This window comes from Rhea pennata, chromosome 27, assembly GCF_028389875.1.
Source record: "Rhea pennata isolate bPtePen1 chromosome 27, bPtePen1.pri, whole genome shotgun sequence".
NCBI classification, from domain to species: domain Eukaryota; kingdom Metazoa; phylum Chordata; class Aves; order Rheiformes; family Rheidae; genus Rhea; species Rhea pennata.
The window spans coordinates 4,784,550-4,893,017 of NC_084689.1; the positions used below are offsets into that span (position 1 = coordinate 4,784,550).

The window sequence follows — 108,468 nt, forward strand, 5'->3', positions numbered from 1 at the left end:
CATCCCTCTCCCTCCCCATTGCTCTCCTCCCTCTAAAATCCATACCAGCGCCGTCTTCCCGGAGTGGCGTTAGGACAGGGGCCAGAACGCATCCTTCCCCCTATATTAAGTGAGCAGAGACATTTCCTTCCTGCCTAGATTCAGTCACTTCCCTTCCTCTAAATCAAAGATGGCATAAGAGAGGCAGAGCTGCCCAGCTCTTCCATGCTGCCTGGCCATGCTCGCTGGAAATAACTAACCCCCATCTACACCTCCCCATCCCACCAGCGCGGACCCCCGGGCCAGGCTCACCCACCCCAGAACCCACCTGTGCATCCAGAGCCTGACGGAGAAGAAAGAAATGTGGAAAAGCCAGAGGAGCAGGGGGAACATGGGGGCAAGCCAGGCAATGCTGGCTCTCTCCAAGCAGTCAGCCCCTCCTGATGTTGCACTGAGAGCGTCCCTGGCAAGCAATGCTTCCCTGGCCCTCCTGGAGCAGCACACATCGCCACACGCAGGCAGGGCAGCCCTGGGCAGTGGCCCGTGATGCCACTCAAATCCGATCATCCGACGTCCAGCATGATCCCAGAGGAAGGATGTAGAGAGGCAGAGTTGGGCTGGTCACAGGAGGAGCTGAGCTCCCAGGGACAACGGGTGGAAGGTGTTCACACTCCCTTCCTGTCACACCTCTGTGGTCCCAGAGAAAATCCCCAACTGTTTTTTGGCAGGAGAGAGCCAGTGGGAAAGACAGAGCGATCGGTGGCTTTCAGGAGCTTTGGGGGACTTTTGTGCTTCTGATCTGCAGGAGATAGGAAAGACAAGGGAAGGGCAGGACTCCTGGTTTCTCCTGCTGCTCTACTCCAGGGTGCAAGATGGTGACTGTCACCTCCTGCTGCTTCACCATCAGGGTGGAGGTTGAGGGGATTCATGCTGGGCTACAGTAAGGTTTGGAGAGGAAGGGTGAAAAGGGACATTTCCATGTTCAAGGTATGGCTAGTCAGAGCAAGGCTGACTATCTGACCATAAAACCTGGAGCTCGTAAAAGCTGTGTCACAAATATTACTTTGGAGCAAAATTATGTTTAGATTACAAATTTCTATTAAAAATTCAGTAGGGTTAGACTGCCATATTTTTTTCTAGGTAACTAGAATCTGAAAGCTTGAGATGTGTGACAGCAACAAAGGTCAAACTTGGAGGTTTGGAACAACATTAATTTCTTTTTGGTTTCTGCTGCTTTTCTTACTTAAAGCACATCTTGCAACTCAACATTTGGGGCAAACATTCGTATTTGGTCAAAAAATGAAGCCTTTTCATGGGGAATGTGGAAATAATGTCTCTGTAATTCCAACAAAGTGTAATTGACTTTTCTCTTAGCTTCATTAAATGTGCTATTTTTACATTTCAAGATGTAATCCCTATCCACGTGTCAGTAACGAGGGGGTCAAGAGATGTTTAAAGCAGCGGCTCTTCAAATGAAACTCTGCTTAATTTTGGTTTTATCTTCCCAGTCACTTCATCTGCCATTCTCCTTCTGCCTTTCCTTTCCTTTCCCTCTTGGCCTGTCACTTGTCAGAGATCTCAAGGATGCTACACATAAAAACCCTCTTCTATCAAAAATTCAGAATAGTTGATGTTCAGGCAGCCATAACCCAGCCTTTCATAGAATCAGTGAGGTTGGAAGGGACCTCTGGAGAGCATCTAGTCCAACCTCCCTGCTCAGCAGGGTCACCTTTCCTTCTGGCCAGCCCATTCTGAGCTGTGAATGCATCTCACAGGTTTCTGCCACCAGATGCAGCCCAGGGCTGCTCACCTAGCGTGAATTCACAGCCATGGCAGGGCTGCCCTGGCTGGTCTCCTCAAAGACATCCACATTGCCCATGCCAAGATTGCTTCCCATAGGAAATCGCTTCATAATCAGCCTAGTGCTGGAGCGAAGTTCCCCGAGACCACTGGACCTGCCCCTCCAGGGCAGCCACTTCCCAAGAATCTCCAAAACTTATGAGTTGCCCTGGCTAGAGCAATACAGTTCCCAATTACATGGTATGAATCCAGCGTGTGAGGAATGGAGGAAAATCTCCATGATGATGGCAACTCTTCCCTCTCCTTCCACCCCAAAGCGCCACCAGTGACTTGAGTTTACAGGATCTTTGCTTTCTCCACCTCTGTCCATAGCCTGGTGGGAGGCCAGGATGTGTGTTGGGAAGAGACAGCAGGCTTCGTGTTTGGGGTGGTGGTGCTGGTGGATGGGCAGGAGCTCAGGGCTCCAGCGTGAGGTTAGCACTGAATCCGCAAAAATCACCGTACCTTGAAAAGTGCTCAATACGCCTATTGATCAGTCCTTTCGCCTTGATCAGTTTGCTGGGCTGTGCTGCCGCAGTGCTGCTTTCGGGAAGGGAGGGAGAGGCAGAGGAAGGAAGGGAGAAGAGGGGGCAGGGAGAATTGAGTACGCTTGCGCCAGAGATGTGCAAACTTCCCAGGAATAACTTTGTATTCTCCACCCATTCCTTGGGAATGTCTCTTGCCACCAGGCCTGTGGACCTCTAGGCCTTTCTACCTCCCTTCTGCAGGAGACAGGCTGAGCTCCAGGATAGCACATTGGCTCAGAGAGTGTTTTTGAGACCGAAGGGTGGAAGAGCAATCCAAAAAACCTCCTCTGTCCCATCCACCAGCTTTCTTGCAAAAGCCTCCTTAGATACCTACAATTAGGCATCCATCCAAAACCAAGAGCAGAGGTCAAGGACCAAAAAAAGGAGAAACAGATGTGGGCTGTGTCTTGGTGTGGACCCTACCAAAGGAACCCAGTAAAGCATGAGGAGCTCAGGATGTCTATTCCTGTTCCCTGGAGGGCCTGTGTCTCTTCTGTAGGGCAGTCACTGCATATGAACAGGTAGTGGCTGGGCTATGTGGTGGACCCACGGGCAGTCAGATACCTAGAGAAACCCACAAATGGCTGGGGCACCTGCATCCTCCTCCCTGTCCAGCCAAACATCCTCAGCAGCCTCAGCAGCCCTATGATTTCTGCTGCGAGTTTGTTCGCAGGAGCAGCCTGTTTTCTGCCCGTGGATGTTCTCAGGAGGAGCAGAAGAAAGGGCTGTTAAAGAGCACTGGACTCAAGAGCAGAGGGAGGAAGGGAGTTAAAAACCCACCTCCAAAGGTCACAGAGTTAATTTCCAGCTCATGTCCCCCTCTCACACCTCGCTGATTAATAATTGAAGAAAATGTATTTCTTTTTTGTCTTGGCATAAATCAAAAATAAACACAGCATCCATATTCTGCCCCAGGGGGCGAGTAGGTGTGGGGGCTGAATGATGCTGAGCCTGCTCTGTGACAGCCACCCTCCAGCCCCTCTGAGCTAGTCTTAAAACCACAGCAGAAGAAGTGTTGGTAGCAGGGGGCTTCCTGGAAGAGGCCAGCATCAGCTTTGCGCTTCTCCCACTGAAACTGGCACTAAAAGGCTTGCTGAAAGTCCTTAAAGGGGGCAGCAGAGCAGATCTAAGCACTGAGCACCAGCAGGCCCTGAGCGCTTGTCCTGTCCCTACTGCAACTTTGCTTCATGTCCTTGCCAACCTGCAACAGAGGGGAGGTACTGGTCTTCCTGGTTGCTGCTCTTTCTCCCCAAATGCTGTTTAGGTTCAGCTTGCCCAACTGCTCTGAATACTGGGCAAAACTACTGCCAATCTGATTTAGGAGAGCTGGTCCCACCTGGGTCGGGGCTGTTCTTTTGTGAGGGTCTGTTTGCCATAAGTCCAAGGCTCAAGGTCCAGCAGGAAAGAAACCTGGAAGGTCTGGGCATTGAGCAAGACAGCCAAAATCCTCACAAGAACTAGGGATCAAATACTGTATCTCCTCCAGATTCTCTTTTCAGCCCATCTCCTCCCCAGGACGCAGCTCAGCGCAGCTGAGACTGCTCGGCTCAGAGCAGTGTGGCCAAGGCCACGTTGGGTAACTCAGGCTGGATTCATGTTGTATCCCCAGCTCTACTGCCAATCTACAGTTTGGGCCTGGGCATTTCCCTTCCTGACCCTAGGTCCTCCATCCCCTCCTGACCCATGGCTGTGGTCTGTCTGAGCTCCTGGCAGTCCCTGGAAGACTTTTGGGGGTTGCTGGAGTAACAGTGGGGAAAGTCATCAGCCACAGCCAGTGTGTCAGTGCTCTGCCACATGCATGGCATGGGGAAACCTGAAAAGGAAAGAGAAGAAATGATTAAGATGCTGCTCTGCCTTTACCAAGCGCAATTGTTTGAGCAGGTCCCGAGCTCCAGGCATCCTTCCGGGTCGCTGTTGTTTCTTTGCCCCATCGTCTTAACCCTTCTCTCCAGAAGGATTTTGCATGGAACACAGCCATGCTGAAGCACATCCTCTCCATCCACACTACCTTGGGCATACCTGTCCACAGCTGCTTCTCTCTGTATTTTCCCTCCTTCACTTCCCTTGACTCTCTGTTGCCTGCGCCGTATGCAGAAGCCAGCTCCCAAGATTTTGGATCGCTATAATATTGATTTACTATGAAATGATTCAATAATACTGCCACCATGCACACGCATCCCAAGGGCCTCAGCGGCATGTGCGGGGGCAGCACTTTAAACATAAAAGGATGATTGTGTCTTCTTTCATCTGAGCAACAGGATCACGGTCTAGGGTGTCTTAAAAATGAGATTGGGAGGGAGGGGTGTGGAGCATAAATCAGAATCACTTCTGTCCCAGCCAAACCGAGCCCTGCTGGGCTCTCTGGGCCTGGCTACTGCAGTGATGGATGCTCAAGGAACGCCCAGGCAAGACATAGGCATCTTCAGCTAGATACAGCTCTTACATATTCATCTTCCCGTTGTCGCATGTGTGCACGTGTTGTCTGTAACCGCACATCTGGAGGTGTCTCTGTACAATGATGTGAGGGGCTGTGCGGTGCTTACACACACACACACATAGAGAGAGAGAGAGTTATTGGAGCCAAGCCACGGATCCTCGTTAAGGTGGAGCTTAATTTTTTGCCTCCAGCAGTAGTTTAGAAAGATGGAGTCATGCAAATACGGTGGCGATGATGAAAGGGCATGGGGTGGTGAGAGATCTCAAGATGAAAGAGCTGCTCAAGTGTCAGAAACTGCCACCGAAGCTCGGTACTCTACTGTTGGGACTCAGCTCTGCAGGGCTGAGTGCGTGTGTGCACTGGCGCATGTGCCGTGTCTGCACCCACTGGCATCACACAAAAACACGCCTGGGAGGCCATCAAGTGTCCCACGGAGTGGAGAGAAACCCCCATGTGGCTGTCCCCAGGCAGATCCCAGGGGTGGTGCTGCTCTGATTTCTGGCAGCCGCCTCCTGACTCCCTCCCCTTTTGGTTAAATAAAGCTTTGGGCTGTGATGAAGCCCATTAAAGTCAGAGGCGAAGGTGTGGGATTGAAATGTAGGACAGCAGCCGCTGCAGAATGTGGTTGCGTCGGATCGATGGGAAATCAATAGCCAGCTCTGTTTCATGGGTTCCCGCCAGGCCCTCCTGGCCGGCGGCCCTGCTGACCTCCAGATGGGTTGCTCCCCACACACAACCCTCAGCCAGGCCCCCACCATGGCATGCTGGCAGCAAGGACAGCCCCCAGCACAGCCCTCTCTTCCCGTCCAGCATCCCAGGGATGGTGCCAAAGGACCAGGAACATGGATGGAGTGAAGGATCCTGAGCAAAGGTAGGTCCCTTTTGACCTCAGATGGTCAGAAGCATACCCTTGAGTCTGAACCCAGGGGTGAAAGAAGGGGAAATTTGGGAGTCTGGGGCAAAACCACTCCCAGGCCTCTAGCACAAGGGTAAAGGCAACAAATTCAGGGCTGTGCCCTGGTTCTGGGGCTAATTCCCAGCTCTAATGTAATCACAGCAGGATTCAGAGCTTCACCTGGCTGTTATCTACTACCCCATGTGCCTGGGCAACCCCCAGCTGGGCAGTGATGAGGGGTCCTTGGGCTGTCTGACCTGGCTGCTTGGGGCTTTGTGCTTTCCAGGGGGGCTTGTGTGATGCTGAGCCATGTGCCAGATCCTGGCTGGAGAGGAGGGACAGGGCTCAAAGCCAAGCAAAGCCCCAACCGCTGTGTTTTCCCAACTGATTCTGGAGAGTGCTGAAAAGCATCCCCAGCCTGCAAACAGATGCAGTATTCGGAGCCAGTATCAGATCTAGCCTGGGGTCCCTCCTCCGGGATCAGGCTGAAACCAATGGCCTTTATCACAGCTCAGAGGCCCGGGCTGCTCCCATTACTGAACCACTGACAGAGACGTACTTAGCATGAAACCCGAGTGAGACAAGAGAAAGGCACCAGCAATGCAACTTTTCTACTTCCCCACTGTTCCTTTCGTACCGCTTGGGATGAGACTACAACCGGCCCCCAGGGATCACCTTCTCCTCAGCTCCTGAGCAGAGAAAAACGGCCATATGATGCTGGTGGTTTCTGAAAGAAACTTCTGCATCCCTCCAACACAAGATGCCCGCAGTTGAGGTTGCAGTGGTAGTACCTGCAGGCAGATGGTCCCAGCCCTCCAAGCTGTCTACCCTTGCCTGGAGCAGCCCAGCAGAGAGACAGAGACACAAAGGGATCTATCAGAAATGATAGTTTAATTGGAGGGAGGTGAGCACAGCACTATTTAACCACCTCTGCGCATTGATGGATTGATCCAAGTCTAGTTACACTATGTTTGTGACATTCAGAGGGCTCCCAGCCAGCATCTAACAGCGCTGGTGATTTCAGCAGGACAAGGACCTGCACGGCGTGGTCCTGCCCGACGAGTGGCTCCACGCGTTGCACGAGCTCCTCGAGCTTCCCTTCTCACCAACCCCCCCTTACGAGCCGCCTGCTCTGATTTTCAGTAGGAGCCCCCTCTCTCCCCGCTGCAGGACAGGCGAAAGCCCTGGGGAGGTGCTTGAGACTGGAAGGAATCTGCAAAAGCTCCCTTAAAGAGTCAGCGTTGTCATCCCAGCTCACATGAACATGACAAAACCATGACATGATCAATCAGGGCTGAACATTGATTATGATTACACCCTAGATCTTGGCTGTGATTGATTAATTGATTCCTGTGCCCCCTCCATGAGAATTTCGCAGTGACTGGTCGGACCATAGGTAAGATTTGGGGATGCTGAGAGAAGAGAAGAGTGAGGCCATTGCTTTTGAGAGGAGGAGAGAGGGAAGAGCCAGCTGCCAGCTGTGGCCACCACACCTGCAAGTCTGCTCTGTGTCGCGCTGCATTTTTCCGCAATGCCTCTGCTCCCACGACGCCCAAGTGCTAACGCCAAGGAGTCTGGCGAATAACATCACCTCCTGCACGCAGCCCCAGCAGAGACAGCCATGGCCACTGCAGGATGGCCCTGGGGAAGGTGATGAGATCCCGAGCGTGGATTGCCAGATCGGATCGCACAGGTCATGCAGCCGGGACCGACAAAGCCCCTTTGTTGCAGGATTGCACACACGCGCTGCACCTCCCCGCTGCTGATTTCCATTGACCTGCCATCGAAATCAATGCAAGACCGCCAGGCTGTACCAAGCCCTGCTCTGACGGGGAGGAGGGACCAGATTGCATGACCTAATAGGTATTTTCTGTCGCTCAACTTCTGAAGTACATGCCTCGGGGCTGAAGGCGATGGTACGTCCAGCAGCACTTCCCGGTCCAGCTTGATCGGTGAGCACTAGAGAACAAAGAGTTCCCCGGCACCCCGGCAGGCACGGAGAGCCCCATGGGCTCCCGGGGGATGTTGGGAAGTGGGTCCCTGCTCCAAGCTTCAAGGGCATTTCCCTGTAGGGCAGCTGTGTGAGCAGCTGGACCTGGCACACGGCGAGGTCCAGCATCCTCTTCCTCACCACGACTTTCGGGGCTGTTCTTGTAGCTTGGCATCCCATCAAACAACCCCAAAGGGGTGTCTGGCTCACCAGCTCAAAGTTGGGCTGCCGCTTAGCAAGGTGCAGAGCTGCTCCCAAAGCAGGTATCGTCACCAGGCAAAACAGACAGATGTAGAGCAAAGCCAAAGGCAAAGGCTTGCTAAACTCGCACGTGTGCTCCTCGATCCAGCTATTCCCAGGACTTGCTGTGGTCTCGGGCGCTGTTGTGGTTCAGACACAAGCTCATGGGTCCCTTCCAGCAGGCAGATGCCAAAGGATGCCAGAAGAACTGCCAGGCTTGGGCACCCCCCACACCTTTGCTGAGCCAAGCTGTCTGTGATCACTTCTGGGGCCAGTCAAGCTGCCAGAATGGTTGGGAAACAGATGATTTCAAATAAGCTGGTATTAATAGGGTATTGATAACCCGACAAGGGCAGTACTGAGGGGAAACAACTGGGGAAAAAGCTTCCTAGTGAATCTCCAGGGGAAATTTTTCCAAAGGTTAAAAAAAAAAATGAGAGGGGGGAAAAAAAAAGAAGCAGAGAATTAATTTATTTTGATGGTAATTTTTCTGGTTGCCATTTAAGGGCGACACTCGGGAAGTGCTGGGGTAATTGACGGATAGACCCGAGGAGATGGCAGGACCCCCACCCCCTCTGCCCCTCTGCAGCAGGCTGGTAAGTGGAGGGCCTGTGATTTATTTAGTATCCATGAATACTGAGTGAAATCAGAATAATGGGGCACTTAGCGGTGTTACTGAGAAATCACTATTGTGATGCAATTTACTTCAATTAATTAAGCCTTTTTTGTTACCATTATTCCTTGTTTTACATTTTGTTTTAAATTTCAAACGATTGGGTGCTTTGTGGTGGGAAGCTGATAGCTCTAGTTAGAGCGATGCCGCAAGAGACCATAAATACCGGCCGCGCTATTCACGCTCTGCACCAGCCCCTTCCCAAGTCTGCCCTCCTGCAACCCCCCAGGTACCGATTTGGTCCCTGTACAGCCCCTGCCCCATGTGCCACAGTGCCCTGTGGTCCCCATGGCCCTTTCCATGTGCGGCATCCCAAAAACTCAGCAAATGCAACTTAGTTCCGACCTGCAGCTATCCCGCTTGCACTAGGTTTGGTGCCTTGGTGCATTTAATGTGTATTCCTCACCACCTTTGCTTGTGGTGAGGGGTCTGATCTCCCAGGTGAGGTTGTACAACCCAGCCTGTTGGACCTGCTCCCTACCCCTTCCTGTGCAAACCATGCTGGCCAGAAAAGTTGTCTCCTTTGCCCCCACATCACCCCATGCTGCCAGAAACACAGGCGCAATAATCTTCAGCAGTGAGCAAGACAAGAGTAGAGACCCATTTCCTCTTCCACTACCAGTGCCATGTGTGTAGTCCATGTTCACCCATGCCAGGCAGGGAGACCAAGGCCCCACTGCACGCTAGGATTCACACTCCTGTCTGTGGGTGCTGAAATGAAGATGTAACTGGTTTTTTTTTACTATGTGGTTGAACAGCTGCATTTTTTTTCCATCCTGCTATGTTTGGGGCTGGTCAAAAGCCCAAGGGCATGGCTTTAGTGGGTAGGACATGAGCACTGTGAAGTTTTGGAGACTCCCCTTCTTGGCCTCCGTGAGCCTCCAGTGCATCCTGCTACATTCAGCCTTGATCTCTAGTTGAGATGATCCCTTCTGCAGGTATCTGTCCCCCACAGAGAAAGCTAAAACTTAGCTACCGACACCCAGCTTAGAGGTGGTGGATCCCAGCACTACCAAGACTGTGGGTATTTTGGTTGTCCAGCAAATAAAGGTGGTGGCTGCTTCTTTTCCAGCCAAGCAGTCCTGAGACCTTCTCACTGGCCCTGGGGACCTGCCCAGGGTCCAAGTACTTCTTCACAGAGCTTCTGTGCTTCCCAGTACCCTGTCATCACCTTGCCCAGCCATCATCACCCTGCCCAGCTACCATCACCACGTAAAGCCAGTGGATGCAAGAAGACAATATGCAAATAAAAGAAGTCACTTGCTAGTCCAGACTAGTCGGGAGTTTTCCTTCCAGCCTTCTGGATTATCATCCAGATGTTTAACCTGTTTAACCTCCTGTGATTTTTATTCCCAATGTAATTATACCCACTGCTGCAGCATAACTCTTGAGTGAGAGGCTCCGCACGCTTTGCTCTATGTTCACAGCTTGGGAAGACAGGAGGGAAAAGAGGAGGGGAAGGAGGGGAGGGAGGCTATTCTGCAGACCTGCAGGACAACCCCTCCTCCAGACAAGAAAAATTAAATCATATACTAACAGGGTCACCATTGCTTCAAAGCGCCGTGCCCCACTTGCTGGCACGCACCCCACTGACATGGGGAGTGGACACACCTGTGGGGGACACCTGAGGGGCCTTTGAATCAAACCGGTGCTCTCTCTTTAACAGAGGGGAGAAAAAATATTGGTGCCCTGGACCCCCCTGGGAATAAATTCATACTGCTGTATTGATTAGATTTTTTTCTCCTTTTGCCTGATTCTTACAGCCTCCTGGGTAATGAAGATTAAGCTTCAAGCCCTTCTGATATTACTTTGAAATGCAGAAACCTTCAGAAAAAGAGACTACATCTTCTTTCTTCTTGGAAAACGGCAAATATCTTTGGGGATGGGCCAATGTTTGTCTATTTTTTCTTCTCCCATCTCTCAAGCAGTAGACACATGTGTCTGCACAAGCACGCACACACACATGTATGTACGTCCGTGTATAGATACTCTTCCTCTCACCATGTATCATGCTAAAGATTCAAGGACTCATTTGATTTAACTGGTGTTAAACTGCAGCAGGGAGCTCGGGTGAACACAGGAGCCAGCCACCTTAATATCAGATCAATTAATTATCAGCACTGTTATGACGAAGGCTGGTGAAATGTGGGTTGATAGATTTCAGAGTGCAAGCAAAGAGCTCTCATTTCCCCGGTCTCCTAATCACTGGAGGCAGGCCTGGCCTGTGATCTCGGTTACAGAGACATAAATCTGGAGCAGCTCCAGTTATTTAATTGGTGTCGCTTGGGAATTTACAGCGATGCAATGGTGAGCAGAATCCAGACCTTTGGAAGGGAGCCTTTTCCTTCCTGACGGTGATTTAAGTCCACAGACTGAAGCTGTCCACAGCTAGACAACCGCGGTTCCTGGAGGCTTTGCTGTGCTAGGAGCTGTACGTAGGCTTTTAGGAAGCACAGAGATGTCCAAGGGAACCCATAAAGCTGAGACAGCAAGGAACAGGCAGCGGAGGCAAAACCTGCCCCTCCAGCAACCCAAACCTGCTGGTGTCCTGCCAGAGAGTTGCCTGCTGGGAGGCACTGTGTGCTCCTCAAGGTTACCAGTCTCCTAGGACCTGCCCTGGGTTTGCTGGATTAAGCCCCGAAGTAAAAGGTGGACAGTCCTGAGCCTGTGAAGTTCCTTGCTCCAGGGAGGATGAAGTTTGGGAGAAGGAGAGGAGGACGAGGGGCTGGAGTTACTGCAGGAGATGGCATAGGGGTGGACGAGTGAGTGAAGCAGCCCCACGCAGAGGGGCATAAGTGAGCAGTGACAGTATAGCGGTTTTTGACACGAGCCCAGTGTGTTTGTTTTTCAAGGTCTTGGTCAGAAAAGGGCTGGTTACGGCTGCTCCCTCACACAGGGAAGCTGGAAAATCCCTGGTAATGGATACTGTTGTACCAGCCTGGCTGCTGGCCCTGACCTGGGATCCACCAAGTTGTCTCTTACGACCTGGGCAGCTTTGGGCTCTTCTTTGCCCTCAACAACAAACTTCCCATGGAAGCAAATCTTTCAGGCTTGCTTACCCCGTGTCTCCACAAACACTGTCCTGTAGCTCTTTCTTTGACATCCTTAAGCTCAGATCAGACTCCTCTACCAGTTCAGACTCCTCCTTGACTGATTCTTCTCTCAAAGTTGGCATCTCCCATCTCCCTGCAGTAAATAAGGACCTCTCACAACCAAACCCAAGTCTGCTCCTTTTCTCTTGTCCTGATTTTGGGGACAGTTCCACAGCCTCAGCAGCACGTGGCTGAGAAGGGCCAGTTGATGAGGATTCACTTTTGGACACTATTTGGATAGCAAAACCTGGTGCAGAACTCCTACGCCTGCCTTTCAAAGCCCTGGAAATCTGGAGAAGTGCATAACCTCAACCCAGACTCCTGAGTTTGCCTACCTCCATGTCTGCTTCAAATGGGCAACTCTGAGCACACACACTTCCTCCTGTCCCTGTCCCTTGCAAGAATCACTTCAAAGAACCTTGACCTCCAGTCTTGGACATGACCAGTGTAGGTTCTGAGCCCTGGAAGCCTTGGGAAGCTCAGGGAAGTTGGGAGCCACACACACCATGCGCTGCCATATGTCCATAGGTCACCTCCCTGCAAAGCCAGCCTGGATTTTGGGGCAGAGGCTTTTCCCTTTCCAACCCTCACAAGCCATGAATGAAGTGATATTCCAACTATTTATTTTTCTATCAATAAACTTTATTGTCCTTTTCTCGCAAACCCTTCAGCAATTAAAAAAAAAAAAAAAAAAAAAAAAAAAAGGAGGAAGAAGAAGACAAAGGGAGTTGATGTTTGACTGCTGGGCTATCACTTAAGTCCTTGTTCCTGTTTACTCAGGACTTATTAGAGCTCATTCAATGCCTATAGCATGGCTGGATCAATACCTGCTGGGAGCAAGAGAGATTCCGCTTGGCCACTGTAGCCCATGTTGCAGAATTGATCTGCTTGGCTGCTGCAATCTGAAAATCCATCTTTTTGCGCTCTCTTCCTCTCTCTCTGCAGCTGGGTTGCTAAGCAACGGGGGCTCCTTTGGGCGGTCATTGGTCAGTAGCGCGGCCGGGCGCCGTGGTCCTCCGTGGTCACTTGGCCACTTTGGGCTGCAATTCGTCCTCCAGGATGGCTCCAGGCCGAGGGGAGGTGGGGAAAGGGCAGGGAGGAGGGGAATGGACCGGGAGAGAGAGAGAGGAGGAAAGGGGGAGAAAAGGAAAATCAATATCACCTCACATTTAACCTTTCTTTAAAAAAAATCTTTTAGAAAACTATATTGACCCATTCCTTATCACTTTGTGCCATTGCAGCCTGCTTGAACGGGGGCTTCGTTGCCTGCACATGTACTTTATAAATACTTCTCACTTTTTTTTTGTTAAGGTAGATCATTCTTGCCTTCTTCTCTATCCCTCTCTCTCACCTTGGCCGGACACAAAGTTATGCCAGTTTAGCTAAAGGTGTGTTTTTAAATTGATTTCATTAAACTGGGGCAAAACCTTTGTGCGGATGTACTGAAATCAATGTAAACCCCATTTGCATCGATTTCACTTCGCTTTGGTAAAGGAATCGAATTATACAAACCAATACCAACCTGCTTTAAAATGATTTAAGAGTGTCTACACAAGACCAATTTTGGCTTGCAATTTTGTGTGTAGGCCAGGTTCATCCCTCCTCTCCAAAGGCCCATTCATTAGGCAGATGTCTTTGCCACAAAAGCCTTCCAGCTCTCGCTCCCATGGTCTCCCCAAAAGGGCGTCATCTTTGCAGCCTTCCACAATGAGTCCTGAAAGCGGTAGCCTAACTTCACCTCTATCTCCTCATCTGAAGACACAGGCTGGGGCCATGGTGTTCCTGCCTCTCTTTACCTGTGCGCTCCAGTGGGTATCTCCCTTGCAACCCAAGTGTCCCCAAAGGCTGATCCTGATCCTTCCCCCATGGTGCTGTTTACAGCTTCTGAGACCATTGCTGAAGATGTTTCATGACTGAGAGAAGGGAGTTTTGCTTTCCAGAGGGATCTTGGGGAAGGTCATGTAAGTCACGGATGGGGAATGGTGAGGAAATGCAAGCCATGGCACTCTCCCTGCACGCTGCCATTGCTCCATAAAGGGAGTGTGTCATCCCTTGGTACCAGGTGTTGTATAATATTTGCTCTACAGCTATTGATCTTGGTCAAAAGCCATCCCACCACACATACATGCATCTCATATATGTGTGTGTGTCTTTTAATGATGCCTTTTACTATGGTCCCTAGATACTATCATACCTAGGTCTCAAAGTCCTTGTACAGGCATGCTATTATCCCTATTTTATGATTATCTTATCTTAACGTAACAAAAGGACAGAGGGGTTAATACTAGAACATAAGTGCTCGAAAGTGGACACTTAAAGCTAAGTGCCAAAACTGTTGTAAGACACCTATGTGAAGTGGCCTCATTTCCAGAAGTGCTGATCAGCTCCCTCAAAAGCCAAGAAAAGCCACATTCCTCCAGGGTCGTCAAAGCCGACCACTTTTATTAGCTCCCTCCATAGGTAATTCATGCACAAAGGTGCTTCCGAGTCAGAAGACGTTAGATCAGTACTTGCTCGACAACGACAGACCTCTGCCCACACCTCGCAGCCCCAGGCTGTTCAACTCCAGCTAGTCTCAGGGTCTCCCGCACCAGGATGTCCATAATATTCAGTAACCAGGTCCTTGGTAATAAAGAGTCACCCTGATTTTTCCGCTACGGTCTTCTCTTCTTATGCAATTGCCTTGCTTAATTTTCTTGCTCTGCACTAATATTTCTCCTTCCACCTTCCTCCTGTATTAAAAGCAATAAAGGAATGACAGAAGGACTGAAAGCAAAGGAAAAAAAAAACTAATCTCACTCTCAGTTTTGGAAGTGTGGCAGAGTTTTGTTTTCAACAGCTGAACGTGTGCATGGAGGAAGGCAGGACACGAACCTTCAGAATTTGAGAGCCCTTCCCCTGTTGTTCTCCATAGCTGTAAGGGTTCCTTTCCTGGGAATATTTAAAGCACTTCCTCATCAAATAGAGGTCAGGTATACTCCAAAAGATTTTAAAATTTGGATAATTTTCATCAAAACTAATACTCTTCCTGGGGGAGCCCACTGTTTCATTAAATTTTCCTTTTCAAACATTCAACTGGACACATGAAAAAAAATGGAGTCTTCTGATTGTCCCATTTCAGCATTTTCTAAGCTAATCATTTCCTTTTCCAGTACTGTGTGATTTTTATTTGTTTGTTTTAAAATCCTGATTCATTTACTCTGAAAGGAGATTTGAAAAAATTCTCAAAGCTGAAATTTGTCTACAGTTTTAGAGGTTGTCGAAACCATCCAGTTTTGATTGACAGTGTCTGTAATTTTTTGGAGAAGTTCATGGATTTTTTTTTCCATCTTCCATTGTTTTTTCTAATTGAGGAGAGGAGAAGAAGTTAAAATTCACATGAATTCGTATGGAATGAGGAACTCATTTCCTGCTTAGACCTAACACTCTTCTCCAAGTTTCCATGGGATTTTAGCAGGACCTTACAGGCTCCGATGAATAGCAATGCTTCCGTGAATCGGGGCAGTACTATTCTTTTCCCACTGGGATTTTTGGGTATGTTTTATATACATGTTAATGGCTGCTGAATGATCACTTTACTAAGCAGTGCATCAACCCCTTGCGAATCGCCTGCCCCAGGTTCTGCGAGAACTCCCCACACCAAGAGGACATCTCAGGAAGACCATTAACTGATTTTTGCTTTCACTTAGAGCTTGCAACATTGACATGTCTGTTCAATATTTGACAAGCTGTCCGCTGGCCCTGTCCACAGCGGAGATCTGAGCAGCACCTCGGGAAAATATTCCTGTTCTTCACTGCCACAGAAACCTTCATGTTGATCCTGAGCCACAACAGTCGAGCTGTCCCAATGAGGCGGATGCTCGCCTGCTTTCACTAAGGGCTTTGCCCCATCTCTGGGCTGTCAGAGCCACCCTGCCGGCTTCCTCAGTCTCTAAGCCCTTTGGAGGCCTTTGGAGCTCCGTTAAGATCACAGTTCTGGATTTTAGCCTGGCAATGTTGATTTAGAGGAGAGAGAGGGACATCTCAGGAAAGAGCCGCCTTACCCACCCACTAAGACTCCTAAATCTGTACATTACTTAAATAATTGCTTAGCTTTCAGGTGGAGATTAAATGCAAACCTCCGCTTCAACATGCCACGCACTTGGCCTTGGCAGACACCTGGTTAAGTCTCACTGGAGCAAACAGGCTCTGAGTTCCCAAATCCTCTTGGCAATTACCTGATCCTTCCCCGCGGTCGGCCTCCCTCATGCTTCCTCGAGGTTGTGCGGGGACACAGTCCTGGGGAATTCAGGCTGTGCGCTTTGATTTGCCTAAACGTAGCACACCAGAGTGTTTTGCTGAATGAAGATGCATTGCTGAACTAGAGCCAGAAGCCAGAGCGCGCCTGATGCTAAGCTGCAAAGAGAAAGCGGGGAGGGTTCCAGTTCTCTGCAGATCCCACTGAGACCATGCGTCTGGGAGATGAACCCTGAGAGGCCGTTAAAAAGCTCAAGTCTTGAATTGCTGAGGATTATTTGGCTTTCTTATTCTCTGCTTGTTTTCCATTGAACATCTTTTGTAGACAGGGAAGGAGAGAAAGAGGAGGGGAGGTGAGTAGGAGAGAAAGGAAATGGGGAGGGGGGGAGAGAGTCAACTGACAAAGTAAGGTTATTAATTTTTCAGAAAAGAAAGCACTTTCTACCTTTTGAGGAGAAATATTGATATGTGGTATAATGCTCCTTTATTTCTCTCACTCTCTCTTCTTAATCATTTTGGTTTTTGTTCTGCAGGCCCTGCTTTTTCATAAGCCCTGTCTCTGGTTGTCATTTCTTGTATATGAAGTAAATCTGTTTCGAGGCAAAATTCCTATTCCTCTCTGCAGGCTGGTCAGGAAGGAGGGTGCCAGGGCATGATTTTAGGGGTATATTACATTTACATCCCCTCGGGTGCCTGGCAGCCTTTGGGCTGAGATGTTGTTTAAGGCAGTATTTCTTGTAAGCCTCAGAGCAAATTATCCTGGGAACAGCTCCTCCAAATATTGGAAAGTGTCTTTTCAAATTCACTTTGAAGCTATGTTTATTTGGGGGGAGGAATAGAAACTCCCATTTCCAATGCACTTAGATTTGTTGCATAACTGACACAGGACACATGTTGAGAGCTGATCCCATAGCAAGAGAGCTCACCTGCTTTGGAGATCCTAAAGCCAGCGAGACCAGGCAGGTGAAGGACACAAGAGAAGATGGGAATGGCAGCACTAGGATTCACCCCCTGGGTCTGGGCTGAGCCCTCCATGCCATGAACCAGACCCTGGCTGCGATCCAGGGAGAAAACTGGGCTCCGTCCAGAGCATGGTTCAGTTCAGGTTCCTAACCCGACCTCTGGGTTGAGTGGTTGAAGTTCAGGGGAGAAGTGCAGGCCTCAGATGTTCAAGAAAAATTGAGCAGAGACTCATCTTCTGGTCCAACAGACCCATGTCTCCTGGGTTAGCTGCCTCAAGGTGCCAGCAGCACCCCCATCCCACAGTCAGGTCTCAGATCCTGACCCCAGAAATGCAACATAAGTGGGGACACCCGCAGGCAAGTGGAGATCTGTCGAGCTTGGGCCCACAGGGAGCCCCTGACATGACGGCAGAGCTGACCTTCACCCACGCTCAGTGGAAGGGCAGGGGTGCAGTGTGCGGGAAGTAGATTGTTCCTTCCAGGCACCCAAGAGCCATTGGTGGATCCCATACTGGATCCTTAGCAGTTGTGGCCTTTCCCCTTCAGTCTGTATTGCTGCCGTGATTTGCTATGCTGTGGCACTGCTCGGATTTCAGGTCTCACCAGAAGATTTCCAGGTGCTGCTCATGGCTTGCAGCCTCCCCCGGCACCACAGAGCTGGCATGGTCCTCTCTGGCTTCCTTGTTCAGGTCTCTGTGGATGTCATAGCTGTTGCTCTTGTCCTCTTTTTGCTCTTCACTCTCTTCTGCATCTTTTTTCAGCCCTTTCATCTACCATCCTGCTCTTTCACTTGGTAGTGTTCAGCTCATGCTCTTAGAAGTCTTTCACCCATCACCATCAGCTCCTCTGACCCAGAGCCTCTCTGAGCCATCACGTCAAGGACTTCGCCACCTCATGGGGAAGGAAGGCCATGTGAATTAACCTCCACATCTGAGTGCCATGGGTCTGTTTGTGCACCAGCTGGATAAATCAGCCAGAAGACTTGGTGTCCGGAGCAAATGGGTGTCATTTAGCCCTTTATACACTACATAAATGTAGGGCAGGTAACAAAAGCTTCATCTATTAACATAATGACAGGTATTTCCCTGTTCTTAGGCTTGGGCCAGTCAAGCACAACACCTAAGTGCATGATTAATTTGAAGTCTAAGAGACTTAAGCACGTGCTTAAGTGTTTGGCAGTTCTGGACCTAACAACAGTGGTTTCTACACAGCAATCCATGCTCATGACATGTTACAGTGCTGCTTAGATGTATGGATTAAGGGTGCCATAAACAGTTGAGATATTCTGTTTAAACAATCGTTTGTTGACAAGACTATTCTAAGCCCATCGAATCCCTAAGTGATAGATGTATGTTGTCTTTCTGAGTCTCATGCTGTATCAGCCATTGATTTTTTCAGCCTGGATGCTAAGGTAACCTTTACCTGAGAGCTTAAGCAGAAAGCAATGGGTGTGTACTCACCATACGAAGCACTGTTTGCATTGCTGGATGGAGGACAAAGCAAGAGATCATCTTCGCATCCATCCACACAGCACAAGTCTGCTCTGGGTTGGCCTCCTCCAAGGCCTCACAAAGGAGGAGCACTTCTGGCCAGCATTGCTCGATGCTGTGACATGGCTGTTTGTCATTGCTGCAGTGCATGATATGGCTGCGACCATCATTTGAGGGATGCTTCCCCCATCCACAAAGAAATGAGCCTTTTCCAGGACCTTGCTCCAAGCTCAGTGATGTCTCAGGGCAGTTTTGGGCTAGGGAACCACAGGTCAATGCCTCATCCATGCCCAAATCCTCATGTCCAGACAGACCCTGATGCCTGTATATTGCTCACTTTAAACACAGAGGTCTCTAAGAGGAAACCCACAGAAGCCCTGGGAGGCAGCACATTCCTGGCACTGGCAGCAAATGCTTCCTAGCAGGCAGATTGGCTCCATCCTTCCCGTCATTGCCATGAGGCTGAGCTCTTCCATGCGTGGCAAGTGACCCCTGGCCACACACAGTCCCTCACGTCTCAAAATACAAACATTTCCCCCCATGAACACTGCAGAAATGCCGAATGACAGCCTCGGAGAGCATCAGAAGCAATCCAACCCTATCTCTCCATCTCTCTGTCTCCGCGGTTGCAAGTTAGCTTCCTGCTGCACACCTCACACAGCATCTGCCATTTTCTCCTCCTCTCGGTATAACAACTCAAGCTCCAACTCATCCGTGGGCCACGTTGCAGAAGAACAGTGGTCACCTGCCATCCCGGGATCCCAACTTTTGACATTCTTTTCAGGAGACGTTTGTCCCCAGAGACGTGCAGGTTCCCCGGCGGCTCCCTCCCTGCATGCACGCGCCTACGCGGGTGCCGTGTCAGGATACCCTTCTTTGAGATCTGTTTTAATCACATTTATACAGCGTAACCGAGGAAGGAATCTATTGACAGTCTGTCTTCACATTTCTGTCAATTCTTCCGTAGACATCATTAAATCCAAGAGTGGATCTTAATTTAACGTGTTAGCTAACGGGTTATTTAATTAGTTTTCAATACCCCCAAAAAAGCAGGGGATAGGGAAATGGGTGATGTATTAAGGGTGTGGGGAGGGGAAGAGCAAGATGATGAACACATCCAGGTTTCCCGGATCTGCAGACAAATCATCTCCTCGGCCCCTTCACCCCTTCCCTCTCACAAGAAAGAGCCCTGTTGCGTTTCCCCTTCTCCCCGCTGTGTTCAATAATAAATGAAAATGGTAAAAAGCAATTCATACACAAGCTAAGCGTCTGGATTTATTATCAAGACAATTACACCGAGGAGAATTCCCGGAAAATTACTCTTCGAAGTCTTTCTCTGCCACCCCCTCCTAGTTTGGATAAATACAGTAGCAATTACTGCTGAGGGAGAGAGGAGGGAACAGGGTGCTACAGCAGCGCGCCCCAGCGTGGCTCCACATCAGGATGGGACCTACCAGCGGGGACCGGGATCACTCCCTGACCAGGGCACCGGGGGAGTTTAGTGCAGGGGTGAAGTGTGTTCGGGGAGGGAGGGAGCAGACACGTGCGTGCTTCACATGGACTGATCTGCAAGATGGGTATCGATTATAGCCAGCTAGCGCGGGGTGTGTGTGTATGATAGCACTGTGTGGATATGAGCTGCTTTTGATTATTTTAGTGAAAAGCTCACCATGACCAGAGCAAGCCAGGGCTGGTGAGGGGCAGGCCTGGACGCCCCATCCTGCAGGGACCCTGTGGTATCTGCAGGGACCCATCTGCAGGGACCCAGCAGATGCTCAGCTGCCTGGGGAGAAGGTCCTGGCTGGCTGGTGGGTTGCCTTGTCCCCCATCCTTGCATCTTTCCCTATCCCTGCATCATCCCCATCCCTGCCTCAGCCTTCATTCATGCCTTGTCCCTCATCCCCACATCATCCCTGCATCATCCCCATTCCTGCTTCATCTCCCATCCTTGCCTTGTCCCTCATCCCTTCATCATCCCCATTCCTACATCATCCCCATTCCTGTCTTGTCCCTTATCCTTTCCGTGTCCCCCATCCCTGTCTCATCCCCCATCTCTGCCTCCTCTGGGGTTTGCCCTGCAGCAGGAGGGGGGGTGCTGCCTCCGGGCATGCAGAGTCCCTGGAGTCCCTGTGAGCAAAAAGCAACTGTTGCAGAGGCTGAGCTGGGGGAAGGGGGCGGGGAGAGAGGGGGGCAGGGGCTGCAGGCAGAAACTAGCTACCAGATACGCACCAGGTCTCCCCCCTCCCAAGGGCTCCCCGCCAGCCAGGGTGCTTTGGAGCTGGCTGCAGTGCAATCGAGATGGCAGAGATGGTGCGGGAAGGACCAGCCACACCTTTCCTGATGCCCTTGTGCTTCGGGAGCAAAGTGTTTAAAATCGGGATCTCCGGTTCTCAAAACAAACAAACAAACAAACAAACAAAAAACCCAGATAACTGCTTCTAGAGCTGGGAAAATGTGCCCTGCTGCAACGTGGAAATATGTATATAAATATATATATACAAATATAAATCTTATATATATAAACACACCCGCATATATATGAAACAAATATAATCACTCTGCCTGTGTGTGTGTGTGTGTGTGTGTATATATATATATATATATATATCATTGAATGTATATATAATATATAAAGTAAATATATAAAATGTGAATACTTTGAATGCATGCACTTTGGGTGTTTAGTATTTTGCATAAATGCACTGCAGCAGCCCCGAAAGCTCTTGGTTTATCGTTTTACTCAGTATTGCCCAATATGCCTACACTCAAGGTGCTTCTTACACAACTCGGCGGCGCGTGTGCACGCACGGGCAGTGTCGGTGAAGGGGTCCAGCCTGCGACGGAGCCGGGAGCGCGGCCGGGGCAGGGACCGGAGCCACCCTGGGAATCCGCCCCCTGACGCCGCTCCCTGGCCTGCCAGGGGGGAAGGGTCCGTCCGCCCACGCGTGGGCCCGCGGCGACGGGGAGCCTTTGGGACGGCGCGGCCGCGCCGCGCCGCTGCCAGCGCTCCCTCGCTGTAACGCGCGCTGTAACGCGACGTGCAAAGCACGTTGTAACGCGCGGTGCGATGCGGGCTCCGAGGACCGATTTGCCGCGTTTGTAAGGCACGTCGCCAGGCACGCTGTAAAGAGCGTTGTAACGCGGGTCGCAGTGACCGTTTTAGCGCACGGTGCAATGCAGAGTGCCCTGACCGTTTTAACGCCCTCGGCAGAGCAGTGCTCGGCCCGGCGGCGGCTGCCGGCCCGGCCTCCTCTTGCCGCGGCGGCGATGCCCGGCCGCTCCTCGGCCTCTTCTGCACTGCGAGAGGCCGAAAGTTGGATTTTTTTTCCCTCCTTCCTGCTCAGACGGCCGGGCTTGAGGGCAAACAAAATGCAGAGAGAGCAGAAGGGGGGGGGGGGGCGGAATAGGATCGCCGGGAGCCGCCGCAAAGCCTGGCTCGGGGGAGTGGGAGAGGGCAAAACTGCCGGGGGTTGGGTGCCAGCCCGCGGGACGGGCACCCTGGGCAAGGCGGTCTGGGGTCTCCACGCTCGCGCCAGCCACCTGCGTGTGCTCACACACATACATTAAACACGCGCGCACGCACACACGCACACACACATAGGGGTTCCCTGCCCGCAGAGCACAGACGCACTCGCTGCATTTCTCACTTTTGAGCTTAAAATCCCGACTGGGTCGAGACGTGCGGGGACGGAGGAACGAGGGAAGGGAGGGAAGGAGAGAAAAAATAAGAAGAAAAATCCCACCTCGGAGCTTGGCGAAATTAACGGGTTTTTCATTGCTTTTCCCCCGAAAGATCCGGCGGAGCCGAACCCTCCCTACGCTGCTGCCAGGGTGTAAAGTTCAGGGCTGGTCCGCAGTGAACTTTTGAAAACAAATTGCGGTTTAAAGAGGTTCTCGGAGGCCCCCATTGATTTTATCGGAGCTGGGGGCGCCGCGGGGGGACCGGCCCGGGGCCCCGGGCGGATCCACGGCCCCGGACGCTGCCCGGGAACAGCGTCCCGGGCTGGACCGAAGCTCTGCGGGGCCACTTCGTTTGGGAGAAATCTCCTAGGGATTTATGGAAAATTTCCTAAAATTGGTCTCGGAGGGGAAATTGGATGCGAAAAGGCTCCTAACTCGGCGCTCCGGCCATTCCCGGCTCCACCGCTGCCGGGCCGCCAAGTTTCAAGAAAGCGCAAAGTTTCACATCAAACGAGAAAACTCGTCAGCAAGCCCCTGGCGAGGCCGTATCCCCCCACGGAGCAGCCTCGCCGCCGGCTGGATTTATTTGGCCGCGTTTGTGCGGCTTCGCCCCGCGCCCAGCCCGGCGCCGGGCCGGGACCCGCCGAGCGCGGGCGAACGCGGCAGCCGAACGGCGACGGCTGCGGGCGGCTGGAGCGGCCCCGTGGGGCGGACGGGGGCAGCGGCCCCCCACACTCCTCCCCGGGGCCCCCTGCTCCCGCCCTAAACGCGTCCGCGGCCATGCCCGTGAGGAAGGGGAAATTTTCATCGAAAATTTAAAAAGAAAAGAAAAAAGAAAGAAAGAAAAAAAATCCTGCTAAAGGCAAAAAGAAGTCGCGAGCAGCGGGGAAAGGGCCTGATCTTGCAGCTAAAAATGTCTCAGAGAAAAAGCCGCGGAGGGTGCAAATCGGCAGCGAGAAGGGACACCGGCATGAAATAATTTTAAGTGGAAAAAATGGTTGGTGGGAAAGGGTGATTCCCGCGGCCCCTCGCCGAAATTCGTCCCTTAAAGAAGGCAAAATAAAGTGCAACACGCTGGGCGCAGAGCTGAAATCGAGGGGGAAGTAGTACCCTAAAAAAAAGAGGGGCGGAGGGGAGCGGCGAGCCGCGGAGCCGCCAGCGCCCGTGGGCGCGGGCTCAGCGCGCTCTGCCCCGCGGAGCCGCCGAGGGCTGCGCACCGGCACCGCGGAGCCGCGCGGAGCCTCGGGGGAGGCTGCGGGCACGTTGGTGCACACTGAACCGGCAAGAATCGGGTCTTTAGTCCTGACGCTGAAACCCCCAAGCAGGTTTTCCCATATGCTGCTTTAATAACCCCAAATCCAGGCGGAACTTTTTTCGGCGTCGCAGGATTTTCATGCCTTGTTTTGTTTTGGAAGTGAAAGCGTTTGAATCCCCTTCAAGAACCAGTATCAAAGTCTCTTTTTTTAAAAGCTATTGATTGCAAAAGTCTTATTTAAACCAACACATTTTAGTTTCTCACATTTTAAAACATCATCTGGGGCCCATTGTATGGAAAATCGATTAGCAGAAATTGCCACGCTCTTTGCCTTACACTTGATTGTTGTAAAATCGAGACATCTATAGGCAAAGGCTGGGCTGGAAAATATTTGGAACCGAAATGAAAGGGTTTGCAAGGAATCTATAGGCACTAAATAATTCACCTGCCAGGCGATGGTGCGGTTATTTTGAAGCCTTAAAGAACTTTAAAGAACTTGATTTCCTATAGGAGAAGTGTTATGGCGAGATGCACACAGCTGCGCGGGAGCCACGTTGCCGGATCGCTTTCCTTCCGTACCTAGAAAAAAAAATGTTTTGATTCCCTCTTTCGTACCTGTTCGCCGACTGCAACAAATATTGCTCGTAGGTTCACGTCTCACTCCTCTGGATATATTTCTGGACGTGTCGTTTTTGCTTTCGAGCTGTTCCTAAGTGGGGGGGAGGGGGGAGAGAGAGAAAAAAACAGATTTGAGTGAGAAACAACATCGCTGCAACGCAGCAGCACTGACCCGGAAGGCAGAGGTATAACCGGGGAGGGGGAAGCAATGCACGTCCAGCCTTTTACACGGGTTTTGAAAGGCTCTGGGGCTGCCCGGGCCGGCCCCGCTGGCTGCCGCCGCGGCCCGTGCCTCCCTGCCGGGGCCGCGGGACACGCGGGGCCGCGGCCGGCAGCTCCCCGGCAGCAGCCCCGGGACAGCGGAGAGCTCGCCGGGGTGGGCAGCTCTGAGCATCCTGCTCCGATGGGGTGGGAACGGCACGCAGACGGGGGGACACTCAGCAGGGCTATGTCCTGGCAGGATTTTTTTTGGGGGGGGGGTTAATTAGCTCCCCCCGGGTGACATTTTCTCCCCACTTGTCCCATCTAAACGAAACCGTAAGTTCACCTGGGATATGTAGCTCGGTCCCCTCCCCCGCCCCGTCCCCAAGCCCAGGAGTGCGGGGGTGGGGTGGGGGGTAAGGAGGAGTCGGTCTGTCCCTGCCGCTCTGCCTAGTGCAGAGAGGCCGAGCCGAGCCGGGCCGGGCCGGGCCGGGCGAGGGCTCCCCTGGGCCCGGCGGTACCGGCGCTCCCCCTCCGCACTTACCACCCGGCTCCGCGCCTTGGGGTGCCTGCACCGCCCGGCTCCTCTTGGCGAACCGCCCGGGCGGCTTTAGAGGAGCAGAGAGATGGGAATTAAATAGAGAGAGGGAGCTCAGGAAGAAAGAGGAGGCGAGGGAAGGGATCAATAGCATCCAGCTGTCGAATGGAGAGAGGGGGAGAGGAACCGGCCGCGGCCGCAGCCAGCCCCGCGCTGGGGGCGCGCAGCGGCCGCGGAGAGGCCGGCGCGGTCTCAGGGCCCCGCGGAGGGCAGGCACCGGGGCTCCCAGCCCGCCGCCCCGACTCACTTCCCCTCCTTCCCGGTGCAAGGACCGTGGATCGGGCCTCCCCTCCGCTGCGCCCCCGCGGCCCTGCGGCACCCGACCCCGTGACCGGGCAGAGACGGCGCCTGCAGCCCGGCGGGGCGCCGCCGTGGGCACGGGGACGGTGCGAAAGGGAGTACCGCCCGGGGCTGTCCTTCGCCTACCGCCCGGCATCTCCCCTGGAGAGCAAGTGAGGACCCTGTCCGGCCCTGTTCCCCGTTCCGGTGAACTATGCGCTCCGGGTACCGGCCCATCGCTCGCGCCTCTGGGCGCTCAGAAGGGCATCTCTGCGGCTGGAGCCTCAGGAAAGCAAGCAAATCCCGTCGAGCTCACACATCCCTGGAACGGCTGGGGCCCATGCCCCGGCTCTGCACCCCCTTCCCGGCCTGGGGACACCACTCCCGCCGGGGGCTCCTGCCACCTCTCTGCTCCCCCTTCCCCGCGTATCTTGGTGCCTCTCACCTAATGATATTGCATCGATTGAGGAAGAGCCGGGGGGCTGGGGGCGCGGAGCCACCACATTACTCAGTTATGTCGCACTAATTACTAAAAAAAAGTCTCTCTCGCGCGCGTTCTTTTTTTTTTTTTTTTTTTTTTTTTTAATTATTATTTTTTTAACGGCCGGTTGGTGCAAAGCTCCTCGGAGGACAGCCCTTTTCCCGGTGCCCCCGCGCCTCTCGGGGCTCCCGGCCCCGCGGCGCTGCGGGCGGGCCCCGGTGCCATCTCCCCCTGCCCGGCCCGGGGACGCAGGGCAGGACGGCGAGCGCGTTGGGCAGCTGCAGAAATAGATCTATCGATGGGCCGGTCGATGCGCCGGTCGATGCGCTATCGCCATCATTACACTCAATGAAACCGTTTCAAACGCGGCTGCTTCATCCCTGTTTATCTCCCACCTCCTTCTCGCTGCGCACCTCGCTTCCTCCACACCCCCGCACCCCCACCGCCAGGAGCATCTCCCAGCCCTTCCCCGGTCCGGGCACCCCTGGCGCAGCCCTGCGGCTGAGGCTCGTGTTGGCAGCCTGGAAACTCCCCTGCCCGACGCCCACCTGCCCGAGTCCCCCCGATCGGGGGACTTCTCAGCCGCGCCGGAGCCGCGAGGGACTCCGCGGGACGCGCTGCCTCCCCGCTGGGCTCTGCTCTGGGCTCTGCTCTGGGCTCCCCCCCTCCTCCCCGGGCCACCCCGAACCTGCGATCTGCACCCGGGGCAGGCTCCCAAGTATCCCGGTTTCATCGCTCTTTCCCGACCTCGGGAAGGAAGCGCCCGCGGGGTGTGAGCTGGGAGCGGGGCACAGAGCGGGGGTCCAGATTCCTCCTAGAGCCCACCTCGGCCTGGCCCATCCCGGCTCCAGGGAGCTGGACCGGATTGTAAAGGAGTTGAAGGGTCAGAAAAGCCCCTGCCAGCCCCGACGGCCGGGGCCAGTCCAGGTTCTCCAGCGCGGCTCAGTGCCCCGAGGCAGCAGCTGCATCGTGTCCTGCCCCGGGACCTCTCCAGCCCCGGCAGGAGTCACAGCCCGGGGGCCGTGGGGCACAGCCTCGCCAGCAAACCTTCCTCCCGGGCAGAGTTGGGGGCCTGGACCCTTCATCCCCCCGGGCTCCTGCTCTGCCTCCTATCCGTTAGTGCCTGTCCTGCGCCCGCATCCTATAAACTTGGCGGGTTTTATTTTATTAAATTTTGCACTTAAGTGACTTCCCGCGGGCTCAGGGAACGGCTGGACCTGGCATCGATTTATGCTTGGGAAAGAGAGAGGGAGCGAGAGAGCAGGACTCCATCCCATCAGTCCAAGAGTGGAAGCTGAGATTTCCAGTTCCAAGAAGAAATTCGGCAGCACGTTTCCCTTTTGCCTGGAGAGTGAAGAGAGCAGATGGGATGGAAGGATCTGGACTGGGATAGGAAGGGATGAGATGGATTGGGATGGACTGCGTTGAGTTAGTATAGGTGGGGTGGGGTGGGATGGGATGGGATGGGATGAACTGGTACGTAGGTCGGGGTGGGATACGTTGAGCTGGGCTCTGCTGGACGTGAAGTTAATTGTTAAATTATTCTTTGTGAATTCGGGTACCAGGCGACACCCCGATTACCGGGCTCTCAGGCCCCAGCAGTCCTCTCGCCCAAAGGCAGAGCTCCCAGGACTCCCTCAGCCATGGGAGCCTAGCAACTCACGGGGCACCAGACAGTCCTGACGGTGCCCGCCCGGCGGTGGCGGGTCGCACCGGCCGCAGAGCACCGGGAAGGAGGGGCCCGGGGTGGCAGGAGGCGACTAGCTGGGTCCTGCTGCCGAGGACCGCGGGGGACAGTGGAAACTTGCTGATAAAGAGCTCCAGAAACCACCCTACCTGACGGCCTAAAACTCATCTCACATCTTCTCTTCCTTCTTTCCCTTGCTCTTTTTTTTTATGTCCCTTTCCCTTTTCCCTTTGTCTTTCCCTTCCCCTTTTCTCTCTTTCCATTTTCCCTTTCCCTTTCCCATTCCCTTTCCCTTTCCCTTTCCTTTTGCCTTCTTTCCCTTTCCCTTTCCAGTTTCCTTTCTCTCCTCCCTCTTTTCCTTTCTCCCCTTTCCCTTTCTCTTTTCTTTCCCCATCACCTCTGCACCGTGGCCCGCAGGGCAGCGTTGTGCGTGCCCGCCCCACGCGTGTCCGCGGGGCGCTCGCACACTGCGTGCCCCGCATCGTTCCCTCCCCCTGCCCCCCGCGCACAGGGACAAACCCGCGGTTCCCCGCAGGGCCCCGGCTGCGAAGCGCCCACACTCCGCAGGAGCCCGACGGCAATCGGCACCGCGGGGCACGGGTCGGGGCTGTCCCTGCCAACGGCTGCGGGCGGACAGACAGGCGGATGGATGCGGAGGGGGACGAACAGGTGTCTGGGGACACACAGATGTGTTTGGAGGACCGGTGCATGTGTGAGGTGTCCAGATGAGTGTGTGTGTGGGGGGACAAGTGTGAGGGAGGCAGCCAGATCTGGGGGGACACAGAGGTGCGTGTGCGGCGGAGCAGGAGGACAGGAGCGTGGAGGGGCAGACAGGAGCAGAGAGCAAGGAGGTGGGGAGGGGGGGAAGAGATGTCGGGGAAGGCAACCAGACTGGGAGGGGGGAGATGTATCGGGGGGGGGACGTATTTAGAGGGCAGCGAGGGGGTCGGGTTGTGTTCGAGGCGCATCCAGGTGTGGGGGGAGGCAGGTGTGCCGTGGGGGGCGAGAGAATTGGGGACCAGACAGGTGGGTGTGGGAGCAACAGGTATGGTTATGCGGCAGCCAGGTGTGTGTGGTGGGGGGGGAGACGTGTTTAGGGGCAGCCAGATGTGCGCAGGGGGGACACGGGAGTGGAAGACCCCCAGGTGTGTGATGGTGGGGATGCTGGGGGGCAGCGCAGGGTATGGAGGAGAGCGTGGAGGACAGCCAGCTGCTTGTGCTGGCGACCGAGGTGTGGGGGTGACACGTGCAGGGGGACAGGATTGTTGGGAGTGCAGCCAGACGTGTGTCCTGGGGGACAGACATGTGTACAGGAGGGCAGGCTGGGGGGCTGGAAGGTGTGCGTGAGTGGCGCTTTGGTTTGGGCGGGGATGTGAGGTGCCGCCAGCTGCGGAGGGCCGCTGCGGGGGGACAGATGCGTGGCGGGGATAAGGCGAGGTGGCATCCAGATGCGTGCCAGGGGCCAGCTGTGCACAGCGCGGGCGAGTGCACAGTGCAGCCAGACGTGCCTGCTGCAGCGTAGCGTGTGGTGCGCGGCGGGGAGGGGGGGGGGGAGAGGCGTGGGTGCAGGTGGGTGCTGGGGGTGGGGGGGCAGCTTTGGTTGGCATGCCCAGGGGCTGCAGTGCCGCCAGATGTTCGCACCGGTGGCCAGCTGTTTGCCACGAGGCGCATCCCGCACTACGCCGAGGGACGGAGATGGGGGCAGCCAGATGTGACGCCAGCGGCGACGGGGGGGGGGCAGATGTGGTGCGCTCCGGGGGCACCGCCGTGTGCCGGTGGCTCAGGTGGGGGGCAGCCAGGTGTGTGCGCCGGAGCCGGGGGGGGGGCGGCTCCCGGTGGGGCGGCGGCTCGGTGCCTCCAGTTGCGGCGGGGGGGGGGCCGCTCCGGAGCGCCCTGCCAGATGTGCCCGCTCCTCCCCCCTCCCCCTCCCAAGCTGCGCGCCCCGGTGCGCGGGGATGGAGGGGGGCGCGCAGGCGGGTGCGCGCCCGGGGCGCCGCCCCCCCGCCTCCCGGCGAGGGCGGGGGAGGCGGGGCGGCGCTGACGTCACGCCGGCGGCCCAGAGCGAGGCTGCCGGGAGCCGGCGGCCGAGGCGCTCCGCAGCCGCCCCGAGCGCGCGCACCGCTCCGCTCCGCTCCGCAGCGCTCCGCGCCCGCCCGGGAGCCGCGCCGCACCGCGCGGGCGGCGGTGCAGCGAGCTGCGCGGCGGCGGCGGCGGCGGCGCGGGCGGCGGCGCATCATGCTGGCCTGAGCGCGGGGCGCGCGCGCGCCATCGATCCCCAAATCGCGGAGTCTGAATTAATCCGGGCAGCCGGCGCGGGGGGTGGCGGCGGCGGCGGTGGAGGAGGAGGAGGAGGAGGAGGTGGCGGCGGCGGCGGCGGGGGGGGGGTGGGGGAGGAAGGCAGCGAGCGAGCGGGCGAGGCAGCGCCAGAGCCCGGCGGACACCATGGAGCTGGCGATGGAGAACCTGGGCAGCCTGCACGGCGTCCCGCACTCGCAGCCCGCCGAGCTCATGAGCCCGGCCCACGGGCGCCAGGGCTCGCACCGCAACCTGGTGCCGCACGCCCGGCCTGCCATGGTCTCCAGCATGGCCTCCATCCTGGAGGGAGGCGACTACCGCGCCGAGCACAGCCTGGCCGCCCCGCTCCACCCGGCCATGAGCATGTCCTGCGAGTCGCCGTCCGGCATGAGCCTGAGCAGCACCTACACCACGCTGACCCCGCTGCAGCACCTGCCGCCCATCTCCACCGTCTCGGAGAAGTTCCATCACCCGCACCACCACCATCACCACCACCACCCGCACCAGCGCCTCGCCGGCAACGTGAGCGGCAGCTTCACCCTCATGCGCGACGAGCGGAGCCTCGCCTCCATGGGCAACCTCTACAGCCACTACCCCAAGGACATGCCGTCCATGGGGCAGCCCCTCTCGCCGCTCCCCAACGGCCTGGGCAGCCTGCACAACGCGCAGCAGCCGCTGGCGCCCTACGGCCCCGGGGGCCATCTGCCCAACGAGAAGATGCTCTCGCCCAACGGCTTCGACTCGCACGCCGCGATGCTGTCCCGGGGCGAGGAGCACCTGGCGCGGGGGCTGGCGGCGCCCAGCTCGGCCATGATGCCGCCGCTCAACGGGATGCACCCGCACGGCCACCACCACGCTCAGCCCGGCGGCTCCCTCCTGGGCGAGCGGGAGCGGCAGGCCTCCGCCTCGGGCTCACAGCCCGGCGGCTCCGGGCAGGTGGAGGAGATCAACACCAAAGAGGTGGCTCAGAGGATCACGGCCGAGCTGAAGCGCTACAGCATCCCGCAGGCGATCTTTGCGCAGAGGATCTTGTGCCGCTCTCAAGGGACCCTCTCGGACCTGCTGCGAAACCCCAAGCCCTGGAGTAAGCTCAAGTCTGGCCGTGAGACTTTCCGGAGGATGTGGAAATGGTTGCAGGAGCCGGAATTTCAGAGGATGTCCGCGCTCAGGCTCGCAGGTAGGGCACGGCGGGTGTGCGAGGGCACCTGGGAGCCTGCTCCCGACACCTTCGGGGCTGTTTGGGTGTGCGGCTGCGAGCGTACGTGTGTGCTGTCGGCCTGTCACACGACTGAGCGTCCCCTCCCTTGCACACGCGGTGCTTGTGAAAGGCGCACACGGGGAAGCAGAGGGAGCCGGGGCGCACACGCAGCCCGGGCGTGCTCTCCGCAGCATTGGGAAGCTACCGTGTGTATGTGGCGCGGAGGGGGGTGGTGTTACCAGTGGCTTTTAAGTGTTGAGAAGCTAGAGAAGGAAATTATATTTAACGCAAATCCCCCCTCTCCCCACGCCCCGGGCTTGCTATTGGCGAAAACGGATCTCATAGGTCGCAGGAGCCGGGAATATTAACGCAGGAGGCTGCCCGGGACTACCGGACACTCTGCCCCCGCCATCCCGGCTCCAGCCCTGGCGATTATTTCCCGTTTTGGTCCCGCCCGCTGCAGCGGCCCCTTCCCCGCGCCGGGGACCCCGGGGCGCTGCTGACACGGTGCCGCCCCCGGGTGCCGGGTGCAGGCTGAGCGGCAGCCCGGCTCCTCGGGAGATGTCGGAGCACCTTCCTTTTCCGTTTGGCACCGCCGATCACGACGTGCGGCCCGACCTGGGCTCGGTAAATGCCTCTGGCTCCGTCCTCCCGCTGCCCGCTTTCGCCCCTCGGGCCAAAGCGGGTTTCTGCGGGGGAAACGGTGGTGCCTGCGTGGGACCAAAAATCGAGGTGCGGAGCCTCGGGAAGCGTCCGGCGCTGCCCTCCGGTCCCTTTGCAGGCACCAGTTCCCCCGGGAAAAAGAAGCATATGTCCCCCCGATCCCACCCTGGGGGGGGTGGGATGCTGCTCCCCAGCACCGCGGGTGCGCAGCCCACCGCCCGGCTCCGCGCCCGCCCCCAGAGGAGTTTATGCAGCCTCAGGCCGGCTTGGGCCGCAGGGTCAGGGACATGTTTGCTGGAAAAAAAAAAACGCGTCTTCGCGACGCAGACACCTGCGGGCCGTGCTGTGGTCGTCGGTGGCTGTTGCAGCTCTGCCGGCTCCGAGGGGGGCGGCCCGGCTAAGCGCTCCTCCGCGGTACGCGGAGCCGCAGGCGCGGCTGGGGTCTGTGTGCGGACACGGTGCAAGGGCTGGAAGAGGGGTGAGAGCCGAGCGGAGAGGTGGCTACCTCTGCCTGCGGGATCCCTCCCAGCGCTTCTTTCCCGGGCTCGGCTCACCCCGGCTCCTCCGCACGCTCCCTGGGAAAGATGGTCTTGGTTCAGCCAGACCAAGCGGGAGTGTCTGTGGATCGTAGGAAGGAGGGGTCATTTTTAAAGAAATCATAATTCTCCGTGGGGCAGAAGGGGCATGGCAGAGTCCGGTCCGCCGGGGCGCTCCGCACGGCAAGGAGTCCGCCGTTATTTATGGAGGAGAGCAGCGTTCATATGTATTTAGTGTAATTCAGTTGCTCTTTAATTAGGGCAGGGTAGTGGCATCTTTTAGTTCCAGTCGATGCCCTATTGAAAAGCAGTTAATAGAATGCAAATTGTTCTTGGCTTTACAAGGTTCTGGTAAATAAAGATTTAAACACTGCCGCGATCGGCCGTTTAATGCCCCCGTTGTTCGGGCTAATTGAGCGAGGGGTGGCTGACTTCTCGCCAAAATTCAAAAAAAATATATATACATAGTTACGATGATGAAAATTAACCCGCTTAGCCGAGAGGTTCGGGAAGGTTCGAGCCCGCTGGTCTCGGCTCGCCGGGGCCCCGGGTAGGAGCCTGACTACGGCGCGGCAGAGGCCGGCAGAGCTCGGCCCTGTCCTCGCTTCCGTCCCTATCCTGGTGTCTGGGGAGGTTTATTCTCCCCAAAATGGTTTTTAATCTCTCTGCCGCGACCTTCCCTGCGCTCCAAGGGGCGCTTTGCGCGAGGGGGAAATTTCCTTCCGTAAATGGAAACCATCATTTCATAGGGCCGGTTTGTAATTCTTCGCTTTCCGCGATGGAAAACCCCGCGATGGATTCGCCTCCGCTAAACTACAGCTTTCGCACGCGGGACCAGGGCCGCGGGCGCCTCGGCCGCCGGGAGCGAGCGGCCCGTCGGGACGGCCCCCGTTACAGCGCCGTCCGGACGGGGCGGGGGCTGCCCCGGCCGCCCCGAGGCCTTCCCGGCCCGACTCCTTTGTTCCGGTCTCCCGGCGCCGCTGCCGCCCCGCTGGGCCCGGGTTTCGTTTCGTTTCTCTCGCCACGTTTCTGCGCCGAAGGAGCCGGCCCTGGGGACCAGCGAGCCGCGGCGGGGAGGCCAAGCGGTCTGCCCGGCGTCAGTCCCGGTGAGCCACGTCGTGGGGCATGTTAAAACCCCTCTGAGGGGCGCCTGGGGGAGCCGAGGTCTGTTTTTAAAGGCTCCTGGCTTTTCAAAGCTGTGGTTTTGCTGCTGGGTCGTATTCGGCCCCGCCGCAACATACAGGCGTCGGGGGAAGCTGCTGGAGAAGCGGGACCGGGGGCCCAGAGCCGACCGGGTCCGCGGGTCGCCGTGGGTGCACGATGGGGAGCGGCCGGGGAGGCCCGAGTGCCCGCGGGCTCCCTTCGGCCCCGCTACTCATCCCGAGCGGCTCCCACGCCCCGGCCCCCGTGTGTACGGTCTCGGGTTGCCTTTAAAAGCGTGATTATATGGAAAAGAGTCGGGTGGGGGGGCCGTGCCAGGCCCCTCCGATCGATGCAGGCGAATGCCTCCCCCTGATTCACCCCGGGGCCGGCGATCGATCCTGCTCGTCCTTTTATACCGTCTCCAAACGCTGGGAAAGCGCCGCCGCGGAGCAGCCCTGGGCTGGCGGGGGCGGGGGGGAAGGAGAGCTGGAGGGGCCAGGAGGGCTGCGACCCCCGGCCCGACCCCGGTGAGGCTGAGCCGGGGTTGTGGCAGGAACAGCAGCCTGGGAATAGTAGTGTCGCCCCCTCTCCCAACGCAAGAAAAAAAAAGTGTTTTTCAGACGGAAGAACAGCGGCGAGGGGGCATGGCCAGGGCGAGGAGGCCGCGGGGACCGTCCCGTGGGGGTCGGCGGGGGGCCTGGGCGCCGGCGGCGGGAGCGGGGCCGGCCGGGCCTGGCAGCGTGGCCGCGGCCGAGCCCTGGCCCAGGGCTCTGCCCGGGGCGCCCGGCGCCGGCGGGGCAGCCAGTGCCCGGGGCAGGGCGGCTGCTCCTCGCCAGCTCGGCCGCCGCGCCGGGCCCGCAGCGCAGGCCATTTGGCCGGGTTCAGGAGTCCATCTGATGTATTAGTTCGAGTCAGTAAATAGAGGATCAATAAACAAGCTGGGCCCCTATAAATGGCAATTGCTGCTTTTCTCTTCTTTCCACTCCAATTCCCCCCTCTCGCCGCCCCACGCGCAGATGAACCATTAATTATTCAGCCGGGGCCTTGCCGCCTCCCCGGGCAGTGCAGCAGCCGGGGGGCTACGAGCTATCCACCTCCCCAAAGCCCGCACCTCTGCACGCCAGCAGCCAGCACCGGGCGGGCAGCGGCTCCTCTCCCCGCGCCGGGCTCCGCACAGGAGCAGTGTCTCTTTGAGAGGCATCTGGGCAACAGCTGGCCGCTGCCCGTCCCGTCCCTTCTGCCCATCCATCTTTCCGCAGTCTCCCCTTCCCTCCAGATGCAGCTCTGCAAACTTTGCCCCCCTCTCTTCCTCAGCTGCCCACGAGGCCGGGCCGGCGGGCAGCAGGGTGGGGAGAGCGCCCGGCGCTGCACCCCGGCGCCCGGCCCACGGCGCGGCCACCGCAGGCGGCACCTCTGCGGTGCCCCCCTCCCTCCCCCCAGAGCGCCCTTCGGGACCCCGAGTCGGGCCCTCCCTCCACGACGCAGCTGGGCTTCCCCCCCCTCCGACGGTGCTGAGGGTTGCCCCTCGACAGGGCTGCAGTTGGGGTGCAAGCAGAGACACCCCCAATCGCTGCCCTGTCTGGTCCTTCTGTCGGCAGCGACGGAGCCGCTAGGCGCCCCCGTGCTAAGGGGGGAGGGGGGCTGTCCGCCCCCTGTTTAGTCGAGGGCATTGGCACGGCTCGGCTCGAGGCGCAGGGGACGGGGACCCCCCACACCCCACTCCTCGTACAGAGCCTCAAATCTCGCCTCGGCATGTCAAGCCCTCCCCGATGTCAAGCCATCATCCTCACGTTAATTAGCAATTAGAGGAAGCGGAGCACCATGCTCTACCGCACCCTCAGGCCTCCGCTCCGTACTCACCGTCGAGGGGCCACAGAAAAGACCGTGGCTGCGGGCAGACAGCTAGCCGGGCCGGTAAGGGGCGAGCTGATCTCCCCGGACTGGTTGTGCCGAGCTGTTTGCAAGGGAGCTGCTTCGCTCTGAACCTCCAGCCGTGCTCGGCGCCAGGCTCCGGGCCGCGGTGCTGCGGCAGGGCTCGGGCGAGCTGCGCGGTGCAGCGCGCCGGGCGGGCAGGGAGCGGGCCGGGGGGCCGCGGGGGGCCGCGCGTCCCGGCGGAGACCGCGGGTCCCGCGAGCAACGGCCCCGTCTGCCTCTGCCACTTCCCGGTCTCATCCCCACACGCGGCAGCACACCTCAGGGCGATCTTTTTTTTTTTTTTTTTTTTTTTTTTTTTTTTTTTTTTTTTTTTCCCCTCAAGGAACAAGCTTGTCAAAGCTGTTGGATTTCTTCTTAAAACTGCACAAGCAAAGAAGCAGGCAGAAGCCCCTCCACCCCCCACCCGCGATCCCCCCTCTTTTGATCTCTTTTTTTTTTCCGCGCACTGACATTTCCCAAGGGAGAGCAAAAGAGGCTCCACGGCTCCAACCCGGCTCCATTTCCAAGGGCTTATTTGGGAGCCGTGTGCTCACCTGCGCTCCCATCCCTGCGTGTCCGTGGGTCGGTAGGTGCACTCCCATCCCTGCGTGCTCCCGTAGGGTAGTGGGTGCGTTTGCGTTCTTCCCCTTCGGCCCTTCAGGAACAATTTCTGTCGTTTTAGCATAAAGTACATTTAAGCGGCGACACCTCCGTCGCTGGCTCCGCTTCCCACCTCTCCTGGCGCCCCTTCTCCCGTGCCCGGCCCCGGGCTCGGCGGGTCGGGAGGGCCGAGGGGCCGCTGCCCCTTCGGATCAGGGGCTGAAAAACCACATCCCCGCCACGGATTTATTAATGCGTCTAGAAACAGAAAATTCGCTTGTGTTTATTACGGGGGAGGGCGAGAACATCGTTATTTTCCTTTTGCAACACTCACTCCTCCATCTCTGCGTTTATTTGTCCTTAACTCGAATTAACACTTAGCTGATAAATCATTCGGTGTTTTTCCCCTTGCTGCTGCGAGGTGCGCATCTGCGTGCGAAATCCAGCGCTTGCATAAAGCATTTGATCCGCGGAGCAGATTTACGGACCAGTCGATAGGATCCCTGCCCGCAGGAAGCCGGTGCGGGAGACATTCTCGGCCCGGTACTGGCTCTCCGCCGGTTCCCTGCACGGCTGGAGCCGGTTTGGTGCGATCAGCCCCGGGGCAGGCAGCGCACTCCGTAGCGGGGCGAAATCACGCGTGGGCCCGGTCCCACGCGCGAGGCCGCCCGCAGCCGCTCGACGACTGTGTTCGCGGTGACTGTCCGTCCACGGCGCCCGCCCGCAGCGGGAATCGCTGTTTCTAAGCCAAAATAATTCCCGTTGCGGGCAGCCAAGATGAGCCCCCGCGGGCAGGGGCGGCCGGGCGGGTTCCGCGGCCGCGCTGCCCCGGAGGGAGCCGGGCCCGTTTCCAAACTGGGCCCGGGACAGACCCGTCGCTCGCAACGGGCGAAGAGAGGTTTCGCCGAGCAGCTGCCCAAATTATTCTTTTTCTTTCTTTTTCTTTTTCTTTTTCTTTTTCTTTTTCTTTTTCTTTTTCTTTTTCTTTTTCTTTTTCTTTTTCTTTTTCTTTTTCTTTTTCTTTTTCCATATTCTTTCTTTTTTTAATTTCCCTTTTCTTTTTTTCCTCTTTCGTTTTTCGTTCGTCTCATTTCCCTTTCTTTTTAGATTCCTTTTTCTCTTTTCGTTTTTCTTTTTTTTTTAAAAAAAATCTTTCCCCTTTTTAAATTTTCCTTTCCTTTCCTTTCCTTTCCTTTCCTTTCCTTTCCTTTCCTTTCCTTTCCTTTCCTTTCCTTCTCCCTTGTCTTTCTTTTCTTTTCTTTTCTTTTCTTTTCTTTTCTTTTCTTTTCTTTTCTTTTCTTTTCTTTTCTTTTCTTTTCTTTTCTTTTCTTTTCTTTTCTTTTCTTTTCTTTTCTTTTCTTTTCTTTTTTCTCTCAATTTCTCTCCCGTTCTTCCCCAAGCGAGTCCCCAGTGAAACACGAAACGGTGTCGCTATTCAAAGAGGAAAACACCCGAAATCCAAGGCACTAGCGCGGGGCTATCATAAGGCAAAGGGCTAGCAAACGCCTGAGACCTTTGGCAAAGTCTAAAATTAATAGTGCTAATTAATACTGCCAACTAATGCTGCCATCTAGTACTGCTAACTAATACTAATAATTGCCAGAATAAGAGACAAGAATGCGCTGCCGCAAAACCCGGGAAATATTTCTCTCCCCTCATTTTCTTTCAAACTCAGTCCCTCGTAAGCGACTTTGGCCCAGCAACGGCGCCTTCCCGGGAGCAGCGCGGCGCTGCCGGCCCGCTGCGCCGAGCTCCGCGGCCGCGGACCGCGCAGCGGCGCTGCCCCGAGCGGCGGCTCCCGCCGCGGAGCCCCGCGCTCCCGGCTCCGCGTCCGGGCCGCGAAAGATGCGGAAAATCCCGGGTTGTTTCTCTGCTTTCGATCTGCGCGGATGCGAGGTCGATGGGTAAAAGCAGCCTCCGTAGCGGGGGAGATTTACAGGATCAATTGCACATTATTTCGCAGCCGTAAAATGGGAGAAAAAAGTGTTGTTTCGGGCTGGAGATGGGAACCGTTCGGGCTGTCATCCTTCCGCACACGGGAGGAAATACCCGCCTTATAAAAAAACAAAAACAAACCCGCAAAAATCAAAAAATCAGAGGGCAATAAACTTTTTTTTCCCCCTTCACTGGGGACATTATTTGCATTTGGGAGTTTTCACGTTAATAACCGGCAACTTTGGCCGGCGGCGCAGGAGCGCCGCGGGGCCGCGGGAAGCGACGGCCGGGGCCGCCCGCCCGTGCGGCGCGGGGCAGCCGCGAACCGGTGGCGCCGGCTCCGCGGGGGCGGCCGCTGCGCGCCCTGCCGCGCCCCGCACCGCGCCGCCTCCCGTTATCAGCGCGCCGGGGCCGGGCCGCGCCGAGCTGCCTCGCTCCGTCTCAAGCTATTTTTTTGTTTGCTCTTAATCTGCGCGTCAGAAGGGGCCAATAAAACCTCCCGCCGGTTAAATATTAAATCGCTCCCCCCAAAAAAACACCCCCAACGAGGAAATAATCTCGCCCCTGCTCCTGGTGGCAGCTTCGATTAGAAAACACCTGAGTCCTTTGCAGCAGTCGCCTCTTTCTCCTGCTGCTTTGCAAGGCGACCCCCCAAATTCTGCCCCCAAATCCCCCCCATCCCCTCTTTTCGTTGTCTGCTGCGGAGGAACCCCGACTCCCAAAGCAGAGCCACCGTGGAGCTGGTGACTCCGGGGCTGTGTTGTGGCCAGCTTTCAGTTGTCATTTTTTCGGGTGTGCATTTTGGGTGTTTGGATTATTTGTTTCCCCCCCCCCTCCTTTTTTTTTCCTTGGGTGTACAGCAAGAGGGTGATTTTTTTTCTGTCCTGTCAATTGCCACTGAAACCATAAGGGAGAGATAACAGAGAAGAGAAAACTCTCAGAGTGACCTTTGAATCAATTTGAAAAACCTCATTTAACTGATAAGTCTTGAAAGGCCCAGAACTAATTTGAAAATACATCTATTAAAATCTCATTGCCGCTGCCTGAGAGCTGCTGGGAAGGGTGTGCGAGGCAGACTTCCTGGGGTCTGGGGAGCTGGGAGAGCAGGTTTAAGCCCTGGTCAACAAAGAGATTGCATTGCTGCTCGCAAAATGATGGGGTTTTAAAAAATGAGAGAAAATAAGAATATTAAAAGCGAATTGGTCCTTCTTCCCCTGCTGGTGGGGAAACGGGAGATTTACAGCATTTTCCTGCGATAACCAGGCACGGAGTCTGGGATTGCAGACAGAATATTGGATTTTTTTTTCCTCCAGAAAACAAATCCAATATTTTCTCATTCCGCTCAGTTCCAGTTGCAGAGCAGGGGAGTCTGCACCTCTCAGCGAGGGGGAGCCGTCGCCTCCAGGAGAGGCTGGGGCTGGGGTCACTGCGGGGGGAGGCTCTGGGTGCGCAGAGATTCAAGGTGTTTCCGTGCAGATTTGTCAACTACATGGAGCAAACACCAAAATCAGGGACAAGACACGGGTTTTGAGGTTGGAACCGCCAACGTGGAGCCACCTCGACAGACCCGGGGAGCTGCAGATTTACAAGTGCAGGTAGCAACCCCACTGCCTCGCAGCTCCGAGCGCAGAGGGTCTCATCCTGCCCGCAGCCCCGAGGTGCACGAACAGCAGCCGGGCAACAGGCTGTGGGGAAGGAGCTGACTGATCACCATGGTCACTCCACCAGCCTCCACATCCGAGCGGGCACTGGTGGGAGCCACCTGGGAGAAATCCCATGGGCTGTGGGGCACAGCGGCACGGCCCGCAGGGGTCCGATGCTGCAAATCGCTGCAAGTTGCAGCTGTTTTGCAATTCCTGTTTGATTTCTAACCACCTAGTGAACAAAAAGGAGGCAGGGCAGGGATGGCTGAAGGTAGCAGAAGACCAGAGACAGGGCCCAGATTCCCCCTTTCCTGAAGTGGGAACATCGCAACCTGCCCCTTCCCCTGCACACACTACCGCACCTCGGCCAACGACCATGCAGCAACATGTTTGTACATATTAACCGAAAATCCAATACAGAAACCTCCCCTGCGCATGCGTCTCCCTGCAGCGAGAGTGGCAGAGGGCACAAGTGGCACAGCGGCGGGTGGTCGCGGCGCTTGGCGCGTGGGCGAGGGATGTGGCGATGGCACCGTGGCGGGGGGCAGCGGGGCGGCACGGAGGCGATAAGGCGGCCGGATGTGGGGCAGGCGACGGGGACGGGAAAGCAGGAAATGGAGAGCAACGCCCGCTGTAAACCAAATGTCCGCGGAGCCTTCGCGTGGCGTCAGCGAAGCTCGTGTCGGAACGGCGGTGGCCGATTCGTGAAATGAACAAAAAATGGACAAAAAAAAAATGTGAAAAATACCACCGGGTCTTGACTCAGAGGGGCTGGGATTTTCCAGACTGCAGGGGATTCAGAGAAACAACCTGCCACCCCCCAGGCTTCAAGGCCTTCAGGGGTTCAGTCAGGGCCACCTCTTATTTCAGATGGGCTGGATTTCCAATGGAAATTGCTGTCTCTCTGGCTATCTATACCTTTAGCGCCTGAACTGAATATTTTAGATTAGAGGCAAGAGTTTTCTGCTTTGCTGCCTAAATCCCTGTGGCTTTTTGGAAAGGCTCGGGGACATGCCCAGGAGCCTTACACCCTGGATCACTGAAGAAGGTGTTAGAAAGCTTTGATCCGCCTGTACGCCCTCGAGTCCATGCACGCACACAGCTCTGCCCCGGCTCTCTTTTAGGGGCCACGGTGCCACAAGAAAAACACGCTGAGGTATCAGCCCGTTGGCTCTGCATCGAAGTGAGGATGCCTCCAAGCTTTAGATCAGTCTGAGACCTGCCTTTAGCTGTTGCCTTAAACCCAGCACAGCACCGAAAGGCAGCAGAGAGGGGCTGGGGTCAGCCTCTGGTTTTGAACACTGGGGAAAAGGGGGGAAAAGAAGGAGGTTGGAGCAAAAATATTCTCATCCAGATGGTCCTAGGTTGGTGCCGGGGAGACCTGCTCGCTGGGGTTGTGCATGGGAACCAGTTGGGGTTCACAGGGAAGGCATTGCGCCAGCAGCATTGATTCCTTGGTCTGGCGGGATGCTGACGGCCTCTGTGTCTTGGGGGCTCAGCACTTTTCTGTGAGCAGGATTGATCCGCCAGGCAATCCTTGAGCTATCTTGAGGCCACCATCGGTAATGCTTTTAGCTGGGCCTCAGTCTTCATCTGGGGCCAACCATGGTGGGACACGACTGGCAAACGGGCTAAAGATGTGAGCAATGGCAGGAATGTAGCGAGGTGGCCCGATGCAGGACAGCAGCATGCCAGGAGCATGTTTCATCAGCCACCGCCTGCGAGTGAATTTATTAATGGCTCCGCTCAGGACTGTGGCCATTGAGTGGCAAGATTTGCTGATTAAACGGAAATTCAAAATCTCATTAATACCTTGAATGATATAGATCATCTCCAGCAAGATTTAAACCAAGGCGGGGACTGACAGGCAAAATGGATGACAGATCTTAAAACATTTGGGGTTGTTAAAAAATAGCAAAGCCAAAAGGCAACGCAGATTCTCATGCCTTTAAAGGTGGGGACAGAACATTTTAGAAAGATGGGGCTCCCACTAAAACAAAGAACCAGTAATAAGAGCAAGAGACACTTACACAGAGATGGTTAGGATTTGAAGAATGACATTGCTATCTATACCTTAACATATATATATTCAGTTAGGGATACACACTATTGCTCTCTTAAGTACTGGTGGCTTCTGCAGCTCAAGGCAGTCTGCAAATTATTTAAAAGGATACAATGCGATTGCTAGCCCCAAAGACGGAGCAAGCGGGATGTACGGTGTTGTGTCGCCTTTTCCCATGCACACTATGTGGTATAAAACCTGAGCATGCTGTATAGAAACGTAGGTCTGGAGGGAGGCAGTGGGCTCAGGGCTGCGTGTTTCCATGACTGAAAAGAACATTTGTGGGTTATATGAATCTCAAAGCCGTTTCCAGCAACGGGGAAACAGGGCCGCCAAGACGTTATCTCAGAGACAGTGAAACTAAGGCATGGAGAAGGCAGCGCTTTGCTTCAGGCTGGTGGAGCGGCGGACGGAGGTGCATCGCCGCGCGGCGGCAGCGTGGGCAGCTGCGTGGGTCAGCCCCGAAGGGTTGAACGCGAACGAGGCCATGGGCCGACCCAGCTGGGGCTGAGCCGAGCTGATTCATCCCCAGGCCCCCTCACGCTCTGGGTACCAACTTCTACCCCACCGCTTAGAGACCCGTGATCGCTCCACACGCTGCCGCCGCGGCCTCCCCATCAGCAGGTCTTGACACACCGTTCTGACCGTGTTCTGCGCATCTGTGCTTGCTATTCTCGTGTTTCTGTTCGCAAACCTGAGGCAATCGCACGTATATAGAAATCACCAGATCTGAATGCTCTAGCTCCCTTTCAGTGTCTAATTAACCTTGGCCGCTCGCTCCTTCCTGTGCCAAGCGCTGTCTTGGCAGGCTGGGGAGCCTGGAAAAAAAAAATAATAAAAGGAGCCAGAAAATCCCAGTGCAGGAACCTGCCAGCAGCCAGGAGGGAAAAGCCGGAGCTGCCTGTTAGAGGAGGTTTGCTGGCACTAGCTGCCCTTTCCTCATTTGCAGCACAGCGAGGAAAAGCCTGACCGACATCGCGACAAAACAGAGGCAAAAGCAAATTGCAGCCTGTTCTGCTGCTTATGGCACAGCCCGGGTTAACCTCCCCCCACCCCCTGCATTGAAACTGCTGCTCCAAACACAGCTGAGCTTAAGTCTAGGCAGGAGAAGGGAGCAGGAAGAGTAGGGCCTGGAAAAAGGGTGCTGTTTGTCTGCTACCCAGGTAGGAGGTAAACTGAGGTCTGATGTTGTCATTTATCCCGGGAACCCTAAATTTGGGGGCACTCAGGCTTGTCTTCCTCCCACTCAACGGCACTGATGTGTTCAGGGGGCTTGGTTTTTAGTAGCGGTCTGCAGCATGCTGTCCGGACACTGGTGCGCTGGTTTTAGCCGTCTGCCATGGATGAGCTCTGAGCTTTGCAGGGGACCAGAGTAAAGCAGCCGAGATAACCAAAGGGGCAAGACCTTGTGCTAAAGCTGTCTTGAAAGGATGGAGAAGGCGGTGGTCGCCCCAAGGACCACATGTAGCATTGCCCGCAAGATGCTCCCCTACCAGCAGTAGTAGGGAGCTCCAGCCAGGTTTAGCACACGGCAGGGAGGCTCAGGCAGCTGCAAAGCTGTGGCCGGGCTGGCTGCTGCCCTGCACGGGATCTCGGCCACTGAGAAACCCCCCAGAGTGGAACCGGTGTGCGTGCAAGGGTTGAGTGCCATTTATAAAGGAATCAGGAGCCGGATTGGACCTTGGGCAGTTCCATCTCCCCACTGGATGCCTCTAAAGAAGTCAACCTGTACCAGAAGCTACTTCCCATGGAGAAATGCTTTTTTTCTCCCTGTCCCTGGATACTTATGCTCCCCTTGGTGGCAGCAGGGTTTTGCTTTCCTCCCCTCATGAGGGTTTTTGGGGTGTTCCTAGGTGAGAAGGACACTGCAGCAAGAAGTGCATAGGGTCATTTTTACATCCCCGCTCCTCCAGGAGATGTTGGTTTGGGGCTGCTCAGCCCTTCAGTGATGACTGCAGCCAGAGATTAAACCTCATATAATAGTAATAATAATAATAATAATAATAATAATAATAATAATAAAAAAAAAAAAAACAGGTAAACTTCTGCCCAGCCTCGTCTTTCCTTCTCATACCTGACCACACACAAAGTGCCAGGACAGGACTGGAAGGACAACAGTTTTGACTTTGCCGCAGATTGACAGGGTGACCTTCCACAAATCCCTGCCATCTCACCCTGTGCCTCAGTTTCCCCACATGTAAAGTGGAAGCAAAAGTGCTTACAGAGTATATTAAGAAACCTGTGCCGGGTTATTAAAGCCAATGACTCCGTGGCGCTTTGTAAAAGGCCAAATCTTTAAGCTGCAAGATTAGCTCCAAAGAATGATGCCCCTTTGCGGGAAGTCACGCTACCCTTGGCCGATAAAGAGCAGGTAATGAGCAAACTCTCTCCATTAGGGATAAAATTGCAAATGTATTCGGAGCTGCTGACGGGTGATGGTATCAGGGGCTGACAGAGATATCAACGTGTCTGCCTCTACAGCCAGCAAAGGCTGCTCCGATTACAGAGCTTTAAAGAGCATCGGAGACAACAGCACTCGCTTGTCTATCACAGGGCCGGGGAGCCCAGAAGAGAGTTGTAATGACCCCAGCGCCCGAGCACAAACATTGTGTCCACGCACATGGCACTTGCATTTTGTCCATAATCCTTATTTCTTACCCTCTTTTGAGGGTCCTAGGTCTGCCGCGGCTCAGGGTCTCCATAGATAAATCATGATCCTCAAGGACCGAGGGGAGAGTCTGGTGCAGTTTGGCTCCAATGTGTCCCTTGACAAAATGATGGGATTGATGCTGCGGCAGTTCGTGTTTCCAAAGTCCCTTTGGGATGGAGTGATCCCTTTCCCAGTCATCTTCCAAACTAGAAAGCAATGAAGAGGAAAAAGAGCAGTGGGATGGTTGGCATTTTGTTGTGTTTCTTCTCACTCTTCCACAAAAAGAGGGGGTTTAATAACTTTTAACCACTTTAATAACAGGTCCCTGAAATAGATCCATGGATTGTTCCCTTTCAGGGAACTTTCATTCTTTTTGGGGGATCAGACTTCAGGCTTTCAATGACATTTATAATCTGGAAGGTTTCACTGAGGTCTCACATAGTCCCAAGACTCCAGCTCTGCCCTTAGCGAAACCCTTGTGACTCCATTGATTTCAGCCTGGTTTTTGCTCCAAACACCTGCATTATCCTGACACAAAGATAAATGCATCAACTCCACAATCTTACTGGAAATCCAGGGAAATTTGTCTTTCCAAACCTAGAGAGAATGGTTGTCAAACCTTAATATTCTAGGGAGAGATCCTTTATGGTCTCATGCCAGAGCTCCCTATAAACTATACGCACACCTGCGTGGACACAAGCAGACAAGCAACAAGACCATCTCATGACGGCATCCAGAAACAGGCCCAGGTGGAGATCTGGCATGTGCCAGATCCAAACCAGAAAGGATTTGATCTGTTTTCCCCTGTCACACTCCTGTCAGCACCTATGTGGTCCAAACCACCCCCCATCCTAGAGCATATCCATTCTCTCATCCCAGCCCTGGATGGGGATCCCAGCTCTGCTCTCTCTCCCATGCCCTGGAGTAAAACAAGAGAGGATGTGCCTCTGCCTGCTAACTAGATCCTCTGGTTCAGGGGTTTTAAGTTTGATTTAAGGCATTTTGTTTGTTTTCTGATGTGCGCCTGTGTTTAAGTGCTTCTTTTTTGTGGGTGCATCTGCATTAGAGCTGCTAAAAATTGTGTATGGCTCAGAAATGAGGCAAAAAATGCCAGTTTGGCCAGGCAAAAGAATTGCAAATATGTGCCCTTTGCACCTAACTAGAAAGGGGGGGGGAGGAAAGAAAGAAAGAAAAAAAGAAATTGAAATTACTTAAATCAGTGCTTCTGTTCAAAACAAAAGTTGATTTCCAAACTGCTCTTTTCTACCAAAAATTTGAAAACATCTCTCCAAAGCTGAAACAACCTTTTCTACCCAAACCTGATTATTCTCAGCAATTCAGCTGGCTTAAACACATTTAAGAAAAAAAAAAAGAAAACACATTTATTTGCTTTTATTTTTGGAGCCATTACCAAACAGCAGATAGGTCATTCTCAGGGGGTTAATCTGCATGTGTTCGACTCGGAAGGACGAGGGCTGTATTTGCACATACGGGGCTGACCGGCTTTGTCCGCCTGTGCGTGTGCGTGTGCCTATAGCTGGTGGATCAGCTCACACAACGGGGTGGCTGGTAGTATGTGCGTGTCCATCAGTCCGGCTGGTACTGCAGGTTGTTCGGAGACGATGGGAGACGTTAAAGAGGACATTTTAGCCACGCGGTTAAGACTTGAACTGGTTTAGCTGGGCCCTTCCCAGCATCATGGCGTTTTGTTTCTTAGGATGTAGTTGTTAGTCTTAAAAAAAAATAATAAAAGTTAATTCTTTAAAGAAGGGGGGTGGGATAAGAGGAAAAGCCTCCCTCGTTTGCAAGCCAGGGCAGGGCAGAGAGCAACACCCTGGCCAGCGCTGGGCCTGGCTCTGCTGGCGGCGGCTGCAGTCCTGAGGTTGCAGGGAGGAGGAGTATCGGCCCTGTTTTTCACACTAGAAGATGCTGCTTAATCAATATAGGCAGAGCCAAGATCTTCAATCATGTGTTTTGCATTATAAGCACTGTCATATCTCCAGGAAAAGGGATCTCTGGAGGAATATTTTCTAAATCTGGGGTTTCAGACTCCCCCCCCTCACTCTCCTGTTCAAGGATTTTTCTAATGACATCTTATATAGGTTTTATACACTCTCTTTGATAACATTTTAATTCCAGCTGGCTACTCTTACCTTTATGCTTTTGCTTCTTACATGCCAAAATCAAGCAATAGGTTGCTTTATATCTCAAATGAGAAACACCAACTGGTGGTGCTGGGAGCCAGCTGGTGGGAAGCGCTGGAGTCAGGGCCCGGGTCCGCAGTGTTACTGGCTGGTATTTCAGGTACCCAGAAAGAATAAAATTGTCACTCAATTTCCTCAGAGAAATACGACCTTTTATTTTTTTTCTATAAAAATGGGAGAAAAGGGACACTAAGGAAGTTAGTGAGTAAAAATAGCGAAAGCAGAGAGAAAGTGCTTGTTGGCTGCTTTCAGCTGAGGCTTTGATATCTACAATATACAGCTGTGCGATTTCTTTTTTCTTCTCTTTTCCTCACTTTGTCTTTTTTTCTTTTCATTTTCTTTTTTTCCTTTTAAATGCCTTTTTCTTTTTCTTTTCCTTTTTTCTCTTCCTTTTTTTTCCTTTCCCCTTTTTCTTTTTTCTTTTTCTTTTCTTCTTTTTGTTTTTTTTATTATTTTTTCTTTGCTTCTATTCCTTTTCTCTTTTCTTTCTTTTTTTCTTTTTCTTTTTCTTTTTCTTTTTCTTTTTCTTTTTCTTTTTCTTTTTTTCTTTTTTCTTCTTTTTTTTTCTTTTTCTTTATTTCTAGCTTGAGCTCTATTTTTCTTCTCCTTTCTTTCTTGTAATATTTTGTTCAAAAGATTTTTTTAACAGAAAGAAATTGAATTTAGCCACAGAAATAATTTCATCTGACAAATAATTGTTTGGGTACATTCACCGAGCCATGAGTTTACAGTATTCACCCCACTGCTTCTGGTGGGGAAGTAAAGGGGACAGCAGAGCTCAGATTGAGGGTATAATCCCAATCTGATGGGAATAAACAGGCAGTAACACCAGTCTCTCCTGTGCTCCTACCTTGGTCCCAGCTCCTAGGCATGCACAAGCCTGTCCAAAGAGAAGTCCCCACTTCCAGAAGCCCCTTGCCTTTGCCTCCCTCTTTACAAACCTTACAGCAAGCTCCCCAGCCAGTCACGTAGCGATCAAACTGATGTGCCAGCAATATCCAACACGCAGTTAAAGCTACTCGTGGGAGTTTCAATAAAATCGACAGGGCAGAATCAATGATCTGCACCAGCTCTTCCCTGCCCCCATCGAGCCCTCCCCAGCACACGCGGCACAAAGCCGAGGGGGCAGGAAAAATATCCAGGCCTGCGAAACGCAGGCTGTGGGAGGGGGGCCAGGCAGAGATCTGATTACAAATCTATCACATACTTCCCATGATTAATTGCTTCTTTACCAGAAGCAACAGCTCTGCATGGGGGTCATTTTTAAAGGTAACATTGGGTTGGAAGTTTTCTTTCGGCGCCGCATCTGCGCCCGGACGCAAGCGCAGGTGAGGGAGCAGCTGGGAACATGGAGGCGAGCAGGAAATGGGAGCGGAGGTGCCGAGCAGGCAGGAAAGCAGGAGAGAAAGAGCTCCCAGCCATGGCTGCTTCCGTCATGGGGAGCAAATCGCGGCCACCACCTGCATTTGCAGCACCGAGTCATGATGCTGAGCTCTCCCAGACTGCTGTGCCCTTTCTGAGCAAGATAAAGCCATTTAAAAAGATTTTCCTAGCCAAAGTTCCCCACGTCCGGTAAGGACACGTGGGAGCAGGCTGCGTCAGCCCCCACTTTGCTCTTCTCAGTGCAAAAGTTGCGTTCACATCTCACCCTGGGACTGCACGGGGATGTTGTATTGGTCTCCATCTGGGAGGACATCTCCAGACTGGGGACCTTGGACACCACGAGGGGCCCCGGGTGCAGCGCTAGGATGGGAGGAGTCCGAGGTTGCGTTCATTGGTGATCTGGGCTGCAGGCTGCAGTTGTGATAAACCTCCAGGACAAATATTGTGCCGGGGCAGGAAATACTGGCAAAGGAAGTTGGAAGGAGGCACCATGGTAGGTGAACTCTGCTGCATCTCCTGGGGGCAGCAGAAGTTACAGTCACCTCCTCATGAAGTCACCTCCCTTCCTCCCCAAGTACTTCTGATTTTGGGGCCCATTTCTTTTTTTTCTTTTTTCTCTTTTTTCTTTTTTTTAAGGCATTTAAGAGAGCAAAAGATTTTTTCCTCAGGGCATTTTTTTCCCTTCGCAACTGGGTTTGAAAGGGGCAGAAAACAAAAACCTATGTGGGAACAGAGGGCAGTTTGGATGAAGAAGAGTGATACTGGGCTCCGTTCTGGCTGATTGCTCCCCTCCACGGCTAGGGATGCAGTTTTTCAGCAGTCCTCACGTAGCCCCATCATACGAACTCGAACTGCCTGGAAGCCACGCAGGACACCAGGACCGCAGAACAGCCACCCCCGCTGGCACACCACCGCCTCGCAGCACAGCCAGTCCCATTTGCAGAAGGCAGGAGAAGGATCTGCCCTCCGAAATGCTAACAAAGCCCGGCTGGTTTGTGACCACAGGTCGATGCTGAACCACAGCTAATTGCGATTGCTTTTGTAGCTGGAGGCTCCAGGCCAGCCCAGAGAGCTCATCACAGGAGCGAGGCGACAACAGGCATTTCATAGCTGAACTCCAAGCTGGGGGATTGCTCAAAGCTCATTCAAAGAGAGGGAATGAGATTTCTCTTTGCTTCCCACCTGAAAGTCTCCCAAATGCCTCCGTGTGTGGTCAAACAGCCCTTTCCTCCCACGCCAGTGGGGACTGCATGTAAGCAGGCACAGAAGTCCTTCCTCAGTGCTCAGGGCAATGTTTTATCTGCCCAAATGAGACTCAGATTTAAGCCTAGTGGGCAAGAAATAAGGACCGAGCCATTCTCCGGCCGGCACAGAGCTTGCAGGGAAAAGAGTCCTGACAGAAACCCACTTGCTTCAACAGGCAAAACTGCTTCCACCACGGGGAGCTGCTGGCAGGATTGCAAACCCAGCCAGCACTGCGCTAACTCTGCTTCCACCAAAGCCAACGGTGAAACTCTGCTCTCGCTATGTCAGGGTAAAACTCACGTTAACCTGAAAGGAATAGTGAAGCGACTGCACACACTGCATCGGCACGAGACCACCCCAAGTGAAATATTGCCCCATTTCAGTCAAGGCATGAGCTGGGGTTCACTTTTTAGCTTTAACGTACGACACGTGCAGATGAAGGCTGTTATTCGGAGGATGGATTTTGTCGGGGTTGGGTGGTGGGGGGGCGATCTCGTTCCCCGCAACGCGCATCCCTGCCTTCACTGCTCCGCTCAAATTAAAACATCATCCATTATAACACCAGCACCGTGTAATCCCTCGCAGACCAGCGCAATTACTCTTTGAAACATCTTGGGAGCTGAACTAATAACGTCGAAACGGCGCATTAAGAGCCACTAGCTTACAGCTGGCTTCGCCTCACGGCAAACTTGTCCTGCCCTCAGTGCGGAGGGAGGGAGCATCTCCCGAGAGCTTCGTTTTCAGGCAAAATCCCATGTTTTTTCCCAGCACGTTCATCAGCCCCGAGCGATGCTGAGCCGTTCCCCTCCCTGCTGCCCCTGCTTTGGCGTTAACAGAGGTGGCTCCAAAGCACGTAAGGAAAAACCGGGACTTGGAAACGATTCCCTGGCCGAGGAGGGCCAATTCCGCTCGCTCGGCCTGCGGCCGGTTGGCCCCGAGGCCCCGGGCTTGCCGCGAGGGTCCCTGCGGCGCTCTGGTCATCCGTCACGCCTCGGGCGCGGGGTCCCGCCATGGCCCCTGCGGGCGGGCTGGGGGGGGGGCTGGGGAGGTGCGTGGGGCAGCGCTGGCCCGTGGGGTGGCACCGGCCCATGGGGCAGCCATGTGTGGGGCAGCGTGAGGCGAAGCGATGGCGTGCGGGGCGGCAATGGGATGGTGTGAGGGGAGGTGCTGGGGCAGCTGCGGGGCAGCAATGGGGCAGCGTGGGGGAGTACCCTGGGGCAGTGTGTGGGGCAGCCATGGGGCAGCGTGTGGGGCAGCCATGGGGCAGCCATCAGTGCGCTCTGCTCCCAAACGGCCGGGAGGTGTCACTCCTGTGGTCACTCCTGGCGGGGGGGGGGGATGTGTACCGACGCCCCCCAAGGAAGCAGGTGGACTCGTCCAGCCCGTCGCCTTATCTGTGTGTGGGGGGGTGGGTGGAATGTTCCATCGTGCGGAGCGTGTGTGGGGGGCGAGATGGAATGTTCCATTCTCCGCGCTGGAACGTGCCATTCCTTGCAGTGGGTAGGGGCGCAGACGAGGCCGCCCATCGCCTCTGCAGGGGCGGCCCCGGACGCGCCTCACCCCCCTCCGCCGCGAGGAGGCGCCTGCGGGGCGAGGGGCAGGGCCGGGCGCCCGGACTGTCCCACTGCAACTCGGGCCGCGGGGGGGTGGATAGGACACCACGAATGCTCCCCTCCATCCGCGGGGGGGCGCCAGCGGGGCAGGGACGGCCCATATGGTCTGCCGCGGGGGGTGGGGGGGAGTGGACCAATCCATTCCCCGCCGTGTGTGTGGGGGGCACGCGGACGGTACCATTCCTCCAAGATGGCTGCTGGGCGCGGGGTGCGGGCACCCCCAGGCGTCCCCGGGGAAATGGCTGCCACTGGCCAGCCGTGCTGCGGAGGCCTCTGCGCCGTGGCTCTGCGCTGCCACCCCAGAGGCCTCGGCCCCTGCTCCGCTCGCAGGGTTGCCAATGAGGCGGCCAGAGTCTGCTGCGGGCACCCAAGGGCACCTCCTGGTTGCCTTACCTGACAGGGACCCGGTCGGGCGCCGGCCGCCGCGCTGGCAGCGGCCGCGCGACACGACCGGCCTCTCGTCAGGTAGAAATAACCGAGAGGAATTTTGTGACGCTCAGAGCCGGTCCGCTCCGGCCGTCGAGGTCTCGGAGGCGGCTCGAAATCCCGTTCAGAGGGACGGGGGCCGGACGCTTCCTTTGCGGAGCAGGGCTGACCCGCGTGAGGTGCTCGGCGGGGACCGCAGCGGCGTGGCGACCGGGGGTCTAGCCTGATCCTGGTCTTGCAGGGCAGCGGGAGGCTCAAGAGAAGGGTTCAGATCTGGGAGCTCCCTGCTGCAATGCGCTGCTGGAGCCGAGGGATGACTTGAGAGCAGCAGTAGCAGCCGGCACGGTGCCGTGCGATGCCGAGGTACCGCACACGCGCAGCCAGCGCTCCACACGCCGTCTTTACCCGCCGTCGCAGGAGCCGCAGCTGCACTTCATGCAGTCAGACCCTCCTGCCTGGTTTCTTAGGACCCCGAATCCTGGCATAGCAAAACCGCTTAAATACCCAAACCAAGAGGATTACAGGTTTTCTTATTTTTTTACAGCACCGCAGTGCAAGAAAGCCAACAGCCATTTGAGAATTGACTCAGCCAAGCCCTAAGGGAGCTTCCTGTCTTACACCCGATAAATCCACCTGAGAGCAGATCTAATCAGGAAACACGGAAACCCATCTCTTTTTTTTCCTGCTGTTTTTCCCCTGTCTCCTCTCAAGCAAATGTTCCTTGTCTGATAACTGCTCTGGGCCCTCTCTGGATGCCTGCTCTCCACCAAGAGCATCTTGGGAGGAATGTGCACTTTGATGAAATATGCTTCATTGATTCCTGAATTTGTTTATCATTCCCACTCTAAGAACCAGATCTTGGAGCTGCTGAAGGCAGCAGGAGTTTGGCAGGAGGAGCCCGATGGGAACAGACTGATGATGGGAACAAGGGTGTTGATAGTCACTTAGCAGTAGCCCCTGTTGATGCCAAAGGGAGATCCTTGCTGTTCCTTTTCTGCGCTGCAGACCCATGGCATGAAGGAGCAAGCACAAGCAGCCCGACCGGGCTAGACTTCCCGGGTTCTTCTCTAGCACAGCCCCAAACATGGCCTCCTGCATCACCTGTCACAGCCCTTGCTCTGTAGAGGAGCCCACAGGAATGCCTGGGTTCAGGGCCTGTATGCTCCCCACAAGGTCCTTGGTACAGGGTCTGGGCACCCCTCCGCCCTGGCACAGAGGCCAGGAGCCCCCAGGAGGTGAGCCAAGGCTGCTGTTGTCCAGATGGATTTGGTGAGTGGAAGACAAGCTGCATCCTGGCATAGCTCATGCCCTGGCGCGGGGCAGGAGGAGGTAGGATGCACATCAGATCTGGCATGGTGAATAAGAGGAGCTGCCCAACAGCCCTGTTTGATGCAGCCCAATGCTCGGACCCTGGGCAAGAGGGTCCAGCTCTAGTCAAGGATACTCAAGCCTGAACTCAGCTTGTGCCTCCCTAGTCCTCTGCAGAACCTGTAGCCCACTTGCTGCCAACAGCCCCAAGGAGATGTTGTTGCTGAGTGTGAACAAGCTCAGGTGCAGACAGCCACAGCCTGATGGAAATGCACACTTTCCTTCCAAGCCTACATCACGGTGCAGGGTATTTTTGATGTCCACTTCAGACCCTGTGCTCACAGAGGGGATGGGGGACAAGACAGCAGGTTGCTGGTGCCCAGCGTTGCCGCACCATGCTGTCACTGTCGGTTCTTGGCTCCCACTGGCCAGGAGACAAAGTGGAAACTGGCTGCCACCTGAAAATGCCATTTATGAGGAAGAGAAATGCTCTGGAAAAGAATGTCTCTTGCTCCACATTCCTGGGGAGAAGCTCCAAGGGTGAAATCTCCTTGTCCAGTATTACTTGCTCCTCCCTGACATTGCAGCTTAAAGGCAAAAAGCCAAAAATCAAATGCCAGAGTCTCTTCCCCCAGCCCGAACTCTGCAACCAGGGCTTGTGTGCACCTAAGCTGAGGTGAGTACAAACCATTGTCACCATTTGCAAGAGAAACCTCTTTTGAGGGTTCATGGATTTCAAGCCATTTCCTCACAACCTTTCCCTGGGGCCTCCCTTGCTGCTGGAACGCGATGACCTTCCTCCGACGCCTGCCCTATGCATCTCTGTGGTCCCTCCCAGCGCCGCTGGCCACAGCCTGCTGCACTGCCTGACTCCAGCACTTCATTAGCACCAATTTGCTCTCATCACACTAAGTGGCAATGAGTAGGGAGAAGAGTAAGGAGAAGAGTTCAGCCAGCAGAGGACTCCCAAGGCACCTGTGCCAGCCCTGCCTCACACCAGGCAGCTGGTACAATCCTGGGCCATGCTAGGAGCACCAGCGCTGAGCAACTCATGGCTGCAGTGGTCTCCACTGAGATCCACTGTCTGGGTGCCTGGTGCTGTACTGTAAGAGGCAGCCGATACCTGTCCAAAAGGCCTGGAAAGGGAGGAAACAAAAAGGGGACAAACAGGACAGAGGATTTTGCCATGGAGTAGGGGAATGGCAGAGCTGGGATTTGAGCACACTAGGTCCTGGGAAGAGCTGAACAGGGGAATGTCCTTTTGCACAGGATCTCCCTGTACAAAAGTCACCGGGCTGTGCTCCAAAACAGTGAAAGTGAAACTTCTGCCCAAAGGAAGCACTTTTACCAGCAAAAACAATTTTTTGAGTCAACTGAAACTATTTCTTCCTGTGTTCAGAAGATGCAGCTGGCTCAGCCCAGGGCTGTTTCTAGCAGTGCTGGTAGCAGATACCCAGAAAGAACAAATACAAAAACAGGGCAAACATGGAAACATGATGCCAAGCAGACCTGCCCACATCAGAGGACAGACATACTCAACAGAAAAGCTGAAAATGTGATGCCATTAAAAAACATAAAGCTTGAAAAATCCAAGAAAGTCAGAGTGAGGCATCCCAGCAGGGCCAACATCGTTGCTTTGAATGAATCTTGATGGAGCTGCAGCTTTAGGTGCAGTGTGGCTCTACCAGTTTCCTCCAGTCTCCTCTGGTCCCAGCCAAATCCTGTCCCTGTCTCTCTTGGCAGGAGACACGTGTGTTACTGAAGCGAATGACTAAGGACTTACTCTTTCACTTCCAAACCCTTCTTTCTGCCTGCCAGCCTGCATTGATTTTGTAGCCGTTGTGCTGTTGGGAAGGTGGCAAATGGAGCTGGTGCCGGATGGTGCAGATGGCTGGAGGTACCTTGCGATTCTTTACAGGTCAGTCAGAGCTGGTCGCTGGAAGAAGTCACTGAAGCCACTTGCAAGGGAAGGGAAATGCACCCAGCAACGCACACATGAGCGCCTAGTCTCATCTCATCTCCTAATTTGCAGCATTCAGAGGAAGATTTAATTTGCTGTGCTCGAGAAAGCAGCTTGGGCTGCAGCATGCTGGCCGCATACGAATGACCGTGGGCTCTTCTCAGGGTCAGGACTCATCCTCCGTCATCTCCCAGGGAAACCAGAGGGGAAGCACATCGCTGCAGGGACACACTCAGGGCCTGGGAGCCCCTGGTCTCTGCAGAGGCCAGACACAGACCTTGCTCTGCAATGGGAGTAGAGTGTCCCTCCAGCCCTCGGTGCTTTTCTTCTAACCCTGGGGCTGCCATATGTCCCAAGGGCTCAGGTGCTGCAGGTGTTGGCTATGCCGGGGCTGGACGGCCCTGAGGCATGCTGAGCTTGTCAAAACTCACTGCTTTTTGGGACTGCTTCTACACCAACAGCAGCATGTTTGTACCTGGTGATTGATTTTATCACTAGCAGGGAAGGTCTTACGTTTCCTGAACATTTTGTGCCCAAAATAACATCTTGTCCAAGTATAAACAAGGTGTCCAACACATCCCAGACAGGGCCCAGCAGTGCTGCTCTGAGCAGGCAGGGTCAGTGAGGGTATAGCTCTGTAGACATGATGCAGTTCCAAAGAGCAGCTCTCCTGGCTCTGGATGGCCTGTGGGTTTCTAAATCTGGTGGCTTCTAGAGTGTGGCAATTTTCGTTCAGCATGGTTCAAAGGTGTTGGGTGCTGTAGGACGCCCAGTAGCTTATAAAATGTCCTGCTCTCTTGAAGTCTCCATGGTTGCAGCTGTTGCAGGGTGGTGGCAGAGGAAAGGCAGCAGGAAGGATGCTCCCGGCTGTGAGTAAGCGGGTATGTGAAACAGTACGATAGCACGTGTGCAAGGGATGGGCTCACACCCTCCTCAGCCATCTGTGCCGTCACAGTTGCATCTCACCCAGGGTCTTAGGGAAAGGTCTCATGCAGGGGCACTAGGCAGCACTGCCCAGGAGGAGGAGAGCGAGGGCTCTGTACCTGGCTGCGGCGGATAACATCACAGCACTGCCTTTCTGTCCTGGAAGTAAGAAAGCTTTTGGCAAGAGTGGGTGTCCGGCAGCATGCGGGCATGGGCTGGACGGTGACGGCCACTGCCATGTGCATCCTTCTCTGGCAGAAACAGCCCATAATGCTGGCTGAGTGACCCAGGCAGTCCCTGGGCTGCTTGAGATCTGCTTTTGATTGAAATTCTTTGACTTCTGTTGAAATCAGTGGTGTCAGTTTTTGCAGTGGTTTTAATTATTTTACAAGGAAAACAAGTGAAATGAAAAGCATCCCAAACTGTTTCTTTTCATGACAGAAAAAGCTTTTAAAAATGATGTTATTCCCTCTCATGGGGCTAGTATTTGGAAATACTGGGGGGAATGATTTTCCTTGTTTTTTTTTTTCATGCTATGAGGGACTTTTTAAGATTGTAAAGATTTATATTTCTGCCACCTCCTGTTGCCTTTTCCTTTTGCTCTTGAGCTGCTCTGTTCAGTAGAAAACTCAGTACAGAGAGTTCGATGAGTATTGCAAGTGGCCAGAATTGCAGCCTGCTGTTTTCTAGGCTGTTGGTTGTGATCTGAAACCCTGCTCACAGCAAACACGCCTTCACTGAGGCAGACTGAAGAATTGTGTGGTTAACACCAAATCCCCATTTGCCTATCTGTTTAGTTTTTGCAATCAAATGGAGTTTTGACAAGAAAGGCAAAAATTAAGTCGTTTGCTGGGTTTTGGGTACTTTTTCTTCCCACATTGTTTGTTGTTTACTCACCCATCAGCATTGAGTCTTCCCACCTAGAGAAGACACACATTGGCTCAGACTCAAACCTTGCTCTGCCATGGGAGGCGCTGGGTTATTCCCAGTTTGCACAGAGACGCAACCCCCAAAACCTTCCAAAATGCTGAGAGCAGAGTCTGAGCAATAATACCTGTTGCCCAGCCCTGTTGTCCCAACATCATTCCAGCATCATTCCAACAGCCCTACTGCCAAACGCTCCTCCTCGCTGCAAAAGAGATTGAGTTCGCTCTGTCCCTTCTAGGAGGGAGGGAAACTGAGGCAAATGGAAGTGCCGCAGGGCTGAACCCTCCTCAAAGGCAGCAGTCTAGCATGGAGAGATGCCAGCTTTGCTCAGTGCCATTTTCTACCTGGTGCCCACCAGGAAAACGAGCCTGTCCTGCCTTTGCACCAAGGAAACCTGTCCCAGTCCGATCGATCACGTTCAGATAACCCCTCTCCATCCCTCCCTCTACCTCTCTTCGAGCCCCTAAATGCTCTGATGTCCCCTTCACACTGCTACAAGCCATTTTGAAAGGGAGAAAAAGAGAAAAGCTATTTTGGGGGGTATTTTTTTTTCCTAACCTCACTTACAGCCAGCGTGCTGGCTCTGAAAGGCCCTGGCTGTCTTTTGTGATTTCAACAAATCACCAGCACTTAAGCAAAGTGGGCAGAAAATTACGGGTTGTATTGCAACTGAATGGAGAGGGAGAGCACGCTGGGGCTGAGAAAACAGAGGTTTGCGGGTATAATAGAGAAACCACTGTCTGGCAGGCTGTGGAAGCCTGCAAAGCCATCAGGTATTAGTTAAATGCTTCACAGAGTTCATGCTGCGAGGCATAATCGCAGCTTCTGAACAGCAGCCATTTGATTGTCTCTATTATGTCCCTTTAGAAATGATTTGGGAGATATTTTGCTTTGAGCTGTCAAGGTTAAGTCAAGGAAAATGCTCTCCCTGTGACATAAGTCTCCAGGGAGTTAGAAACCCTGAGCAGAAGCTCCTCTGGGGAAGCAGGCAGGATGCCTTTGCTTTCAGAGGTCTTCCTCACAGTTTGCCTTCTAAGGTCCTCTGGCTTTGCTCCCTGAGGTTTATCTGCAGGCAGATCAGCTGTCTTGGTGATGAAGACCCACTAGGACTGTGTGCCTGGTGTCTAGAAGAAATGGGGTCTACACAACTGCACCGTGCAAATGTGTATTTGCCTTTCTTTCCTTGTAACTTCTGCACTTCTTGGGTGATTGCAGCCAAACCTGGTTGAGTTGTTGAGGTCTCACAAGTGCAAGTTTTGTGAAAGGGGCTGAGGAGAGGAAAAGAGAGGAGAGAGAGAGACATCCATAGTGGAGGTGTGTGAACTCAAGCCCTTATTAAACATCAGAGCATCTACACAGTCCGTGCCCTGTGGCTATGGAGAACACCAATTCTTCTCCCCTGCTCTTGATCCAGGTACCATCAGGGTCCCCTCTGCCTCAGGAGAGCCAGGGAGCAGGACAAGTCAGGGAATAAACCCTGTACTTTAGGTGTTAGCTGAGGAAAGAACTCGGGGAAGGGGCAGAAGTGCCCCCAAAGCATGTCCCTGTCCCCATGGAGTAGAGCCAGCCCCAGAGAGCCCCACAGGGAGGTGGGCAAAGAACAGCATCAGGCGAAGGATGAGTTTTTCAGAGTTTGGGTCCTGGAAAAAGGATTTTGAAGCAAAAGAAAAACCTCCCCCTTAGAAGCCTGGATGGGAGTCAAATTGCACCCCTGGCCCTCTCTCCATGCAGCACTTTTGGGGACTCTAGGATGTCCCCAGCCAGGTCCAGCACATGAAACTCCCCCCGGGAAAACAATGGCCGGGGGATGAGGAATAGGAAAAAAGAGCCTCCGCCGGGGGGTTGATGACTGCTGTAAATAGATCTGACTAGCATCACTATCGATTTCTGTTGTGCGGAGCTGTAATTAGATTGAACTGGGGAGAGGGGTGTTGGGCTGCATCAGCAGAAAAATAAATTAATAAATAAACAAACGAGCACTGGAAATGTGGGACTCATCTGCCCACGGCATTGCTGCCCACGGCTCCATGCCACGAGCCAAAAATAAGCAGGAGGTTGTGCAGGGTGCGGTGCAAGGTGTCACGGTCCCCCTGCTAGGCCATGTGCTGCCCGGTTCTGTGCACCTCATCACTTTGGAGAGAGGATGCTGTGGGAGCCCCTGTGGCCCTTTTCCCCCAGATGGATCCCCTGTGTCCTGTCTCAAAAATCACATCCTAACCAAGCAAGTCAAACAGGAGGAAAATCCAAATTCCTCAACCTAGAGCCCTACAGCCACTCTGCTACCTCCCTGCTCTTGCAGCAAGGCAGGTAGCCCTCTCCATCCCAAACCTCCCCTTTAAAATCATCTCTGTCTAAGCAGTGCTTGGCGCGTGTGTTAATGTTGGGTCACAGTTTTACCACCACCATGATTGTTAGCTTTTGCCTCAGACCTGTCAGTTACTAATCGGCAGCTGGTTAGTAATAATTATTCCTAATAATTGAATTGGGGGGAAAAATGTGGATTTGAAAACTTGAAATGCTGTGTCACAGGCTGGCTACTTAACACCGCTGGTGGGACCAGGTGCTGCTGATGCGTGGGTGTGAAGGAGGACAGCCTGGTCTCACGGGCTTTACTGTGGTTGTAACCAGGTTAGCACATACTGCAAAGGATGCCTGCACTAACACGCATCACCTGACGGTTCTCATGGGGGCATCTAGCTGTCTATCTATTTACACATATATACATACAGTTACATATGCATGATGTGTATAAGGTATGGAGATATGTAGAGGGTTTCTGTGGGATCCTCTGGGAGTCTCAAGCAGGTTACCTGCAGACTGAGCCCGGGCTGCGCTCCTCCATGCCACAGGAGATGAGGCAGGGACAGCAGGAGGTGCCTCTGGTGATGCCATGGGGCAGCCGCTCCCCAGTGCGGAGCCACCACTGGGTCTGGCACATACTGCTGCTGAGTGCAGGGAGCTGCCCCATGCCAGGAGTGGACTTCTTGCATCTCTGACTAGATGACTAAAGGAAAATGGGGTGTCTACCTTAAACTAGGCACTCACTTTTGCACTGTTAGAGGTAGCTGAGATGTGTCTTCCCCTCTCTAAATTAACCTAGAACTGGGCCAACACATTCCTGGGCCAAAAAAGGGGAGCCAGGCCAGCTGGAGAGGGGCCACGGGCTGTGCAGGGCTTGTAGCTCCTCGCTTGCCTGTCTGGAGCACTGCGGCCCTGCTGTGCTCATGGGTTGGGTGCAGGGCACCCACCAGCAGCACAAGGTCCCACCAGCAACATTGGCATGGGGACAGGCTGAGCATGTCGGGCAGGTGCCAGGAAGGGGTGTGAGGGTGGGCAAGGGAGTCCTCAGGGTGAACACATGCTGTTCTAAATGTGCACACCACAGTGGGGAGGGATTTTTTCTGCTTGTCGGTTGGGTTTTGGGGATGTTTTGGTGGGTTCTTTTAATTCATGTCTGGAAAAAAGTCAAATTTTCTATAAAGGCTTTTTTTTTTGTTCTTTTTGCAAGCATCTGATGGTCATAGGGTAGGTTTCCACTAAACCATTCTCTGCTGGCTATTTGAGTAAGGTACCCCTGAGAAAGGCTCCCAAGCACCACCAGGGCTGAATCTGTCCCTTGCCCCTTAGGATGATGGTTTCCCATCCCTGAACTCAGGGCCTTTTGGCAAAATCCGGGGGGGGGGGGAGGGGGAGGGGACTGGGGGATAGGGGAGGGAAGGGAAGGATTTTTTTTCTAACCATCTCTGTCTGGGATAACTGATTTGAATTCGATGTATTTGGTCATGCCAGTCCTGCCGTCTCCTGTCCCATGCCCCATGTGCTCAGCCAGATGGGAAAAGAGCTGATGACTCCTGCAGCCCACACTGGGACAGGGCCAGGACAGTGCCCAGCAGCTGGGGGAAAAGGGTTAAATTTGTTGGACGAATTACCTGTCAAAAATGCTGCACTGAACTCTAGATCTCTCCAGCTTTGAGGGAAGTGGTGGGTATCATCCTTCACCGTTAGTTCAATGTGCGTATGGTGTAAAGAGGAAAGGTAGTGCAGGTGAGCTTAAAAAAAAATGAAGAAAAGACCTTGCTTTTTCTGTAATAAGGAAGAAGTGATTTTCACTTTGGACACAGTCCCTTTACTCCTCCTTTTCCAGATTCAGACTAGGCTATATAGCTGCCTACTGTTTTGCTGAGCCTGGAAATAAGAGGTGTGTTTGTATAACAGGAAAGGGAGTTAGCCAGAGGGGAACAACTGGCCCATGGACCCAAGCAATCATCCCATCACTGCAGCAGCAAGGGAGGGAGCCTTGACCTCTGGGCTCTTGGATGGCTGTGCACCAGCTGTAAGAGACTCCTGGAAGTGCCTGAGAGAAGCAAGTTGACATCTGTCATCTGGCAACCGCTGGAGAGTGAACGTCTCAAAGGACCTGCACCCTCGCTGCAAAATTATTCGGAAGATCCAAACCAAAAACCCTAAAGGGTTGAAAACTGCCACTCTGGTCGGGGCAAAAGTGGGGCTCTCCTCAAAAAGGTTTTAGACCACAATTTCCTGGCTGTTTTTTCTAAGCTGCCTGGAGGAAATGCTGTGTCCCCAGCCTCAGAAGGCTGGATCCGTGCTCTGCTCTGTTGATGGGCGCCTCGTGCTCCACCAATGCCCACGCATAGCCAGCCATGTCCTGACCCAGACAAGGCCCTGAGCACCGTGATCTCCCTTTGAAGTTCAATATAGCTTCGAGGTTGACCTTGCTTCAAGTAGGTGCTAGACTAGCAACCTCCATGAATCTCAATTATTCTATGAGTCTGTAACTTGCTAGGAAATATATTGTAAAAAATGGACCCTTGTTCTCACTACTTCCACCAACAGAACGCTTGATATTCCTGTAATTAAAATTCATATATTTACCAAGATCTGTATAGCCACATCCTTCTATTCCTTGTACACAGCATGGAACTGTCACAGGGTCTTTCCTTGTTCCCTGCACCCGATTTCCATTTGCCACTCAAGGCAAACAGCACCTTTTGTCCTGACCTGCTGCTCACGCCAAATCAGTAGGGAAGATTTTAATTAGGTACCGGTTCAATCTGACACATGTGCCAAAGGATACAGTAGCAAAGGCACATAGGGAAGCCTGAATTTCCTGTGGTTTAAAACCACTGAGGCTATTCTTCTACCTCAAGAGAAAGGAGAACCCCTTCCCAGACCAGATGGAAACAAGGATGCTTGTTCCATTCTTTCTGCCATGAGATGTGTTGGCTGCAGACCAGATTTCTCATACCATCCCCGTCCCCAGCTGGTTTGGAGTTGGCAGCTGGATACAATGGCCAAGAGACACTGGTTCCTTGCGTTCTCCAGGAAGATCAGCGGAGACGAGGAAGAGGCAATGGAGCCCACACCAGAGTGCGAACAAGGGAGGGAGGCTGATGGATGACCCCCAAAATTGAGGAACAGGGCAGATCTCAGTAGCCAGGCAGTGAGAGCAGGGGCAGGCCAGGAGTTTCATCTACCCCTAGTGCCAGGGTCATCAGGAGATGCTGAGATTTCAGCTCTTCCCAGCCATCTGAAGAGTTGCTTGCATTGGGTTTCACCTGGGCTTTTCTCAGACTGATGTTGAAAAGGGCTGTTGTCCTATCTCAACAGAAGCTCAAGAGGCAAAGGGAGGAAGAGGAGGGAGGTAGTCAACAGAGAGGTGGGCAAAAAGCCAGTAGCTTTGTAGAGGGAAGGGCCTGGTTTTGGGAGGCAGCCAGGCAATCTGCAAGTGGGCCAGGTTGGTCAGCACCAATTAATGGCCCTATTCTCTCTTTTGAACATCTAGCTTGCAAACGCAAAGAGCAAGAGCAGCAGAAAGACAGGAGCCTGCAGCCCAAGAAGCAGCGGCTGGTCTTCACGGACCTGCAGCGCCGCACCCTGATCGCCATCTTCAAAGAGAATAAGCGCCCATCCAAAGAGATGCAGATGACCATCTCACAGCAGCTGGGCTTGGAGCTCAACACCGTCAGCAACTTCTTCATGAATGCCCGCCGGCGGTGTATGAACCGCTGGCAGGAGGAGCCAGGCACCAACCCCGGAGTCCCTTCTTCTTCTACAAGCACTTTCTCCAAAGCATGATGTCCCCCAGCCCTCCCTGCCCTTTCCCAGATGTCCTTCTCATGACAAAGCCAACCCCAGACTCACACACATCCCCCCAGCAGCCAAACCGACCGGGGTGGGTGCTCTTGGGCGCTGTGAGTCCGTCAGCCTCTTGAACCCTCAGTCGTGTCCTGCTACCATATCCTCCAAGCTCATGGAGGATGAGAAGGGTTTGCAACTGGGTTGGTTCCTCTCTCCAAGAGGGCTGGGAGGAAATCCCCAGTGGAGCAAAGGACGACGTGGAGGGAGGGAAAGGGCATGGTGCTGTTTTTGAAGTATCCCTGCCACAAACCCTTGTCTTCACCCACTCGTCAGGGTCCAGCCCTCAAGGAGAGGGGCACCTTGTCTGCTCTGGTCCCCCCCAACCTCAATGTGTCCATCAGGGCCGCCAGTGGTGGAGGGATAAAGGTGGTTGAGATACAAAAGGTGGAGCCATGGGGCCAGGCACTGGCACAACCCCAACAAACTGGGGCTAAAACCCCATGTGATTTAAGGAGAGACAAGCAGGGGAAACTCTCTATGGCTGCAATCTCTCGTTCTTGAAGCTTTCTACACCCCTAAGGTGCAGTGAGGTTTTCCAAAGCAGCCAGACCCTCTCTCCCACTGAAACATGGGCGTTTCTCCTCCTTGAAGGTTTGAGAAACCTGGATGAGGGCTTCCCTGCACCCCTGGGTGCTTCAGTGTCCTCTGCAGGCACCTTCCTCCTACCCACCCTGCGACGCCCCCAAGAGCACCCACCACCCGCCAGCCCCGAGCCCCCATGCACATGCACGCCCCAACCCATGAGAGCACCCATCCCCTGGATCCCTCCCAGACAAAGAGACAGCGGAGGCACCACATTGCTGTGGCCACCCGTCGCCACGTGCCCGAGCATCTCCGAGTGCCATGCCAGAGCCCGGCAGCCGGAGGGGGACCGCAGCTTGCACTGTGTCACCTGGAGCCCAAGCAGGTCAAGAAGCACATTTTAGCTACAGAAATCGGGTATTTAAATAGGAATTGTTCGAAAGGAGATGGGAGGAGAGACTTCGAGCAAAGGATCTGATCTTTCCTGGTGACTGGCTCAGCGGGGCCGGGCTGGCTCCACCATGGTTGCCGCTTGGTTTCTGGTTCACTTTTCTGTTGAGGAACAAACTCAGACACAGCACTGTTTTGTTGGCTTTGTGTCTCGCCCCATCCTGCCCTCGACACACACACTATAGTGTCCCCTGCCTCCTGTCTTCATCTCTGCTACCAAAGAAACTGAAAAAACAAAAAAAAAACAGAAAAAAAACCAAAAATCCCTCCAGGGAAGTAACGTCAGTGTATGATGGAAAAAGCAAATCCCACGGATCTGGTTGCGAAATCAAGCCCTGTGTGTGAGAAAGGGGGGGGGGGGGAGTCCCCAGTGAGAAAGGGAAAAATAAACCAAAAAAGAATAATACTACAAAGGGGAAAAGCTATCAGACAAGCTCAATGAAAAGACCATCAACTTACTTACAAAAAGACAACAGATTTTTTTTTTTGTGCCAATTAACAACCTGCCTTAAACGCGAAATTACAGAGCAATGGTACTAGCTTCACATGATTGTTTCCTCTGAGCTCTCGATGGTGACTTGTGCCATATAAAACGCAATCACAAGGCCAAACCGTTACAATCAGCAGTTGCCCCAGCCGCAAACGCAGCCGCCCTCGCGCGTGCCTTGCCAAACTCTGGGCCTCCTCGAGGGGAGAAGGAGGTGCCGCAGGGACCGGAAAAGGCTGGGAGAGACTTGGGGATGGAGGGGAAGGCGAGGTCCCCTCCTTCCCCCACCACTTGGGGAAAAAAAGAAAAAAAAAAAAAATCCTCCAGAAACAAAACACACACAAAAACGGGACAATATTGAATTTATGCGGGTAAAATAGTACCATCTGTGTTCTAGCGCTATGGTTTCTTCGATTCACTTTACTTTGAAAGCGATCTGTTGTGTAACAGGAAGGCACCTTGTTGAAAAGAAGGTTGGAAGGAAAAGAAAGTGTGTATGTACACCAAAAAAAAAAAAAAAAAAGAGAGAGAGAGAGAAAAAACACCCCCCAAAAAAGAGGAAGGAAAGAATGAAAGAATGAAAGAACGATCCCTGCAGATGCAGCCCTAACCTGTTGCAATCACCAGCGAGGTTAGAGGATTTCTTTCGGATAGTTTTACCAAAGAGCTCATGGGGTAGGTGGGAGGCGGAGGGGGTTGGGGGTGTCACACTTGACGCAGTCACACCAAACTGAAACAAATTCCTGCTGGAAAGAGAGGGTGGGAGAGCGAGATGGAGAGAAGGAAGGACCGGGAAATGGCAGGTGCCGCAGTGTATTTTGCCAATCAAAAAAAAAAATACAAAAAAACAAAAAAACCCCACCCTAATGGCAAAGCAAATCTCATTCCCCAGGACCCCACTCCCCACCACTGATTTTCCCCTAACGTTGTTTCTTCTTGTCTTGTCGTGACGTGGTGACGATGGTGGTGGATCCCTGAACCCCATCGAGTAGTATTCAAGGGCTGAAAAGCCAGGAAGGGGGCCTTGGTTTGGGAAGTGAAAAACACACAGAAAAACAGGAAAAAATTTAAAAAAGAGAGAGAGAGAGAGAAAAGTAAACACCACAGGCCCTCAAGGATGCAAAGACATTTCTAGTGAGAACCCGAGAATAAAGGCTACCTCACTTGAGTTTTCAATTTTTGTGATTTGAAAATCACGTCTGATACCAAAGATTTTGTTGCCTTGTCTGGTCTGTGCTGGAAACGCCACTTTCCCTGCTACCCTCGGGATGGTCGGCCGAGACCTCCCTGCCCCTCGGGGCCACCCACCGCCCACCCCTCCAGACCCCTCCTTGCAGCCCTGTTGAGTCCCCAGAGAGTGAGCGCGAGAGAGAAGGCGAGCAAGCGACCCCGGGATGGTAGCGTGGTAGATGAGTGCCTTTTTCTTGTACCAAAGGTGTGTGGCCATTTCTTTGCTCCTCTGCTTTTATCCTAAAGACTCACTATTACCTCAGCTCTCCAAACAGATGGATTTCGGCAATTCTTGTAGTCTTTGGGTGTTGGGATGGAGAAAAAAACCCCTTGTCCTAAAATACTAGCAAGCATCCCCCTTTCCTCCCACTGTGGGAAATGTGCGTTATTTCCCCAGTATGTTCCTCCTCTTGGACCTCCCTGTGCCCTCAAACCTAGCCTGGTCCCCAGGGTCCCTCTGTCCAGCCCCTCTCTCCTGCCTGGCTTTTCCCCAGGAGCACTGACCTCGTGGCTCAGGCCGTGATTACGGCTCTTCTCACAGAGCGTCAGTGTAGGGATGTGGAAGGAGGTTTGCCCCATGTCCTTCATCAGCCGAGCTCAGTTCTGGGACCACACAAAAGCCAAAGAGATGAAAACCTGTATTTCATCGCTGGATATTTCTTCCTCACTTAGCTCAAATTTGGGCTTTCATTTCACATTTTGGAAGCACGGACAGAATTTATGGCATTTCTGAAAAGACGAAGGCAGAAACAGCGGGTGAGGACATGCTCCGTATTTGGCGGACCTCACTGAGCTGCTGCCTGTGATGTGCCATCTGGCCAGCACAAAGCCTCACCATCAGCTTTCTCCAAAACCCTCTTTTAGTGAATGGTTTGGAGCTGTGAAATCTTTAAGCAGGAAATTCTTTAAAGTACCTGATGGGGCGTTTTTGGCCTGTTGAGCAAGAGGGATGTAGCCGAGACTGCTCCACTGCCCAGCTCTGCAGCCGTGCTGGGAAACAGTCTCACAGCAGCATCAAAGCCAGTGTGGTGCAGAGGAGAGTCCCACGACATGGCTGAAAGCGTCTCCTTTACCGCTGTCTTCATCAGACGGTTTTTGGAGATGCAGAGCAGAGCTCGGTCTCCCCAGCTAAAACATCTGCTCTGACAGCTGAGGCTGTGAAAGCCTCATCATCCTCTTCGCACCCTGACTTCCACCAAGAGTCAGGAGTCAGCCAGCACCCTTCAGTCGTACAGGACTCAACAGAAAATATCAAACACAACCAGTAAAGTCCCAGAGTTTCCAGTTTGGTCACGTTACTGGTCAGAGATTGATTCAGCTCAAACTGATTCTTTCCTACATTTTTTTTTCAGTTCATAAGAATCTTTTTAAAAAAAAAAACATTTTGCACTGAATGAAATATGTTGTTCTAAATAAAATGATGGATTGTTTGCTTTAAAAAAGGCAACAGAAGCAGCCTCCAGAAGATGCTTTTCCACATATAACGTCAGAATGTCTAATTTAGGGAAATCTTGGTTGGTACCTCCTTGGCTCCTTTTTCGTTCTTTTTTTGCCTCCTCCTCCTTTTTTCCCGAGTAAAGATATTCCAGTGGAAACAGCAGCAAATTAACACAAAGATCTGGAGCAGTCAGGGCAGCTTATGTCCCTGCTTATGGAAGAAGAAAAGTTTGAGCCGAACCATTTCATTCACGTTGGCCACAGAGTGAACGTGGGATCACCTGGGCGTTGCACAAATGTCGGGGACTTCCAGTCTCCTAGTCCTGCCTGTTTAAGGCCTGGACGTTGCGGAGCTGTGGGGCTGAGAGGCCCTTTCCCAGCGGGCTGGGAGCATACCCCAGCTCAGGGAATGTCCCTGTGCGGATGCGCAGTCTCAAAAGCTTCAAATCAAAGTCAAGCACAAGAAGGTGCTTAAACGCTCTCCTGACCAGGGCTGCTCCACCGAGACAGGGTCAGCCCGAGGCGACTCAAGGGAAACAGCTCCCTTTGAATTGGACCAAACTTGCCCTGGGCCAAAATCCCCACGGCGCTGAGCCGGGATCGGAAGGAGTTTCCCGTATTTGTGCCTGAGCCTCGCTCACGTGAGCAGCAACCAGGGGCACCGCAGAGCCAGCCCCAACCCCTCCATCCTGCAGGCTGAGCAACCCAAAAGAACAGGCTAGACCATCCCCAAACCACCCTACCATCCCATCTCCCCTTCCACATTACTGCCTTGGCCAGATCTTGCCCGACTTCATGGCCACACCACCCTGCTCCTGCCTAATACCCACATGGCTTGTGATACCAAAGATGTTCTCTATGCAGGAGAAAGCCTTCTTTTCCACCCAGCACAGACCTTACAAGCCTTTGACAATGTTCTCTGAAATACCTCAAAATATTTAATGTATAGTTTATGTGATAAAAAAAAATTGCTTAGCTAGTTTTTGGAATTTGTGACTTGAAGCTTTATACTGTTAAATTATAATTTTGCAGAAGACGGCATGTTCTTATTTCTTTGACGCGTTCAATGGGAGACATATTGAATGTTAAGGAAATGAAAGCTGGTTAGTTTCACGATTAAAAAAAAAGAGAGAAAGAGAGAGAGAAAGAGAGAGAGAAAGATTAAAAAAAAAAAAAAAGGACCCTTGGAGTTTACAGATTTCATATTTAAACAAGTCCTTTTAAAAAAAAAGAAAAAAAGAAAAACTAATAATGATGACGATACCTTTGCGTTCAGATGTGTTAATTTTCTCTGAGTCATGTCGTACAAGAGTATTTATTATATGTGTTCTGTGTTCAAATGTAATTTAAAGAAGACCAAAAAAAGACAAAAAAAAAAAGACAAGATGAAAATTTGATTTATGCATGAAAAAAATATACTCTTTCTTGAAGTAATGTAATAATTATGCGGGGAGGGGAGGTCGGGTGGGAGCGGGAGGGGACAAACTGTGCTTTTTTTGTCCACGAGTTTTCATTTGATTAGGACTTCTCTGCATGGATCATGTTTTCAAGTCACTCAGTCATGGAAGATCTGTTGTTTATCCCTCTGGTTTGTTTGTTTGTCTGTTTTCTTCCTTTCTGTGCAAATTGTGTTGTACCACCACCAGAAGGTAGAAGAAGCCCCTGCGTGCAGCAAAGGGGCAGAAGGGATGCTCGGAGGACAACCCCCGGGCAGGATGGGGCACACGGCGTGGCCCCGTGCCCGGCAAACAGGGTAAGGGTCTCAGGGGCACGGGACCCCGCCATGTGTGCCCTCTTGCCCCATCTGGATCCTCCACACAAAACTGACCCTGCAGGGTCCAGCTCCTTTCCTTGGTTTGTTTTTATTTTTTATTTTATTTTATTTATTTTATTTTTTTGCTTTATCCAGATCTGTTTGTCCACTGAGGTGTCAAATCACAAGTGTCTTTGTGCAGAAGAGAGAAAGAGAGACAATCATCAGCCACAGTAACCTGCGGAGCTAAAGCCGCGGGGCTCCTCGTGTGCTCTGAGACAAGGGAAACGGCCCTCGCTCACCCCAAAACCGCCCACCCCACCCCTTCTTGTTGGCTTCCTGAGCCAGAAGGACATGAGGGCTGAGATCCTTCCGAGCTGTTGAGGCACCGTGGACACCAAATTTCCATCCTTTTGGTGGTCTCGAAGACCTGCTTCTGTTTCCTACTCCGAAAAAAAAAAAAAAAAAAAAAAAAAAAAAAAGAGGAGCGGAAGGAGCTGCACCTGGCACGGCATTGACACTGAGCATCCAGCTCCAGGAATGAATTGGAGATGCCTGTTCCAGTGGTCTTCCTCCACAAGGACTCATTTAGGGTTAGTGACATGACCCAGCAAATGGTGTCTGCTCATGCAAGGCTTCTGCCCACCACCCGGCCTTGCTTTAGCCCTACACATAGGCAGATGGGGAAGAGGAGTCTGGCTGATAGTAAAAGTCCTGGAGGACACCAGCCTACCAGCAGGTCTCGGAGGGGGTTGGGATGTCCCTTGTCTGCCCTGTAGAGCCAGGGAGTTCTCCTCGAATGTCCACAGAGCTACCTCCTGAACTGGCATCCCCTTGCTCTTTCCCCCATTTGCTCCGTTTCTTCCTCTCCTTGCTTAAAGATGGGAGGAGAGTAAAAATAAGGCCTTAGCTGCACCTTTGGGAGGGGCAGGGAGGTGATGGGCCTCTGGAGGAAGCAGTGTTAAATACTTCTTTCTGCTTCCCCAACATTACAAGAGCATTTGCCCTAAAATGTGGAGTCCTCATCCCCCCTCCTGCCCCTTCACCACTCCATCCTTCACCTCCATTACTAGATGTGACCATTAACCTCAACCACCTGCAAAAAACAAGATCTCAACTTCATTGGGTCTTGCCAAAGTGGCTCAAAAAATCAAAATAGGGTTTTATCTTCATCCCTCATCTAATGCGGTATCTCTGCCGCCTTCACCTTCCTCACAACCAGCACTAACCAAGATGCTCAATACCAGGTGGGCACAGGAGAGACAAGATTGGTTGAAAAAGGACCTGGGTTTTAAGAGGATCTAATCTCTATGGTTTCTTCCAGCAACCCTATCAATCCACTAACCCATCTTTCTCTTGTCCTCGGATACCCCAAGGAGCTCTTGATTCTTCTTGCTGCCCTATCATCTCCTCCTTTGAGACCTTTCCTACCATGAGAAGTTTTGATGCTTGGAAGTTAAAACCATTCAGAAAGCCTGTTTCTAACAACAGAAAGGTCTCACCAAGCCTGGCTTAGATGCAACCTGAAGTTCACAAGCCTACAGAGACAAGCTGGCTTCCACTATGTTGCATGAATCAAGTGGCTTGGGAAACCTCAGAAAAGCTGAGAGTGGGGGCTCAGAAGCGCCAAGGGACAGTCCCTGGGCACTGCTCCCCTAGATGCTGCTGGCATTGACCAAGCTGGGAGAAGATGGGATAGGAGCCATGTTGCATCATTCTCCCCACATGCTTTCCCGCATCTTCCAGAGAACTGCTCCCAGAGAACATGGTCCAGATGGAGACTTCATCGGCAAGAGCCTGCTGGATCAACCAAAGATAGACTGAGCCCTGCCTCATGCAGGATCCAGCCTTGCCTGCTGCCCTCACAGCTACCAAAATGCCTTGAGGAGCAACTTGCCACGATACCAAAGATTTTTTTCCCTGCAGGTAATGACAATCGGAGCTGTCCTACAGACAATTCTCTCGATCAGGGTTGCACCTGAAGGGCATTTTCATACTGTGGGGAACAAGAGCACAACCGGGGCCGCGATGTGGTCTCAACCAACGGGCAATACCCTCCACCAAGGAAGGACCCATCCCGCCTTGAAGGGTTTAATGCCATGAAGGTGATGCTGGTCGTTCCTGAGCTTGGCATGGCACAGCCTGGAAAACTGGTTCTCCCTGCCACCAACAGAAAAGCTCAGACTACTCTCCAAAATGCAGCAGGTGATCCAGGTCTGAGTAACACCCTTGGAGACATGCAGAAAAGTGGTTAAGCATAGTTCTTGCCTGATACAGATGGCTGGAAAGCAAAGGACCTGCAAATGGGCTACTTAGATGCTAATGGAGAGTGATGAAGAGGAGGAATCTGGGATCTGCAGGTCAACTTGGAGGTCTTCCACTGAGACCAGTGCGGTGGATTCCTGCTGGAGACCTGCTAGTTTAGTCTAGCCACTGTGTCATTTTTCAACTGTAGAAATTTTCAGAGACTTTGGTCATTTCACTACTTGTGAAATCCTTCTAAACCCTCTGTTTCTAGCTTTGATCAGTCTGTTTTTCCCTTGCGTTCAAAGTTTTTAGTTGATGACTTTTGTGTGTATTAAAAAATAAAACACGTAGTGGGAAAGCGCTGCTTCCAGCCATGCTGGAAGAGTAGAAGTAACGAAGGACTCAAGACCGTAGGGATTTGAAACTGGACCTTAGGTAGCATTGCTCCATTATAATGCATCCAGAGCTGAGCTTTTATCTATGTCTCCCTTAATGCGACTTCGGTACTGACCAGCTCAAGGTCTTGCATTTCTTCATGCTAAACCAGGCACATTGCAGGGACGGGAAGGATCAAAGTGAGGTTTTTCTTGGCATCAGCTCCCTGTCTGAAAGGAGCTGAAGCCCATGAGTGCTCCTAGCTCTGGGTCATTTCTACTCAAGCAGGCAGAAGAAGGAAAGAGGATGACGGAGGTAATGCACAGTCAGCAGCGCCCAGCCCGCAGAGGCAGAGCTGGATCGTTCAGCAGCTGCCCCATGCCCTGAGACGAGGCTTGGTGTCGCAGGCCGATTTCCCAAGTGTCTTGAACCCTAGGATTTGAGGCAGCACTGGAAGACCCACCACTGGCTGGATGGTGGAGAAAGGTTTCTGAGCAGGCTTGGTGGGAGCTGCACAAACCCCCGAGCCAGGGCACAGGACTCCTCGAGGTTTGCCTGGCTCGGGCAGCTGGCGACGTCTCCTCCCTCCTGTGCCAGCCAAGGGCCGCCGCTGTCACGCTGCATGGGAGCGCAAAACCAGCTCGGCCCAAGGCACGCAGCCCCCGCGTGCTCGCTCCTTCAAATCCCGCTCATCTCCGTTTAATCGGCTTCAGGAAGCGGGCAGCACAGCCAAAGCGCTCAATCTGTGTGAATGCAGCGGTTACAGCCCCGGACAGAGGTTTATACCTGGTTCATTAAAGCTAGTTTTACAACAGAGCAAGTTCTGCTGGGGAAAGGAGGAGAGAGAGAGAGGATCAGCTCCTCTCTGGCTCATTGCAGCTCTCCCTAACCCACTTTGTTGGTTCAGGCTCTGCAAAGACGCATCCGGGACGGGCCAGCACCACCCAGCTGGGCCACGCCACGTCCCCGTCCACTCGCTCCTTTTCCCTTGTCTCATAGGACACGCAGAGCCGAAGAGGCTCCGAGAGCCAAGCACCGGGCTGGCCGCACACACGCTCCTGCGCAGAATCCAGTTCCTCTTCCCTATTTCTTTATTTAGGGTTTTTAAATAAAGCAACTAAAATGCAAATAAAAAGTCAGTTCTTTTTCTTTTTCCCTCTGAAATTTATAAAGGAAAAAAAGAAAGAAAGTAAACAGAATAAATCCTGGCCAGAAAGAACCCACAGGGTTTGCCAGTCCAATCACCTCGAAAAAAATATTGCTCATCTTTCTGTATAGCAATAGGCAACACTTGCCCTCGTCCCGCACAGTACGGCTGGCCAAGGGCTGCATCCGAGTTTTTAAATGACTTTTCTTTCTAATTAATTTTAATTTTAATTTTTTCTGCTGCTTCATTGTTAATCTCATGGGATAGGTTTTGCTCTACAGCAAAATGCAATTGTTACTCCTCTGTGTCTTGCAATTATATTTGTTTAAGCTATTTACAAATGGTAAAAAAAAGAAAAAAAAAGAAAAAAAAAAGTCTTTATGTGTCAGGCACTTTATCCAAACTGTGCTGTGTGCTCTGGAGTTTGGTCCTTGTTCTTTGCAATGACTCACGCAGGGGAAGTTACCGGGAAACTTAACTCCAGCCTGCCAACAGGTTTTAAAAGAAGAAAAAAAAAAACACTATTTGTTCATCCTCTACTGGTCATGACTGTGTTGTAAGTTACTGCAGCTTTCTGTTTCTTCAATAAATTATTTTCTAGTCATTCACCCTGGAGTGTGTGTCCCACGCGCTGGCCCAGCTCGGTGGGGGTCTCTCGTCACGCTGGCGCGCGCTGAGGCTGCACCCGTGTCCGCGGGTGCAGGACGGAGGCCAGCGGGGCAGGGCGGGTCGGGGAGGACTTTCTGGAGCATTTCGGTGTATCTGTACTATGAAATACCTGTGGGAACACGCTGCAGTCCTGCGTGGGAAAACAGCCCCGGTTTGGTCCTACTGACTCTTCTTTCCCCTGTGGAAAACATCAGTCTTGCTTTAAAGAGCTGGGACTGCAACTTAACTTATGCTGGCCCACATCAACCTGTATATTATACAGGCATATGTTATGTATGCCCTATATACTATGGGAGTACTGTATTTGCATATCACACACACACAGAGATATATAGAGAGATGCCTATCATCTGCAAATTTCCCTTGCTTAGAAAATATTCCAGCTGCAGAGACAAGCGGGGGTCTGAAATCGTGCTTGCTTTCCATAATTTGCACACAGCCGTATTTTTCTGCCTGTCTGGTGAGCTTTTTGCAATTTTCATTGCCCTTGGGCAGTGAAACACAGGGGACAGTTCCCTCCCGACTCCACTCTGCTGTCCCACAACCTGTCTGAGGAGGAGGATGGGTGATTTGAACGAGGAACGGTGGGTTCAGACCTGCAGAACCCAAACTGAGCCAAATTTTATCTATCATCTCAGCTACTCCCCCTGCTTGGGCAGCGCTATGTCTTTATCTCTTTACCTGGCCCGAGAGCCACAGGATGCCAATTTGGGGATTGTCCCAGCTGGATGGGAAAGGTTTCTCTCCTCTATTTTTTCACCTTGTATCTGCATGGGCGAGAGCTTTCCCCCAGGACACAGGGAGCCTCAGGTACATTTATCACTTTCTTGGCACTGTCCAGCAGACTTCTGGAAAGGGCTCAAAGAAAACATCAATTCTCACAAATCCAGTGCAGGGGAGCCTAAAGCACTTATTAAATGGTCACATCGAGTCTTGGTTGCTGTGAGGACGCTCAGACCCAGCTGGCTGATTTTCTTTTTACCTGAATACCTCTTTCTACCATGCATTTTGCTGTGACACAAGCAGCATCAGGCAACAAAGAACTAACTGTACGTCCTAAGGGAACAGCAACATGGGGACACCTGCAGCCCCCTTTTTTCCCCTCACCTTTCTTCATTGGAAGCTAGTTGGGGTTGCTCGTCCCACATAGCCCAGAATTACAGGAGAGGATCAGAGGAGCTAAGGACAGATTTGTAAAGCATTACACCCATAAACCACCAAGTTTTTTATTTTTTAATTTTTTTAAAAAAAGCCCAACAGGACAGTGCACTGGTTCTCAGGAAACTCTCTGGGAGAGGACAGAGAAACATTTGATACACTCAGGAATCCACTCCAGTAAAGAGGGAATATTTTAAAATAACGCTGCTAAAGTGCAAGCTGGCAGAGATGTCTCTCTTGCACTGGGGAGCCCAAAATTGAACACAGCACTCCAGATGTGGCCTCACCAGGGCTGAGCAGAGGGGCAGGATCACCTCCCTCGACCTGCTGGCAACAGTCTTCCTAATGCACCCCCGGAGACCATTGGCCTTCTTGGCCACAAGGGCACATTGCTGCCTCATAGTCAATGCGTTGTCCAGCAGGAGCCCCAGGACCTTCTCCGCAGAGCTGCTTTCCAGCAGGTCAGCCCCTAGTCTGTACTGGTGCATGGGGTTATTCCTCCCTAGATGCAAGACCCTGCACTTGCTTTTTCAAATTTCATGAGGTTCCTCTCCACCCAGCTCTCTAGCCTGTCTAGGTCTCTCTGAATGGCAGCACAGCCTTCTGGTGTACCAGCCACTGCTCCCAGTTTGGTATCGCCAGCAAACTTGCTGAGGAGGAAGTCTGCCCTTCATCAGCAGAAAGAAATGAAGAGCAGAATCAGAAATACTGATGAAGGAAGATGCGTGGAGGAAGCAGGCGATGGAGCTAGCCTGGCATGCTGAGAAGGTAGACAGATCTGACCTGTGCTCCACGTGGCCACATAGGAAAAAAATATATATATATATACACATACATATATATATATGTATATATATATATCAGCCACTTAATTAATCTGCTCCAGACTGACATCCTGGACAGAGAATGGGAGCAACCAGTGGCAAGGAAGAAACCGTCCTTGCTGTGCTGTTAAAGGCCCTGAGATGCCCTGGCCAGGAGGAGCGATTTTCTACGGCTCTACGGTTCCTGCAAAGTCAACAGGGTCTGTGCACCACACGCAAGAGATGGAGCCATTCTGAGCAGGCACAGCTGCTAGGACATGCCCCATGGCTCAGTGCCTGGGAGCACCAGTCCTCCAGACTGGGCCAGTCCCTCTTCAGCCACAGGGGCCACTTACATGGCCATAATGCTGCGCTGTTAGGCAGAGGTGTTGCTCTCGCAAGGAGACAGCTGACCGGGCATTTCTCCAGTAGTCCAAAAAAAGTCCAATAAGGTAAAATAAAAATGCCTGTAGGAGGTGTCCAGCCAGTTCTGTGCTTCGCTGGTGCCCAAGGACAGCAACTCCCCTGCCCAAAGCAGGGGTCGTTGGGGACCCAGTCAGGCCTGCTATGCAGAGGGCACGTGGAGGGATGATGAAGCAGGGTTTGGTTCTTGGCAAAGGAGATTCAAGACGGTGCTGCGGGTGCCTTTCACACGCAGGCTGTCCCCCCGGGTGATGAGACCTGCATAACCCTCCTGGTGGGAGAAGGCATAGCTGGAGCGGCGGTGGAAAGAGCCATGGCGGATGTGAGCTCGCAATTCCACTGAGGACTCCGGCTCCCGCTTGGTCTTCAAGCGGATCTTCTGCAAGGAGATGGAGGACATCAGGGCTGCAGCCATCTCTGAGGCAAGACCCTGCCTTAAGGGAGGATAGCATGGAGGGAGAGCAGGGATAGCCTGTACCACAGTTTGGCTCCCAGCTCTACCACGGCCCGAACACCTGGGATGTGATCTATAATGTGGGAACCTTCTTGGTGGTCTTGGAGATTGGGACTCTCAATCCTGATCTCATCTGGGACCTCTTTGTATATGTTTGATAAAATCAGGGGCTTTATTTCTTCACTGATGAGAACATCTGCAGCCACAGGAAAAAAAAAAAAAAAAACTCCCAGGTGACTGCAGCGACATATAGGGGGGATAAACAGTACCAGCACCTCGCCGTGGTAGAGATACCTGCACCAGACCCCACTACCTCCTAACTGCCAGGTCCAGTGAGCCTTGGAGGCTAATTCCTTCCTGCAGCCGAAAGCAGATCCTGGAGCAGGACTCCGACCCCTGGGGCCGGAGCAGGGACCAGCAGAGCTGTGCCAGCAAAGAGAGGTAACAAGGCCTATTGCTGTGTTCAGGCTTGCCTGGGCAATCTCACCTTTCCCATTACGAGCAAACCTCCTAGCTGTCCCTGGACACTGATGCAGACAATGCAATCCCAGCACTACGTTCCTGGGAGGAAGGTAGATCCTTCCCTTCAGGAGCCCCAGTGCCCTCACCTGCTGAATGGTGGTTTTGCCCACAACAGTGCGGTACAAGCGGACGGTGAGCGAGGGGATAGTATTCACCACCAAGGACAGCAGGATGGTGAGCAGAACATATGGGTCGGTCAGGGCATTCTTACTGGCATCTGTCAATACAATACAAAAGTCATCAAGTGATACTGAAGCAGGAAAAGTGCCCAGCAGAGAGAATAAGAACAACTGTGAGAATACAGGCCCAGACCCACAAAGGTGTTGAGGAGTCTAAATAGGAGATGGCACCTAAGCTGGAGTCAAGATCAAGATTAAGCCAGCAAGATCAAGAAGTTGCATATCTGTCCCCCAGCAGAGCCCCCAGTATCATACAGCAGCTGAGGACTAGTGCAAGGGACAGGATGATCAGGCAGGCTGGGCTGGGCCAAGAGAGGGATCTGGCTGTGGCCCAAGAGTGGGCCTGATCTACACTCTGATCTACAGAGTGGGAAACAGTTCTGCTAGCACTGAACACAGCCTAGGATCCCTTTTTTTCAAGGAGGAAAAGGACTGCAGAGATCCCTGGAGCATCTTACCTGGAAAGCGGAAGATGACAGGGGCTATTTTGAAGGCATTGATGCTTTGGGTCAGGAAGGAGAAGACACAGAAGAACAGTACACTGGCTGTGACCATCAGGAAGGACAGCATGGTCCAGAACTTTGTGTCCAGGATGATCTGTGCAGGCAACAGCAGAGTGCACAGAGCCCTGTCAAGACTGAGGGAACTCAGTTCCACCTGGCCACCCATTTTTCAAGGGAGCCCTAAGTTCACACCCCCCAGTAGAGATCATTGCCCAGCAACATCGCTGGCTGTGAATCAGATGAGAGTGCCCAGGGCTGAGCTCGGATGTGGTCCGTGAACATCTGCACCAAGCTCTGGCTGAGAGATGGAAGACTGGCACAGCACTCGCCGCAGTGCAGAGAGAGTCCATGTTCTTACACCCTCCGCTCCCAATCTCTTGCACTTTTCCTACAACTCCACCATCCTGAGAGCCAGAGGCTGGGCATGATAAGCTGCATCTTGCAAGGAGGAGAGGGGGAGCATGGGATGGATACTAGGGCTGAAGTTTCTGTTCCCCAGGTGCCCAGCTGTACAACACTATGTGTCTGGGGTCCATCTCTGTCCTACAAGCTGTGCGCCTTTTGACCCAGCACAGCCTTTAATCCATTGTCCTTCCTTGCAATCTCCAGTGTCACCTTGGCTCTGCCATCTGCCCAACTCAGACATCATGGGCCTGTCTCCTGGACCAGTGTGGGGTACGGCAGACCTGTGCTTACCTCCATGATGACTGACAGAAAAGCTGATGTGGCAACAGTGATGGCGAAGGACTCATAGTCTCCGACAACATTATTGCCAACTCGGTCCTCAAAAGCCCAGAGTGCAATGTAGAAGCTGGCAAGTGAGGTGCTGACACCATGCAGGAGGGTCACGCCAAAAATGCGGTAGTTGAAGAGCTCGTCTCGCTGCCCAATCACATAAAGTTCGGGGAACTCCAGACTCTTCTTGGCACTTACATCCTGTAGGGAGGGAAGACACTAAGCATCAGCCTTCCCATCTACACTAAGGACACTGGGCCACCTCATCTGATGCACCTTCTGTGAGCGCTGAGGTGAGTCTGACCTCCATCTGCTTGCTCTGCGGTGCTATGAGGAACCAATGCAGCACAGTACCAGTTCCAGCCCCTGGGAATGCTAAGTGGTGCTGAGCTCCAAATGCCCATCAAGCACATACTATCACGTCTCAGCAGTGCGCAAAGTGCCACACAGATGGGGACAGGGTGCAACGTACACACATTGAGTATACAGCTTCCAGGCCACAGGGCTCGGATGCAGCCAGGTGAAACAGTACCTGTTCCAGAAGGCCCACGGAAAGCACAGGATAGGCGGTGTAGAACACGTTATAGAGTGCAAGGAACCAGCCTTCGTACAAAGGCTAAAAGGGAAAGGAAAGCTGTCAGTGCCTACAACAACACCCCCAAGGCTCCCCAAGGTTCTCTTCTCAACAGCCATAGAGGTAACCAGCTAGGACAAATGCAAATAACCTGCCAAGTCTCAGCCAAGCAGCCCCAAAAAAATCAGGTGGCCCAATGCTGGGGAGGGAGAAAGGAGACCAGGGTGATGGCATGGACACATGTCCACATGGTGCCACCAATGCCACACTGAGACCTGCATGGGGTCCCCTGTGAAGAGGTCCCCTATTCACACTGTCTCAGCATGACAGCAGCAGCCCTTACCTGAGCTGTGAATCCACTGTGGAAAGCAAACCAGATCTGGGCCATGAGACCGGCAAAGGTTTTGTAGAAGAAGTAGCGGAGGAACTTGCAGATACGGAGATAGGCCCAGCGGCCATGGACAAGCAGGAGGCGCTGGAGGTAGCAGAACTGTGCCAGGGCATAGTCACTGCACTGCACAGCCTGCATGCCCTCCAGCCCGCTGATGCCAACCCCAATATCAGCAGCTGTGGACAAAGGCAGGACATGAAATGCAGCTGGGGAGGATTTCAGAGAGCCCACCGCAGTGTTTGTCATCCCTGCTGCTACCAGAAGGGCTCTACCCCAAAACTGATGGGCATAGGGTGAATTCAGGAGTGATGGGCAAAGGAAAAAGCAATGGGGCGTGGCATGGGGAGTAAAAAGCCAGGCAAAGAAGGCATGGTTGGGTGTCCTCGTAGCACAGCATTCCCATTAGAAGAAAGGGTTGGCTGAAACCCACACTCCCACCATCCTCCTGATGCAAGCCTCACTTTTGATCATGTTTACATCATTGGCACCATCCCCAATGGCTAGCGTGATGGCGTTCTTGTGCTTCTTCACCAGTTGCACGATGACTGATTTCTGCTTGGGGGTCACCCTGCAGCAGATCACGGCCTGGCAGTTTGTGGCCAAGTCCACAAATGCCTTCTCCACCAGGTTGCCCTGCTCCTGCGAAGCTGTGGCCTTAAAGCAAGCCCGCCACTGCCCCAGCCGCTCTGTCCCATTCTTCAGCACTTCTCCTGTGTGGAGGATTTTGTCCTTAGGAGAGAGCACACCTCTGGTTAGTGATTCACCCCATTGCTAGCCAAAGAAGAGAGGGGCTGCTTGCATGCCCCTGTCTAGCAAAAAGGGATGGGGCTGTTCTTAGCTCTCAAGCACTTGTGCTGCAATCTTGGGCAAGGAGGGAGAGTTGCAACATTTAGAGTCTGTATTTTCCAAAGACCTTCAGGGATTTTGTAGCACAAGGGCCGTGACTCCTCAATGATGCTCTTAAATCTCATAGGTACTATAAAAAAGTGACTCCAGTCTGCTCTGAGTTCATCAGACAGCAGGCATCATGACTGTGGCACTCTACCCATGAGACCCATGTCCCCAGACTGTCCCAGTGTCACCAGAAGAGCACATGGATTTATTCAACAACTACCTGCGCGCCTGTATTGGCGCAGTTAATACCCCCAGCACCAAGTGATTGGTGCGAGTTTGTCCTTCCCTGCACTGCTTGCTCCTCAGCCCGAACTGCCAACCAGCTGGCTTTTTTCACCCCCTGGGGCAAAAAGGGTATCAGCTCCTTTGAATGTTGGTGCCACCCCCAGCCATTCTTGGTAATTCTCTATTAAAGGTGTCAGATAACTACTTTCTGCTTCCACATACTGCCTCAGAAGGAAATAATGCCCTTTCACTTCCTCCCTTACATGCTGACTAAGAGCACCATACCATGAGACACAACTGCCATGGCCCATCCCAGAGGTGGCTACATTTAAGCAGAATGATGCTGGAGTTGGTTGTAGAATACCAGTAATCAAACTGGTGCAATCTTTTCCCACCACCCAGGAAGTACTGTGTTTGATAGCACCAGGGCACGTCCATCTCCGAGACAAACAGTGATCTGCCAGTGTGGGCATGGAGCAGAGAGGGAAGCAGCGAAATGTTGCCTTACCAGGAAGTCTCCATTGATTATGAGAGCTCTCTTCTTATGGTGTGAGGCCTCTGGGCACTGCTGGAAGAGGTGGCTGGAGCACAAGGCTTCCCCATTGTCACTCACATTGTTGTTGCTCACCCAGTAGGCCTCAAGGATTTCGCTGTGCGGCGAAAAGACAGTCAGAGTCAAGCCAGCATGCTTGGGACACTGGACATGCTGTGTGACTTTGACTGGGACCTACTGATGGCCTCTGCCACCTCAAACCCAGGTCCAGAGACTTGGGACCAGCATCCAGTGGTGGGAACAGGAAGGAGAGATGGAAGATCACAAGAGTTCACAGATAACAGAAATCAGTCTCCACGCAGGCAAGCCTGAAAGAGAAGTCTCATGTGGCTAAGAGGCTGGAGAGCTGGGTTAAGCACTTTCTGGCCAGGTCCTACCAAGGAAAAGAGAACTGTAGTGGCCAACAGAGAGAGAGGAGGCCGGGAAGAGCATCAGAAGATGACGCAGGAGATGGAAATCCAGGCTGGGTCACAGAAGGAGAAGCATCTTCAGCAGAGTTCGGCTCTCCACCCACACTGAACAGACTTATATGCCCTCAGGTGTCTCTTTCAATAGGAGAAACCTCCTTCCCCGCCTAATGGGAGATTGTTCTGAATCATCAGGTGACAATTTCTCACCTTATCTCCTTCTCCTCCAGGATCTCCATGTCGTCTGTGAGCAGCTTGCATGCGTAGCCAATATTCATTGCGGTCTCTGCAACATGCAGGTGTCAGAGGCCAATGCTCCAGCAGCCCCCCAGTCCTGCCCTGAGCCAGGGAGAACAGTCCTAGGGTAGACTGCAGGAGCCAAGGGTTTTGCTTTAGCTTTTGTTCTATGCCATCATGCAAATGGCTTCCCTGCCTCAGTTTCCCCATTGGTGATGTGATCTGTAGGATGTGCTATTAGCATACATGAAAGGTACCAGCAAAACCTCTTTGGTGTCCCCTCTCTCCCAGGGTCTTATCTCTTCTCTGGCCCCTATTAGAGAAAATCCAGAATGTGTTGGTTGCACCTGAGGCTGTCTCCACTGACCTTGTTTATCTCCTGTCAGCACCCACACTTTAATGTTGCCCAGTTTCAGCAGCTGGATGGTCTCAGGGACTCCATCTTGCAACTTGTCTTCAATGGCCGTGGCCCCAAGCAGCTGCAAGGAGGGTGAGTCAGTGTCACGATGTGGGGCAGGATGGCAGCAGCAAGACAGAACTTGGATTTGCCCCTGCATCCACACGGGGATCTTGTGTCCCTGCAGACTCCAGTCCTTTCCCATGGGTGTCTCCCTGCAGGGCATAACCTGACAGATCTCTAGCTCAGTGTCTACTGGAATGTCACAAAATCATCCCTATGGGTGATCTCAGCCCATCCTCTCCTTCTGTGGATGCATGTCGTGTCAGATACTTTTCCCTCTCGCCCTGGGGAACTGAATCCAGTGCTCCCGCCCTCCAGGGACCTACAAAGACAGTTCCTCCTAATTCCCCGGCATCATCTCACCTGCAGGTTCTGCTCCATCTCCTCATACAGCTTGTCAAGCTCCCGTGCACGATCCTGAAGCAGGACACTGGCCTCATGGTACCTCCTGCTCCACTTGCTGTACTCAGCTTCACTCACAACCTTGCTGGCCAGACATAAAGTCCTCAAGGTCTCCGCCGCAAAGCGCTGGAGAGATGAGACAGCTGCTCCATCAGGTGTCCCTTCCTTTGGCCAAAAAACCTCTCATGCTGGACAGAGCCGTTGTGCCAGGCAGCCACAACACTCCCAGAGGCAGAACCAGAGACCCTGCAGGATTTGGGGGTCTCCTCCAGGCTATGGCTGTCCCTGCACCTTACAGCATCCCCACTATCAGCTCTGTGATGCAAACAGTCCATGCAGAGTATAAAATAGATTTGATACCCTCTTAACCTCATCCCACATGCAGACAAAGCTCCTAGAGCAGAAGGGAGAAAGACAAATCCTGAAGCCAGAGAGGGAAAAAGCAGCAGTGGTTGCAACCCATCCAACCCAAAGCCAGTAGGAAGGAGACCAGCCCTTTCCAACCCAGGCTGGTATAAGACTCACATCCAGCGCCATTTCAGTGAGGGTCTCGTTGGCTCCCCGCCGGTGCAATCTCTCCAGGATCACTGTGTCAGCCCCCTTGGTATACAGCCGGATTGTTCCCTCAGGGTCTCGCACTGGGAGGGGAAGGACAACATTTAGGCACCCAGACATCTGCCTCCCACTTGTAGCCAACCCAGCAGCAGAAGCCTGGGAGCTCAGGGAGGCAGGCCAACACATCTGTGCTGTGGGAGACACCACAGAGGATACCTGATACTCTTCTACAGCAGGGACTGGCTAGGGGGCTGGTTATAGGAGATCCCACAGGTCACCTCTGATCTACACAAATCATCATGAGGATGGGTCAGGCCTCACGGATGTCAGTTCCTTACATACTGAGCCCCTGTTTCACATCCTTCTTGACTGCCTTTATCAAAGTATCATGGCAAGCAGAACCATGAAGATGACCAGGACAATCTAACTCCCTGTGCCAGCAGCAATTAATTGCACGCATTCCAGTGCCATCCCTTGTATGGTTGAGAAGATAAGGGACCCTCTGCATCCTGGAAGGAGTTCCTAGGACATCCCATCCTGCTCACCCAGGACTGACATCCTCTTGCGATCACTGCTGAAGTCCAGCATGGCCAGCACTTTGTATGTCCTCTTCACCCCCAACTCACTGATGGTGATAGTGTCTTGTGTTCGGGCCAGAAAGATGTACCCCAAGTTCCTGGCTGCCAACACCAGTGCTTCTTCATCGGGTGAGGCTGCCTGATAAATGAGCTGGTCTGCAGAAAAAAAGCAGAGAGCAGGATGAGATAGGCACAGAGATTCCCACTGCAGCCAAGCTCCTCTTATGCCTCTAAGATTCTCCATGCTTGTCCAGCACAAACACTGCCTGTGAGGACCCTAAAGTCCAAACCAGTAGGCTACGGAGCTCAGTCCCAATTTTCTCTTTTTTCCTTCTCATCACCCTGATCAGAGTAAGTGCTGAGAGAGGAATTATCACCTCTGTGCTCCCCAACTAATTAGTTTTAAAACAAATCCAAATGTGCACATCAAGGCCAGAGGCTATTGCTAGGACACTGGCGCATGCATCATTGGGCTCTCATGCAGTCTGCTCTCCCTATACCAGAGCTTTGCTGGCAAGTGGAAAAGCCATCACAGCCTCAATGCCCAGAGCTGCCTGGGGAGCTTCACCCTGCTCAGAGCACAGGTGGAGGAACATGCAGCTGACACCAGAGCCCACTCACTGTCGCTCTCCTCCACTATGACTGTGTGGCAGAGGGCCAGCAGCCTCAGGAACTCCCTCAGCACAGGGCTGGTGTCCTGCTGGATGGCTTCCAGCAGCAGAGGGTCATGAAACTCCAACTTCTTGTCCGCACAGTGGCTCCAGGTCAACCCTGATCCCTGCAAAAGGTGCAGACAGGCTGCTGGCACCCAAGAAACCAGACATGAGGCCTGCCAGTAAAACTCTACAGCAGCAATTTCATTAAGCTTCAGTAGAGCAATCAGATCATGTGTTGACCCTGTGCTATGATAGCTTTAGAGCTTAGCCAAGGCAAACCAGAGTCAAAACTCTGGGGTGAGAAATCACAGGTGACAGTGCACATATTTGGCTGATTCACTTCACCAGGCCTCTAGTGAAATCTGTGCAGTCCTGGGTGTGTGCCAGCTCCCTCTCTCCTTTCCCCGTGGTCTAATGCCAGTGGACTTGCTCTTGATTCACATCAGCTTGAGGGGATCAGAATCACAGTCCATAAGCCTTGCTCTCCATTGCCTGTGCCAAGGGGGCGAGCATAAAAAGGCTGGAAAAATCAGAACTGCAGTATTTCATAACCTTGCTTCCCTTGTACTTAACCAGATACCCAGCAGTTGGGAGCCACCCTACTCTCCACCTCAAGGAATCACGTGCCTATTTCTCACAAGATGGTACACAAATTGTAAGACAGACGTGCTACAAAACAAAAGGTTGATCCTGCTCCCATCAGAATCAAGAGCTTTTATGGTTTCTCCTCTAGTAAGGATCAGCATTTGACTCTGTGTTACATGGGGCAGTGAGGGAAATTACGCACCGACGGCTGTTTGTTCTCATGGCCTGTGCTCGTACCTGTCAAAATAAAAATAATTCAATTAATACAGAGCTGACAGGGAACATAAATAGCGGAGCTTTGACCAAATTTTCTAGAAGAATCTGCTTCTTTTGGCCAACACGAGACTTGTGAAAAGGGACATATTTTCAACTTCTGCTCAGTGTTTGTTCATTGTGAGCCTGGCACCATTAGGATGTCTGGGTTTGACCTGGCTCCTTCAAATCACTATTCACTTTTTCAAAAGTTGGCTTTAATTAAATAGAACAATCTCAGGGTTAGCTACATGCTCCCATTTCTCCCTTCTGTCTCAGAGTTTTGAGGGGGTCTTGGTCCCTGCTGAGGCTCTGCCTCACGGATGGACAGATAGAACGGTCCAAGTGCTGTCAGGACACAACCAAGGACACTCAAGGCGTCCTTGGAAAGGGAAGATCAATAGCTTTTAGCCATTTATTTGTTTCTTTGTGAAGGACAAGTAAACGTGTGTTATTGGCTCAAGAATCATTCTTACTTTCTACATGTCTTTAATGTTAAGAATTCAGATCTGGCTTTCATCTGCTTTCCTAGGGATACTCTAAAGCTGGCTGAAGATTGGCAGGATTATGACAATGTTGCTAACACAGAGATGCACCATGACAGATCAGAGAGGAAGAAATTGGTTTTAGTCTTCCTTAAAACTTTTCTAGATTTTCTTTTGCTCCTGTTTGCTTTTATCATCATCCATTTGACTCAAGTGCCTGATAAATATGTCAGAAGAAAGGAGCTCCATGCTAAACCTCTGGCCCTGCCTGCTCTCTAAAGTTCACTAATTAGGCACTGAAACAGATCTCAAAAGCCAGCCAACACCACCAAGCATAACAGTAAAAAGGAAGAAAGACTTGGCAATTTTCTGGTTTCTGAGGGGAAAAAATAAGCAGAAATATAACAACAACAATAAAAAGAGCATTACTTGCCTTCACCACAAAGAAGAAACAATAAAGGGCACAATGTAATTTCTTTGCCTCCTCCATAGTCCACCTTTAAGATGAGAGGCTGTAGCCTAGCGAAAGGAGGCAGTTTGATGGTTTCTGGCACATCTCAGAAGAGCTGCAGGTGGCCAGAAGGAAGCTAAGAAGGAAGCAGGTATACTCTCTCTTTCCTCCCCTCTTAGCCCTGCTGCTCTGCATCCAACTTGTGAGCAGAGAGAAATGAAGTAAAGGTCTTTTCAACAGTAGAGAGCATTTCTGTTTCAGTTGAAATTTTCCAAACTTTTGCAAGAAACAAAAAATCCTCAAGATGCACAGGCTCGGAAACCAACGTGGAGATTCACCACAAACCCAGAAAATGATGTGCCATGGGGGCAGGAGGAATCTGCACACTAAGAGCATGAAATCAGTTTGACTTCAGGAGGACAGGCCCTTGTTTATGCATCGACAGCCTGACAACACAGGAGTTAGGAACAAGTTGAACTCTTACAGCATCTTCTGCCTAAGCATCAGATGTCTGTCACCTAGATAACCTACATGCTCCCAGTTTCCTAGCAAGCCAAAAGCGGGAAGAATCCAAGTGCCCTGTACTCAGCCCCATGCCCTGAATGCAAGGTCCACCTCACTCTTAAGTCTCCATAAACTTGTTTCCACCAAAAGTTACCATAGATTGTTCCATTGATGCAGCATTTCTTGAAGCTCATGATATTTTGCGTCAAGGTGCCAGTCTTGTCTGAGAAGATGTATTCTATCTGGCCAAGCTGATCATTGAGGCTGGTACTTCTGGCTTTTGCTGGTATGTCCTTGATAGCATAATACATTTCCAAATCCCAGTTGATAAAAAAGCTGTTCACCAGGTAGATGAATTCAAACCTAGAGAGTCAGATGGAAGAAAGCTTACACTAAGGAAAGAGATTGCATTGCACACATCCCAGCGGACTTGGGGATCTGACATGGGAAGAAAGGGCCGAGAATTCCCCATTGTGAATCTAGTGCTCTGGGCTTGGAAGAAGTAAAAGAGTTTTGATTGTTCATGGTCAGGTTTCCAAAAAGCTCATCACACCAGATTGGGAGCCTTTTGGGTCCCTGGCATCTCAGCTCCTCTGGAAATCTGGCCCTTGATGAAAAACTTCATAGATTTAGAGATACAGTGAAGGCACTAGAAGTTTTAAAACAGTGACTATGAGCACAAATTGTGACTATTAACTGCATGCTAGCAATAAGCGCACCCTTTTCTTCCCCTCTCTGCTGCTGCTCTGTGGGGAAATACTACTTCATCAATGTGTCATTCCCAGTCTGCCTATGATTCCCAACACCAGCAATTATCCTTACATCTCTTTTCTGCTTTTTTTTTTCTGAGAAGATCTTGGAGCGCCTTATTAATGTTTGTAAGAAGCACACACCACACCACATCCATCCTCATACTCCTACAGTCACGGAAACAGATAGAAATGATTTGCCCAGGGTCACACCTGGATCTTTTGTGCAGCCCCATTTTGTGGCTGCAAACTCCAAGACTTCAAATGATGGCCAAGGCCAGGGATGATGATACTAGTTTCTGTGCATTTGCAAGCTCTATTGTTCTTACGTTATATACATGGACATGGGTATGATGATGCTCAGGAGAATTGCGAAGCCCCAGAAGTTGAAGAAGGCCTGTTTGGCAGGAGTTGTGTGCTCGTAGAGAGTGGAGAGGTAGCTATGCTTCTCCTGAAACCTCCTGGCCCAGAATCCAGAGGCAATGGCAAGGCACAGTGATATGACCAACAGCACCAGGAAGATCTGAGAGGGGAAGCCAGGATGAGAAAGTCACATCACACAGAATCCACCAAATTCTTTCCTAGGACCAATCATTGCCCCTTACATGTTGTTTTTCTCTTTTAACTATAAAACTGTGGTCCCTGGATCTGAAGCCAGTTCAAGACAGCTACAAAAGTTGGAGCTTATCCTGTGCTGAGATGAAGGATCACAGCTTTGCACATCCACAGAGCATACACAATGAAACCAAACTTTCTCACCCTTGCTAATTGCCTCAGGCACCATCTTCCTGTCATCCCTACAGCCTTCCTGTTGAAGTTATGAGCAAACATAGTGCCAGTGGTCCATTTGAGAAGCGATGACACTCAGCCACTAGGAACTTTGCTTCAAGCAGATGAAAGGCTCCTTCTTCCCATATCCTCCCTCTATTCTGTGCTGAACGACAATTCTCAGCCCAGACCACATCCTAGGACCTGCAGTTATGAAGGACGCACGTGGGCCAGAAGGGAGATTTTCACTTTAAAGACATCAGGAACTCTTTTGGCAGTTACATTCCTCCTTTAGCTCATCAAGGAGCTGGAGCAGAACAGACAGGAAAGGAGGCTGTGGGGAAGACAGTGAATGGTGGGGTTTTGTATCAATACTGAAAATGCTAACTGCTCAGTCAACACTACTTGGAACCAAAGCCCCAGCCTCATTCTCTGCCTCCGGCTAAAGATTTCCAGCCTCTCTTCTGTGGATCTGGGTATCAGTTTCCACCTAAAAGCAAAGGTCTCATTGTCTGCAGGCTCTTGACCATGGAGCAGAGTATGGCAGCCACTTTAAGCCCCTACGCCTCAGACAGCCAACTATCCCTCAGCCAGTCTCCCAGCTCCAAAGTCAGGTATGTTATACTGCCGCAAAACAGTCTGTCTTGGGGTTTGGGATCCTGAATACTCCAAGTCCCTGGTTTTGAGACAGACTTGCCAAACAGGCTGCTATACAGCTGCTATTCAGAGCTGATAAGGTGCAGGGCTCCTCGATTTAAGGAGCACAACCACAGAATAGACTGCTCCAGACCCAGCAAATACCAGTTCTTTGGTAATCACCCACAACACAATGAGCCTGAAATATTTTGTTCAAAATATCTTGGTTTTAAAAAACCCCCAGAGAAACAGCCTTTTGTAAGAGAATACATGAGCTGTCCCAGAAGGCTGGTGGACTTGGTTGGGATGTGTTTGCAGCACACTCACTATGATCACCAGCCGGTCCATCATGTGGTCCAACTTGGTTTTCTTCTGCTTGATCTTTCCACAATTCCTCATAATTTTGGAATCAATTCCTGGACAAGAAACATTTTAGAAACAAAAACGCAAGCTTGCAGCCCCCACAAGACTGACTTGCAGCTACGTGATGCTGTTTTCTCTACAGCTACATCTCCTCACCTCTAAAGACTTCAGAGCACCACATCCCTTGACCAGTGGTTCCAGTGGCTAATCAACCTGTGGCTGCACACTCAGAAGTGCTGCCTATACCAGCTTAAGATCTTACCCCTCCCCTCTATGCACAGCTACTTATCACCAAGCTCTCAGTTCCACTAGCCCATCTGTGAAGGTACCACAAGGTGAAATGGAGCCAAGATCTGATTCAGGCCAAATATAACCTAGAATAAGTAGGTGTTTGTTTTAGCCAGCTTGTCTTCCTACCAGTGAGCCTGACACTAGCAAAAACTGCTAGAGATTTTGGGGAGGTTTGGTTACAGTGGCAGGTCCTCCTCACTTTATATCAGCTGATAATCAGACCTGATAATGTTGGTATTGCTTGGGTGACTTAAAATTCCTGGGGATCTGGATGTTTCCTGCCTTACTTCATCTTGGGCCAAAGGCAGAGCAGAGCCTGGGCACTTACCTGCATAGATAACTAAGCCATAGCAAACATCAGTGTTGCGTATCTTGCAGCCTCTCAACAAGATCCTTTCACTGTCCAGCGAGTATGTCTCACCCTTCCACTCCAGTGTGCCAGTGAAGCTGTGCATCCGGCTGTTGGGTTCCTCACAGATCACTTTCCCTTGGACAGAGAGGACAGAATTCAGGCTTTGGCTTTTGGAGAACCATGATGTTCTTCCTCTTTCCCACATCTGCCCTCTCCAGAGAGAGCTGACAAGGGCTTCTCAGGGGAAATTCAGATTTCATCAGAGCATCTCAAGAGGTAGCTGTGACTAGGATGACTCAAAGCAAGGCCAGGCTGAGATCGTGTGCCAACCTGGAGTGCTGGGATGGTGCTCAGTCCAGGAACCACATTGGGCTATAACACTGGACACGCAACAAACATCTCCCTTTCTCCCCTAGAGCCCCCAACAGGGGAGAGTCAGCACCATCTTTCATGTCCTATGGATGACCAGACAAAGGGGGAAAATTCAAAACCTAATTTCAAGTCTGGGAGCTCCCAAGATGAGACCAAAGACCTAAAAACCCAAGAGTGCTAGGTTAAGTGCTGGTTTGCTAGACTAAGTGCTAGATCCTGTCAGGAAAGGTGGGAGCCAAGGCAGGGGGAAGGTGTCTGAGGGACCCATCAGAGAGACACACAGCTGGAGAAGGGTCTCCAAGTACTTCAGCATGGACCACCCTCCCAGCCTTGCAGGCAGGAACAAGTGCAACCTCGTGTTGGAGCAAGAGCACTTGGCATATGAGGGGACAGAGCAAGGTCAGCAGGAATGCAGAGACTTTCCATGCCAGGGCTGAACCAACCTGATCCCAGGGGAGAAGGCTCCATCCTTGCTCATCCAGGAGACTCACCATCAAATGCAGCCACACTCTCCTCGGTAGCCAACTCCCGGTGGGTGACCAGAAGGGCCTGTCTGAACTTCAGGTTTGTTTCCCTGTAAACAAGAATGGGGAAGAGGGAGAATAACAACTAAAACACCACCACAAGGTGACAAGAAATGTTAATTCTGCTATCAGACCCATGGGATGGAGACTGCTACTGATTATCAGGTGATTAAGTGAGTGACAATAAAGTTTGGCAATGGAAAGCAAGATAGGTGCCCATCATGCCAGGCATTGAGTATTTGCACAGAAAGCAAGCTCTGGCCCTGAGACCTTATAATTAAATAAATCCTACAGATGAAGGCAGGAAGAGTGTGCCGCTGTTATCATTCTTTCAGCTGACAGGGACTTATGAGATGAAGAGATTGGCCTGAAGTCACACAGATGCTCTGGGAAGGGCTGGGGATTTTCCCCAGCTATAGGCAGACCCAAAACAAGTGCCTCAATTGTCTTTTGTCTCACGTTTTCAAAATTAGGGACTCAAATCCCATTTCTGGAATGTCCGTAGGTTTGGCTTTCAGAGTTGCTGACCCCCAGATCCCATGGTTTCCACTGGACTTGGAGATTTGCCAGCATGCCTGAAAACCAGCCCCAATACTTGGTGGATCCCCAAGATCAGAGGCTTCAGCCGTTGGCTAGGATGTCTCCACTCCTCTCCCCATCACAATAATCACATCTCTGCTCCTCACCCATCAATATCTGCAGTCTCCACATAGCACAGGCTGCTGGGCTCCGAGCTGCACAGCAAGAGCATGTCGGCCTTGAAAAGTAAGGGAGAGAGAGCACCTCATTGAGTCTCTTCCTGCCAGGACTTTTCCTGGCCATCCCCAGCATGCACCCAGCACTGCGGCCTGACTCACTGGGACAAAGTTTTCCTTGCGCAGACGAACAATGTCTCCAACACAGATGTCATGCCACTTCTGCCAGCGGAACCTAGAGAAGAATTAGGGGCCAATATGAATGTTGCAGCCCTACAGACCATGTCTTATCCTCACAGAACAGTAGGAACACGGTCCCTGGCAGAGCTAATACTGTATCTGTCCTCTGGACCAACCTGCCTCTTCCTAGCTTCCTGCCTGAATGGGGCCTCCAGACTTTTGGTTTCTCTGCTATCAGTGTGGTCTGCTGTCCAGATGACTGATACACAGTTGAGTGCTGGAAATGGCACAGGATCCATAGATCATAACACCCATATACCAGCTACTGTAGAATATCAAGTATGCTGGCAGTGACTTTCAGCCACCAGTCACCTGGCCCCAGGTGTTAGTCCTTTCCTGAATCAGTCTTCATCTAGGTCAGGGGTTAACAGGAATATTGCTCTGTGGGATAGAGGAAGATTCCTAGAAGTACTGCTATACCCAGAAAACTCTCCTCCCAGCATATCAAAAGGAGTCAGAGATTCTTAGACCTGTTGCCTGGGTATGGAAGATCATCATCCCTGGAAGGGAAACTGTGGGGCCTGCAATGGATTTTGGGAGGAGATACGAGTTCGCAGAGTCAGGGATAGTCACATCAAAACCCTCCTCACAACTACTGTGCTCAAGGATGCTCATCACTTCAGACAACATATACCATTTCACACTTCTTCACAGCAAGTCAGAAAAACATGAATACAGCTTCCCAAATCCTCTCACCTCTTCCCAGACAGGATTTCACACGGCCTGCTGTTGATCTTCCTGTCACTTTGGTGACGGCCCTGTAGAGAGGAGAGGGAAAAAAAAAGGTATGAAAAGAAATGGATGGACCATGCCAGACTTCCTTGTTCTGTTATTGCCATAATCTCTACAGAGTTCTCAGCCCCAGGGAAATATCTGCTTTTTGAAGCAACCTGAAGATGCATTCTGACGAAAAGAGCTAGAATTCTCCCAAAGTATTTCTGGGCACGAAATTTGGAGTACATCCATTGGTCAGGATACTAAAGATGACAGCAAGATGGGACTCCAGTCTCCAAGGCAGACTGGTCACATTCATTCAAAAGGAAAATACAAAGTGTTTTGGACATAAAAGAGTTGATGGTACCTCAAGTACAACGAACGTCAACATCTCCCAGCTTTTCAGTTCAGTCAGAGGCTCTGTAACAAGCTACCCCCATGCATTGACCTTCCCCCTAGGATCTATACCCATCACTCACAACCTTTAACTCCAGCTTATACTCACAATGTCATCAATAAGATCTCGTAAACCCCGGATGGTGAGAAGGCAGCTCAGGGGGAACAAGAGAGTGTACCAGGGCAGGGTGGAGATTTCAGGAAAGGTCTGGAAAAGGAAATGAGACAGCAAGGGAATTTTAAAATCATCGTGATGGGCAAGGGACCAGACACAACTTTCATCCCATGTTGAGACACAACTTTCCTCACTCTAAACTCTCCTTCCAGGCCAGTGCCCTAGGCTGGCTGGACCCAACTAAGACAAATCAGTCGTTTTGTCTACACAGAACTGCTTCATTAAATTTCCATCTGTTTTTAAACGTGAGGTTACTACTGCTGTGCAAACCCCTCAGAGCATCCACAAAACTTTGTACCTGTTTAATGGCATTCCTTCAGTGTCTAGTTCATCTCCATGCTTCAACAGGTCTATGGTCTACTGGCTTTCCCTGGGAACAGTGCTCCTAACCTCCTCAGTTGCTCTTCAAAGTGCTAGCACAAATGCCTGAAAGACTAAGGGTTTGTCTCAACCTCTGCAGCTGATCTTCTTGTGAGGCACAGAGGCTATTTTTTGATCTTCATATGGAAGAGTTGTTTCTCGTGATGAACCAGATGGCCCAGTGAATATTGCCCCAAGTTTTGGGGCTGTAAAAAACAGACAGAAAGCCAAAAAAGTAACCTGTGAAGGATCCCACAATGGTTCTCTAGAAGATGGAAAGGGAAGCCAAGTGTCCTGTCTGACAGTCCCCTACTCTGAACACCAGACAAGCTTCCATTACTGGAAGGAAGCATCTCTCGCACATGTGACCTTGGTGTCAATCTCACCTGTAAGAAGATGACAAAGAGGAAGTAGACATTGGCCATTCGGTGCAGCTGCTCATAGAGGTTTAGTGGCAGGAAGGTCAGGACATTGTACTTGGCTGTTTTAATGGCATTGTCCTATACAAGAAATACAGGTCAAACCCAGAGTGAGAGTTCAGCCACGTAAAATCAAGGCTGTGTTTTGAAAATGCTGAAACATGCTAGTATTTTTAAAAGATGCTTTTTCAACTTCTCATGCCATAAGAGAGATTTTTTCTTTTAAAGTTTTACCAAAACAGTAAGATAAAGATTTGTAAGAGCAAAGGGCTATACGACTTAGAAATGTTTTAGAAGTTCAGAAACAAAATATTTTGTTTCATTTTTAACTGATCCCCAGCAAGATGCTTGTTATTTAGCTGAGAAAATGAAAAAAAAAATCAGGTTTTGTTCAATCAAAACTTTTTTTTTTTTCTGAAAGCTTTCTTTTGATTTGACCATAAGACTAAAGAGCATTCTTTGCTCAGTTCTATTCCGTGTTTCAGAGCTCCAGAGAGCATCTGGCTCACAAAATGGGAAACGACCTTTCTTCCTCATATTGGATTATTTATGTCACTCTCCATCCTGCTGCAGATCAGTCTATGGAGTCTCTGTCATGTAACTCCCTAAAACCAAATCAGAATATCAGGGGCTAGGTGGGCAGCTAAAGAAATGGCACACACTCACCGCATACTTCTTCTTGGTCAGACAGAAGGCAAATTTCTTCTTGAACTGCAAGTGGTAGTTTCGGTCATTTGCCCTCACCTCCCAGGTGAATGCTAGAAAAGCAAGCAAGCGGCAAGTGGTCACCTCCCAGCTCTCACCAGACAGGACCTTGCCATGTTCCTCTGGCCTCCAGGAACACAGGGACCAGATGAGTGATGGTGCTACCAGGCTTTTGGTGCTCCACTGCTGGTGTGATGCATTTTCCACATAGCATGTACTCCTCGAGACCAGCCAGCAGCAAGGCTGGTACAAGTAGGACAAAGCAGGGTCTTTGGGGATAGCTGAGTTACTGAGAGGACAAAACAGATAGGAAGCTAGAAGTTTCCAGAGTTGTAGGACTGTTCCCTATGATTTCCCTCAGGCTAAGGCTTGGTCTAATGGCATAATCAGGCCTGGTGAACAACTCCCCCAGACAAAGCCTTTGTTATTATTTAAGGCTGGTTGTTCCGCTCCTGATTTCATTTTTGCTATTGCAGTGCAGATATGGCTGAGCAAGGGACCTCCTTGCCATGTTCCCCAACTGATATCCCATCCTTCCAAATTATTTCAGCCTGAATTCACTTCTTGTCCATCTCACATCCCCATCCCACCTTCACTTTTCCCATAAACTAAGTGTCTAAAAAAAGAAAAAGAAAAAAAACAACAGCAACACCCACTGCACACTGACCTGATGGCTTCTTCGCATTCAGGTAGCTTGAGGCTGATTCCTGGTCAGCCATGCTGGCACTGCTATCAGGATCTAGGAAGAAAGAGAAGAAAAGTTATTTGCAGTGCTGAGCAATGACAATGTGGTCCTACCAGGATGCTAACAGTGCAGCTTCATCAGTCCAGGCAGGACCTCAGGCAGAAGGGACACTTTTCTTCTGAGCACAAACTTACATCTTTTTATTACCCCAGAGAGGTAAAACTGTACTCTCCTCATTGACATGCAGTCCTCAGTAAACATTTAAATGTCACAGAAGCGGTAATGTCAAGCTAAACATCTATTATCTTAGAAATGACTGTTTTGTATGTCTCGGAAATAAAAGTTTCGCCTTGTGATGGACCACAATCTTGCTTTTGCATTGCAAAGATCTTTCCTCTATACATTACCCTGTACATACTGACTGGCCCCATCCCACTCATACTGTTAGCTTCTCTTATTGCCTTTCCTCTTACACTTTTTTTATGCAAAAAAGGGCCAAACTCTTTCCTATCTCGTTATATCACCAGTCCAACTGAAGGGCGTTGATTTCTGATAGGAGAAAATCCAAGCCGTAATTGTGAATTTCTCCATTTGAAGCCTGAGGTCCTTTACATCGCCTTTCTCAGGACCAGCTGCAGCTCTTGGTTCTGAATAGAGATCAACATTGCACCGCCTGCTGGAGCTTGGGAAAAATTGCCTCTAAACCAGAGATCTGCAGGATACAGCGGACAGATCTGGCAGGCGAGTGAATGGGGGCTTTCCCCATCTCCTGACTACTCTGGAACTGTAAAATGGCTCCTGATCCATGCAGCTGTATGGAAATCTCTGCTTCAGTGGTAGAGGCATGACTGTATCAGACCACTCACCCCAGCTTCCATACATGCAGCTCCTAGGAGACAGTCTTGACCCTCTGTTCACAGCTCTGCTGGTCTTCAGTGAGATTTCACAGTATTTCTTTCAAGTGCCCAGCCTGCATTTGAGCAAAGTGTAACTTCCAGAAAGTTGTTCACTTCCGATCTGAAGAGACCAAGAGCTTGAAAACCTCTCACTTCACTCTGGTGTTTTTTCTGATGGTCAGTTGCACATTTACTGTTCATGGACACCTTAAGTTTACTCAAATCTTGCACGAGCATTGGTGCTTGGGGTTATCTGGACAAGGCCCTACCTTCCCAGGATCCTCAAGGATGCTGGGGGGCAGTCTAACCTGAAGGGTGAGGCAGTGTGAGCCATTTGCACAACGGCTTTGACATGGACTATCTTTCGGGCCCACCTCATGCCAGCTCCAGACACCCATGACAACTCAAAGATATTTTTCTCTCTCAGGAAGTCACAGGAAATCATTTGAAGTCATCAACAAGGAGAAGGAATTCTCCCCTTCCTGCCATCACACCCAAGCATCTGTCATGCCCAGAGAGCAAACACCTTTGTCAATGACAAGATTTCCCTTACACTCAGTAGCTCAGTGACCTTCCCTGCAGGGATGTTAGGGAAGATTAATTAATGTTTGTGAAGCGCTTTGTGATCCTTACATGAAAGGAGTCACTGAGATGTAAAGCATTAATTACCTTATTATTAAATAATCTCACACAGAAGTCTGTCCCTGCCATTATTTTTTATCTCATTCCTTTGATCGCTTCCTTTTTCCATTCTTCCACTGAAGCGTATACTTCTCCCTCTATCACTCCCTGTGATGTAACGCAACTCTGTTTGATATCAGCTTGCCACGACAGACAACGCTGCCCTGAGACGCTCATGGATGCCACCACTCAGGCCACAGCTGTCAATCTCATCCCAAACTGCTTGACTTGGGAACAGTCACGTCTCTGAAGTGCTGTCTCCCATCCTTCTGTGACCATCAAGTCCAGACCAAAGATAAACTCAAATCAAAAGAATCAAGCTGGCCTGGATATAATTAAAGAAAGCATGGTTACCCAGAAAAGAAACCTTAACTCCAGTACATGTCCTCACTCAGAACTACTTCAGAATAGCTCCAGGTCATGAACAGCCATTCAAATTCAAAGAAAGCCTGAACATCAGCAGTACACCTAGTTTTGTCTGTGTCTCTGAGCTCACTAAAGAACACTTCTATCCACAGTGTAGTCCTTCGTTACCACCAAGGAGTCTGCATTTGTAATTGTATTTGAATCAGAAATTACACTTGGGGACTCAGGGCATTTGGAGCCCATTTATATGCATTTTGTAGCACTAATAAATAGGAGGAACATGTTCCAGGGAGAAGGAGCTGCTGCATGTGGTGGGACAGCAGTATTACTGCCACATAGCTCAAAATGTCCTTTGCCCTGTGCAATACATGGATGCTAGAAAAGCAGGGATATCTAGAGAGATGAGATTTCTTCCATATCTGGCTGCACATAAGTCCCTTGGCACCCATTCTTGCTTTTCCTTTTGGTTTGGACAAGACAAAGTGGCAGAGACTTTGACATACAGAAGTGTGACGCTCCCAGCTTCCTCTCTGCCGTTACACACTTGTGTCCTTGTCTCACTGAAATATGGGACACGTACCCCTACAGACAGACAGTTCTAGGCTGCATCTGGTTGCAGGAGAGGTGGACTCCACCCGACCACACAGAGGCATTTCCTTCTCATAAAAGGGGCTGAGGGATAGTAATTGAGAAGGAGGTACTCACACTGCAGGGAACATCTAAATGAGATGAGATGAGATGAACCTCATGGTAGCAAGAAAAGGGAAACTGAGTTGAGAGGGTGAGTTCACGGTTCTCTCTCCCTCCTCTTCCATGAGTGCTGTCCCCTCCTCAAACCTTGATATGCTCATGGATACACTGATGGAACATGGTGACAGAGTCAAAACGAATTGCTCCTGCGGACTCTGATACATTCCAGACTCCTATCTCCTCCAGCCATTACAAGAAGGGATTTTCACCTCTTCTTTAGAGCTTCCCTAGCTGGCTACCTCCATGCACATTTCCAACAGCGACAAAGCTAGCTTAAGTGATTCCCGTTCCACAGCCACTTGCTTACACCCCTCTAAATGAGTTAGCATGCCTTAGTTTGCACTGATGGAGCTGGTTTGGGGTTATTTTGTAAACCCAGTCAAGGCTGGACAAAATTCTCCTCTCTTTTTATTATTTCAGAGGCACGTTAAAAAAAAATCACTACCTGCTTTCCACCCCCTGCTCAATAAATAGCTGTACTGACATAGCAGAGGAGAAGAAAATAATTCGTAAGACAGCTTTGTTACAGAAAAAAAAACATACTTGAACAACTTCCTACACCCCCCCAGTACACCTAACCATGCTGGGACCCCACCCCCAACACTGGTCAAGATGTAGAAAGAGTGGCCTGTTGTCTAAGGGATAAGGAGCCAGACACAATAACACAGCCAGCAGGGCAGAAGCCCAACCAACCAGGTCTCCATCTTGCAGCCTCCAAGCAAGACAAGCAGGACAGACCCAGGGATGGCAGCCAGGGTCAGCCCAGACCACCAACCAAATCTGTGGTGATGAAGTGGCCAAACCAGGAAGTCAATTCAGAGGTCAAGGTCATGTCTAACAACCATAACCAGGGTCACGCACAGCCAGCAATCACCAGGCAGGTCCATAGTGGCAAGGCAGGTCCAAGGTCAAGCTAAGAAGCCAGTCTCACAGGTCAGAGTCTAGATCAACAGCCTCCACAGCTGCAACCAAGCTCGACACCTGCAACACAGCTCAAGCAGGGACTGAGCTTAAATAAAGCTGCTAGGTACATTGGAGAGGGTGTGGGTAAAGGCCCCAGGAGGGGCTGGTCAGGGCCATTAAGGCCCATTAGTGCACTCAGGGCCCTGACCCATCGCTTAGAGCATCTTCTGACTTTGCTCCTTGCTCTAGGACATTAATATTAAAGCTGAGGCCAACAGAGATGCACACCATGATGTTTACTTGGTCTTACTGTTTCCAAACCAGCAAAAGCTGAGACCGTGTTAATAAAAGGATCTAAATCTGTACTGCTCTGAGTCTAACCAAAATGCATTGGAAGACTTTGTTTTCATCTGCAGTTCCCCTCAGAGGTGACCTTTTGTGCACAGGGTCAAGCCTGAAGTTGAATATCCAAAATGTCCCCGATACGCTTAGCATTTCTGAGCTCCATTGTACTGAATAATGATTGCTATTACTGCCTCTGCCCACATTGCTCATCGGCTCCAAATGACCAGTGTTCCCAGGTGATGCCAGACAAAAGTACAGCTAATTAAGCACCTGCAGTTGGCAGGATGTGAAACCCTCTGTGGTGCTGCATGCAAAGACAGCAGGATTAGCTGGCTGGCCAACTGGGCTGCTGGAAACAGGCATTCACATCAGAGCCCAGAAAGCAAAGATGAAAGGGAAGAAAGACCAATTCAAAACATTGGAGGAATATATCCAGGAAGGTGTAAGCAGCAAGCTTGGTTCCAAGAAAATTCTCTACAAATCTCACTCATCATCTAAATAATTAAAAATAAAAATTACAATGGGCACGTGGGAACAAGCATTAATCTGCTGCCAGGGCACCCTGCCAGCCCGAGGCTAGCTAAAGGTGACTGGTAAACACTGAGCATGCAACCCACCCTTTCGCACCCACCCCAGAGCATCCCAGCTGTGCTGAATTTCCCATGGGAAAATATGGATCGACCATGGTCGAGGGCACAGGACAGAAGCCAGCCTTCTGGACTATCTGTGCCTCTTCCCCATCCTCTGCCGTCATTTCTGCTTCACGCACCAGTGGGGCTGACCCTGGACCAATGTGTCCCAGTCCCCTGCTGCCAGGCTCCGACCTGGTTTTGCTTTAAACTCCCCTCAGATCCTCCCACCACCATCCTCAGGCAACTGCTCCCCTTCTCTGATTGCTGACCTGTGTCTCATCTGGACTGTCCATTTATGAGGACATCAGAAGCCTCTCTAACTAGATGCAGAGGTCTGAGATGAACTGGTAGGTCCATCTAGCACAGAAGAGAACATTCTGCTCCCACTGATTCCTGGCAAATCAGTAACATGGTACTGCTTAGTGATAGTGAGACAACTGTGCTTTACAGTGGGGAAAAGCACAGTTTTCTCCCCCAGAAAGGTCCTTCTAGCTTACTGGTGGTTTAAGCACAGTGGCTTAAATGAACACTTTGCCCCCAGGCCATGCATTGAGCCAAGCAGAGTCTCAGTTGGCAGGCAGTAACCCCAGAGGACACATCATTGTTTTCCATCACCTCTGAGCAACCACAGTGCCAGCCCAGTGGGCACATTTCATGCCGTGTTCAAGCACCTTGTTCCTGGCCAGCCGAATCCAGATCCTGGACGCCAGGAGCTGAACACAAATCAACCAGTCTTACACCAGAATAGGTGCAGAACCAGGAGCACTTGCACTGGCTTAGTGAAACACGCTTAGATTTATATCACCGGTTGAACTGATCTCATACTCTGTTACACAGGGTCATAGCGTACGTTTCTATTCTGTTTTGGCTTTCAAATCTCTTCATAAATGTTCAAGGGTTGCTCCATTCAGCACAACATTCAGAAGCAGTTCTGCTCCCCGCATGCATCAGCACCGCAACAGCCAATTTCTGTGAGCCAAAGAGGAGTTTCTCAAAGCTCTTCTTCCCCTCCTGCTCTCTACCAAGCTAGCAAAGCTCCAGCAGAGCCTACGAAGAAGGGCAAGACAACCGTCACCGGGTAATTCGAGGTCAACCCAAAATGCTTCCTTACAGCCATCCTCTCTGTATCAGAGAGGGCTCTCCCTCAGCATGTTGCCCTTCGATTCAACCATGTCCCTTTTGATAAACACAAACAATCAAATGGACATAAAAAACGCATTCAAATATAACGCCAAGCAGGCAGTGATTTAAAATTGCAAGATTTGGGCAATTCCAGAAGGGAGCGTTCCAGGCTGAGACAGGGGAAATAAAGTGTTATAACCTTCCTGACATCTTGTCTCTTTTTTGTTGTCTTTTTTTTTAGAGAAAACTTTTTGTTTCTTTTGAATCAACTTTCTGAAATTCCATTGTTTTGGCAAACTTTTCATTCGAGGTGAAAACTGCCCAAACAAAAAGCATGGAGACATCAGCAGGTCTCTGTCCTCTGCCCAGACGTCCAGTTTCACGCTCTGGAAGAACCCCGGATGCCCTGGCACAGCTTTATCTTTAACATCTAGCAGATGTGGCCGCCTTGGACGCGCAGTTGGCGCGGGAACTACCAAGGGCATCCCTGGGAGCCTGGAAGAGCCTCCCCCCGGCCGGCGCAGCGTTGGCGAGCGCAGCCTGCTGCCGCCCAGCCCCATGGCACCCCCTCGGGTGCCAGCCCGCCGCTGCGGCCTCCCTTCCTTGGCCCTGCAACATGGCGCCCTGCGGCACCACCATCCCCCTCCTCCCCGAAGGCGGGGACAGCCACCATCTTGAGTGAGGGCAACCCCCAAGCTGCACTGCGGCGGGGGTGCCCTTTGAGAGCTGGGGAGGGGAGGCGTGGCCGCCATTTTGAGTGAGGGCAGGTGCCCCCTCCCCGCCCCACACCACAGTGAGGGAACAGGTGCCCTTGGGGGAGTGTGCGTGGGGGGGGGGGGGGGGGGAAATGGCTGCCATCTTTAGTGAGGGCAGGCCCCGGGCCTCAGGGGAGGGGACCTGCCCTTTGAGGCCCTCCCAGCCTCCGGAGCCCGCGTGCACGCCGCCAGATCTCGCATTCGTTTTGCATGTGTCGCCCCCGTCTCTTACTCAGGCAGGTTTTGTCCTCCTCGAGGGGGCCAAGGCGCGTGGCTGAGGTGCTGTCTTCAGCCCGGGCTCCCGCGGCGCTTCCTTCCCCTCTGCAACCCACGCGGGGACACTCAGCGCCATAATAACCAGCCCTGTCATGGCTGGTGCCGCTCGCTCGGATCGCGGTGCAGCTTGCAGGCCCCAGCTCGTGTCCTCTTGAGGACCTGCCCGCAGGTCGCCGCACTTCGGATTGCGACAGACAGCTCTTCCGGGCAGGGAATTTCAGCCTCTGCTCGGGGGAGCCTCGTCTGGTCTTCCTCATCCCGCCCCAGGCGGCCGCGGAGGCCGGGAGTCGCCGGCTTGGGGAGCGAGGTGCCCCGGCGCTCTGACCCGAGGAGCTGTAGCTGAGGAAGGGAGCGAGCGGCGTTCCCTCCCTCCTCTCCCACGGAGCCTCCTGCTCCGGCCCCTCCGGGTCTCCAAGGAGAAAACTGCCCGGCAGCATGTCTGGCGGGGGGGGGGGGGGGGGGTTCCCTGGCTCTGTTGTTTCTACCAGCTCCGCAGGTCCCAGGCAGGACGATTTGGCTGCTCCCGTTGCATAGGGCACAAGTGCAGAAGTTAACCAGCATTAACGACAAGTTGGTTTTATTTATCCTGCATCCACCTCCTTTGTGGACAGCTTTATTTCTCAACAAGGCTCTGCAAAGCAAGGTTTCCATGTCCGACCAGAGCCTCCCTGTCTCTGAACACAGCTGTCCACACTCGGCTCGGGTACAGCCTTGCTAAGACATGCCAGCCGTTCAACCACCTTCACCTCCTCGCTGTTCTCCTGTGGACACACACATGCCACCAGGCTTCTCCCATGCACAACGAAGCCCATGGAGAGGTGATGGTTCAAGCCACATGGTGAGAAAAGGTGCCAGAGACATTGCCATCAGGTGCCCTGATCACCAGCTTGCTGCCCGCGAGCCAGTGCCGAGGCTGAGCAAGCAGACGGGAGTGGGGGTGGTGAGCAGATAGACGGGTATGTCTGACAACAGCCAGCTCATGCTTCCTCCTCCATCCATCACATCAGACGGGAACACCCCCCACACACCAGCTGGCCTACATCGGAGTTCATTAAGCCTCTCTGGGGGTTTTCCCAGCTAAATGGTCATGCCCTGGCCATGAATTTCCCTCTGCCGCTCTGCACGCTGCCTGCTCGCTCTCCTTTTTTCCCACCTGGCTTCCCTGAGCTGCTGCTTTGATCTGACTCCTTGCGGGAAACCAGCTCCCCCCTCCTTCCTCAGCACCATCCCCATCTCCGGCAGGAGAGGACCCAAAATTCTTTCCTGCTCCCAGCAGCCAGAACAAGCTCTGAAGTGTTGCTGGAGATGACACAGGGCAGCTGCCCCAGCCACCCTGCTTCTCCCTACGGTCTTGTTAGCCTGCTGGCAGCAAGGGACGCAGATCCCGGGAGAGCCACGAGCCACTCGCTAGCAACCAGGCTCCCTCCTTATCCAACATTCGTGTGTGGTCAGGTCCCAGGTCAGGTCCAGGGCCATCCCATGGGTGCCCAAAAGCAAACGGGAAAGAGATGGAGGAGAAGGAGGGAGGAAGCCAACTGTTGGCACCTGCTGCTTTTAAACACGAGAGGGAGAGAGAGAGAGAAAGAGAGGGGGAGGGAGGGAGGGAGAAAGGCGTACCACACTCCTCCCTGGATCCTTCTACCTGCATGGGTCGCCCGTCCTCAGCCTGGTGAAGGGCCCTGCGCCGGGCGCAGCAGAGCTTCTGCCAGCCCAGGGGCTGCGGGGACCGATGACACCCGTCCTGCTCCGCGCAGGGACGGTGGGGACGGCCCATGCCACACCTCCAGCCCTCGCCTCCGCAGGGACCTGCCTGTTGTTCCTGCCTCCCATCCCCGCAGCCGGCTGCCGGGCGGGGAGACACTCCTGTGCCAGCCCTCTGGATGCCCCCGGCCTCTCCCTCCTTCCTCAGAACTTGGCACAGGTCAAAAACCACAGTGATTTATTGCCTCAGCCTGGCCCAGATTTGACTATTTATTGTGGAACAAGCTGTTCCCGGGCCGTAGGCTGCCAAAGGGGCAGAAGGTGGGATCAGGAAGGTACCGAACCCTGGCGCTTGTACCAGGGAGGGGGCTGAAGTCCCGCCAGCCCTCGGAGCGCACCTCGGCCTGGCCGAGAGGGGCGGGCGGGTTTGCGGCGGCCCTCGGTGCTCCCCGAGGCTGCCTCCGGGCACTCTGCGAGTTCATCCCGTGGATTCCCGCAGGTGCTGTTTAATGGGTGTCTCCCACCACCGCACCCCAGCTCCACACCACGCTATCAGAGATAACATCCCCGGCTGGCCGGACCACTCTTGCTCCCCACCTTGGGCCACCACGGCTCCCAGAGCCACCTCCCTTGCTGTATCCTGGCAGATGGAGGGGCTGGAGAGAGATGGGTGCCTTGGTGGGAGGCAGTGCCTGGGGGGATCCCAGCGTGAGCCCCCGCAGCAGGTCTGAAGGCACTCTGGGGAACCGAGCCAGGCAAGGGGATTTCTGCAGGCGGAAGAGCCTCAAGAAAGGCCCGAGGGACTTGTCCGCGCCCTGGATTTCCCTGGGAGCCGCCTCCTCCCACGGAGCTGGACCCAGGCACCCCGCGGTCACGAGTCGCTCTTGGACACTATATTGAGGCAGCTTCAGGCAGCGGGGTGACACTGGGGGCGTGCAGGCACTGGGCAGCACAGCCTCCCACAGAGCCGTGGTGAGGCTAACTGGTCGCACTGGGAAGCGCCTCAGTCTCCCCAAAGCCCCAGGGTTTGGCACCAGCTAGGAGAGGCTGAATTCATGCTTTGAAAACCAAGGAGGGCAGGAACAGGGGCCAAACATGTCCTGGTGAAGTGGGAGGAGATCGAAAGGGCAAATGAGCTGATGCATATGTTTAGTCTGACTTTCTCAAAACAGGAGAAAGGATAAAAATTCTCTCTCTGATGGCTGAAAGCATAAATGGGGCAAATCGGTGGCACCTCTATCAAGACAGTCATGCAGCCTTCATCCACCCAGTATCTGTTCCTTCACAGCCAAGGATCTTATCTTCACATCACCCTTTTAAGACAGAAAATGCTGCTTTACAGCTGGGAAACTGGGGGCACCTGCCTCCAACTGGGAAGGGGCTGAGCCTCCCCTGAGCAGCCCTGGCCCGCACAAAAAGTGGCAGAGCCTTGACTGCAGCAGCCTTGGCTTCGGCACAGGCTGCTAAACCCAGCCCAGGACGCCAGCCACTTGTCCTGGCTCCTTCGTTAGCAATGGGACCTAACGGGGTGGATTAAAGCCAGCCCGGAGTTTGCAATCACCTCTTCCGATCACCTCTTCCGCCCTGCGCACCTAACTGAAGACACTTCTCCAAGGTCACATGCGTTGCCGAAGCCGTATCACGGAATCGAATCGCGTTTTCCAGTACACCAGCAAAAATGTCCCACTGTAGTGGTCCTGAGTTAGTTGTCATCATTAGATTAATTGCTCGCTGCAATTAATCACAGAAACCCTGAGGCAGTTAACCAAGTGCTAGGCAGACAGTCCATAAAGCATTTACTGCGCAGTCGTGAATAACTAGTTTGAGGTCCATAAACAACCTGGCTGCGCCACGGACCCGTGTCCTCTGCAGCCTGCCCAGCACCCAGGAGGCACCTTTGGGGGTGCTATAAACCCACCCAGATGCCCAGGGTTGCTGCTCACCGGCTCGCTCTCGGAGCAGGGCAACCTCCCTGAAAGCCGCACCGTGGAACGGTCCAAAGGGGATCGCCCTGTGGGATGAGCCAAATCAACGAGGTTTATGATCCCTCGCCCAACGGATTGGTTTGGCGAAGGTCTGCGGGTTCGGGGGGAGCCCAGTGCACCCCGTGCGGCTGCACCGGCCCACGCAGAAAGCGGCTCGGCGGCCCGGGAGCAGGTGGGACGAGCTGGCAGGAAACCCGCCCGGCCGAGCGACCCGCGGTCAGGCGAAGGCGGCGCTGCCCGCGGGCCGGCCTCCGTCCCTGATTCACGTTTCCCGTAAGCTGCTTTCCGTTGGCAGGTTATTCATCAAAGCAGCTCTGCCCAGGTATGCCCTCGCCGCCGCCCGGCTCCGCTGGGGCGTGAGGCCATTAGGCAAATCGGAGCTCGCCTCCTTCGCCGTGGCCAGCGCGCACGGCGCTGGCCGGCCGAGTGATTCACACCTTTTATCCTGCTGACTTTTCCTGCGCTCTGTGCTAAAGCCACCCGGCGCTAGACGAGCAAGCAGCTGGCGTCACGCTCGGCAGGGCCTTGCGGCGCCCGCGCAACCGCTGCAGGTTTTCGCTTGAATGTACCTAGGGACCGGCGTCGCTCCGCTTTCGCTTGGTCCGAAGCTGTTCTCTGCTCTCCGGGGCCGAAAGCGGTGGCAATCCTAACGCGCTCGCTCCTGCGTCTCCCCCGTGAGACCCCGCAGGGACCGTGGCCACGTGCGACAAGGGGCAGCAGGCACAGGTTGCAAGAAGGGGAGTTCTTGCTAGATATTAAGAAACCATATTCCCAGTGGGAGGGAGCTAACACTGGAGAAGGGCCCAGGGAGGGGGTATCTCCATCCTCGGAGGGGTTCAGGCCTCAACTGGATGAAGCCCTGCTGTGAGCGGGGCTGGACCGGGCTCCTCCAGAGATCCCTGCCAAGCGCAGTTGCTCTGCAACGCTGTGGTTTTGCTGAAGGGCAGGAGCTGAAGCTTGTGTCTGGGCTTGCAGAGGGAGGGTCTGAGAGGCCTAAAGAGCTGCCGTTAATGTTAAACTCGCCCACCTCTCAAAACACAGGAAGAGTTTCTACCCCACAGCACCTCCCCGGCTCCCAGAGCCCATCGTCTGCCTTTAGTGCCCACCCTCAGCGGGGATCTGCTAAACCCCCGCAGCGATTCCTGGGGGGCAGCATGTGGATGACGCCTAAAGCAGCATCAGAAAAAAAGAAATCCGGCGTTTTGGCCCTCATGCTCCATCTGCCACTCACTGGCCCGTCCCTGCCTGCTCTCGCGTTGCCCCTAGCTGGAAACTCCCGCGAGGATCCGGCTCGCTTATGCTGTGAGTCGTGCCGCGATTCTCCGCTCTGGGTTCACTCAAGAGCAGATAAAATCAAGCCTCCTCTGGCAACTCCAAGCTTTCTAGTTTCAAAACACCCAAATCTGCATTTTCCCCCGTGTGATCGCCCTCCTGTCACCGACGCGAGAGTCGGGGCTTGCATTGCTACACGCGCTTCCACCCGCAGCTCGCCGCACGGGCGGCGAGAGCAGCTCCCTCTGCAAAGCTCCTCCACCGAAGCCCGCGGAGCCGCCTGCACCTGCTCCGCTCCCGCACTCGCCACCGCTGCCCCCGCCCTGGAAAGCGCCGGCGGTGGCATCGTGCTGGTGAGCGACTCACAGCGTCCCGGCCTCGCTCGCGCAGCCGCTCGCCACTTCCTGCAGCAGCCGGCAGGATCCGGAGGAAGGAAACGGCTTTGCACGGGGCGCCCCGGCTTTCGGCCCCCGCTGGGAAGAGCGGCGGGTGACTTTGGGTCGGCGCGGGCACCCGGGAACCGATAACGCCGGAGGAGACCCGCTGAGGTCACCCTGGCAACCGCAGGCCCAAGCTGATGAAGATGACATTTTTTACCAATCGATCGCTCCCTGCAATTAGCTGAACCCCCCCCCCCAGCCCCCGGCAGTACAATTAAGCGAGCGCTGGGAGGCCGGCACGCAGAGCAAAGCCGGCTGGGGGATGCTGCTGCACCCAGGCACCGCTCCCCTCTGCCCCGAATGCCGCCGGTGACAGCGTCGGGGTGTCCCCGATGGCACCAGACCCTCCGCTATGGGTGCGAGCTAGGAGAGGGCCAAGGTGAGCGATGCCTATCGCCGTGGGAAAGCGTGCCCGTGGCCAGCCCAGCTGGCTCTTTGCAGAGCCGTGCTCCCAAATCTCACTCCCCCCACCCTGGGCAAAGCCCCCCGACTCATCGCCTGCCTGCGGCACGGCCGGTCCGGGCTTGTGGCACTGGGTTCCTACCCCAGGCACCCATAGGCTCGCCCTGCCGTGGTGCCCGAGGACCAGCTCTGGCTCCCAGAGGGGCAGGCACAAACCTGCGATGCCTCGGGGATGGCGTCTTTCGACTGGGTCTGGCAGAGCCCGGGGTGTCGCAGCCTCCCGTACACGGCAAGAAGGGTTAAATCTTCAAGGCCTGGTGCTGACCTCGGTTGCTCTTTGCTCCTGGATTTACCAGCCAGAACGAACAGCTCCAGGTGCCCCGTTCCAAACTGCTGAGCACCTACAAAGCCCCATTTGTTAGAAGAAAATAATAATAATTAGAAAAGTTCCCCTGCGGGACAAGGGGTTCGTTTCTCTCCCAGCCGGGCCGTCCCCTCCCAGCCCGGGAGCGGAGCAACGCGCGTCCCCGGGCGTCCCGGCCCCAAGCGCCGAGCAGTCCTCGAGCGTGGCGCCTCCGCCAGCTCCGGCCCTGGGGGCAAAGACCCAAATCTGGTTACTGCATCTTCCCACCCCAAATCTTGGTTGTGCTTCGACCCCCCCCCCGGCAAATGAAACCCCATGGGCCGTCGTGGCGCTCCAGGGAGGATAGCGGGGGGGATCCTGTCCCTGCGGGGAGGGAGGGCAGCTCCTCGCAGGGCAGGTCCCCACCCGCTCACCCCCAAACCCCAAATGTGCCCCAGGGTCGTCCTGCGGGAGACAGCGCCAGGGCGGCTCCGTCGTCGCCTTCCCGGCGGGGACGCAGTCCGGCTGCGATGGAGGGGAGGACACCGGCCCGCAGCGTGGATGGGTCCGGGACCCGTTGGGGGTTGGCAGGATGCCTGCATTAATACCCCCGGCCTCATAAACGCAACCCCTCTCCATGCAAAATTAGGTGCTCGCGTGGGCTCGGGGGTCTCCCCGCAGGGTGAGCAGGGAGAGCCGTGACCCACCCCCCAGCCCCCAAGGCAGGACACGGACGGATCCGGCCCCCTCTGCCAAACTCCTCACCTCTTCCAGGGCCCCGGACGCCTGGGTCCTCCCCTCGCCGCGAGCCCAGCGCTGCCAGGAATCGAACCATCGGTCCCAGCAGCTATTTAAGAGCCAGCGGCCAGCGCGTTTCCCTCCCCACCCCGGTCTCTTTTTTCCCCACAAGCCCCTTGCAAAACCTTGATGCAGCATTCAAGCCAAAGACAACCCCCCGCCCCCAGGGGACACAGGCTTCAGTTGCGGGAAACGCCGGTGCTGACGCATCCTTCGGCAGTGCAACAGCCCCAACAGCGCCCGAAGCTCTCCCGGGAAAAAATGAGGCGCCTCAAACATCGGAGCTGGGTTTTGGGCCGCATGCGCGCCCAAGCGACGGGCGCTCGCCTGGCATCGGGGTCTGGCGAGCCCACGGGACCTGCTCGACTCAACCCTTGGCCGCTGCAAAGCGCTCCGAGACTCGGCCCTTCCCGCCCGGAGAGCAGCAAAGGACAGCGGGTTCCTGGGTCGCCTCTGCGGCCGAGGTGCCTGGTTTCACCCTGGCACCCCCACGGCAGCAGGCGGCCTGCGAAACAGGGGGCAGTAACAGGAGGAAAGAGGCCAAGGGGCCTGCGCGGGAAGGGATCGCACCAGGAGAGGTTAACGCCAGAGCTCGGCTCGCCCAACAGCTTCGACGGCTAAAAACACAGGTCAGCTGCGACTTTTATAGCACCCTAAGTAACCGCTGCCATCGCCAAGCCATAACCAGCACGTTAAATAAAACACATTGCCAGTGAGGTCATCTAATAGCCTATTATTTTTTATTTGAACTTTTTACCTTCACCTCTTCCTCTGCGCTGAGTCAGCGCCTTCGCCTGGCACTTTAATTCCTGCCCCATTTGCGAGATTGATACGGGCTCTCCCGGGGAGCGTGGTGAAGCGGAGGCGGGAGCCAGGATTCCCAGATCCTCTCCCTGCCACCGGGACAGGGCGGCTGGCGCTCAGCACGGCGGCAAGAGGCGCGGGGAGCCGTCGCAGCGCAGCCCCGCAGCTCGGGGGGCCCGAAGGACTGGCGCGGAGCGAGGATGCTCTGCGCACTGCTCGGCCGGCAGTGCCGGGACCTCGCAGGCCCAGCTGCTGCGGGCATCGCCTTGTCTTGCGAGACGTCACCTCTCCGGTGAGGAAGT

General features: G+C 53.0%; 2 protein-coding genes across 2 annotated transcripts; one reads left to right on the plus strand and one right to left on the minus strand.

Annotated features, from left to right (window-relative positions):
- The first annotated feature begins 29,602 nt into the window (after positions 1-29,602).
- On the plus strand, positions 29,603-61,885 carry ONECUT3 (one cut homeobox 3). Its single transcript, XM_062596342.1, has 2 exons — positions 29,603-30,632; positions 61,593-61,885. Exons 1-2 carry the CDS (start codon positions 29,603-29,605, stop codon positions 61,883-61,885), a joined length of 1,323 nt encoding a protein of 440 aa, XP_062452326.1.
- A 12,906-nt stretch (positions 61,886-74,791) lies between these two features.
- Positions 74,792-107,399, minus strand: ATP8B3 (ATPase phospholipid transporting 8B3). The gene is made up of 29 exons (XM_062596592.1): positions 107,330-107,399; positions 106,999-107,160; positions 93,678-93,749; positions 92,972-93,063; positions 92,273-92,386; positions 91,461-91,559; positions 90,938-90,999; positions 90,164-90,236; positions 89,993-90,063; positions 89,274-89,356; positions 88,387-88,545; positions 87,732-87,820; positions 86,330-86,523; positions 85,406-85,614; positions 85,105-85,126; positions 82,940-83,106; positions 82,286-82,474; positions 81,711-81,823; positions 81,147-81,311; positions 80,691-80,802; positions 80,297-80,372; positions 79,635-79,776; positions 78,469-78,736; positions 77,960-78,183; positions 77,575-77,658; positions 77,004-77,243; positions 76,263-76,401; positions 75,712-75,842; positions 74,792-75,028 (listed from the first exon to the last, which is right to left on the minus strand). Exons 1-29 carry the CDS (start codon positions 107,397-107,399, stop codon positions 74,792-74,794), a joined length of 3,858 nt encoding a protein of 1,285 aa, XP_062452576.1.
- Positions 107,400-108,468: the final 1,069 nt, after the last annotated feature.

Bases quoted from the DNA above. Each gene is read 5' to 3' on its own strand.
- ONECUT3 (XM_062596342.1), top strand. From the start codon at position 29,603: ATGGAGCTGGCGATGGAGAACCTGGGCAGCCTGCACGGCGTCCCGCAC. The intron at 30,633-61,592 runs GTAGGGCACGGC...TTGAACATCTAG, and splicing joins GTCCGCGCTCAGGCTCGCAG to CTTGCAAACGCAAAGAGCAA.
- ATP8B3 (XM_062596592.1), bottom strand. From the start codon at position 107,399: ATGGTTCGATTCCTGGCAGCGCTGGGCTCGCGGCGAGGGGAGGACCCA. The intron at 91,000-91,460 runs GTGAGTATAAGC...TCCTCTCTACAG, and splicing joins GAGATCTTATTGATGACATT to GGCCGTCACCAAAGTGACAG. The intron at 90,237-90,937 runs GTGAGAGGATTT...ATTCTTCTCTAG, and splicing joins GAAATCCTGTCTGGGAAGAG to GTTCCGCTGGCAGAAGTGGC.